Genomic DNA, 120,835 nt, shown 5'->3' with positions numbered 1-120,835 from the left:
CTCGATGTTCCTCGATCTTGTCTTTTTCTGATTATAAATCTCTTGAAGTATTTTACACACCTTCCTGTCTTTGTGCTCCAAATCACCACTGGTAATAGGCGGCAGTCTGTTGATGCTTATCATCCACTTGACTTTTCCCCTGTGGATAGTTAAGCTAAACTTGGGAGATGGAATTCCAAGAAACTTACTTTGGCTGGAATTTATACTGAGCGATAACTGCTAAATGCTTATTGATTGATGAATTGACTGAAGGAGAATAATGTCAAATGTCTGGAAAAGTAGGCTGGAACCAAGCTGAGTTAAGGCAAGCAACAAAAAGTCATCCACAGTGGGACAAAAATATGGAGTAAAGTGGAAAAGCACTGATTTCTTTAATCAAAGGATCCAGATTCAAGCCCCAACTCTGTCGCATATGTATTACTTGTGAGAATTTGGGGCAAATCATATAACCATTAAAAAAAAAGATATTTTATTTTCCTAATTACTTATAATAACAATTTTCAACATATATTTCCAGAAATTATAAGATCTAAATTGCCTCTCTCTCCCTTCCCTCCCCCCTCTTGGAAATGATAAGCAATTTTATCTGGGTTATATGTGTATTATCATGCAAAACATACTTCCATAATGGTCAGTGTTGTAGGAGAATACTCATATAAAACCAAAACCCCCAAATAAAAACATAAATAATATGAAGAGAAAAATAGTATGTTTTGATTTACATTCTAACTCCAATAATTCTTTCTCTGGAGATGGACAGCATTCTTTGTCACAAGTCCTTCAGAATTGTCCTGGATTGCTGAGAGTAGCCAAGTCTTTCATAGCTGATCATCATACAATAGTGTTGTTATTGTGTACAATGTTCTCTCCTTCTGCTTATTTTGCTTTACATTAGTTCATATAGTCATTTCCAGCTTTTTCTGAAACCATCCTGCTCATCAATTCTTACAGCACAATAGTATTCTTTCACCATCATATAACATCCAGAGGCCTTTTTCAGCAGGTGTTTTGAATCCAAGTACCGCAGGATCTTTATCTCTTCTTATTTTCTTTGAAGTAATAAGAGACACCAAAACTCCAGGCTGCATAATTTAGAGGTAATTTGTATCAGGATAGAAGTAAAAAACTTTAGGTTCTATTTTTGAATTTCATTCAGATCAAAGGATCATAGGACTTCCTCATGTATCATACTATATCAGGAAATCTTTCAAAAGTCAAAATATTATTCATTCCAATTCTTGGAAAATCAGCCTTTTTATGTTTTCCTATTCAGCTCAGATGATGAGTAGGGATGGAAACTCTAAGAATGAATAGCACTCACACTGGAATAAACTATATATATTTTAACATATATATAATATTTACATATATAGTTTTTGAGAAGTCATTAAAATACAAAAGCAACTATGGGTATAGAATATTATAAAATATAGTTGATGTATTGATTTTGCTGAACAGCTTCCTTTCTCTTAAAATCATTTTTTTTAAACAAGGTATATATTTCTGGGGAGAAGGAACATGTTTAGAAATGAATTAATGTAAAAACAAAATGTATCAATAAAAACTATGAAAAAAGAAATAAAAGGACAAAAGCAAAAATATTTCCTTTTTTTTTGAAGTTTTTTTTAATGCTTTTCCCATTCATTATATTACTTAGAGTTTCAAGACTTTTAATGGTAACACCAGATTGAATCTTTTTTTTTTTAACCCTTACCTTCTGTCTTGAAATCAATACTGGATACTGGTTCTAAGGCAGAAGAGTGATAAGGGCTAGGCAATGGGGGTTAAGTGACTTGCCCAGGGTCACACAGCTTGAAAGTGTTTAAGGCCAAAACCTAGGACCTCCTGTTTCTAGGCCTGGCTCTCAATCCACTGCGCTACCCAGCTGCCCCCAGATGAAATCTTGAAGGCCTATTTTTAAAAAATGTGACTAATTGTAAGCATAAGGAGAATTGGTCTTATTATTATAGAAAATTCAATTCACATGAAAATACTGTAATGCTCAAATAGATATTTGATCTTGAGATAGATCCTCCTATTGATGAATATTGTGACTCACTGAAAAAGTAGCACAATACAATGGAAATGGAATGACCCATGTTCTGACCCATGTTCAAATGACCCCTTTCTTTCTTACTACTGTACTGATTTTAGACAAATTATCACCTGACTTTCAGTCACCCTCTTTATCTATAAAATGAGTGAGTTTAACTTAATGGCTTATAAAATCCTTCCCAGCTCATCCTCTCCTGCATTTGCACAAGAAGAGTCCATCCAAAGGGCTGTTGGCTTTTCTTTCATTCTCTTCAGTGGAGCACATAGGAAGTTCATTAGTTGACTATCCCTTGCTCTCACTATGTGACTGACCTGCCTTTTTTTCCCAGTCATCCATTTCTCCCATGATATATTTTATCCCATTTCTCCCACATCATGCCTTATTTCTAATGTGTTAGACCAGTCCTCACTCACCACAAGACTCTCTTTTGCCTTCAGGGCAATGCTCAACTTCCATTCTTTGGAGATACTAGTATCCCACAGCTAGGCACCATACAGTACAACTAAAACAAATTTGGTATGAAAAAGATTGGCTTTTGTTTCAGGGTTATCAAACAATTAACCAAACAAGCATTTATCAAGTGCCTACTATATTCCATTCACCATCTAAGGTCTGGGGTTACAGAAACAAAAATTGAACAGTGCCTGATCCCTAGGAGTTTATGTGTTGTTAAAAGAGATGACATATCAATAAACACTTACAGAATACATACAAATAAAGTTAAACTATTTTAATGAGGATTCAGTGAGATGACGGATGTAAATCCCTTTGAAATTGCAAAACAATATATAAACACCAGCTATGACTCTTATTTCCTCTTGAAGATAGCCACTTTTGAGTCCCCTAGCATTACAGCTTGGTTTACAAATTAAAAACATGTGAACAATCAGATTTAACCAGGAAGCCAAGGTCAGAAAATTCCTTCCTTCCCTCCTGTGCTTCAGTCTCAGAAGAGAACTTCCCAGGATGAAAGAAAGAGTCAATGATAAACTATGGTGTGATGGTTGATACAACGAGCAAAAGATGAAATGATTGAGGAAAGAAACATTTGATCTTCTAAGCACAAAGATTTATTAAGCAATGCACATGAATTGTTCAACAAACCAGGACCAGTCTCCTTCCTCAGCTTAGGGCTTGGAGCCTGAATACAAAGGGAAATAAACTTTTATACATTAAAAATAATTACTTTTTAAAGGACCAGTTAATTAAAAAGGAACAATACAGAATTAGGTAATCTGATTTCTAATTGGATGAAAGATTAGGGACTTTCCAAATTGGGAGGTGGAAAGCAAACAGGAGCAGTTCCCTGAATTCAGGAAAAAACTGGGTCCCATTCTTCCCCAGGTATCTGGAAGCAATCAAAGGAACAATAACTCATTAATTAGTATGGGACCAATTTTCCAATAAGAAGTGTAGGTTGCTCAAGATATGTAATTGTGAGAAAACTCCTTACATCATCTTTGGATCTGAGTTTCTGGTCAACATAACCTCGGTCCTTGGTAAATATTAAGTACCTAAATATTAGGTACAGGTGGTTCAGTTTCCCAGTCATGCAGGAATAGGTTCAAACAATGCAATAAGGTTTTTCCCCCCCCCCCAAACTCTCATATTGAATATGTTTTTCTCACGAGACAGAATTTAGATTAGGCCCATCATCAAATAAAAAGAGAACTGAGCTAGCTCCAGAATTGTCACAAATGGAGTCAGCGTGGTTCATTCATTTCCATAATTAACCATTTGCTGTCCAAGTCACCTCAGTTCCTTCAGTTTTCTTACATTTGGATGGAAGGGCTTGGGAGTCAAAGCTAAGTCCTATCATGGATTCTGCCTCTAATCTACTATGAGACCTTAGGTAAATCACTGTATGTTTCTCAACAACAAATGGATCTCATTACAAGGGAAAGAGTTTTGTTCTCATGTGAGCTCTTGCAAAATATCAGCCTATATTTTTCCCATTATTTATTCCACTCCATGTAATAGGATAAATGTTACTCTTATAGCCAGAATAAGGATAAATTAGTACAGCTGCAGCAGCACTTAAATTACTGTTTGTTATAAAGGAACTTACAGTTTATGTACATGGTATGATTTACCTTGCAATAAATATTAAAATCTTACAAAATGACTTGAAAATTTCAGTAAGAAAAATGCTAACAGTTTGTACATTAAAAAGGCATTGCTATAAATTAAAACATATTAAACTTACTCATATCTAGATATCAGTGTAAGTTCTACAAAGAAATTTCCCCCCAATAGCCTCATGGTAGATAGGTGGTACCATTACCACCCTCATTTTAAACATGAGGAGGCTGAGGTTTAGAGATGTGATAGCTAGTTAACATGCTTTAGGACTGAAATTCAAAGCTAAGTTTCATGCCATGTTCTTTCCATGAAACCTTGTTGTCTCTTTCTCTAGATTGTTCCCATTTAATCAGCCAGCTCCCCCTTTTAACCTGCTTCCTAGAATGGTGACATAGCTCTTGCTTAACTAATGTCTTTTGAACTGAGTGCTGAACATTCTTGGTGATGATGATAAATTGTTTAGTTGACTATGAATAAGAAGCTTATAATCGTTCATGAATAAATCACTCAGATAATTGTTAGGGACACATCTATTTAGGAGGCTTTTCATTTATGCAGAAGCCTAAAAGGAGTTCACTCATTTGTAATCTTGGATAATGGACTGGGCAGGTTGAAACAGTACACACTTGTTGGTCCAGAGAGGGAGTTGCTTGTGGAAGGTCAAATCCCATTTAAATGTCAGTAGAATCAGAGAGATGCAAATCAAAACAACTCTGAGGTATCACCTCACACCTAGCAGATTGGCCAACATGACAGCTATGGAAAGTAATGAATGCTGGAAGGGATGTGGCAAAGTAAGGACACTAATTCATTGCTGGTGGAGTTATGAATTAATCCAACCATTCTGGAGGGCAATTTGGAACTATGCCCAAAGGGCAATAAAAGACTGCCTGCCCTTTGACCAAGCCATAGCACTACTGGGCTTGTACCCCAAAGAGATAATAAGGAAAAAGACCTGTACAAGAATATTCATAGCTGTGCTCTTTGTGGTGGCCAAAAATTGGAAAATGAGGGGATACCCTTCAATTGGGGAATGGCTGAACAAATTGTGGTATATGTTGGTGATGGAATACTATTGGGCTCAAAGTAATAGTAAAGTGGAGGAATTCCATGGGAACTGGAACAACCTCCAGGAAGTGATGCAGAATGAGAGGAGCAGAACCAAGAAAACACTGTACACTGTAAGATTTAAAATAGTTGTTTGGCTTAAACTGTAATAATTAAAATGGCTGATGTTGTAAACTGTAGTGAGTTAAAATGGTGGAAGATATAAACTGTGATAGATATAAGAGAGGGTGAATAAATTGTGACTGCAGAAAATATGTTTCACTACAGTGTCTTGGTTTTTAAATCAAATATAAGGTGGTCACCAGGGAAATATTCCCAATTATTCAATATGCCCAAGTCAACTGGGTTTTATAGAGAATTTAATTAATAATACAATGAGTAATCAAAGAAAGAGAGAGAAAAAAAGGAAATAAGTATGAAGGGCCTTAAGCCAACATGGCCTAGACCTGAGTCTTAAGAGAGAGAGAGAGATCAGTCAGTCAGTCTTTTATCACTCACCACAAGGTCTGTCTAAGCAAGGATTCTAGGGACACCAGGCCAACTCCATCTCAGCTGATTTCACCAGAGAGAGTTCCAGCCAGAGTCCTCCTCAAAGAGAGATCCAGCCAGAGACTGTTTCAAAGGGCCTCTCTCCAGAGCCTCCAGAGGGACAGAGTCCCCTCAGAGGAGCTCCAGCGAGACCTCCTTAGAGATTGTCCTCCAAGAGCTTCCCTTCTCCAGAGCCTCTCTCAAGAGATTCTTCCCAAGCGATCCTCATAAGAGCTTTCTCCAAAAGGATTTCTCCTCAAGAGATTCTGCTTTTTCTTATATAGGGGTTTTAATCCTATGTCACCTCCCCTAAGTCCTTACATCTACCAATCACTGTAGATGTTTTCCAAAGGACTGCCCATCTGAATTCCTGCTAAGTCAACTAATCTCCTCAGTAAGTCTGAACCAGAGAAAACACAGCTGAGTCGACTAATCTCATTAAGAGAAAACCTGTCCAACCTTTATAGGTACCTAGCATCCCATTTATCAATTCTAAAAACAGGCATGGCTCAAAGAACTCCTTGCCTCATCATAAGCATGGGTCCAAGTACTTTCATTGTTTAGCAAGGAGTTTTCTCCCCTAAAGCAGTTTTAAGAATGGGTGGAGTAGAGGTCCTTCCATTTCTGATCCTGGCGAGTTCTCACATCAAAATGGGGAATGTTTCCAGTAGGGAATTTGTTCCAATGGAGGATTCCTCAATGTGGAAATTTTTAACATTCACAAGTCTGAGAAATTTCAAGATTTACAACACAGAGACTGATACACTGTGGTACAATCGAATGTAATGGACTTCTCCATTAGTGGCAATGCAATGATCCTGAACAACTTGGAGGGATCTACGAGAAAGAAATCTATCCACATTCATAGGAAAAACTGTGGGAGTAAAACCACAGAAGAAAAACAACTGCTTGATGACATGGGTCGAGGGGACATGGCTGGGGATGTAGACTCTAAATGAACATCCTAATGCAAACATCAACAACATGGAAATAGGTTCTGATCAAGGACACATGTAATACCCAGTGAAATTGCACGTTGGCTACAGGAAGGGTGGGGTGAGGGGAGGGAGGAATAGAATATGATTCTTAAAACCCAGGGAAAATGTTCTTAAATTGATGAAATAAAATTAAAATTAAAAAAAATGTCTGTAGAAAAGAACTGCAAAGTTACAAAGGAACACCAGTCAAAAGTCAGCTACCTGTGTAAAGATTAAAATTTAGGGGGGAAACTGATAGAGGTAGAAATTAGTTTCTCTCTGCAAGGAGTATTTTATTTTTAGAGGTTTATTGAAGATTAAAATATAAAGAAAATACAAGTAAGAGGCCCAAAGAGCCTATTCACGACCACTCACATCTTGCCTGCTAGGTGGAGAGCCGCATCTGCTACCAAGCTGAAGTAGGAAAAAGGGGGGCACAGAGCCTTTTTACAACCAGGTTAAATACCTCATCTTGCTCTCAGCCCAGGTGAGGTTACAAGGCATTCTGGGGAAGTGGAGCAAGGACTTCTGGGGATTGAAATCCTGGAATCAAGTTTCCATTTTTACACCTGGTAATGTATGTGATATGCTCACATCTCTCATACTGGAAACTATGCTTCTAGAAAGATAGCCACAGAGCTGGCTGGCTTTAGGATTGAGATACCATCCTTGCCTGTGTGTCTGCTTGTATGCCATGTCATCTCTTCCTGTACACTTTCCAGCAGACTGACTTGGTAGTTAGAGACATGGAAGTAGGAAGGTCTTGGTTCAAATCTTAACTCTGCAACTTTCTAGCTGGGCATGAGTCACTTAACCCCGCTGAACCTCAGCTTCCTCAGTTATACAATGTTGACAAAATTACCTGAAAGTAGCTAGGCGGCACAGTGGATTGAGTGCTGGATCTGGAGTCAGGAAGACCTGAATTCAAATACAGCTTTACAGACACACTAGTTCTGTGAACCTAGATAAGTCACTTAACCCTATTTGCCTCAGTTTCCTCAATATGTAAAATGAATTGGAAAAGGAAATGGCAAACCACTTCAGTATTTTTTGCCAGGAAAATCCCAAATGAGGTCACAAAGAGTTGGACACAACTGAAACGACTGAACAATGACCATCTTCTTTGCATTCATTTACCTTCCACTCCAGCCTAGCCATTCTCCTCATTACTTGTTAGATATGCCTATGCAATTTGGAGATAGAAACGAAATCAGACTTGGACTCTGGAGAACTGATATATTCTCTCCAAACCTATAATACACATAATCAAGTATGATTAGAGTGATCTCTATCAGGCTATTGGGTAATTGACACAAACAAGGCACCAAATTTCAGACCAGAGATAAAAGATATATGAAGTGGAGTGTACTCTGTCAATAATGAGGGGGTAAGCAAACACTTTCTTTAATAATAGTTGATTTATAAGGGTATAAGCATGTTTAACAGCATCAATCCATTTTGTTTTTGACACAACAGATCCTTTAGGATAAGTGCCTTATAACAGGTCCCTACTCCCTTTCAAATCCATAAAGTACATTCTCCCCCCAAACAGAGAGAAGTGATAGTTCCTTCCACTTTGACCAATGGATCTCTGTAGTTGACCAAGGTTTTGTTGCTTTGTTGTCTTTATCTAGATTTTAGTCATTGTATGTATTGTTCTTTTGAATGTTTTCTTGATAGTGTGTCATTCATACAAGTCTTTGTGTATTTCTCTTTTCATATTGATAATTCTCTCTGGCGCAGTAATGTTCCATTACTAGAGTTATAATGAGGAATTTTGGTACCCAAGGCAATCAGCACAAAATGTGCCTGGGGTAAGCAGCACAAGTACTTCTTTGCATTACATGATGTGAAATTAATTTAAGAATTAATTAAGACAAATTCAGTTGAGAGGGAGAATTAGTTACTTACACTGTCCTATGGCTTCTATGCTGCTGAAATATTTCAAATGTATTAAATACTATGCTCCTTAAAATATGGTACTCTGGGGTAAAGCTCCTGTTACTCTGCCCCAGTTATTGTTCTGTCAATTACATTCATATTTCATAATTTGGTCACATATCCCTCAGTCATCGAATATATTTTGTTTCTAGCTTTTTGTGAATACAATAATGCATTATTACTAGACAATTTAGACAATAAATACAATATCTGTGTCTTTCTTTTCAGTTAGTAACTTGTTGAGGTATAATCCTAGTGGTGAATTAAATGTGAGCAGGTTTAGTTCTATAGGAAACCAACCCAACTTAAGATTCAGAATATTAAATCTGGGCTCAAGATGAACCATTTAGAATTAAACTTAGAAGAATTTCAAAGTTGGAAAGAATCCTGGAAATGATCTAGTCTGCCTCCTTTATTGCCCAAATAAGGAAGCTAAGGTCATTTGAGGTTAAATGATGCTCACAGCAACACAATTAATGATAACAGAACTTCTCAAGTAGATCTGTGATCTCATCATTTTGAGGAGTCCCTCCAACAATGAAGATTTCAGCTCATCCATGACTGCCCATTCAATCTGACTCTTTCCTCTCTTTTCCCAAAAATTCATTCTGTGAGTCCACAGTAGGTGGATTTGCTCATCTTCTTCCACATTTCTAGCATATGAATACTCTGACTGCTTACCTGTTAACCCCATCTTGCCACATGACTAGTTCTTCTTTTATTATCATGCAAATGATACTAGAGAAGATGTTTGTATATCAATCAAATTTCCTTTTTATAATCCAGCCATCTGGACAACTGAACCTTGCCATTTTTCCTGGGGCTATGTTTTATCCTTTGATTTGTCATTGTACCCCAAGGACCAGTGAATTTGACCATCTCACTAGTTAAGTGCTTGATTAAATGGAAACATTTTATTTTCAGCTTTTTGTGATCACAAATAATGCTGCCACAAACATTTTTATGCATATGGGTCTTTCTTTTTAGCAAAAAACCAAACCAAACCAAACCCCCAAAAAACCTTGTTGGGTATAGTCCTAGTGGTAGAAAAAGGATTTTTAAATCCATTTATTCCTTTTTCTTGAGTAGTTTTCTAACTAACTAACTAACGAACGAACTAACTAACTAACTATATATATATATCTGTATATAGATGTATATAAAATATATATATCTTGCAAAGGAAGTCATAACACAAAGTATTGAAATAATTCCACTTACTAAGTGACAGAGTCCAAAACTCATCGTCATAAACCTCAGAGACTTGGTTTGGGTTCCATAAGAATAAGAAGTCATATACAATCATCATAATCATCATATGAGTCATATGTTATTGACTAAGTAACTATACTAGTTAACAGTCTTTTCTGAATGAGATTCTTAAGTATAGGGTCAATTAAAGAAGATCTCCTATAACCCCTTTTAGGTTCTCTGAAAGCAAATAGGTTAAAAAAAAAGAAAGTATATAAGATAGGAGCAGTGGGTAGAATGCCAGACCTGGAGTTGGGAGGACCTGGGTTCAAATCTTGCCTTAGATACTTCCTAGCTATATGATCCTGGGCAGGTCACAACCTCATTTGCCTAGCTCTTATTGCTCTTCTGTCTTTGAGTCAATATTGATTCTAAGACAGAAGGTGAAGAATAGATAGGAGTTAATCTTGAGTGGTATTAATATAGGAGAAACACATCCAAGTTTGGAGTAGGGTCTTGCTCTAAGAATGGGAGACTCAAACTCCATTCAGTCCAGAAGTAAAAAAAAAATAATTTTATTTGAAGTAGAGTTGTTTTATGGTGGTATAATATCTGGTGGAATGGTCTGGGGGCTAATCAGGTAGCCTCAGGGCTGATGGACAAGCCCAGGGGCTAGTAGAGAAGCCTTTTTAGAGCTGATAGCAGCTCCTCTGGAGAGTGGCAGCTTCCCCACCTATGAATCAGGGTAGGCATATTTATTGGGATCTGGTAACTTAGTGTCTCCCTTTCCAAACTTAGGTGGAGGTATGTTTTGGAGTTTGTTGCCATAGGGAATAAGGAGCATGTGCAAGATTGGGAGATTCTTCTGGAATACCAGAGTCCTCAGTGCACAGGTTCCAAGTTCCTTGTCATCATTCATCAACTTGGGAGAGGTCTTGTTGCCCTTCTAGAGTGGGAACATGGGGGGTGGGGGTGGGCAGGATGCGGTACATTGGAGAATCACTATAGGTAATTAATTATTTCTAAGAACACAAAGCTGATTCCTAGTATAGAATGTCACAGATCTAGTACACAGAGTGGATAACTGAACAATCTACAATTCATGCTTGACTAATGCTGAAATGACAGGCTTTGTAGTTGATATTTAGCCAGTGCTACCTTTGAGAAATGCAAGATTTCAGAATATGAGGATCCCGTTCCTATTACTATCCCTTACTGCCCACGGTCAGCTCACATCATTGTGGGGATATGGATATTAAAAACAATAACAATCACCATCACAACATCTGGGCAACACACAGGGCTTAGGTCAAAACATTAATTCCTCTCAGTATCTGGCCACAAAGCTACTAGTAAATGAATCCTGCTATCTATCTCTTTTGAGTGCATGTCCAAATGAGAATTATTTCCTCTCTATAGAGCCTGATATGTGTCCTTGATATTCTATAGCATAGGTTGGTTCTCTACCAAGCCCTGCTCTGCTGATCTTAGCTCTCCTGAGTTATTATCCCAACATTGATGACTCCCAGATTGATATATCTCTCCAGTCTTGATATTTCTCCTTTCTATTCTTGGTATTCCTATTTATACCCTTTGTGAACATGGCCAAATTACTGTAACTGTCTGAGTATAGGTTTCCTTAAATGTCAAATGAGTCCATTGGATTAGATGGCCTTTTGCCAACCTGTTATCTAGGTCCTTCCAGATGTAAATTTGATAATCCACTATCTAGAGTTATGTGGCAGTATCTTGAATGCCAGGCTAAGGAATTCCAGTTTTAATTACTACAATAAATGACATAATTAGACCTACAGTTTTTTTTAACCAACCTTAGGATTTCATTAGTATAGGAAATTCCGCAGTGAGGAAACTCCCCCTCCCAATGAAGGTTGGCACATTCTTTGCAACATAGTCTTAGGGAGTTATTTTGGGCATTGAGAGGTTAAAGGATTTGTCCAGGGTCCTAGGGCCAGACTTGACCTTGTCTTCCCGATTCCAAGGTCAGCTCTTTATCTACTAAATTGTGCTGCCTCTCAGATCTGTACTTAAGAAAGGAAATTCAGAAACCTTGTGAAGAATGGACTGGGCAGGGGAGAAAGTAGACACTAGAGCAACTGTTAGTATACAATTATTACAATAATTCAATGGTAATGAGGGACTTGCACTAGGCTAGTGGCATTTAGAGGGGCAGATTTGAAGATTTTTGGCAGAAACAAAAATTGCTTGAATATGCAGACTAAAGGAGTGATTTCTTCAAAAGTCAATTTCAACAAATATTAATTAAATGCTAGCATGTGCCAGACACTGGGGAGACAGAAGAAAGTGGCCCTTAGTGTAACAGAATTTATAATCTGCTAAGAAGAAACATGTATACAAATAATTAAATATAGAATATATACAAAGTAATTTCAAATTAGGGGACTAAGCAAATAGTATATTAGAACAAATAATAAGGATAAGATGAGATAATATATTAAAGCACTTTGAAAATCTTAAAGTGATTTATAAATACATACTATCATTAATGAAGACGACCATATCTTGAGGATAGCCTTCTGAAGGATTAGTATATATATATTAATAGAGATTATATTTACTTTAAGAGGCAGCTGGTAGACATTGTTTCAAGAGGCAGAGCCAACATGGTAGAGTAGAGGCAGGGAAGCCCTAACCCCCTCAGAAAATGCTCCCCAAATAATGTTAAAATAACACTTCAAAACATATACTGGAGAGATAAAAGCAATAGAGGGATGGAGTGAGTCAGTCTATGACCTCAGACAACTTGGAAGGTCAGTAGGAAAAACCCGTTTCATTGGGGTAAGAAGGAAGCATGGCAGGCAACAAGGCTGTAGCAAAGAGTCTCCTCCCCAAACTGCATGCCCCAGGACCCTGCGTAAACCAACAGCAAGGCACCCTTATGCCCACTCCTCAAGGTTCCAACCCTCATTCCAAGCCCTCAGTGAGGATCTGAGCCCCAGTACAAGGCAATCTGAAGTGTGCTTGGCTGTTACAAAGCAATAGCAAGCCTTGGGAGAGACTGAATTAGTGCTGAGCGGAAGCTTCCAGAGCTCTCAGCCCACAGGTGGTAAGGTGGTCTATATACTGGTCAGGAGATTACAGGTGATTCTTTGCTGACATTGGATGTAGAACTCTGTGGCATTGCCCATATCAAACTCTGGATCATAGTCCTGAAAAAAGGGGTAGGAGCTGTAGAGACAGAGACCTGGATCATTGTTCCAGGGTAGAAGAGAGTACTTGTGGTAAATCACAGCCTGGAGCATAAGCCAGGAGAGAACTGGCCATTACTCTCCTGAACAGACCACCTAGGAAGAACTAAAACTTGCATTTTCGAGGGTAGCAGCATGAAAAATCAGAAGTATTGGAGTTTCCCTGCCATCCTAGGTACAGTGCCCAACTTTAATAGAAAAATAAAAGTCTAGAAAAAGGCTGGGGAAATGAGCAAACATAAAAAAAGCCCCTCCTCATTGTAGAAAATTATTATGTGTCAAAGAAGAGCATGGCACAAACTTAGAAGAAGATGATGGATCAAAGCAGCTACAGACAAAATGTCAAAGAAAAAAAGTGATTTGATCTTAACCCTGGAAGATCTCAAAAAGAATTTAACAAATCAAATGAGAAAGGCAGAGGAAAAAATGAGGAAAATAAATGAAAGTGATGCAAGAAAGTGTCAAGAGCCTGGTAAATGAGGTGTTAAAAAAGTACTAAAGAAAATAACATCTTAAAAATAGAATAGGCCAAATGGTAAAAGAGGTACAAAAATCCTCGAAAGAGAATACTTTTTTAAAAAGCAGATTGTTCAAATGGAAAAGGAAGTACAAAACTCATTGAAGAAAATAATTTCTTAAAAATTAGAATTGGGCAAGTAGAAGCTAATGACTCCAGGAGACATCAAGAAACAATGAAATATAATCAAAGAATATAAAAAAATGGAAGAAAATATGAAATATTTCCGTGGAAAAACAACTGATCTGGAAAATAGATTCAGGAGAGCTAATGTGAGAAATATTGGACTACCTGAAAGCCACAATCAAAAGAGGAGCCAAGACATTATATTATAAGAAATTTACCAAGGAAAACTGCCCTGAATATTCTTGAACAAAGGGGTAAAATTGAAATTGATAGAATCTATTGACCACTCCCTGAAAGAGAAAACAAAATGAAAACATCCAGGAATATTATAGTCAAATTCTAGAGTTCCCTGGCCAAGGAGAAAACACTGCAGGCAGTTAGAAAGAAAAAAATTAAATATCATGGAGCCACAGTCAAGATTAAATAGAACATAGAGCTTATACAATAAAGGATCAGAAGGCTTGAAATATAATATTCTGGAAAGCAAAGGAACTAGAATTTTAATCAAGAATAACCTACTCAATGAAACAGTATAATCCTTTGGTGGGGGAGGGAGCAGAGAAGAAGGAATGATCTTTTAAAGAAAAGAGAACTTTTGGGGGCAGCTGGGTAGCTCAGTGGATTGAGAGTCAGGCCTAGAGATGGGAGGTCCTAGGTTCAAATGTGGCCTCAGACACTTCCCAGCTATGTGATCCTGGGCAAATCACTTGACCCCCATTGCCTAGCCCTTACCACTCTTCTGCCTTGGAGCCAATACACAGTCAGTATTGACTCCAAGACAGAAGGTAAGGGTTTAAAAAAAAGAAAGAAAAAAGAACTTTCAAGCATTCCTGATAAAAAGTCCAGAACTGAACAGAAAATATGATGTTTAAGTACAAGAGAAGCATAAAAAAGTAAACAAGAAGGAGAAAACTTAAGGGATTCAATAATGCTAAATATTCCTACATGGAAAAATGATACTTGTAACTCAAAATATTTTTATGATTATTAGGGCAATTAGAAGGAAGCTATGGGAATAAGTTGACTATGATGGCATGATACCTCCCCCGCCCCCCAATAAGGGATGAGAAAGAGGGAAGGGAGAGAGAACAGGATAAATTATCTCACATGAAAACCTGATGGGAGTGGGATGATGGGCAATGCTTGAACCTAACTCTCAAAGTGGAATTGGTTCAAAGGTATAATATCCCTGCTCAATTGGGTAAAGAAATCTTTCTTATCCCACAAGAAAGTAAGAGAGGAATAAGAAAAGGGAGGGGGGCTAATAGAAGGAAGGGAGAATTGGGGGCATGCACACTCTGTGACCATTGTGAAGGTTGTGGGACTTCTAGCATTTGGAAAACTCTTGTCTCTTGCCCCTCATGACTCTCTGGTGACTGGAAGACTTACTTCTTACCCAGACTGATGTCAGTCCTCTAATAAGAGGGGCTTTGGAAAGGGATGCAGAAATTGGAACACCAGAAGGAAGTAGGGTTTTTTTTCCCTGGGAATCCAGAGTGACTAGGTATGCATTTTACCTACCTCTCAAAGGAAGCTTGCTAAGGCTAACAGTCAACAAACTCATGACTGGAGGCCTTTTCTGTCTCTGGCCTGCTTTTTATTATTTAATTAATAATTATAAATTGAGATATAGTGTTCAGAGATTCTTAATTTTTAACAATAGTCAATTATACTTACAGTTTACCTAATGTTGAACCAGTCATGCATTCCTGGCATCAATCCAACCTGGTCATTGTGTATAATCTTTGTGATTATCTTTTGGGATATTTTTTCTTTAATAAATTTTTCACTGTTGTTTCTATACTTCAGGTCATTTACCATCATAATGATAAATTATGTAAGAAAAAGAAGTGCCATGATTTGTATTTTGTATTTTTATTATTTTTATTTTTTGGAGTCTAATTTATTTTAGACCCCAAATAATCAAAGTGAATGTTAAAAAAAATTGGTTAGGCATATTTATTCATTTATTTTCTGTTGCTTCTATATTAACATAATTTCCCGAGGGGGGTTTTTTAGTTTTGACTCTGGCTTTGGTGTATTCATATAGAAAATGTGGTTCAAATTCCAGATTTAGACCTATGGCCATAGCTGATGGTGTGTCATTGTGCAGATAAGTTGGATTGGGACAGGGGTTGTGCAGGGGAATGTGGAAAGTTATTGGAACTCGGAGCAAATAAATTCATTTAGTATAAGCCCAACACAAGACTGTGGTTTCTGGGTTGAATTCCCAAACTTGCTCTTTGGCTTTCCTTTACCTTTGTTTCTTATTGTACTCCTGGCCCTTAGCTCCTACATACTTGGGGGATAGAAATTACTTTAAATTGGACCTATACAAGGACCTATTTTGAATTTTTTCTTATGTTTTTTATTATTTTTCTATTCTTTTGATAATTGACTCATACACCCCCATAACTGAACATTGCATTCTGAGCTAAACTTGATGTTTTTTAATACTTACTTTAGGGGGGATTGTATTTTAATTTAAAATCTAAGAATTTTTGAATTTTTGTTTGAGATTGTATTTTTATAAAAATCCAAGAATTTTGATTTTTTGTTTAAGATTGTACTTTTATAAAAATTCAAGATTTGATTTTGTTCGAGAAAAGATCTTCAAGAAAGAAGCTTAAAACTTTTATATCCAGAGAATGAACTGTTGCAGAAAGATGCCGAAAACCTACACTTCATCAAGAAGATCAAGAATGAACTTTGTATATGATTGATTGAACTGAACTTTGATTGAACATTTATTGTAAATGTACATATTTATGCCAAAAGGGACTGCCCCTAATTTGGCTTTCTGTCAATGTGCCTAGCAAAACATTGGTTTTGCTTTCTTTTCTTTTCTATTTCCTCTCTCACTATTCTAATTTCTCTTAGAAAATTGAACATCGTGTATATCTATAGTTAGAAGTACATTTAGGATTACAAATTGATTATGTTAAATGATCAATGGGGAGACTAGTCTCCCAATGATCATCAGGGGGGATTGTAAACCTTAAACTTCCCTTAACTGGAAGTCTTTGGTCAGAGACTTAATGGCTCCTTATCTACTATGTTGATAAGGGGAATATTTTCAAGCACTCTGAATATCAATGAATTTGAGCTTTCTATGCACCCCTAGATTGATGAGATAGAATATCAGATAACTCTAGTCTCAGAGGTGCAGCCTAGACCATCTCAGAAAGTTTTTTTTTTATCACCATATACTCATATGTCCTGGAAAAGTGACCCTTTAACCCCAGGAAGGTTTTAGGTGTAGTCCCATTGTTCTTTAAAGGAAGGTAAAACAAGCCACAATACACAACTCTCCCAAGTGCCTACTTCAGGAGAGACACACTGATGTCAGGAGGGTCACTAAGTGTTCTAAACAAGGTAGTCCTGAGCCCAATAGAGAATTGAGAGGCCCATACACATGCTTACCTGGATCCCAATCTTCCCACAAATAACTTCATTGGCCTAAGAGCTTCACAGTTGCAACTAGTCTAATTACTACCAGTAGTAAACAATTTTCTTGTGTTCCTTAAATTTCTGTCTATTGACACCCAGAGCAGAAGCAAAATGCAGCCACATGGCCAGCTCTGTCATTGGACAGAATATAGTGTTGACTTAGTCAATTGCTACAAATTCTATCATGCCTCTCTCCTTGGTGCTGACTAATGTTTTTTGGGTAAGAATATCAATTTATTGGTTAGGCTAATATATAATGAATAGATTGATAGGTCAATGGCACTCTGCACAACCAAAGGTTTTGATGACTCTCTAGGTAGATCTATAAATAGAGTTTTAGTAACTCTCTTCATCCTAAGATGTCTCTAATTGGTAAATAGCTAGTTAGGAACTAGTCTATCAAACTCTCATTCCCTCCCCACCCCAGAGATGATGGGGATCCCAGTAGGTCGTAAGCAAATCATTGTCTCCTTTACTTGCTAACTAGGTTTTCTTAAAAGGAAAACATTTCTTGGGAATTCTCGAGAATAAAGAAAATGTAAAAATCAGTAGACTGGATGGAGCCCCTCTAATCTAGAAGCCTGATGTAGAAGTTAATAAAGTATATAAAAAACAAAATCTCACATATTCACACTGTTCTTCTTGCTAAATTGAAAACAGAACAAAACAATACTTCATTGTGACTATTCTAGAAAGTTCAGGATTTCATTACTTGGGTCTTCCATCTGTCAATAAAGATCAGAATCACAAGTGTCCTAAAAGGGAGTTTTCATGAGTTTCTATACCCCCAAATTCACCACTATTTGGTCAACCTGATGATGAGTCTTTCCAAATTCAGTTGGGTTGGTTGTTGGACAACAGACATGTAGTACATGTATACTTTCAGGAATGTCTCCCTATTACACAGATAATGTATATGTAGCAGTCCACCCCTAGCTATGGGCAAGGGAAACAGTATGTACAGATTGTCTTAGAAGAGAGCGTGTTCAGTCTTGAGCATGCTCAGTCTTGTACATGGCTGGGAAAGGCTCTGACCCTTGACCCCAGCTTCCCCCAGGTTAGGCGGGAAAACAGGTTTCTTTGTGTTCACCTGGCTAAGAGAAACCACACCTATACCTTGTCGTTAACCAATGATAATCATCCCTATGTATTGTGTATATTTGCATATCAAAGAGATTAAATACAGGACCACAGCAAGCTCCGCCCTCTCTCTCACTTGGATCTCAGCTCTCTCTGATGCCTGTCCTTGCCTTTAATTCCTTTCCTTCTCTACCTCTCCCACCTGGGACCTGGCCTTTGGTCAGGCACTTTCTTTTCTCTATCATATCTTCGACCTGTGTGGTATTAAATTTGGATCTTTGGACGGTATAAGCCTACTGAGTAGTCCACTGATTGGAGTTTTTGCTGTGGCTCCTTGATAATTAATAAGGCCTGGATTTCTGACTCATTCCTGCCACCTCATATCTCTAACTTGGCTCTGCCATCCCCCTCACGGCATCCAGAACTTCTATCCTTCCTCTATCTTCCTACCTTGAGGTTTCTCGGGGGTTTGAGGAAGCTTCAGTATACTAAAAGTTAAAGAATCATGGAATACATGTATGAAGGGTACTAGATCAGATAAGAGAAATCGCTTTTCATTCATTTATCAAGCATGAGTAAGTACCTACCAAATGCTAAGAACTTTGCTAGGTATTGTAGACACAAAGGAAAAACCCAAACTGTCCCTGTACTCCAAAGTCTAAATTCTTTTTTGAGAGGGAAAACAACTTGTACACAGATAAGTATAAAATATGCACAAAATAAATGGAAACTGTTTTGGAGAGGGAGCGCAAGTTTTGGCAGGGGCTGGGGGATGTAGCAAGGAGCACTTGAACTCTCCCTTGAATGAAGCCATGGAATCTAAGAAGCAGGGGTGAGAAAAGAGTGTATTTTAAGCATAGGGGTGTTGGCCTGTGCAAATGGAGTCAGACATTGGAAGGTAGGCAATTTGGGGAATAAAGTGTAACAATTCTGGATAGAGTCAGTTTGTGAGGGGTTTCAAATGTCACATAGAAGAGATTGTATTTATGCTAGAGACAATGGAGAGCCATGGAACATATTAGAGGAGTGGCATGATGAAATCTATATTTTAGGAGTATCAGTTTGGCAGCTGCATGTAGGATAAACTGGAAATAGGAGAGATAAGGTAGAGACCAATTAGATGGCTATTGCAATGGTGATGAAGTAATGAGGTCCTGCACTAGGACAGTGGCCATATGTATAGAGAGAAGGAAATAGCTGCGTTAGAATCCATAAAACTTGGCAACCTAATAGGGTATGGGTGATGAGGGAGGTGAAAATTGAGGGTGACTCAGCTTGTAAACTGAAATGACTGGAGGGATGGTAATGCCATTAACTTGTAGGAGGAGAATTGAGAGAGAGAAATTATTTCAGGTGACAGATGAGAACCCATGGAACTTGAGAAAGGGAAATTCCCTTTTTCGATAAGAGATCTTTAGTTACAGCCAAGTCTTCTTACATGAGCTGGTACAGCAGAAAGGTTGATGAATTTGGAATTAGAGATCTTGGCTCAAATTCCTATCCTGATACTTTTGTGCCCTCTGGATTTTAGTTTCCTCCCCTATTGTTGATGATATTACATATCCTATGAAAAGGTTCTTTTGGGAAAAAAAAAAGCTTCACAGTCTCTTTTGTGGACTTTTAATTCATCATCCCCACTAAGAAATGTGCCTATTTCTCTTTTATACACAGACTCTCTTTTTATTATCTCATTTGCTCTCAATGGTTTAATTATCAGTATAGGATCATAGATTTAGATCTGGCAGTGACCTCCAAGATGATCTAGTCCAAACCCCCCATTTGCAAATAAAGACATTCAAGTCCAGAGAAGTTAGATAATTTGCCTAAGGTCACAAAACTTATAAGATATTGAGCTAGGCTTCAAATGAGGATCCTCTAATTCTAAAGTGAAAACACTTCCACTGGCCTATGCTATTTCTCAGAGATAACTTGTCCAATCCATACCTGAACAAGAATTCCCTCCCTATATAGATGACTTTCAAATCCAGAGATACAACTATAATCTTAGCAGAACTACTGTTCTGCATCACCAGTGACCCACTGGAGGTCCCATTGGCATCTCAAATTCAATATATTCAAAATCATACTCATTCTTGCCTAAACTTATTCCTCCTTATTTCCTTATTTCTGTTGGGAGAATGAACATTCTTCCAATCACCTGAAATTTTAGACTCAGAGTAATGTATACTCTGCCCTCAGTATCACATCCCATATAATAAGGTAAGTCCTATCTATTTTTGTTTCTCAACATCTCTTTCATTCCTCCCTGTCTCCCTTTCCCTTCCCCACACTTAGAGCCACTGCCTTGGTTCAGGCACTTTTTTGGACTATTATATATCTTCTTAATGAATTGCTCTGTTTTCAGCCTTTTCTCTGTATTGCTGCCATCATGATTAAGCAACTGCTCAAAAAACTGTTAATCTCTATCATCCCTGGGATAAAATGTAGGTTTAGCATGGTATTTAAGGCTTTCCATTATCTGACTCCAACTTTCTTTTCCAGTCTTTTCTCAAATAACTACCCTCACTCTACTTCCCAATCAAAGTAGACCTCTTGTTCCCTGAACTCTAGAGTCAAACTCCTCTCCCTAGGCTGCTCCTCATGCTTGGAAGGCACTCTTCCCTTTTATCTCCACCTCTCTGATCTAAATCTATGATCCATTATTTCCTCCCATACCAATAATACCATAGTGAATCATAGAATTACTACTGGGATCCAGGTTTTGGGGTCCAGAGGCAGTTATATAGTTTATCAGGGACTTTCCTAATACCACCACAGAGTCCCTGAGTACTCAAGTTTTTCCAAGTTTAAGGAACAGGAAAGTACAAGATCATTTAAGAGTTCCCTTTGGTTTTAGGGTATCTGACAAATTCTGACTTGCTCGGCTTTGTTTATCTGGGCTATTTGTTGGCCTAATTTGTGATCTACTTGGTGAATAACTTGGTCATCAGGCTATTTTACAGACTGTTTAAGAGCCAGTATAGCATAGTGAAAGAGTCCTGGATTTGGGGATCTTGGATCTGGATTCAGATCTTGAATATACCACTTCTTATCTTTGCTTATGTGACTTTGGGTAAGTCACTTAACTTCCATTGGCATCAGTTTCTTATTCAGCAATAGGAAGATTATAATTTCCAAGAGTAAAATGATAGTCTCACTATATTCAGATTCCATCTGTAGTATTATGTTCGGTTCTGGGCACCATGGTTTAAGAAGGACCTTGATAGGCTGAAATATGTCTAGAAGACAGCTAACAGGATAGTGAATGGCCTCAAGTTCATGTCTGTCTATGTCTTATAAAGTTTGGTTGAATGAACTGGGTATGTTTAACCTGAAGACAAGAAGATCGAGGGGAGCATTGTAGCTCTTTTCAAGTATTTGAGGGGCTTTCACATGGATGTGGGATTACACAGTGAAATTGGAAGAAATTGCAAAAAAGCTAATTGACTTGATGCTAGGAAAATTAAAGCTGTCCATAAATGGGTTGTCTCAAGAAGTAGTGGGGTCTGCCTACTTGGAAGTCTTCAGGCTAGATGGACCACTTACCTTGTATATAATGGTAGGAATTTCTTTGTGTATGAGTGGGATTGGATGATCATCTATGTCCCTTCTATCTTTAAAATTCTGTGATTCTTTAAGGGAGTTGGACTACATATATAATACTTAAAGTCCTTTCTATCTTCACATCTATGAAGAAAGGGCTTAGAACGGAAAAATACTTTAGCAAACATTTAGCCCAGTTCACTTATTTTATGGGGGTGGGGTGGGGTGGGGAACTGAGGCCCAGATATTTGCCCAAAGTCAAACAGGTAGTAAATTGTAGATCAAGGGTCAGGACCTTTGGTGTCACATCTCTCCCTCCCCCTTAAAACCTTTAGGTTCTATTTTAGAATCAGTACGGTGTATTTGTCCCAAGGCAGAAGAGTGGTAAGGGTTAGGCATTGGGGGGGTAAGTGACTAGCCCAGGGTCACACAGCAAGGAAATATCTGAGGCAAGATTTGAACCCAGAGTTTCCCATCTCTAGGTTTGGCTCTCAATCTATTGAACCACCTAGCTGTCCCAGGTGTCAAATCTCTTCTACCACACTCCAGATCATCTCTATTTTGTGATTTTTGTATATGAGAGAATTGATACTCAAAGAATGACTTGGCCAAGGTCACACAGAAGTTTCAGACTTGTCACTTGAACCTCAAATCAGCCAGTTGCCTCTCAAAGTGAGTCCATCACCTAATCAGCCTTTGGGAGTAAAATTTCAAGGTTTTGAAAAGAAAGAATTGAAGCATTAGCTTTTCTGCTCTTTATATCTTCTTTTCCAGCATTTGACAGCTCTTCCCACTCTTATACCAAATATAATTTGAGGTCAATTATAAAATAACTATCTTCTCTAGAGTGGATTTGTCAGCAATATGGGCCAAGTTTTTTAGAAAAGCATATCTAACAATTAAAGCATCCTAGTGGAAGGGACTTCTGAAGCCAGCGAATCCAACCCATACCTGAACAAGGATCTTTACGTTATAACTGACATGTGAAGTTCATTATTGGGATAACCTCATCATCTTGTAAGACCTTATGATCCTCTACCTCATCACTACCCTCTGCCTCTCCAATTGGAGAATGTGGCCATGAACTCCAAACCTCCATTTAAGGTGAGAATTCAGCCATTCTTTATGCCATAGACATTCCTCTTGTTATAGAAAGACTGCTAGACAAAACCAACTTTCACCATGTCTGACAATATATGCAGAATTCTGTACTTGCATTTCCCTACTCCTCTATTAAAAGAGGAAAGAACATTTCATCATTTGTTTTGTAGTGTCAAGACTTGTCATAGTAATCACTTGGAAAATGGCTTTTAGAATTCTTTTCATTTCCACTGTTTTCATTGCCCGTGTTCTCCTAGTTTTGCTCACTTTTTTCTGCATTGGTTCATTTAAGTCTTCTCATGTTTTTCTCATCTTTTTATATTCATCCTGTAAAAGTTAAAATTAAATCTCAATAATAATATTATATTTTAAGAGATTTATTGATGATTATTAGAAATCAAGGAATAAAGAAGATACAAAATAAAGACCATGTGCCCATGGCTAGTTAGCCATTTTTAGTCATCCCCACTCACCACCATCACTGCTGATTCTACATCAGAGAGGAAGGGCCTCCAAAGCCCACACCCTTTATCCTCTGTCTACAGGAAGTACATAATGACAGGAAGTCAGTGGGCTTTTGGGATATGCAGTTCTTTTTTAGGGTAAGAGATTTTCAATCATACAATCCTATTTAACAGTTCAATGATATTTCAATAAGTCAAACTACTACAGTTCTGTCATTCCCCTAATCAATTGTACTCTTGTTGTTTCAACTTTTCTGTTAACTAAATTATAATTCTGCTATGAATCTCTTGGAGTATATTCTCTTGAGGGAAAATGGGAAGGATGGAACTATCCTTTCTCCCTGGGAAATAGTATATTTTAAAATCAAATTTAGTTTTTCATACATCTTATTCTGCCTTCCTGTTTGCTTCACCAGCTATTAATTTAAAGCCAGTCTCTTCTCCTCTTTGTCCCTATTGTTTTTTTTTAACCTTGACCTCTGTCCTCTCAAGCCCAGGATCTTCAACTTGTTCAGTTCCAGAGTTCCAATATGCAGAATTGCCAGAAATCTTTGTTTACTCCTCTAATGATGTCAAAGCATTTTGCCATTTGTAGCTCCCCATGGGGATAGCTCAAACATTTCCTTAGCTGATATCCGTGATTACCAGGTAGTTAAAAATTGCCACAGGAAACTTGGGGGGCTGATAGTATTTCCAAGGGAGGAAGCACATGATGGGAAGCTATCCTTTAGCCCTTTCATGTTTGAATCTTCAGAATTTTATGTTGGGGAGAGATTAGTAGGCAATTTAGATGAGTTCGCTGCTTTGTCTAGTCATCTTCCTCCTCAAAGGAGGTAGATCTGAATTTGGACAGAGGTCTCTTTCAAGTCATTCATAGATCTTGTTCAATTTCTGCCTCTCTTGTTGTTTTTATTTATTTACAAAAGAACATTTCTCAGTACTGCTCTTTTTATTTTGGGCTTAATATTTAATCCGTCTCCTAGATTCTCTTAATTTGTGGATTCTTTGGGAGAAGAGTGAGGACTGTCTTGTTTTTCTTTGTATTCCTAGTATTTAGCATGATGCTTGGCACTGTAGGCACTTAATAAGTGTTTATTGCCTGCCTGCCTGCTTGACCTCAGAAACTTGAAGAAAGCCCACAAAATGTGAGAACTTATTTATTCTATTTGATAGCTTAAGTTTCCTTTGCTAGAGGCTGCTTATATATTCTAAGTTTAGATTTTACTGACATCTTTTGGCTTTGTACCTAGTCATTCCCCTCCCCCCATTCAATCTTCCCTTATAACAAAGAAAAACAGTTGAGTAAGACCAACTTGCATAGAGATTCTTTGACAATATATGCAATATTTCACGCCCATTATTACCCATCTCTCTGCCAAGAGGAGGGAAGCATTTTTATTATGTGTAACTGAGATTGATTATGATGATTAATCAGAATTTGGCAGCCTGTTTGTTTTTACATTATTCTTTGCATTATGTATACTTTTCAGTTTGTTTCCCTCTGTATCAATTCATATAAGCCTTCCCCTGTTTTTCCCTTGAATTATGAATTCTAAGTTATATTAGATATATACATTGTGGGGGTAAAAGGAGGTATTCCTAGGTCAGAGAAATTGTTTAGCCCAGAGCCTTGAATGAATGCTTTTTTTCCTTCCAATTTCATCATCTTTATTTTTAAAAAATATAAGTTAATCTTTCCCCCACTTACAGGTAATAATTTTTAACATACATTTTGGGACAACTAAATAGTACAGAGGACAAAATACTACTAGGCTTGGAGTCAGGAGGACTTTGGTTCAAATGTGGCCTCAGGTACTTCCTAGCTGTATGACCCTAGGCATAACTAACATAACTCCAATTGCCTAACTTTTACCACTCTTCTCCCTTGGAAGTGTTACATAGTATCAACAGAAGGAAAGGTTTTTTTTAAAAAAAGATTCATTTTCAAAAATTTTGAGTTCCAGATTCTCTCTCTCTCTCTCTCTCTCTCTCTCTCTCTCTCTCTCTCTCTCTCTCTCTCTCTCTCTCTCTCTCTCTCTCTCTCTCTCCCTTCCTCCCCTCACTCCTCCATGAGCCAGCAAATAACTTGATCTAGGTTATGCATGTGTGATCATACAAGACATGTCTCTATATTGGCCATGCAGTGAAGAAGATACACAAAATAAACAACAAAAACATTAAAAAAGAAAAATAATATGATCTGATCTGTATTTAGACTCCATCAATTCTTTCTCTGGAAGAGGAGAGATTTTTTCAGCACGAGTCCTTTGGAATTGTCTTGAATTTTTGCATTGTTGATAATACTTTAAGTTTTTCACAGTTGATCTTGGATAATATTGCTCTTACTGTGTTCAATGTTCTCCTGGTTCTGCTCACTTTGCTTTGCATCAGTTCATGTAGGTCTTCTCAGGTTTTTCTGAAATCATCCTGTTCATCATTACTTATAGTACAATGATATTTCATTACAACCTTGAATGATTTTTTCCTTCTTTTCTCTAGGTGAAGCATGTAGTCTTGAATGAATTCTTAAACCATCTCTGTGATTTTAGATGCTCTAATTGTAGAATAGTTCCTAAGAAGAACGAATGGAGGGACTGGAGATACTTATCTGGAGAAGAGAAGCTTGGGGGTAGAGGTAGTGGTGGTGTTGTTAGTCAGTGAGGGGGTAGAGATGTAGAAAGAGGCAATTTGAGGGACAGAATATATATATGTAAAAATAAAAATAACTAAGAACAATACCCCCAATATGGAAAAAATATTTATTTTTTAAGAAGAAAGTATAAAAGTATTAAAAAGAAAAATATTTGAAGGGCTGTCATACAGAAAATGTACAAGACTTACTCTTGTCATTGGAGTCCAAAGGCAGGAGCAAAGAGTGGCAGCTGAATAGAGAAATTTCACAGTTGCATAAACACTAACACAATGATAGAGCCAGATAGACCATATCTGATTCAATGTCCTTATTTTAGAGATGAGGAAACTAAAGCACAGAGAGGAGAAGGAAATCTTATACTTGAATTTAAGGCTTTTTACTCTGTCTGGTGTTTTGTTCACTATATTATGTTATATTAGACTTTCTTTCTCTTTGTTTCTTTGTTTCTCCTCCCCCTCCTCCTCTTCCTTTTCCTCCTCCTTTCTCTCCTCCTCCCCCTCCTCCTTCTTCCCATTTCTTCCTCCTTCTCCTCTTCCTTTTCCTTCTCTTCTTTGTCCTTCTCCTTTCCCTCCTCCCCCTCCTCCTTCTTCCCACTTCTTCCTCTTCCTTCTTTTCTTTGCCCTTCTTCTCTCCCTCCTCCCCTCCTCCTCCTCCCCACTTCTTTCTCCTTATCCTCTTCCTCTTCCTTCTCTTCTTTGTCCTTCTCCTCCTCCTTCTCCCCCCCCTCGCCCCTTACCTTCCTTCTTAGAATCAATACTGTATAGAAAATACTGTAATACTGTGTAGAAAAAGTTTCAAAGGAGAGGACTCCACTACATTGCAAAAGGAAAAAGAGAATCCAGTTTCTCCTACCCAGATAAGAAAAATTATAAATATCTTTTGTTTTTAGCATATCTTTTCCAAATATATCCTTCTCCCTCTCCCATCAGAGAATCATTCTTTATAAAAAAAAAGGAAAAAAAGGTTAAAAAATGGTTCAGCAAAACAAACCGACACACTAGATACACATACTCAAACCCACACATATATGTATACATATATACACACATATGTTTATATATTTTCTACAAAGAAGAAAGTGCATTCTCATATCTTTTTCTTCAAGGTCTAGCTTGGCCATTCATAATTAATTAATTATGAATAATAAGTTAATTATTAATTAGTTAATATTTAAGACAGATCTGTTCTCTTAAAACACACAGCTTGAAAAGTAAAATGCTAGTGATAGCTTCTAATTTTGCATTATCTAAATTTTTTGCTTTTTCTCTCTTCCACTAACTTTTCCAGAGAGCCATCCTATACAACCAAGAATTTTATTTTATCTTTTTAGAAAATTTTTTTACTATTAAGTACCATTAGCAGTTATTAATTGATAAGAAAATGTTATGGTTCAAAAAATTTTGAGGGTGTCTTTTGATTCAGTTTTAGTCATTATTATTATTAATTTTATTATCATTTATCATCATTTACACATATTTATTATCCTAAATATAATATATTTATTATTATTTAATAATAATTATTATTGTTTTAGTCATTATTAGTTTGGCATAATGGACAAAGTGTCAGCCTTCAAGGCAGGAAGACCTTTAAAGATTCAAGTTCTACTTCTACTAACTTTGTAACCTTGGACAAGCCAGTGCTCTCGGCAACCCCTAAAGACTACGAGTGACAGAAAAAGTCCCTACCTGTATTTGTATAGAGAGTCTCCTCAACTGGAAGTTCTCTGTTCCAATGAAATAATAGATCCAGTCCTTTCCCTAGTCATTGTATGTGTGTGTATATATATTCTGACTACTTCACTTTGCAACACTTTATATTTTTCTATATCTTATGAGTATGTATATTTCCATCTTGTTTCTCAGTTGAATTTATTTCATCTTCTTCGGGATGGGGTAGGAACAAGACTTGCATTTTCACACGTGTGGGGAACTTCCAGATGAGGGGAATAACTCCCTTTACCAAACAGATTGTTCCCTTTTCAGCATCTTCTTGTCTTAGAACAAAGGTTGGTAAACAGTGGCCCAAGGGCCAAATCTGGCCCTCAACCTACTTTTTGTACAGCATTGAGAAATAAGAATGGCTTTTATGTTTTCAGGCAAGTTTGGTCTGATGACTAAGCCCATTTTAGAGTGTTGCCAAGAGCCCTGGGGGTTTATATACTTGCCCAGGGTCCTTAAAGCCTGTCTTTGTCAAAGGTAGGACACAAACATAAATCTTCCTGGAATCTATAATATTGCTTCTTTATCTTCTTATTCTTAGTGAAATTCAAGAAGACAATTTACACAGAAATGCCACTGTTTTCCCAGAATTCCTTCAAGGGAAACACTGAAGAAATATAGGGTACATTTCCGAAATAGTAATTCATAGCAAATCAATAAACTTTCATCAGGCATTTTTTCTGTTCAGTGACATGATTACAACAATGGAAAACCATATATGCCTGCCTTTTAAGTAGCTTATGAATCTACTGGCTATATAGCACATGTACAGAGATAAGTATAATTGAAGGTATAGTGTGAGTAGGACAAAAGAGACAGGCAAAATGCTTTAGGAAAATTTGAGGAGGGAGAGATCACTTTGACCTGCAGGGTGGGCTAGGGAATCAGGGAAGGCTTCATAAAGTGTCACCTCTTTTATGAAGCCTTACCTGAAGGCAGAGAAAGACTGAAATGGGAAGAGATATGGAGATAATACATTCCAGGCATGAAGGAGGACTTTGTGCAAAGGCATAGGGACAAGAGATGTCAGGAGAAGATTTTTTTTCCCATTCTAGTGTAGCTGGAATGAAGGACATGAAGATTTCACATGTCTAAATTTCAGAGAATTGGCAGGGGGAGCTACATGGGTCGTCCCCTTTACTAGCAGGATTGTTGCTCAATTTGGAATATTCTCCATCTGTGTGACCCTGGGCAAGTCACTTAACCCCCATTGTTTAGCCCTTATCATTCTTTTGCCTTGGAACCAATACACAGTATTGATTCAAAGATAGAAGATAAGAGTTAAAAAAAATTGGAATATTCTTTATGTTCTCTTACATCTCCACCTTTAACTGGTTCTGACCCAGGTAAATCATTATTAGTTATAGGTGACCCCTGTGTTTCTTTTTTACCTAAATGGGTAGAAAAATTCATTAACAATCCATTTTTTTCTTTTGTTCTGCTCCTTTAAAACAGCAGCCATAGATTAAAAAAATTAAATGCTATTGATACCTTCTGTTTTAACATCACCTAAATTTCCTCCTCTCTTTTCCTCTCTCTTCCCAGAAAGTCATCCCATATAACATAGTCTTTTAAGAAAAAAATATTCACTATTAAATACCATATCCTTAAAAGGCTCGGTAGTTTTATCCATCTGGGCCCTCTTTGCACCAATACAGATGGTAACCCCTCCATGCTTTATGAGGTTGGATTCAAGAGTTGCTATGATCAAAAAACTCCACACTCACAGCTAACCTTGGAATGAACTGTTCTGAATGTGGCGGAGCAGGTTGTCAGGGAACAGATATGTAATCTGTTTCCAGGCTCATTTTCAAAGCCTTTCCAGCTTGATAGGACTTGCCAGCACTTTCAGTCCTCTGGCATGTTTTTTTGAGATGCTGGGGATTACCCCACAGGACAATAAGTCAGAAGAGGACTTCAGCAGACTTTAGCATTGGAGAGGGAACCCAGGTTTCATGTTTAGACCATTTGCATGAATCTTTTTATTACTGGAGAGAATGCTACCTTTCTACCGATGAGCAACATTTTGTGAACATACTACTGGCTTGAAACTTGAGTAAAGTAGAGAAATGTTAGGAAGGAGCCAAATAACAAAATCAAAGAAGATTCCTAAGTTTCCAGCCTGAGTGATTATGTGAATGTTAAAAACTGTAAATGCCAAACTCAGCAAAGGTTTTGGCCAAACTGTAAGGATAATTTTTAGTGTTTTGACTTAAAATCTAAATAAGTGGTCACCATGGGAAATTCCCAAATATGAAAAATACCCAAGTCAGCTGGGGATTTATGGAGATTTTTATTAATAAAAATGAAGGAATTAAGGGAGAGAGAGAGAGAGAGAGAGAGAGAGAGAGACAGAGACAGAGAGACAGAGAGACAGAGAGACAGAGAGACAGAGAGAATAGCCAAGCAGTAGAAAAGGGCTTAAGGGAGAGTGAGTCAGTCTTTATCACTCACCACAGCAAGGAGTTACTTTTTCAGGTGAAGAAACTTTGATCTTGCAAACCTGTAGTTAGGTGTATGTATGAGACAACGAATCGAATCGACATTGTGTCTACTTATCTCCTGCCTCTATTACAGAAAGTTGTCATAAAAGGAAAAAGAGGGGCATAGCTATAGTAAGGTCTTAATCTGATGTCAACTCCATATGAGAGTCATAGGGATAGTCGAATAGGTTAAAAAAAATTCCATAGCCAGACTGAGAGTTAGGTGAGAATATTTACCATTCAAGAGAAAATATCATAGGAGGGAAACCAAGTTGGGGGAGACCCATTTTTGCCCTTCCAAAGAGTTGTTCTCTTACCTTCTTCCACTAAAGTTCACAAACATCATCCCCATAAGGCTGCCAGCCCTAGGATATTGACTTAATAGCATTCCTATTGATTATACTTGGAATAAGACTCGGAATCACATCAATTATAGTCTCATAAGATTAACTATAAATGGCAAATTCCTGTAAAAACTTTTTGGATGGATTCTGTTATTAGAGCTCACAAGTATGGTAAAATGACCCCTTAATTTAGTCCCTACAACGAAGGTCCATTAAGACTTGGTTATCAAGTATAATTCCATCATTCATAAAGTAACCTCACAAAAGAATAACCAAAGTAGATTATGCTCTTAAATAATCCCCAAACATTTAATAATGCAACCATTACAGTTGTGCAATGTAAAGAAATAAATTGATTACTTATAAGTTGTCGATTAAGACCTTTAATATTATCATTATCCTCAGTATGCAGTGCCATAAATTTCTCCTTTAGCAAAAGCTTGGAACAGGCTTAGCATAACAACTAAGACAAAGACTGAAAAGGATAATAAGCCCCCAGATGAAAAGGGCTCAGAGCTGCTAACAGACCAGGTCCCTGTCACCATGTGAACCAGAGAGTTTTTACCATGAGCTATTAGATGTTATGAGGGTCTTCCTTACAATCCGCCGAGAGTCATTTATAATTTGCTGGTGCTCATGGACATTTGTAACAATTTCTTCTGATTTATTTATCTAAGAATAACAAGATTGATTAAAAGGGCCCAGGCTCCTCCTGAAGCAGCAGTGAGCTTGTCCCAAACCAAATGGTTCTGTAGGACTGTCTTTGTTAAGGAATCAATCTCTTCCTGGAGGAAGGAGAGAGCCTAGACATTTGAGAAATGGCTTGGGTTGTGTCCTGACCCAATTTCTCAAACTCATCAGAAATGTTCTTCTTCTTTTCCTTTTTAAACTCTTACCTTTGTCTTACAACCACTACTGTGCGTATTGGTTCCAGGACAGAAGAGCAGTAAGGGTTAGCAATGGCAGCTAAGTGACTTGCTTAGAGTCACATAGACAGGAAGTATCTAAGGCCAGAATTGAACCCAGGACCTCCCTTCTCTCAGCCTGGCTCTCAATTCGCTTAGCCATCTAGCTGCACCCCCACAGAAATGTTCTTAATTGAGTCTCTGCCTTATCCCCAAAGTGGATGCAGTAGCCCAAAAGAATCTATGTACTGCAGTGCAAGTGGCTACCAAATTGGGTCTAGATCTCCTGTTTTGTGCATGCCACAAAGTGCCCAAATCCCAAACATGGCTTTTCCAAATCGGCCTATAAAATGGTCATACACTAATACTTGTGGAGTCACATAGGCTAATAGCATTAAACCAGGTCTAGTCATCAGAAGAGGGTGGAAAAGAGAAATATTATAGGCAATAATGCTAAGTAAAAGGATACCAAATGAAGGTAACATATTCTCAAATGGCAAAGCAAATTTAGGTTAATTTTGAGTCTCTATTTATAGGTAAAATTGAATACAGAGTTACAAGACAAGGATACTACACATCAATAAATGGTACTGGTTTTACATGGGAGCAACGAATTGAAGAGTCCTTTTTTCCCAATTAATGGTAGTCAGTAGTCAACAACACTGTAATGGGTCTTCCCAAGCATGCCGAATCCTATTATCCTACTAGTTCATTAAAAAAATGTTCATGTATAGATCATGGAGTGAAAAGTTCAACTGTCCAGCCTATTCTGCTGCTCCTGAATCATAGGAGTCATGAAGCCTGCCTTGTGATTCCTGTGTATAGGAAGCAACAGAGGTATCCTCTCCTAGTATTGATGTATATCTATATCTATATCTATATCTTTCCCCATATATATGGGGAAAGGTTTGGCATGGATAGGGAGGGGTGTTCAAAAATAATTTTATTTTATTATTATTATTATTATTTTGTTTTCTTCCCTCTCTTTTAAAAATTAAGTTAACCAATTGTTTATCAGTTTTGTTGATTTTTTTTTTACTTTTAAACATTATTTTATTTGGTCATTTTCAAACATTATTCATTGGAAACAAAGATCATTTTCTCCCCCCACCCCCCACCCCTCCCATAGCCGACGCGTGATTCCACTGGGTATCACATGTGTCCTTGGTCCGAACCCATTTCCATGTTGTGGGTATTTGCATTAGAGTGTTCATTTAGAGTCTATCCTCAGTCATATCCCCTCCACCCCTGTAGTCAAGCAGTTGCCTTTTCTTGTTGTTTTACTCCCACAGTTTGTCCTCTGCTTGTGGATTGTGCTTTTTCTCCTAGATCCCTGCAGATTGTTCAGGGACATTGCATTGACACTAATGGAGAATTCCATTATGTTCGATTGTACCACACTGTATCAGTCTCTGTGTACAATGTTCTCCTGGTTCTGCTCCTTTCGCTCTGCATCACTTCCTGGAGGTTGTTCCAGTCTCCATGGAATTCCTCCAGTTCATTATTCCTTTTAGCACAATAGTATTCCATCACACACATATACCACAATTTGTTCAGCCATTCCCCAATTGAAGGGCATCCTCTCATTTTCCAATTTTTGGCTACCACAAAGAGCACAGCTATGAATATTCTTGTACATGTCTTTTTCCTTATTATCTCTTGGGGGTACAAACCCAGCAGTGCTATGGCTGGATCAAAGGGCAGACAGTCCTTTGGGGCCCTTTGGCCATAGTCCCAAATTGCCCTCCAGAATGGTTGGATCAATTCACAACCAAAAATCATTTTAAAAGGTGAAACACTTCAAGCCTGCTTTGGTCTGCTGTGCAGGTAGAACAGTGATAGGGGAAGAACATAATGCCATTTTAGATGAGTCTCAATGCACAATTTGCCATTCGTGGTTTTAAGTTCATTATTCATATGTTCCAACTTGGCCTGAGCTCTGGGAGGTGGGGGTAGGGGTGTAAGGCATATGGAAATGGAAGTCACCCCCAAGAAGAACAACCTTGAGATAAGAAAGAATCCGTGAAATGAATGCTCTTGTCAGAGTCAATGTGTGCCAATCCACCAAATCAGGGGACAATCTTCCTCAGGAGGATCTTTGCCACAAATGCTACAGTGGCATCATAGCCAGGGAAAGCCTTTAACCCACCAAATCAGTTGATCAACAGTAGCAAGGCAAGTCTTATAATATCCAGCTTTAGGCATATAGCTGTAAATGTTCAAAAGATGTGTAAACCAGAGGGCACTCACCATAAGCCTTGATGTAGATAGCACACTGATTATGTGCCTGGCAGCTTTGTTGGTAACACCTAGGAGCTACTCACATTCTTTTAATTGAATCTGGAGTGCTAATATGGCCACTCTTGGGAACAGATAGTCATAGCTAGTGGTAGAAGCTAGTGGCAGAAGGAGAAAAGATTTACCTTTTGAAGACACTCAGATCCCATTAACCTATTTTGCTTTAAACTTTTGTTTCCAATTATCCACATCAGAGTCATTATAAGAAAGAGAGATGCCAATTATCACCAGAAAGGGAGAGATTAAAGATGTAAGCAGGGCCTCCCAGGGCAACAAATAAGCTTAGCATCAGCATCAGTTAGTTCCCTCTAGAGACAGGGTCAGTTCCATCTGAATCGAAGAACAGTGACCATGGCCAAGGTTGCAGGAAGTTTTAGGGAAGATAAAAGCTCTTTAATAAACTCTGCATTCTCAACAATTTTCCTGGCAGAAATAAAAAAATCCCTCCATAACCTGAGCATTCCTACAGCATGACAGACACTAAACCTTGAATCCATATAAATTGTGGGACTTTTGCTTTTGGTAGGGTGATATGCTTGAATGAAGGCAAGGGGTTCTGTAGCCTGGGCACTAAGATTGGAGGGTAAGGAAGCTACCTAGATGGTCTTATGGTTCGAGGCTACAGCAATGCCAGTGTGTCAGGTGTCTTCTCTCATAAAAGAGGACCTGTTAGGATAGAACATCAAGTCAGAGTTTTCTAAAAGAGTATCAGAGAGATCATCATGGAACTTTTTAGTCATCTCTACTACAGAGACACAGTCATGAAGTGGCTTCCTTGAGAATGACAAATCGGGGACCAATATTGTGGAGTTAAGAGCTATCCAAGGTTTAAGGGTCATATTATCATTTCCCACCAAAGTCACCTTATATTTAGCTAGCATTTAATCTAAAAAGACCTGTGTCTGATGATGGAGCAAGAGTACCTTGACCTCATTAGGGTATTGCACTATTACTCTTCTTTACTAGGAGGGTAGTGGCAGCCACAGCCTGGAGGCAGGATGGTGCTCCAGTAGACCTGGCATCAAGCTGATCAGAAGAGTAAGTTACCAAGTATAGAGTGGGTCCTAATGCTTGAGTTAGGACCCCCAAAACTACCCCTTATTTTCATGTCCAAAAAGAGTAAATGGCTTCTTATAGCCTGGAATTCTTATTGCAGGTACAGGACTATTTCACCCTTACTACAATGGATTGCTATTGGGAATCTAACTGCACAGTTCAGGAACAGATTTTTTATTTTTTTTTTAAATATTTATTTAATTAACTAATTCAGAATATTTTCCCATGGTTACATGATTCATGCTCTTTCTCTCACCTCCTCCCTCCCCCTCCCATAACTAATGAGCAATTCCACTGGGTTTTACATGTATCATTGCTCAAAACCTATTCTCATATTATTAATATTTGCAATAGAATGATCAGAGTCTACATCACCAATCATATCCCCATTGAACCATGTGATCAAGCAAATGTTTAGGAATAGATTTTTAGACATAAGAGGTTAATAATCTTCCCAAAGAAGGAAGCCACTGCCTATAGTGCCCCAGCCACCTCTAGCATGACCCTTCCTTGGCTGCTATTTGGAGGAGGGAGTAGATTGCTGTTGGAGAGCTTGAATGTTCTTGGGGGAAAAAGAGCAAGTCCCAGCAATTAGAATAAATTCATCTGTGGGAGGCACCATTGTACCTTTGACTTAGATGTCTGGAATTTGTATGGTTAGGAATTGAAAAGAAAATGCCAAACAGCAGTTTACCACTGTGAAACAAATGGCTTCACAAGTGATTGAGAAGATGATAATGGCAGGGTTAGGCACTCCTATATACTTAGGTATGACATAAACTAATGACACTCAAATCCTGAACAAAACAATAACCAGCTTTTCCATCTGACCCTGCCCTAGGTTTTTTTTTTCTTAAATAGGGAGAATTGGTGTATTTAATGGAAACTGGCAAGGAATATTTATATCTTGGTCTATTAATGTGTCAGTTATAGGTGAAATTCCTTTAGTAGCTTTCTTGGGCTGGGAATACTGAGGAATAGATGATGATGGGGTCATCTTTAGTCTTGATAGTAACAGGAATAGCAGATTTAAGGAGGACCACAATAGAAGATGAGGAGTCCCAGAAGGAATTTCAGACTTATGTATTACTACTTCTTGAGTGCTGGGAATGAGGACTGGGAATAAAGAGAGGGAATCTTTAGGCAATTATAGGGATATAGTACCATCAGGAGAATGAGAAATGGTAGCCCTAAGTTTACATAAGAGATTATGTCCTAATACATTTGCAGGGGATTCAGGCATTAGGAGAAATTAGTGTTCTACTGTAAGAGGATTCATTGAAATCATATAGGAAGGATCATTTAGGAACATGCTGAGGTTTCCCTGAAATCCCAACCACACTTAATGATCCAATGGAAATACATTCAGAATTAGGCTTTCTCACCAACACTGATTAGAAGTCCTAGTGTTCAAAAAGGCAGTTGTAGTAAATGTCCCTAACCTTAAGGGTGATATGGAACTCATTACTTAAGGAAAGGGAATGGATTGGGATAATTGAGGCTAGGACATCAGGTGCCAGGGAAGTAAAATCATTGTCTTCAGGCTCTAGAGCCCCTCTGCCTCTCCCATACCTTCAAGCATCAGTATTTCTATGGAAGTCTCTAAAGTTATTACAGTTTCTTTGGGAGGCATTGCAGTCACATTTATTCCTACAGGGACCTTTAAAGTCACCCCATCCTTTATTTTTGAAATCCTACTTTTTCTTCCTATGGTTTGCCTTTTCCCCCACAATAGAAGCATTCTTGCAATTCCTGAGATTTAGGGATACTTTCAGCTACCTGGGTCAGAATCTTAGATACCTACAGCAAGGGACCTAAAAGATTTTGGGCTAAGTTTGTCACTACAGGAGCTATAGTAGGTATGCCCTGTTCTTTTTGTTTGTTTTTCTTTCTACTGTTTTATTTTCTATGCACTATCCCTCCCCACCCAGCCCTTTTCTCAATTATTTCCTTCATAAACATATAAAGCTATACCTCCAGTCATGGTAGACCAACCATGGTGATGCTTGTAAAAATACTCCTTTATTTTTGGCAATGATTGAGTCACAAAATGGATGCAAAAATATAAGCATCTGTTAGGTTAATTGAATCTTATCCAGCACATGCTTTAGCACCTACACACAAAGGACCAAAAAAAAAAATCTTCCCTGATTTGGGCATTCCTTCTCCTGTAAAATATTCTGAAATCTGTCCCAATTATCAGGTCTAATGGAACATGTTTCTTTTACTTTAACAAATGTTTCTCTAACTTTTGGTAATTTGGTAAGGTACTCCTTAGGATTATTTGGATCCCAAAGAGGTTCCTCCAGAGACCAGTTTGCTTGATTTATCTTGCAGAACTAATCTGTTTGCTGCATCTATGATGGCTTGCCTTTCTCCATGAGAGAGTAAAGCAGGCAGCAGATCCATTACATCATCCAAAGATGGATGAAAACTTCTAAAAATTGTCTAAAATTGAATGCCTACAGCTGCAGGATCCTTATCAAATTTAGGGATATCTCTAATGAATAGAGATAAGTAGAATTAAAAAGAAATATGCGGTGTGAGTAAAACTCCATTTCCTCAGCCATCATGGATGGCAACTTTCTGCAGAGGAAAAATGCTTTGGGGTGCTTCTTTTGCCTCTAGAGAATTCAGACTCATAGCTGAGTCAGAGGAGTGGTGAGGAGGCAAGGAGACTGGCGAAGGAGGAGAAGGAGGAGCTGAAGCAGTCACACGTGGTTCTGGAATTTCAGAGCTTTCAGGTGGGAATTCTTTGGGTTTTGACTTAGGATCAGAAGAGGGGGTATCAGGAAGGGATTTCACAGAGGAAACTGGCAAGATGGGGTAATTAGGTAAGGGAGGAGGAGCTGCCAAGGGAAACAAGGGAAGGAGAGAAAGGAGTTAATTCAAGCTGGAGGTGAGATCGAGGAAGTTACCTGGGGATGAGGCCAGACTATGGAAAACTAGTACCATTTATTGATATGTAGTAACTCTGGTTCTGCACCATGACCTATAAAAGGGCTCAAAAGTAATCTAAATTTGCTTTGTATTTGAGAATGTGTTATCTTGATTTATTGTCATTATACTCTTAGCATCAGTGCCTAAAATATTCTCCTCTTCTGTGCCCTCTTCTGATGATGTGACTTGGGATAATGCTATCATTAGAGTCCATGGTTATCGAAGTAAAGGAGGAAGTGAGAGGAGGAATTTGGGGAGAGTGTGATTGAACTCTCTGACTAAATCTTAGTCTACCCCAAATATACCAGTATCCTAATTGCTTGGGGTTCTTGTCTCCTATATCTAGCTTCGGATCTTTCAATTTTTGGTCATTGAAAGAGCTATATTAGGGTCATGGCAATTCCCCAGCTGAATGGGTTTTTGTCTTGATCCAAATGTCACAGATCTTAATTGCTTGCTTTTTAAAAAAATCAATCTTTGTTCAATGGGAAATTCTTCCTTCTCTGCAGGGAGGAGTTTTTCCAAGGGTATCCTTGCTGGTACATGATTTTTGGCTTCCATTATTGAAATCATTTGCTCTAATTTCCCATCTCAGCAATTTGAGATAAGGGTTCCCAAAATGCTGTTGCTGGAGGTTTAACTGTTTTCCAAAAATCCCTTCCTGACTGTTGCTCAGGAAGATCATAAACAAAGTGCCTCTCTCTAAGAAGACACAAAATTTCTCTTATCAATACTTGCTTCTAAAGTTGGGATTATAGTTCAGCTGGCAATTCTCCAATATTGGCTCAATTAGCTCCCATATGGAAGAGATTTCTTGCTTCTTTTTACCTTAGGCATCTTCAACTACATGTATGACCATCAAACCCTCAGGTTGTTTGAATAATAATTGCTTTAAATACACTGTGATATCTGGTACTTGTAGGTCACCTTTTATATTTTTTCCAATTTTATTCCTTTGATATTCTTTACCTTTTATTCTTTCTAGATCAATTTTATTATTATTTTTTCTGGCTTCATAAAATAATTTTTTCATAGTTTGGTATGGCACTGAATAAAAAAATTAATTTAGATGGAATTGCCATTTTTTATTATATTGGCTTGGCCTACCCATGAGCAAATATTATTTTTTCAATTGTTTCAATTTGACTTTATTTGTATGAAAACTGTTTTGTAATTGTGTTCATATAGTTTTGAAGTTTGTCTTAGCAGGTAAACCTCTAAGAATTTTATATTGTCTACAGTTATTTTAAATGCAATTTTTCTTTCTATCTCTCTGCTGGACTTTGTTGGTACTGTATAGAAATGTTAATGATTTGTGTGTGTTTATTTTATATGTTGAAACTTTGCCGAAGTTGTGAATTATTTCAGCTAGTTTTTTTTGTTGATTCTCTAAGTGAACTATCATCTCACCTGCAAAGAGCAATATTTTTGTTTCCTCATTATTTATTCTAATACTTTCAATTTCTTTTGATTCTCTTATTGTTATTTCTTTCTTCTTTTTTTTAGAACTCTTACCTTTTGTCTTAGAATTGATACTAAGTGTTAGTTCCAAGGAAGAAGAGTGATAAGGGCTAGGCAATTGAGATTAAGTGACTTGCCCAGGGAAGGAAGTATCTGAGATCCACTGAGTAGTTTCTCTCCCTCCCTCCCTCCCTCCTTCCCTCCCTCCCTCCCTGCCTCCCTCTCTCTCTCTCTCTCTCTCTCTCTCTCTCTCTCTCTCTCTCTCTCTCTCTCTCTCTCTCCTTCCTTCCTTCCTTCCTTCCTTCCTTCCTTCCTTCCTTCCTTCCTTCCTTCCTTCCTTCCTTCCTTCCTTCCTTCCTTCCTTCCTTCCTTCCTTCCTTCCTTCCTCCCTCCCTTCCTTCCTCCCTTCCTCCCTTCCTTCCTTCCTCCCTCCCTTCCTCCCTTCCCTCCCTCCCTCCCTCCCTCCCTCCTTCCTTCCTTCCTTCCTTCCTTCCTTCCTTCCTTCCTTCCTTCCTTCCTTCCTTCCTTCCTTCCTTCCTTCCTTCCTTCCTTCCTTCCTTCCTTCCTTCCTTCCTTCCTTCCCTCCTTCCCTCCCTCCTTCCTTCCCTCCTTCCTTCCTTCCCTCCTTCCTTCCTGCCTTCCTTCCTTCCTTCCTTCCTTCCTTCCTTCCTTTCTTCCTTCCTTCCTTCCTTCCTTCCTTCCTTCCTTCCTTCCTTCCTTCCTTCCTTCCTTCCTTCCTTCCTTCCATCCTTCTTCCTTCCTTCCTTCCTTCCTTCCTTCCTTCCTCCCTTCCATAAAGAAGTAGAACTAGATGATTTTTTGGGTAGAAATGTGGCCCTTTCCCTTTCCCACATTGCCAACTCTAGACCATGATTGCTGCAGGTGATGTTGCTGCTTCTGCTGCAACTATTATTATTAAGGAAGGGAAGTATTGAGGTTGACAATCTGGGCAGTCTTTTTCTTTTAACTATTCTCATCACTTGGCTAGGAATGCTTACTGTAATGAAAATTGGGAATTGGAGGCCTTAAATGGGGGCTATCAGATATGGAATAAAAACAGTATTTTATATCCTGTGCATTAAATCATTTACCCATTCCATATGCCCCAGCACTTAACCAGAGAAAGAGGAATTTGCCCAGTGAAAATTGAGAGCAAATTATCTGAAAAACTGAGCTCCATAAATCTTGCAAATTATCCTATGCAGGTGATTCTAGGATAGAGTCAGGCCCATCTCCTGGGAGCTTTTATCAAGGAAATAATCATGAACAGTCATAGTAAGGCCTAGCAGAGATCTGACTTCCCATACTTGAATGTGACCTTTATGGGCAGGAAGCATTAATATGGTTTCTCCACCCATTGGTAGGCCCCTGGTAATTAATGGAGCCCCAGAGAGCAATTTTCTCACTCCGTGCCCGGGACAAGGATTCCTGGAGGAGACACACATCCCTGCCTGAAGCCAGCTTTGTCATCCACCTTCCTGATGACTGCCAGGCTGACTTGGCCCAATCTGGTGGAAGCAACTCTTTTTTTGAAATCCCTGCCCTAGGATGTTGTTGTCTGCCCTTTTCTGATTTCTCCCTAAGAAGAAGGATTTAAGAGAAAGAAGGCTTATTGCATAATGTCTTGAGCCTGCACCACCCAAATGAATTCATTATTTGTAGATTTTGAACCTGAATGGGACCTTAGAGATAAATCATTAAGTCCGACCCTTCTCCCTTCCCCTCCTCATTTTATAGAGGAAGAAATTGAGGACTAGGTCACAATTTTTAAACTAGAATTTTGAAACCAGGGTGAGGTGCCACAGAAAGAGTGCTGGGTTTGGAGATAGGACCTGGATTCAAACCTCAACTCTTATTTACTACGTGGGTCATCTTAGGCAAGTCACAACTTCTCTGGGTCTTAAGTTTCTTCATTTGTAAAAGAAGGGACTTGGACTACATAGCTTCTAAATTCTCTTCTACTTCCAACTCATTTCTTCTTCTATTTTTTTTGTACAGAGAAAAAAATGATGAATTTGGGCATTGAGGAGTTCTATGGATAGGCAGATATCCCAATGGGGTGATTTAAAAAAAAAAGAAGCACCAAGGTGCCTCCCACCCTAAAATATCTTTCTTACTGCCTGCAGTCCCATCATTGGAGGTCTATTCCTTTTAATCATAGGATTTAAAATGGAAAGGGGCAATAACAAGCACTTCAATCAATCAATCTACATTTATTAAAATATTTCGTACATGTCAGACATTGGGATAAGCCCTGGAAATACAAAGTAGTCTAATTTCATTCTACAAATGAGGAAATCATTGTCACCTACCAAAGTCACCTATGTGGTCAATGCTTCCCTCTTCCTCACATGTTCATGGTCTCCCAGCAAATTAATGGCAGACTATGATTCACACTGGGTTATTCTACCACTATATCATATTACATCTGTATTAAAGTTTAAAGTCCACAATCAAAATGTAAAAACAATTATGAGATATGATGCCTTAAGGTTTTTTTAAGCTAATGAATTGCCTAGGCTTAAGTTGGTCCTAGACTATCCTCCTTAATAGTAATAGCTAACATTGATATAGCACTTACTAGTTGCCAAGCACTGTACACTTGTTAGCTCATTTGGTCCTTACAACAATTCTGAGAAGTAGGTTTTATTACTATCCCCATTTTATAGATGAAGTAATTGAAGCAAATTTAAATAAAATTATTTTCCTAGGGTCATTAAGGGCCAACTAGTAGGTGTCTGAGTCCAGCTTTGAACTTGGGTCTTCTTGACTTCAGGCCCAGTGATCTATCCAATGTACCTTCCAGTTGCCTTTTTGTTTTTGCCAATTGAAATGCTTTTTTCCTTTTCTTCTTTCTTTCTTTTCTTCCTTTCTCCCTTCCTCCCTTTATCTCTTTCTGTCTTCCTCCTTTTCTCTCTTTCTTCCTTTCTCCCTTCCTCCCTTTATCTCTTTCTACCTACCTCTCTTTATCCCTTTCTCTCTTTCTCCCTTCCTCCACTTATTTCTTTCTCCCTTTATCTCTTTCTCTCTTCCTCCCTTTCTCTCTTCCTTTCTCCCTTTCTCCATTTATCTTTTTCTCTGTTTGTGGGAAGAGAAGATATACATATCAACCTTTACTTTTATTTTTGTTGGTACTACTGAGGGAGTACATAGGTCAAAGAAAGCTTTTCTTTCTTGTAGAAAAGCAAAAAAGTCACAAATACTTGATCCCACTTGTTTATCTGTGCACCCTCCAGTTTAAAATCTTGAGGTTCAACCAGAAGTGTAGGACTCTCTTGGGAATTCTGTAGACTGTAGGACTATTCAGTCTTACAAACTTTAGGCAAGGTTCTAGATAATTAACTAAATGGACTTTTGGATTATAAATATATTTTTTCAAACTTCGCCTGCTTCCCTTACTTCCTCTAGTCACATTCTCTAAATGTCAACATGATTTGGGGTTTGTTTTCTCTATGGGTACTTCATGCATCACTATGTCAAGAAATAGATCAAAATGGAACAGAAATAAGAGCACTGGGTTTGGGTTCAAGTCTCTGCCACTTATTACCCTTGTGACCTTGGCAAGTCTTTTCACTTTTTTGGGAGCCTCAGTTTCTTTACCTCTAAAAGGAAAGTATTGAACTAGAGGGCCTCTGAGGTCCCTTCTAATTTACCATCTGTGTTGGGCTCAGCACATGAAAAATTTCAGAAGAGAAGCATGTTATCATACAATATACAATAAAATGTGATATGTAGTAAGATTAACAAAACAAAATACTCTCACATTCCTCCACTAAAGATTCCTCTGATGCCATATTATGGTATGGCAAAGATCTTCCATTTTTGAGTGTTGGCAAGATGTCAGGGCGGGTCCTATCCAACTGGAAAGCTTTGAGTATTGGCCCAGATGTGGACTGTATTTGGGTTTTTCAAAGTCCATCTTGGCTGAGTGCAGAATGGCTCATCACCAGGTTGGCTACAAGGTGATAGGTTTGGGAGCTATAGGCAGTTAGGAAGATTGTCTGTTAAGGTATATAGGGTTTGGGAGGTATATTAGTTGGGAGAAGACCAAGACTGACAAAATCATAGATCAGTAGGGTCATAAATTACTGAACAAATAAACGAGTATTTATTAAGTGTCTACTTTGTGTCCCATGTTGTACAATATGGGGGATTTCAATGAATAAAATGAAATGGGCCCTGCTCTCAAGGGGCTTTCATTGGGCAGGTAGGTGGTGCAGTAGACAGAGTGCCAGGGCTTAAGTCAAGAAGATTCATCTTCTTGAATTCAAATCTGGTCTCAGACAGCTGTGTGACCCTGAGCAAGTCACTTAACCCTGTTTATCTCAGTTTTCTCATCTGTAAAATGAACTGGAGAAGGAAAGGCAAACCACTCTAGTATTTTTGCTAAGAAAACACCAAATGGGGTCACAAAGAGTTGAACATGACTAAAATGACCAAACATTAACAATAATTTATAAGTGGAAACAAAGTAATGGTCAGGGAGGTTATCTAATTTACAGAATGCTATTCTGGTATGAAGAGGCGGGATTCAACCTGGATCCTCTAGCTCCCCAATCAACCTTTTTTTCACCTGTATGGTGTTGTCTTGTAGTAAATAATTAATCTTTCTAAAATAGACCTTGGGTCATGGCATTCCATGGTTTAGAAACTTTTAATGGCTCTCCATTATCTAAAAGTACTGAGACTATTTTATCCAAATCAAACCGAGACCAAACATACTCCTTTTGCAAAGTCTCAATAAAAAACTGGGGTGGTCCTGATGTCATGGCAGTACTTGGAAGATAAAGTCTAAGCTCCTGGGTTTGGGATTCATTCCAACTTCTATTTGCCACCTTCTCTCCAACTTTTCCTCTGCCCAAACCTTCTCTGCTTCAGTCAAGTTGGTCAGCCCATTGCCAATGATGTTTTGTTCTGTCTCAACAAATTCCAGTGTTTTAAACTTATTTGGTCTTAGAACACTCTGAGGTTTGAAGAATATGATAGAACCCATAAATGGTAGTCCAGAGTCACTGTGCTAATGGATTAGGGATGGAGGAGGACGGGCATGAAGTTGAGAAAATTTTGTAGCAAAGTAGAGGAAATGAAGCCCATTTCACTTAAAAAAACTGTATCAGTATCAAGGCTTTGGAGATACATATATAATACTAAATAAAAAATTTAGAAGGATGGATACTTGTAGCACTGAAATTTTCTCATGCTTTTCATTTTATAGAACCTCAGGGTTTCAAGGAACACAGTGTGGGTAATGCTTGCTCATATCCTTTCCCCAAACCTGCCTGGAAAGTTCTCTTCCTCCTTTGTTCCTATCCAATCTTACTCACCCTTCAAGAGCCACCCCCAAATCTCTCTCATTTCATGGAGCCTTCATAGTTTGTTCTCTTCCTTCTCAGAAACTTCCCCTGTATTTGTATTTTCAATGCATTTAGCTGCTGATCTTGTCATGTTTCTTCAATTATATTGTCTTTTACTTTTACTGATATCCTCCAGAGAGCAGTTGAAAGGTAGGCAATGAAGATTGGGTTCTAGACTGGAGTGAGGTAGACTTAGGTTCAAATCCTGTCTTTAACTCTTGCTAAATTTGTGACTTTGGACAAGTCACTTAAGATGCTTCACTCTCAACTTCTTTCAATTAAAGTGAGGAAGTTGGACTCAATTCCTTTCTAGTTTTAAATTTGTAGGGCAGCTGGGTGGTGTAGTAGATAGAGTGTCAGACTTGGAGTCTGGAAGACCTGAGTTCAAATGGAACCTCAGATACTTAATAACTTATTTAACCACTGTTTACCTCAGTTTCTTTAACTGCAAAATAAGAATAATAATAGCATTTACTTTCCAGGGTGGTTTTGAGGATCAAATGAGATAATATTTGGAAAGTGCTTAGCATGGCATGAGATAGTTACTACATAGAGGCTAGTTATTATTATTATTACTATCGTTATTGTCATTACTATCAATGTACAGATCACAATTCCTTCACACCCTCTCAGCAAAACCAGTAGAGTTACTGAGCCTGGCAGCATATGCGATATTGTGCACCCATAGTCCCTCACCCTTCTCTAAGGAAAGGAGGGAAGTTCATTTCCTCATCTCTTCTCTAGAGCTAAGATTGCTTTCCTGGGTAATTTTGGAAGAAAGAAAAAATTGTTATTTAAGATTTGGTTTCACTTTTCCCCTAAATTCTCAATGAGGGTATAAATTCCTTGAGGACAGACATTGATAGAGCCTTTTACAAAGTAGGAACTCAAGAAATATTTTAAAAATTAAAAACAAACAACAACTCACCTTTTGTCTTAAGGTATTGATACTAAACATTGGTTCCAAGGCAGAAGAGTGGTGAGGGCTGGGCAATGGGGGTTAAACAGCTTGCCCAGTGTCCCATTGCTAAGAAGGGTCTGAATCCAGCTTTGAGCCCAGAACCCCCTGTCTCTAGACTTGGCTCTCTAAACACTAATTGGCTGTTAAGAGCAGAGGAACAAATAATTCTGTTGTAGTGAGGGAACTAGAAAATTTGTTGGATTTTGGACAGAGTACATAAATAGATTTTTCTTATTTCTTGTGGGTGACTGGATGCTGTGAATATCTATCTCAGTAACTGACCAGACTCTGGTTATCAGAAATACTTAATGCTTCCAAGAAGTTTCTAATTTATAATCAGGAGATAGCATATGACTGTAAGAGAAGCTGCCCATTAGGATTATCTCTTTTAATTCCTCTTAATCCTTTAATAAATGGAAAATTACCTGAGAAAAGAAAGTTGGAATTAAAACAATAATGAATGAGCAAAGGGTAAGGCAAATTCTGGTTTTCTTCTCTTGTCTGTCCATTAGGGAGGTACCATGGCCTATTGTAAAGAACATTGATTTTAGGAACAAAGGAAATAAATTTGCTTCCTAGCTTGACACAAGTTGTATGACCCAGGACAAATCATTTACCCCCTTTGAACCTTAATGTTCTTATAAGTAAAGTAGGAATAATAATATTTGTATTATTTTACTTTGCTGTGAGGAAAGCAAGTTGTTAGCAAGTTGTTAGGTGATAAATAAATGGGTTTCTAATCCTTGATGTATCTCTAATATCATTGATATGATACTGCCTTTAAGGGAATTGAAACCCACCTATACTTTTTTGGTCCCATGTTAGTTCTTTCCATGTCTTTTGATAACAATTTCCACCATATTGGGAGACTTTACTCTAGATCTCTTGACATTGTGTGGATACCAGGGGAGTTTTGGGGCCATTTTTTACCTAGGAAAAAAAGAGGCAACAATTTAGTATTCTTTCTTAGATATACATTTCATAAGGTTCACAAATAGGTACCTGGTAAATATATGGCAGTAGCAGGACATGGGAGCGGAATTACAAATTCATTTTGAAACATACAAAAAAATCTCAAAATAAAGATGTTATCCTTTACCTCTCACCATGTCCCATTCACCATCTTTTCTGGTCAAATTTTTCTCCAAGGACATTTTTTTTTCAAATTTAATTTTATTTATTTATTTAATTTAGAATATTTTTCCATGGTTACATGAATACATGAATTCTTTCCCTCCCTCCCCTCTTCCCATCTCTTTGAGTCTACATCCCTAATCAGAAGAGTCTATATCCCTAATCAGATCCCCATTGAACCATGTGATCAAGCAGTTGTTTTTCTTCTGTGTTTCTACTCCCACAGTTCTTTCTCTTGATGTAGCTAGTGCTCTTTCTCGTAAATCCCTCAGAATTATCTTGGATCATTGCATTCTGCTAGTAGAAAAGTCCATTACATTTGATTGTACCACAGTGTATGTCTCTGTGTACAATGTTCTCCTGGTTCTGCTCCTTTCACTTTGCATCAATTCCTGGAGGTCATTCTAGTTCACATGGAATTCTTCCAGTTCATTATTCCTTTTAAGCACAATAGTATTCCATCACCAACAGACACCACAATTTGTTCAGCCATTCCTCAATTGAAGGGCATCCCTTCCTTTTCCAATTTTTTGCCACCACAAGGAGTGCAGCTATGAATATTTTTGTACATGCCTTGTTCCTTATTATCTCTTTGGGGTACAAACCCAGCAGTGGTAAGGCTGGATCAAAGGGCAGACAGTCTTTTAATGCCCTTTGTGTATAGTTCCAAATTGCCACCCAGAATGGTTGGATCAATTCACAACTCTACCAGCAATGCATTCATGTCCCAATTTTGCCACATCACCTCCAACATTTATTACTTTCTTTCGCTGTCATATTAGCCAATCTTCTAGGTGTGAGGTGGTATCTCAGAGTTGTTTTGATTTGCATTTCTCTGATTATAAGAGATTTAGAACACTTTTTCATGTGCTTATTGATAATTTTGATTTCTTTATCTGAAAATTGCCTATTCATGTCCCTTGCCCATCTATCAATTGGGGAATGGCTTGATTTTTTGTACAATTGATTTAGCTCTTAATACATTTGAGTAATTAGACCTTTGTTAGAGGTTTTTGTTATAAAGATTTTTCCCCCAATTTGTGGCTTCCCTTCTAATTTTGGTTGTATTGGTTTTGTTTGCACAAAACCTTTTTAATTTAATGTAATCAGAATTATTCATTTTACATTTTGTAATATTCTCTATCTCTCACTTGGTCTTAAAATCTTTACTTTCCCAAAGATCTGACAGGTAAACTATTCTATGTTCACCTAATTTACTTATAGTTTCCTCCTTTCTATTTAAGTCATTCACCCATAATAAATTTATCTTGGTGTAGGGTGTGAGATGTTGATCTAAACCTAATCTCTACCATACTTTTTTCCAGTTTTCCTAGAAATTCTTGTCAAATAGTAGATTTTTGTCCCCAAAGCTGGGATCTTTGGGTTTATCATACACTATCTTGCTGAAGTAATTTATCCCAAATCTATTCTACTGATTCTCCTTTCTGTCTCTTAGCCGGGACCATATTGTTTTGATGACCGCTGCTTTATTGAGGACATTCTTTATACAAAACTATGCAATTCTTTCTTGGTAACCTTCATTGACAGCCTAGTCACATTTCAACTATACACCTTTCCTATGCTCTTTTGGATGAACCAGAACTAATTCTTTTTTGATGGGGGTAGTCTATAACTCACAATCAGATAGCATCACCAGAAGGTTATTGATGTTAAAAATATACCTTATTTTCAGGAAAATGTTTGGGGTCAATAGAAGCAGTAAAGCATTTCCTAGAAGTCAAATTTAGCTTGTTCCCCATCTCCTCTTCAGATTCTTCTGTAGGATGTGTCTAAGATGAAGGACCACATGCACACACTGATAGACCAACCCAATGGGATCTAAATGCATGTCACAATCTAGAAAAGAGGCATTCTTCATCCACTTGGTTTTTACTAGTGTGGATAGTTAAGATGAGCTCTTGTGAGTGATTGTAGCTTTCATTTAGAAGTCTCTGCAGTGTTCCAGTGACTGATATAATTAGCACCATGTTATCCATAAGCAGAACCATTTGGACTTCTTTGCCATCTATAGGGAGCCCTTCTGAAGTTTAGACTCTTTTGGACATTCTCCATGACAGTGACAGATACTTTTGGTGTGTATCCATCTCACTACTTTATATCTCACTTGATATTCATTATCAGATCATTGAAGAAAATTGTATGTCTTATTATATCTTTTAAGGACTCTTGTAGGATTAAAAAAACACAACCTTTCCTTCTATCTTTGAATCAATACTAAGTATGGGTACCAAGGCAGCAGAGTGGTAAGGGCTAGCCAATGAGGGTTAAGGGACTTGCCCAGGATCACACAGTTTGGAAGCATCAGAGGCCAGATTTGAACCCCGGGATCTCCTTTCCCTAGGTCTAGCTCCCTATCTACAGAGCCACTTCTTGTAGAGTTTTTACATATATATGGGAGATGTTTACCTGGAGGTGAGATTTTGCTTCTTTGAATTAAAAACTTAAAAAAATTTAACAATCAACAAGATCAGTATTAATGTTCACGCCTTGAAATATTCAGGCAGCCATGCAACATGCATTTATTGAACCCTGTTATGTGCCAGGCATTGTGCTAAGAGCCAGCATTACAAAGAAAGACAAAAGATAATCCCTGTTTTTCAGGAATTTATGGTTTAATGGAGAGACAATATGCAAACAACTCAGTACCACAATATAAATAGAGGATAAATTGGAGATTATCAATGGAGGGAAAGCACTAGCATTAAGGAGGTTTGGGAAAAGCTTCTTGAATAAGGTGAATTTTGGTTGGAACTTGAAGGAGATTGACTTTCTACTCAATTATGTATAATGATGTGCTCTGCTGGGGGACGTAACTTAAGAAAGCCTGACTCTTTCCTCCAATGAGGATGCCCTCTATGCTCATTTTGATATTATTTTGAAAAGGTCTTACCAAACTGGGAACGGCTATTGATCAGCAGTTTTTGATGTTTTTTTGCTTGGCTTTTATTTTTTGTAATAATAGGGTCCCTGATTTCCCCCTAACCATTTGATGTCCTTTTCTTTTTTCAGAACTCTTCAGAACTGACACTTCACACTGGCAGTGAAGGATGCTTCCCAGTTGTTTGCAGAGAGGTGGTGGGCCATTGCTGTGGAGAAAGGTATAGGAGTGAGGTCATATTTGGCCAAAGGGTTGGTTTTCATTTGCTTTATTAGACTTTTTTTTTGTCTTATAAGGAAGGGATCTGTGCTGGGTGGGTGAGGGTAATTGGGAAGTGACAGAGAGGAATATTTATTTGGAAAAAGAAAGTCTTGGATCCCCTAACTCTTGTAAAGTTGTTCTACCTCTAGCAGGGACCCTCTCTGTATATTCTTAGTCTTGCTTAGATGTTCCTCATGTTTTTGTTTTCTTAAATGCCATTTCTACTTCTTCAAGCACCATACAGAGGACTATTTGTCTGCTCTATTATAATAATTATACATGGGGGCAGCTAGGTGGCTCAGTGAGTTGGGAGCTAGGTCTGAAGAAGGCAAGTCTGAGTTCAAAATTGACCTCTGACACTTCCTAGGTGTGTGACCTTGGGCAAGTCATTTAATCACACTGCCTAACTCTTACCACTCTTCTTCTGCCTTGGAACTAATACTTAGCATTGATTCCAAGATAGAAGGTAAGGGTTAAAAAAACAACAACAACCAATTATACACTTTGTGGTGATTTAGTAACATCTCTCATAGAGAACTGTACTAGTTTGCTCATCCTTCCTGGGGAAGGAAGTCACACACACACACACACACACACACACACACACACACACACACACACACGAGTCTGATAAACAAAATCACGTTATTGTTTCTGCTAGGGATAAAATTGGAACATTTGTGTACCTTTTGGCTTGGCACCCTGAGCCCTGAGATCTGGTTTTATAGAGATCTGCAGCAGATGCTGCTCCAAATCTTGGGGTCATTTTGTCCTCACCCAAGCCTCCCCTGCTTATCTCACAGTGTACACACTTTATTTCTAGATCTCTGCAGAAAAGGGTTAAAGAGTTCTCAACTCCTGTGCAGGCACTCAGATGAAAAGATGTTTAGGACACAGGACAGCCTTCATTTTATTCCTACAGAAAGTACAAAACATGAAGGACTCCCAGTAGCCAATGAACAATAAAAACAATTCTTTCTTTCTGTTGGTAATTCCCATCTTCCCACAGGGAAGCTCTCCAACCTTATTGCACCATCGTAAGGGTTTTGAGTTTGCCAAGAAAGGAAATGCTAAGAAAGGTCCCTGGAAACACAACCCCCTTCCTGGTAGACCTGTCTAGTTATTTACTCCCCCTTTTTATGGGTCAACTCTTTACTGCTCCTCCAGCTTCAGGACCACATGCTTGCTCCCTTCTCTAGCTGGCTGGGTCCCGTGTCTCCCCTGATCCACTGCTGTCTCTAACTGCTCTCAGTTCTTGGATGACAAGTCATACCATATTGCTTTTCCACAAATGGGTTTTAGGATCAAAACTTAGATCTTGAGGGGACTTTAGTGGCCATCTAGCTCAATCCTTTCATTTTACAGATATAAAAAACAAAAAACAAAAAACTGAGGGCAAGAGAAGGGAATCAATCTGCTCAACACTTTCCAAGCAGTAGGTAGAAAAGCTAGAATTGTAATCTAGACCTAGACTCCAGCCTTGGCCTAAATTCTAGGTTCTTCCTTTCTCTGTTTTGCAGACTGAGTCCTCAAATGCTCAACTTTCTCCTAGAGAATTGGATTTGGGCTGTTCTATCACTGCCTCTGGCTAACACTGCCACCTCTTGTGCACACTTGGCTGTGAGGCTTCCACATTGCCTCTCTGGGGCAGATATTAGCCACCAGCAAATCCTCCTCCTTCACCTTCCTTTACTTTATATCTTAATAACAACTCTAAGATATCAGGGCAAAGGCTAGGTAAAGCAGGACTAAGTGACTTGCCCAGGGTCACAGGACTAGAAAGTGTCTGAAGCCAGATTTGAACTCCAAGACTGGCCCTTTATCCTCTGAGTTACCTAGCTGCCCCCTAGCTTTCTTCTGACTAACCCTGGCAGATTTGTCTGTCTCTTTCCATAGGTCCAGCACAAGATAATTCCAATCCCTGATAATCTGATCCAATCAAGTCATCAGTGCTGAAACTCAGTCCATATCATTAGATATAACTAGGAATTTTAAGAATGAGGGCAGGCAGTTGGGTTCAGTGGATTGAGAGTCATGTCTAGAGATGAGACATCCTGGGTTCAAATCTGGCCTCAGACACTTCCCAGCTGTGTGACCCTGGGCAAGTCACATAACCCCCATTGCCTAGCCCTTACCACCTTTCTGCCTTGGAACCAATACACAGTATTGATTCCAAGATGGAAGGGAAGGATTAAAAAAAAAAGAATGAGGGCAAAAGGGAGGAGGCAGGTGCTAGGATAGAGAGGGAGGTCATCTGTAGCAAGCATTTTGGGTAGAAGGCTAGACAGCATTACCAAAGGATGGAATGTAAAGTTTCTATGGAGCTGAGAGATTAATTATTTCTGAATAGGTAGGAAGAAGGCAAGGGTTAGCAGGGCCAGATGTTGGGAGTGCCCATATTGGGGAGTAAGGTGGCATGGAGAGGAAAAACATACCAGGATGGGGCTGTTGGAGATCTCTAAATTTCCAAGTCTTGGGGCAAAGTCATGATTGCCGCACTCTTGTTACGGCTTTGGACCATGAGGATATTTCTATCTTCCTCTTCACATAATCAAAGCCCTCAAGCCTTTGTTCTTTTAAGCTCATCAAGTTGACCAGGCTATCTGATTAATCCTCTATATTTGCTTTACTTTGGCTTTGGGAATACTTGGCCCATAGACCTTATTTTCCAAAGATAACCTGACTTTTCACTCCAAGTGGATATGTGGCTTATTTTTCAGTATCAAAGAAATCTTCTATGTCAAAAACAAAAAGTTCTGGTAAATTTGTATTCAGTAAAAATTCCAAAGTGAATGTAATTTCTCAAGGAAATAATTCCTTCCTTATGTAAGGAATCCTTGATGACTTCTTTCCAATTTGACTTCAAATGGGTACCAAACTCCCTGGAAATCTCTGTTTTCTCAGAGGAACTTGTCTGAAGTTATGCATTGCTCAGTCACATGTTACAACTTTGATGCCTACGTTTTTAAAAGTTAAAAACTCAGTATTTAAAATTTCTAAAAGATGTAGATTTCCTCTTTTCCTCCTTCCTCACAACTCCTCTTATTTTTTTCTTTTAAGCTTTTACAAAGGGATATTTACTCAGAAGATATGGCAAAAACAGAAGTGCAAACATCCCCCTTCTCCCCTATTGCTTGGGGGAACTCTTCTGTACCATCTTGGACCTTGGGAAGAAGAAGCTTAAATTTTATACAGTCTCTATCTCACATTAACACCCCCCCCCCCAGGTCAAGAAAATTGGGGATTTTTCTCTTGATTATCTGGTTTCTGGCAAATTCTGGAACAAATTCTATTCCAGGAACTCTGATAGCTCACTCTCCTAACTTGTTGATGCTCACAACATTTTGTCTAAAAGCAGAACCCCCCCCCCCCAGGCAGAGAAGCAACAAGAGAGCCATGCACTAATTGGGGGGGGGTTGTCCTGAGGCTTCTCTTCCCACCAAGTGCCTTCTCCTCTGGGTATTTTATCCACCTGTTCCTCACACTTGGAATTACCTCCTAAAACTCTGTCTACTGATTTAAAAAAAAAACCTCTTACTTTCTATTTTGATAACAACTCTGACAGAAGGGCAAAGTCTAGGCAAACAAGGTTAAGTGACTTGCCCAGGGTCATACAACTAGAAAGTGTATGAAGTTGTATTTGAACCCAGGACCTCATCACTCCAGGACTGGCACTCTATCCATTGTGCTGCCTAACTGTCCCAATGACTTCCTTTAAGTTCCAACTAAAACCCCACCTCCTACAGAAAGTCTTTCACAATCTCCTTTCATTCCAGTGCCTTCCCTTTGCCAATCATTTCCCATTTACCTGTAGTTAGTTTGTTTGGTATATATTTGTCTGCATGTTGGTTCCCTCTTAGATTGCAAGCTCCTTGAGGACAGGGACTGTGTTTTGTCTTTTTTTTTTTTGCATCTCTAGTGATTAATACGATGCCTGATATGCAGTAGGTATTTAATCAATGTTTACTGATGGATTGTTTGAGAGTCTTTGTCACCTCACTCAAACTCAGCCAGACAGTAATCTTTTTTGCTATTCTAATAGAAACACCTAAAGAAGTAAAAAAAAAAAATCCCAAACAAGACAATTACACAGCTGGAGAAATACCGTGTAGGAGAACCATTTTATTTTGCATGATTTACTTTATGCCCTCTTTTTTAACAGGCACACTGACTTGTAGGCTGTTCCCTGAATTTGGCACATTCCATGCATTTGTCCAGGCTGTATTTGGTTCTCTGGAGTCCTCTCCCTCCTCTCTTCTGCCTTATAGAATCTTCTGTTTCCCTTGGGACTCAGCTCGGTGCTTCTCTATTCTGGGAAGTTTTCCTTGATGTTCCGGCCTCCTTCTACTAATAGGGAGTAAGTGTTCTATCCACCGGTAGAATATCAAGTCTCTACCGACAAGAGATGCTTTGACTCTCCGCTGCCTCTGTAGCACAAGTTTATTCAATACTTATTGGACCAACTTTGGAAATAATGTTTCTACATTAAGATTTCTATGCTACATTTTTTTAAACTCTTGCCTGCTGTCTTCGAGTTATCACTAAGTATTGGTTCCAAGGCAGAATGGCAGTAAGGATTAGGCAATGGGGGTTAAGTGACTTGCCTAAGACCACACCACCAGAAAGTGTTTGGGGCCAGATTTGGACCCAGGACCTCCCATCTCTATGCCTGGCATTCTATTCAGTGGGCTACCCATCTGTCCCTATCTGCCTTAATTTCCATTAAGCCTATGAAGAAAACCTGAGATAGCAACACCATTTATCTCTCTCTTCTGATTTATAGGCTTATAAAGCTGGTCCAATCTCTTCATTTTACAAATGAGGAAACTGAGGGGTTCAGAAAGGTTAATTGATTTATCCAAGGACATGGAGGATTTGAAAACAAGTCTTTCACTAGAGGGTTTTCCTCCGAGTTGCTGACCATACATTTAATGATAATTTGCATTTCTATAGTGCTCTATAATTTTCTACACAGTTTATCTGCATTATCTAATGATTTCTATTCAGTGATTTAAGGAAGCATTTCAATCATTTGTATGGATGCTTTTTATTTCTAGCTCCATTATTAACTCTTGAACTCTCTCCCATACTTCCCTTGGCTTTAAGCAAAATGAATTAATTCACTGGCTGTAGCTGACAAAGCAAGCTTGGGCAAAGTTTTAATTAAATCATGAAAACATTAAACTAATAAAACATTAATATATAGGCCAGAAAATACAAAATCTTCTTATGTAGTCAACAAGGTAATAAGTATTTATTTATTTTTAGAATATTTTTCCATGGTTACATGATTCATTTTCTCTCCCTCCCCTCTTTCCTCTCCCCTCCTTGAGCTGACAAGCAATTCCACTGGGTTATCTGTATCTTAGATAATATGTATTTATTAAGTGCCAACTGTATGCAAGACACTGGGCTAATCCTCTCCCTTGAAGCCTACATGGACAAGAGGGTCTTCTTCCTCTTCTAGCCTTGTTCATCTCTACCTTTCACTGCTTCCATCTTGGGCTTCATTCTGCAATCTTAGAATGATCATATATTTATTTAAAGCTAGAAGGGTCCTTGCAGGTCATCTAGTCCAGTCTCTCCATTTTAAAATTGGGTAAACTGAGGTCCAGGGAAGTGAATTATCTTGTCCAAAGTCAGATAGATGTAGCAAGTGTCAGGGTTGGGAATTGAACCCAAGTCCTATGACTCTATACTCTGTGTTTTTCTGCTGTGCTCCCCCATTGACATATGATGCTGATGAGTTTTGAAAAAAAAAGGAATGGAAGGGAGGGACAGATCATACAAAAACTGGTCATTAGTCCCACTCTCATTTCTTTCAGGACCCAGGGCATGGGGATCTAAGTGAAAGCTTAGGACTGTCTTCTTTTATTTTCAATCCAAATGCTTTAGTAAGGATACTTTTTTGATGTGGATCATAGGAAGCATTAGTTACTGAGAAGCAGAAAAATATCCATGTAGGCTAGTTTTGACTGAACTTCCAAAAAATCCACGAACCGTTTTAATGAACATAAACAAGGACTTTGTGCAAACTAGGAGGACATTAATACAAATTTCTTAGGTTGTTTTATTGTGGTTTAGTTGCTTCAATTGTGTCTGACTCTTCAAGGCCTCTTTTGGGGTTTTCTTTGCAAAGATATTGTAATAGTTTGCCATTTCCTTTTCTAGCTCGTTTTACAGATAAGAAAACTAAAGCGAACTGGGTTAAGTGACTTTCTCAGGGTCACACAGAAATTAAGTTTCTGAAGCTGGATTTGAACTCAGGTCTTTCAGACATTAGGCTCTGTACTCTATCTACTGTGTCACCTTATTGCCCTTAATGAATTTTTTAAAATACAATTTTAATTTTATTTAAAAAATACTTTTCCATGGTTACATGACTCATGTTCTTTCCCTCCCCTCTTCCCTCCCAGGACTGATAAGCAATCCCACTGGGTTATACATGTTTCATTGTTCAGAACCTATTTCCATATTATTCATTTTTTTGTAATAGAGTGATCTTCCTTAATGGATTTTTTTTAACATTATCCAAACCATTACTGGGAAACACAGGGACTGTTAAAAAAACAAACAACTAGACTTTATGCCCTTAAAGGATAACGTAACCTCTCATTAGTATTCTCTGTGACTGCCAGTTTTCTTTCTCTGTCAGCAACTCCGTCATCATCCTCATTCTCATGAAACCTATTTATTAGCACCTAATTGTTTATAAAAGCTCTGCAAGACTGGACAGATGGAATACCATAAGCCCCATGAAAATCGTAGTTATGCTGTTACCATCGCTCTTAAAAGGTTTACAGTATGCGTTCAGTGAATTAAGTATTGTAAAAATGTATTCTCACTGAGATCATTGATGAAGAGGATAAAAAGATAGACCAGTATACTTTAGGAGAGGCAAGTGGTGACACCAAACTTTCTGTTAGGTGGTGAAAAGTATGTTTTAAAAAGGAGTTGTGGTTGTTCAGTCATTTTTCAATTGTGTCCAATTCTTTGTGACCCCTTTTGGCAAAGACACTGGAGTGGTTGGCCATTTTGTTCTCTGGTTCATTTTACAGATGAAATTGAGATAAACAGAGTTAAGTGACTTGCCCAGGGTCACACAGTAAGTGTCTGAGGCTGGGTTTGAACTCATGAAGATGTCTTTCTGATTCCAAGCCCAGTGCCACCTAGTTGCATTTCAATGATACAAAGCAACTTTGTAGAGTGGAGCTTCAGGTGACTTTTGTTCGCCTCCCACCTCTGAAACACAGTTGGATGGCTTGGCCAAGTGGGTTTCAGTTTGCTCATCTATGATACAAGGGGTCGAACTTGATGGTCTCTGTGGTCAATCCACCTTCCTCAGAAAGGTTTTCTAGGTCTCCCTGCCTTCCCTCTGACACTACCTGCCTTTTGTGCTGCATATATCTCAATCTATGGTCCTGGCCATTATCATGGAAGCTTTTTGATGGCAAAGGACCATGTTTTTGCTTTTCTTTGACTCTTTAGAATTTAGCATGGGTCTGGCACATAATGAATGCTTGTTGACTGACTTATTGGCTCCTTCTGGCTCAAAGGCATCCCTGGGGAGGAATTTCCCTCTACTTAGGCTAATCTGCCACAATTTCCCAGTTTATAGCCTTAGAGAGTTGACTGAGTTTCTGAGAGAGTGAAGTATCTTGCTTAGGGTCACATAGCTAGAAAGTATCTAAGGCTGAATTTGAACTCAGACCTTCCTGACTCCATGTTCTGATGCTCTATTCACTGTGCAACCCAGCTCCTAGATTATGGTTTTAACCACACACTCACTTTCTCATAATCCATTTGTTCGCTTCCTTGTAACAGAAAATTTCCCCCCAAAGCTAAGAAAAACTTATGGAGACAGTGACCTCTATTGACATTTGTAAATAACATCTTGTACCATTTATATAATATTTAGTCTACCACTCTTCTATAAGGAAGAGACTTATCTGGAACCGATGTTGGTCAATCAGTTGACAAATATTTTTTAAGCACTTACTATGTTCTAGGTGCTGGGCTAAGCTCCAGAGATATAAAAGACAGCTCCTATTGTCAAGAAGCTCACAATCTCATTGCTTTAGTTTTTATCATAAACTTCCCTTCTCTTAGAATTGACACTAAATATTGGTTCCAAAGCAGAAGGGCAATAAAAGTTAGGCATTGGGGTAAGTGACTTGCCCAGGGTCACATAGTTAGAAAGTGGCTGAGGTCAGAATTGAACTGGGGACCCCCTAGGTCTAAACCGGGTTCTCTGTCCACTGAGCACCCCCTTTACCCCTTATTACTTTTGATAAAAGCTTGGATTCTTGCTAGTTTTGTCTTTATTTGCATGACTGTTGCATTGATCAAGCTTCATTCTTGGTACTCTTTACTTCCTTCTGCTTAAATGCACACAAGGCTTTCCAAATCTCTTTGAATTCTTCAAGGACTTTAATATCCTGTAACACTCCTTTCTATCCATTCAGCATAGTTCATTGGGCTCTTCCTGAATCCACCTAAACTCACTTTGTTTTTGGTTCTTCTTGTGTTTCTTTCTTTTCCTGAACCATAAGAAGCCTGGCGTTGCAGGGAGAGAGGGCATAGCAGGTTTGGGATTAGAAAGTTACTTCACCTTGGTTTAGCTATTCTAGAGAATAAGGACTAATGCTGCATGGACTTCAATTCAATCCAGTTTATTTTCTTATTATTTTATTTATTTATTTATTAAGTGCCTCCTATGTACCAGGCACTGTGTTAAGCCCTGGGGATACAAATAAGAAAAAAAGACAATTCCTGCTCTCAAGGAATCTATGGGAGCAGACAACAATCAAAGAGAAACTGGAAATGGGAGGGGGACAAAACAGGGGCTATCTTATTGAAGGGAGTTGAAACTAAGCAGAGCTATGGGTAGAGAGGGGAGAATAATAATAATAATAATAACTTACATATATATATAGTATTTTATGTATAGGGTGTCCCAAAAATCAGAGTACATTTTATTATTATTTTTACATATTATCTTAAACAACTTAGTACCACAACCTCTGCATATGAATAATTCTTCTATCTACTATGATACTGAAACAATTTTTAAGAGTTTCAGACATCATTTTCCCACATAGGAATATAATGAATTTAACCTACTGAAGCCCTTAAAATTTTTCCCTCTTTCTTGTTTACCTTTTTGTGGTTCTCTTGAATTTTGTATTTGGACATCAAAATTTCCATTTAATTTTGGCCTTTTCTTTAGGTATGTTTGGAAATATCCTGTTTTGTTAAATGTCCATATTTTTTTCCTGAAAGTATATAGTCACTTTGGATGTATAGGTGATTCTTGGTTGTAGACCAAATTCTCTTGCCTTCCTGAATATCACATTCCAAGTCTTGTGGTCCTTTAGTATGGAGGCTGCCAGATGCTGTGTAATCCTGACTGTGTCTCCTTGATATCTGAATTGTCTCTTTCTGGCTGTTTGAAATATTTTCTCCTTGGCCTGGAAGCTCTTGAATTTGGTTATTATATTCCTGAGGGTTGTCTTTTGAGGATTTAATGTAGGAGATGATTTATGGATTCTTTCAATGTCTATTTTGCCCTCCTGTTCAAGAATATCAGGGAAGTTTTATTGGATCATTTCTTGTATTATGGTGTTAAGGATTTTATTTTTTTCTAGGCTTTCAGGTAGACCAATGATTCTCAAATTGTTTCTCCTGTTTTCCAGGTCAGTTGTCTTTTCAATGAGATATTTCATGTTTCCTTTTATTTTTTCATTATTTTTGATTTTGCTTTAATCCTTGCAGTCTCTTGAGATCATTAGCTTCTACTTGTCAAATTCTAATCCTTAAAGACTGATTTTCAGCTATGATCTTTTGCTTTTCCTTTTTTGGTTTGGTATATACTGTTTTTCATGGCTTTCAGTAGGTCAATTCTGGTCTCCAATTTGCTTATTACTTCATTTGATTTCTGTGCCTCTTTTTCCATGCAGGCGAGTTTGTCTTTTAAGCTGTTATTTTCTTTTTGTATTATTTTCATTTCTTTTCCCCATGTTTCTTCCCATTTTCTTCTATCTTTCTTACTTGGTTCTTGAACTCCCTTTTGAGTTCCTTGATAGCTTGTGACCAATTTCCATTTTTTGGGGGGGAAGTTTGGATGTGTTTGCTTGTTTGCCACTCTCTGCTGTTGCTTCTGTATTTTGCTCTTTTTCTCCATAGACATTTTCCAGAGTCAAAGCTTTTTTTGAGAGTTATATCTTTTGCTACTTGTGGATTGCAGTTCCTGCATGTTGGTGGACATTGATTTCTTAGCTTCTGTCTCACAGGGCTTTGCTTTGGTATTATCTTCACTTCCCAGGCAGAAGCCTGAGTGAGAAGGGAAGGCAGTTATTTGTATAGTGAGCTTTAAAGCATTTTTCCATGTGGTTATTTTTCCAGTCCCTGCTGCCTCTGCTGTGGCCAGCCTAGTTTCTGCCCAAGCTCCATACTCTGCTGCCCAGGCTCCATGCTCTTCAGCCTTGGGCCCCAAGACTTGCTGCCAAGGCCTTGCACTGCCCTTGGTGATAAGTTTGTGGTGCCCTCAGTCAGCCTCCAAGAATTTAGTGATTTCCCCAGCCCTTGCTCTGACTCTGGTGTGGTAGGTGGTGTGGGGGAGGGATGATCAAGTTGCATTTTGGTAAGTGTAGTTTTATCCCCTTATGGCATGGAAACCCCCAAATACTGCCTACCTTTAAGGCTGTATCCAGTGAGAGAGCCCCTTTACTCATCTGATTTTGATTTCTGCCCTTTTGAGATGCTTTGTAATGATCAGTTGGAAGGAGATTCAGAAAGCTCCTGCTACTATGTCGCCATCTTGACTCCTCCCTCTATGTTATTTTTTAAAACCCCTACTTTTCTTCTTGGAATCAATTCTGGTCATATAGGTAGAAAGTGTCAGAGATGGGATTCACATTTCTACTCCTCATCCACTTCCTAACATCAAGACCAGCACTCTATTAAAAGCATGTAGAGTTTTTCTACATAGAGATTATATAGTTCTTTTGAGTGCTTGAAAGTCTTTTGTTCATCCCATAAATTCTACAATAATGGGTTGTTCCCAAAAGTTATGGGGAATTCAGTGCCATAAATAATACTGAGGGTGGTGAGATGGAGAGGGAATCCAGTGGGTGTGTGGTTGTGCCTCAGTGGTGTTTTGCCCCCAAATATAGCAGGGTTATAGTCCTAGACAGTGAGATTATTTTCTCTGGGCAGCGGAGCATGGACAAATCCCTTGATTTCATGGAGTTCCAACTCCCTGAATTGTCTGATATTTTGGAAAAAATTTGCTATCCCTTTTCATTATAGAACCATCTCACTGTAACCTGTACTTTGGGCAGCTAGGGATGAATCAATGTATGCATGAATGAAAAAGCATTTATTAAAGACTTCATGTTCTAACATTCTTTTTTAAGCAACAAATAATTTTTTTCTTTTTATTTATTGTTACATTTGTTATAGGAAAAGTTAAGTTAGGTGTGTGAGTTTGCAGATGGGTAGCAGAGTGCAGAGTTCTAGAATTCAGCAGCTGCTGTTGGAGAGAGACAGTTGAACCTGGGGGCTGTGGCTTATCTCTCTCTGGGTGGACCTGAGGAGATTAGCTTTTTCCCTGTAGCATTTGACTGCCTGATCTTCACATCCTACCTTCTCTGTGGATTATCCTGTTACCCTGTTGGTTATTTGACATCTGCTGAGTTCCTGTGCTGCTCATGTGACAACTGACAGCTGATCATGAGACCTGGACTAGATTCTTGGATCTTGGTTCATCGTTGGGCCCTGTCAGACTTACACACAGACCCTTTCCTTAGATCATCAAAAAGGGGGGGGGGGTTATTAGTGTTAGATTATCTGAGTACAGTAATTTGGGATTATATAGAGTAAAGGAGTAGAGTAGGGAAAACACTCAGAAGCAATCTCCATGAAGAGATTTGTAGATCTGGGGAAGTTTAGGTAGTTATTATTAGAGTAAGTTATATCCAAATCTCTTCTAACCTGTCCCTATTTTATTAAACAACTGTTATTTTATAACATAGGGTTCTGTGTGTGTCTTATCTCAGGGTCTGGCTCTGCTTGGATGGCCTTCCCAAAACCAGGTTACTCTTCTGATACTGACCTAAATAACATCCAATCCCATCCCCAAATCCCTACCATTTATTTCATATTAAAGTTCCCAGGTATCACTCTGCCTCTCTCCCTTCTTCACACTAAAGAAAGTATCACTTGACAGAAATTTCCTATTTATATATGTATCTCCCTCTCTAACTCAGTATTTTGCTTGTTTCTATTTAGCAGTTCTTTTTCTGGAAGTGGGCACTCACAATTATTCTTCAAACAAGATTTCTGTTGCTGTATACAATGTTCTCTTAGTTTTACTTGTTTCACTCTTTGTAATTTCATGTAGATCTTCCAATGTTTCTAAAAAATTAACCTGATTGGCCTTTTTTTTTTACTGAGCAAGGGAGCTTATTTTTTAATGGTGGAGACAAAATTTATAAGAGCAAAGTGGCCATAGAAGTGCATTTTGGGTTGGAAAATTACAGGGATGGTGAGTGGAACATTGGTGAGTAGATTGTCAAACCCTTTATAATAGCCAATGGCAGTATTGATTTGTGGATGGTTCCAAAACTAGAAAAGGGTGAATTGAAGGGATATACTTATGCGCCCAAGTGGCTAGTGAGGGGAATACAATAAATCATGGCAGGGCCATTCTGATATAGTGGACTCCTTGAGGTATTCAGATGTTCAGAGGTAAAAAGAGCCACATCAGAATGGATATACCTTTAGAAGTAGGTCTGTAAGTGCTTGATAGTAAAGCTAGCAAGCTATGCTTTCTATCCACTGTACTATACTGTACAGTGGATAGAAAGAACTGGAACTAGAGTTAAGAAGATCTAAGTTCAAATCCTGCCTTATGCGCTTACTAGATGTGTGACCTGTAAAAGAGGAGGAAAATGGAGGGACACTTTCCTCTCTTACTAATGGAGAGGGGTGAAAGGTTTTAGCCTCTATCTGCCTCAGTTTCCTCATCTATAAAATGGAGATAATAATAACAACTATTGTGGAGGTTATAATGAGGATCAAATGAGAAAATACCTACAAAGTGCTTAGCACAGTGTCCAGCACATGCTCAGTCATGACTGACTCCATTTGAGGTTTTCTTGGCAGAGATACTAGAGTGGTTTGCATTCCCTTTTCCAGCTCATTTTACAGATGAGGAAACTAAGGCTAATAGGGTGAAGTGACTTTCCCAGAGTCCACCAGCTAGTAAGTGTTGGGGGCCAGATTTGAACTCTTGAAGGTAAGTCTTTCTGACTCCAAGTCCAGGACTCTATCCACTGTGCTACCTAGCTGCCCAGGAAATAGTAGGCACTTAATAAATGCTCATTCCCTTCCCCTTCTCCTAAAATGAGCTTCAGGCTTCTGAACTTTTCTAAGTCCATTGGATGCTAGCTTCAAACGAATCTCAGACTTAGATGGAGGAGGTAAGAGCTGTCACCTGAAGTGTGAAGCTTTGCAGAAACCAAGGAGAGATTTCTAGCAATCAAATGTAAATGAGGACATGGCAGATTGGAGAGTTACATGCCAGCCCTGCCAGAGGTCAGTCTCACCAATCTTCAGCATGCCTCTACTTCTACAACATTCAGAGAAATAGAAAATGCTACTAAAGGGGGAAATTCTAAACCCTGCCACCCTGAGTCTTCCAGCCGTGACTAGTTTCCACAAGACCCTACTGAAAAAGAGCCTCTGGAGGATTCTGTGATTGCTATTGCTTGTTCAGATGTATGAAGAAGATTGCAGAATGAATGAATGAAAAAAAGAAATATTAATTAATTAATTTTATTATTAATTAATTATTAATTGATTTGATGCCAGGCACCTTGCCTAGGGATACAAATACATGCAATCAAGGTAAGTCAGTTGTCTCAGAGATTTTACACTCTAAGGGGAGAAGGAGAGCTAGAAAGGAGGAGATGTATGCCCTGGACTCAAGGGTGTGATGGAGCCAAGTCATGCTGATTCCTGATGCTAATTGTTAGATCTTAGCGTGAGCATTTATGCCTTGGAAAGCAGCATCCACTCCAAATTGATCCATTCTGTTGATTGACTAGCCTTCTGAAAGCAATGGAGAAATGGTAATAATGTAGATTATTCACTTAAAAATGTGTCCTACAGGCATTTTCTTTTCCTAGTGAGCCAGTTGTCAGATATTTACCCCAAATGATATGCTTTGGAAATGTCAAGAAAGTAAATGTAGAGGGCTGCTGTTGGACAAGAGATGGAAGTTTACATATCAGAGGTCAGGATCCGAGGGATAGGATCTGGGTTCAGGTGGGAGAAGGACAAAGAGGATGGCCAGAAGGATGGAACTGGAGAATGAATGTCTCAGCACTTCCCTTTGAAAAGAATACAGAGAGAGAAAGCCAAGCCTAGAGATAAGAAGCCCTAGGTCCCAATCTGACCTCAGATATTCTCAACAGTGTCATCCTGGGTAAATCACTTAACCTCAATTGCCAAACTCTTAGGACTCTTCTGACTTGGAACAGATATATAGTATTGATTCTGAGTTAGGAGGTAAGGGTTTAAAAAAACCCCACATCTGTAGAAAGATAACATGAAAATTCAAAGCTAATTTCTTTAGAAAGATGGTCCCTCTGCTTTTTAACTGAATCCTTTGTTATAGCTGTGATTTTCTGTAGGCAGCGGGTTCCCAGAAATAGTGAACTGACCATTGTCTCTCTTTGGCTGCTTTCCTCTTTTATACCATGCCATCCCTAACTCCAGGGATTTCCCCTAACTCCAGGTTTGTCACAACTTTCTCTATAAGTCTGTTCCTCTGTCACTTGGAATCCTATACAAACAGGTTTCCTGGAACGAGATTATTGCTCTCAGTCCAGCCTATTTATAATCTTACAGAGCTGCCAGCTAGTTTGAAATACAGGTACAGAGATGTCAGGAATAGATTTTGCTCCCTCTTTTGTCAGATATGTAGGCTAATTGGGCCATTTAATGTTACTTAACTACTTATGGATGGTTTTTTGTATTGATTTTATGTTGCTTTTTGGTCTTTGCCAACCCAACATCTACTCAAGAATATGATGGGTATAGGCTGGATCCATGACCCTGTCTCCTTGGGGATCTTAGAGAAGAAAGATGAAGTGGTCTACTTGGGTCACAGGTTTTTCTTGGTGTTAATATACTTTCTGGATCTCATAAGGCTTACTCTTTTAAATAAATTGTGCTTGTTCTTTACTACTAAGATTGTTTACTAAGTTTTTAAAATCCAAGAGATTTTTTAGTCATGGCAGATATCAAAAAAGAAAAGAAATTGCCAATGGGTCTGAACACAAAGGAGCCAAAGGAATTTTCTATAGCCTGAGAATTGCAGGAATTAGTTTTCTGCTATCCCATGTCTCTCCACTGTGACAGAGGCTGGCACTAGAGAAAAAGTGCCAGACTGAAGAGTATGTGAAATTGATCACCTCAATGGGGGAGGGGCCCCAGGAGTGGAATCCAGAAGAGGAGGAGACTCAGGCTTGGAGAACAGTGAGGGTCTCTTGGTCTTGAGATGCCGAAGAGAGAAGTTGGGAAAAAGACTTTCTCCTGAGGGTTATCTACTTTTCCTGCTGGTGACTGGAAATCTTTCCCCCCAACACTTCCCAATTGAAGGGACTTCTGAAGAGAAACCTGAGCAGAATTTACCTCAGCTCCTGTTGCCCAGGGGTGAGTCAACCTGATTTTCTCTCAGGGGGCTCAGGCTGCCAAGGCCTGAGTTCCCTCCAAACTCAAGGAGGGAGGGGAAAGGGTTTAGATAGAGACAGGGATCCCTTCTCCTCACTTTCCTTTTCCTGTTCTTCCCTGCCCATTATTCCTTTTTGTATTACCTGATGAGTTAACATTAACAGTTATGATGTTCCCCAAGCTGAGTGTTAGTTAACGGATCAAGGGGAGACCTTTTGGTCTCTAGTAGTGGAGGGGGGACAAGAGGGACAAGAGCGAATCTGTGAGAGCAGCTTTAGCTAAGGAGGGAAGACAGAAGGGGGAAAATCTTCAAACCCCCTCTCTTCTCTCTGAGCCAACTCATTATCTCTGCTGTCTCCCCTGAACCTTGCTTTGAGAAGGGGGTTTCCCTCTCTTTCCCCCTCTCCATACCAAAAGTCCAAGCTTCCCTCAGGATTCAAACTTCCCTCTTTTATCTTTTTTTTTTAAAAACACCACCACTGTATTCATGGAAGGTCACAGGAGTATCAGTCTCTTTATCTGGCAACCAAATTCCCAAAATTAAAAAAAAAATCAAATTAAATCAACCCTGGACATGAGGAATCCACTTGGCTGTGGCATCCATGAGCATGCCAGTGGTATGGTTCTATCCTTACAACTGTAAAAAATTTAGATGCTTTGAGTTAGCTAGATAGTTCAGTGGATAGAGAGCCAGGATAGGAATTGGAAGGACCTGGATTCAAATCTTACATTAGACACTTCCTAGCTGTGTGACCCTGAGCACAAACCCCAATTACCTAGCCCTTGATGCATTTTGTCTTAGAATTGATATTAAGACAGAAGATATGTTTTTTTTAATATAGATACTTCAACTAAATAAGAAAATGCACAGAGTGATGAATGGCATGAGATAGTCTGTTGTCTCTATCATCCTAGTGAGGAAACTTTTTCTCCCTTGCCCTAAAGTGGTCTAGAAGTCAGTACTGTAATGTATGAGACTCATCTATATTTCTACTGGATTAGGTGGTAAGTTTTTTGAGGGCAGAGATTGTCTTTCTTTGTCTCTCAGTTTAATTTAACAAACATTAATTGTCCACTATGTATGAGCATTGCATTAAGTGCTAGGGATAAAAAAAAGTAGGATGATACATTTATTGTCCTCAGGGATCTTAGAATCTAATAGGGTTATTGGAATATATGGAAGTAACCATAATTTTAATTTAATTTATAGGGAAGTTAATTGGAGTGACTTGAAGGATTCCAGGAAATAGAGGTCTCCATTAGCCAGGCAAATGACAGGGAGGGATCAGAGAAGACATCTTAGAAGAGAAGGAAACTAAACTGGGGTTTGAAGGAGAAATATTTCCATAGGCTGGGTTTTTAAAAATGGGGGTAGGGAGGGTCAGGGTCCTCTGTTCTAGGCAGGGGTGTATGTTTTCTGCAAAGGGAAAGGAAAGGGCAAGATGAGATCAAGGAACAGTATAGTTTAGTTGGAACAAAGTACAGATATCCCTTAGGTTAGGGGTGCAGTGCCCCAGGGATCTGGGAAATCTGTGCAAAAAGTTTGGCTTTCCATTCATACTAGAGAAGAAGTGTGAATTTTTCTTTTTCTTTTATGGGGTGTTAAAAGAGAAAATATGTTGATAGTATATAATTCCATACATATATTTTATGTATTACTGAATTTCTAAACTTTTCCTGTCATCTTCTGGACTTCACATGCCATCTATGGCTTCTGCATCCCTCCCCCCAATTTTGATTTAATTTCTTATGCTGACCCCAGATATATCAAAAAGGTGATGGAGAAAGTTGCAATATGGAAGAGATACCTGTGTATGAAAAGGAGTCTCGTAACTAAAGCTTAAGAGGAAAGGGTGAATTCATATTGGAGAGGACTTTGGGATACAAAGTAAGGAGTTTTATGGGGAATCACTGACTTTTTTTTTTAGCAGAGGAGAAGTAATGATCATATCCATGCTTTAGGAAAGTTATTCTGATAGCTTTTAGAAGAATAAATTAGACAAAGGACTGATGAAGCTGAGGAACTGATTAAGAAACTTTTATGATAACCTCAGCAAGATATGGGAACATAAACTGGAGTAGCAGCAGGGAGAAGGGAAAGAAGACATATTTGAAAGCTCTTATGGAGAAGGACATAAAAGAATTTAGCAACTAGTTAAATATGAAGAATGAGAGAGTAGGAAGAGTGAGTTAAAGATGACTCTAGGGTTTCCAGCTTTGGTGCCTGGATGGTGATGGTGCCACCCATAGAGTAAATGAGAAGGAAGGAAAGGTTTTTAAGAGCTGATGAGTTCATTTTTGAATATGTGCACTTGGAAATATCCAGTGGTCAATATATCTAGATGTTGATATTCATCTGGCTTTTGAAAATGTAAGATTTCAGATATGTGAGTTAGAGATATAGACAGGAATCATTTGCATCAGGGTAATAATGATCCTTGCGCATGGATGAAATTATCCAGAGACTGAGAAAAACAAAGAGGGGAAAAGATGACCAAGTACAGAACCTCTGGGAATAATCCTAATTGGGTGCTGAAAAGAGAAAGGAACAAAGGCAGAAAACTGAGCTGTAGTAGTCAGGGAGGTAAAAAAAAGCATGTGGTAGTAGTATAACAGAAGCCAAGAGAGGGAAAATTACCTAGAAGTCATTAATGTCAAATGTTGTCAAGGAGGATGAGGATCAAGAAAAGACACTGAAGGAACTTGAGACTTCTGGGTCAAGATGGCTCCAGAATAAAAGCAGGGCTCTACCTCTCCTCTCTACCAGTCAAGACAGAGTGCCTCAAAACAATAAAACCAAAATCAAATGAGCGAAGAAATTCCATGTAGGACACAGTAGTGAAGGTAGGCAAATTTAGGGCATTTCCATGCTAAAAGGGGGTGAAATTTCCCCCACTAAGGGATGAGCTCATCACCCCTCCCCCACTTCACCTACTGTGAGCATGGGACAAACTTCTAAGTTCTAGGAGGGAGGCTGGCTGAGATCAACACAGACTTTCCTCTAAGAGAAACTATACTCAGAATACTGGGAGTCTGAGGAAACGTGGAGATAGGGTACAGAGCTTGGGGAGAGGGGGCAGCTCACAGCAAAATGCCACAGAGAACCATAAAAAGCCCTCGGGCTAAAACCTCTGAAGTGATTCCACACCCAGACCTCTGCAAGGCTGTCTTTAAGTTTTTAGGGGCTGGATCTGCCACTAAGAGCAGCTGGACACTGCTGAGGATTGGAAAAATATCCTCATGGCAAAAACATCTTCAGAGCCCAATACAAAAATCACCCACATTCCTCACTTGGATATCTGACCAGGAAGGAACAAGGCAATGGTCACCAACTTCCAGGAACTAAAATCCACAAACACCAAAGAAACCAAGAAGAAAACTTTGACCCTCAATAATTTTTATGCAGAAAAATCCAGACTAAAGAAGAGACAGCAGAAGATGACCAACAATTAAACACACCCAAACCTTAAAAAAAAGTGGAAATTGGTCACAAGTTCTTGAAGACTTTACATCTGAGATTGTCAGAAAAATGGAAGAGATATGGCAAGAAAAGTGGGAAATAGTCAAAAAATAAAATAGTTTAAAAGATAGGATCTCCCACTTGGAAACTGAAGCCCAGAAATAAAATGAAATAATAAGCAAATTGAAGACCAGAAATGACCTGCTGGAAGCCATGAAAAGCAGGACAGATCAAACCAAAAAGGAAAATCAAAAGATCTTAGCTGAAAACCAGTCATTAAAAACTAGAATTGGGCAAGTAGAAGCCAATGATCTCACAAGACAGCAGGAATTAATAAAGCAAAGCCAAAAGAATGACAGATTAGAAGGCAACACAAAATATCTCATTGAGAGGGTGGTTGACCTTGAAATAGATCTCAGAGAGACAATTTGAGAATCATAGACCTACCTGAAAACCTGGAAACAAACAGAAATCTTGACACCATACTACAAGAAAATATCCAAGAAAACTGCCCTGAGGTTCTGCAACAAGAGGGTAAAATAGACATTGAAAGAGTCCAAAGATCACCTTCTACACTAAATCCTCAAAATTCAACTCCCAGGAATGTAATTACCAAATTCAAGAGCTTCCAAACTAAGGAGAAAATATACAAAAAGCCAGAAAGAAACAATTTAAATATTAAGGAGCACCAATCAGGATTACACAGGATCTGGCAGCCTCCACTCTAAAAGACAGCAAAGCTTGGAATATGATATTCAGAAAGGCAAGAGAATTGGATCTACAACCAAAGATCACGTACCCATTAAAATTGACTACATACTTCCAGGAGAAAGTATGAGCATTTAACAAAATAAAAGACTTCCAAATATTTGTAAAGAAAAGACTAGAACTAAACAGTAAATTTGACATCAAAATACAGGAACCAAGAGAAACATGACAAGGTAAATAAGAAAGGGAAGGGTCTTTTTTTTTTGTTCTCTAAGGGCCTCAAATAAGGCCAAATTGTTTATATTCCTATGTGGAAAAATTTTATTTGTAACTGCCAAAAATTGTATTTACTATTATAGTAGTTAGAAGAATTATCTAAAGGTAGAGATTGGGGTACTAAGTGGTTTAAAAATCATATATAAAAAAAGAAAGGGGGGGATGGCACTAAGAAAAACTTGAAGGAATAAGAAAATTAGGATAGTCTATACTACACAAAAAGGCACATGGGAGTCAGAGGGGAAGAATACAACTATAAGAATGAGAGGAAGAGAGTGCTAAAAGGTAATACTCAGACCTAATTCTCAGTCAAATCAATTCCGAGTGGAAAGAGCATCTAGTCCATTGGGGTATTGAACTCTATCTTACCCTATAGAGAAGCTGAGAGGGGAAAACTAAAGGGGGGAAGTGGGGAGGGGAGTTAAAAAAGGGAGGGGGAAGGTAGTTTAAAAAGGGGAGTGGAGGGAAAGAGAGGGGAAGGGAATATAAAGACTAACAAAAAACAAAAGGGGAATAAAAAAAGGGGATGGAAAGAAAGGGTGAGGAGGGAAGCAATACAAGGGGGGAGAGTGTTGTGTAGTTTAAAAAGACCCCAAAAGAAAATTAAGAAAGGAATAAGAAGGGAGGGGGGAGAAAGGAAAGTAAAATAAGGGTGGGGATTAGGGAGACTGATTAAAAACAGAAAACTTGTGGAGAAGGAAATAATGAAAGAGGAAAGAGCAGGACAAGGATAGAAAATCAAAATGATGGGAAATACACAGGTAGTAATCATAACTTTAAATGTGAATGGGATGAATTCACCCATAAACTGGAAGCAAATAATGAAGTGGATTAGAAACCAAAATCCTACCATATGTTGTCTACAAGAAACACACATGAGGAAGGTAGATACACATAGGGTAAAAGTAAGTGGATGGTGCAAAATCTACTGGATATCCATTGAGAAAAAGAAGACAGGAGTCACAATCATGATATCTGACAAAGCCAAAGTAAAAATAGATCTAGTTAAAAGAGATAGGGAAGGTAATTATATCCTGATAAAAGGCAGTATGGACAATGAGGAAATATCATTACTCAACATGTATGTACCAAATGGCATAGCATCCAAACTTTTAAAGGAGAAATTAGGGGAGCTCAAGGATGAAATAGATAGAAAAACTATACTAGTGGGAGATCTGAACCTTCCTCTATCAGAACTAGATAAATCGAACAAAAAATAAATAAGAAAGAGGTAAGAGAAGTGAATGAAATCTTAGAAAAATTAGAGTTAGTAGATATGTGGAGAAAAATAGACAGGGACAAAAAAGGAATACATTCCAAAAAAATTGGTATATTCACAAAGATTGACCATGTACTAGTGCAAAAGAGCAGAAATAATAAATGCAACTTGTCAGATCACAATGCAATAAAAATAATTAGTAAGGGTATAGGGAGAGGTGAATGGAAAATTAATTGGAAATCAAATAATGATTCTCCAAAATTGGTTAAAGAACAAATTATAGAAACAATTAATAATTTCACTGAAGAAAATGACAAGGAAGAGACATCCTTTCAAAATCTATGGGATACAACTAAAGTGGTATCATTTAGTTCATATATGAATAAATCACAGAGGGCAGAGGTCAATGAATTGGGCATGCAAATGAAAAAAACTAGAAAGTGAACAAATAAAAAATCCCCAGATGAAATCTAAATTAGAGATCCTAAAAATTAAAGAAGGAATTAATAAAATTGAAAGTAAAAGAACTATTGAATTAATAAACAAGGCTGGAAGCTGGTACTTTGAAAAAACAAATAAAATAGACAAAGTACTGGCCAATCTAATAAAAGGAAAGAAGAAAACCAAATTGACAGTATCCAAGATGAAAAGGGAGACCTCATCTCAAATGAAGAGAAAATTAAGTCAATCATTAAAATCTATTTTGCCCAATTATATGGCAATAAATATGGCAATCTAGGTGATATGGATGAATGTTAACAAAAATATAAATTGCCTAGATTAGCAGAAGAAGAAATAGAATACTTAACACCATATCAGAAAAAGAAATTAAAGAAGCCATCAAAACTCCCTAAGAAAAAATCCCCAGGGCCTGATGGATTCACAAGTGAATTCTAGCAAACATTCAAAGAACAACTAATCCCAATACAATACAAACTATTTGACATAATAAACAAAGAAGGAGTTCTACCAAATTCCTTTTATGACACAAATATGGCACTGATTCCAAAGCCAGGTAGATAAAAAACAGAAAACAACAGATAAAAAAACAAAAAAACAGAAAGAAAACTATAGACCAATCTCCTTAATGAACACAGATGCAAAAATCTTAAATAGAATACTAGCCAAAAGACTCCAGCAAGTGATCATGAGGGTTATTCATTATGACCAGGTAGGATTTATACCAGGAATGCAAGTATGGTTCAATATTAGGAAAACCATCCACATAATTGACCATATCAACAAGCAAACCAACAAAAATCACATGATTATCTCAATAGATGCAGAAAAAGCCTTTGACAAAATACAACACTCATTCCTATTGAAAACACTAGAAAGAATAGGAATACATGGGGCTTTTCTAAAAATAATAAACAATATATATTTAAAACCATCAGCAAGCATCATCTGCAATGGGGATAAATTAGAAGCATTCTCAATAAGATCAGGAGTGAAACAAGGATGTCCATTATCACCTCTATTATTTAACATTGTACTAGAAATACTAGCAGTAGCAATTAGAGAAAAAGAAGAAATTGAAGGTATTAAAATAGGCAATGAGGAGACCAAGCTATCACTCTTTGCAGATGATATGATGGTCTACTTAAAGAATCCTAGAGAATCAACTAAAAACCTTGTGGAAATAATCAACAACTTTAGCAAAGTTGCAGGATACAAAATAAATGCACATCAGCATCTCTATATACTTCCAACTCATCCCAGCAGCAAGAGTTAGAAAGAGAAATTCCCTTTAAAATCACCATATACAGTATAAAATACTTAGGAATCCATTTGCCAAGACAAATGCAGGAAATATATTAACACAACTACAAAACACTCTCCACACAATTAAAACTAGATCTAAATAATTGGAATTATTTAAAACATTAATTGCTCATGGGTAGGATGAGCTAACATAATAAAAATGACAATCCTACCCAAACTAATTTACTTATTTGGTGCCATACCCATCCAACTACCAAAAAACCTTTTTACAGAATTAGAAAAAACAATAACATAGTTTATTTGGAAGAACAAAAGATCAAGAATATCAAGGGGAATAATGAAAAAAATGCAAAGGAAGGTGGCCTAGCAGTACCAGATCTTAAAGTGTGCTATAAAGCAGTGGATCAGCACCATATGGTACTGGCTAAGAGACAGAAGGGAGGATCAGTGGAATGGACTTGAGGTAGGTGACCTCAGAAAGACAGTCTATGATAAACCTAAAGATCCTAGCTTTTGTGACAAAAATCTACTATTTGACAAAAACTTCTGGGAAAATTGGAAAACAGTATGGGAGAGATTAGGTTTAGATCAACATCTCACGCCCTATACCAAGATAAACTCAGTATGGGTGAATGGCTTGAACATAAAGAAGGAAACAATAAGTAAATTAGGTGAACACAGAATAGTATACTTGTCAGATCTTTGGGAAAGGAAAGATTTTAAGACCAAGCAAGAGTTAGAAAAAATTACAAAATGCAAAATAAACAATTTTCATTTCATTAAATTAAAAAGGTTTTGTACAAACAAAACCAATGCAATCAAAATTAGAAGGAAAGCAACAAATTGGGAAACAATCTTTATAACAAAAACCTCTGACAAAGGTCTAATCACTCAAATTTATAAGGAACCAAATCAATTATACAAAAAATCAAGCCATTCCCCATTTGATAAATGGGCAAGGGAAATGAATAGGCAATTTTCAGTTAAGGAAATCAAAACTATTAATTAGCACATGAAAAATGTTTTAAATCTCTTATAATCAGAGAAATGCAAATCAAAACAACTTTGAGGTATCACCTCACACCTAGCAGATTGGCTACCACGACAGCAAAGGAAAGTAATAAATGTTGGAGGGGAAGTGGCAAAGTCAGGATATTAATTAATTGCTGGGGGAGTTGTGAATTTATCCAACCATCCTGGAGGGCAGTTTGGAACTATGCCCAAAGGGCACTAAAAGACTGCCTGCCCTTTGATCCAGCGAACCACTGCTGGGTTTGTATCCCAAAGAGATAATAAGGAAAAAAAAAAACTTATACAAGAATATTCATAGCTGTGCAGTTTGTGGTGGCAAAAAATTGGGAAATGAGGGGATGCCCTTCAATTGGGGAACAGCTGAACAACTTGTGTTATATGGTGGTGATAGAACACTATTGTGCTCAAAGGAATAATAAACTGGAGGAATTCCATGCGAATTAGAATGACCTCCAGGAATTGATGCAGAGTGAAAGGAGCAGAACCAAGAGAACATTGCACACAGAGACATACACTATGGTACAATCAAATGTAATGGACTTTTCTACCAGCAGAATGCAATGATCCAAGATAATTCTGAGGGACTTACGAGAAAGAACACTAGCCACATCAAGAGAAAGAACTGTGGGAGTAGAAACACAGAAGAAAAACAACTGCTTGATCACACGGGTTGGTGGGGTTATGACTGGGAAAGTAGATTCTAAAAGAGCACCTAGTTCAAATATTAATAATAAGGAAATGGATCTTGATCGATGGCACATGTTAAACCCAGTGGAATTGTGCATCAGATGCAGGAGGGGGGTGGGAGGAGGGCAGGGAAGGACCATGAATTTTGTAACTGTGGAAAATTATTCTAAATCATCTAATTAAATGAAATTTAAGAGAAAGAAAAGACACTGAATTAGTTAAAGATAAATTAATTTAGAAAGAAAAGATCTTATGAAGTGGTAGATTCATCTATAAAATGGACTGGAGGAGGAAATGGCAAACCACTCTAATACCCTTGCCAAGAAAACCCCAAATGAAGTCATAAAGAGTCATACACAACTCAACAACAACAATAGCAGGCTCATGGGAAATATTCCTTCCTTCCTTCTTCCCTGCCTCCCTCCCTCCCTCCCTCCCTCTAATCACTCAAATTTATAAGGAACCAAATCAATTATACAAAAAATCAAGCCATTCCCCATTTGATAAATGGGCAAGATAACAAAAACATTTAGGTAATGAATAGGCTTTACCATAACTTAAAGAAAATATAGAAGGCAGACAAAATCAGGGTGGGGGGGGGGACCAAACCAGAAAACACATAAAGCACTCAAATGGCAGATCAGCTCCACTTTAGAGGGGACCTGAACTGGGTGGGGGTGGGGTGGTAATCCTTTGACCTTGTGCTAAGTCTTACCTTTCCACAGGGAAAATGGGCAAAGAGGAGGTGAGGAAAATATTTAGGCATCTTATATCAAATTTCTCTCTGTCATTTTACCTTATTCTTCATTTCTCTCTTTTTGCAATTATCTGTTTGATACTGATTTGATTGTGGGGAGAAATAGCAGCTGGTTGAATTTTATTGCTATCCTTCATGGTGGTCTCCCTTTTCTTGGATGGAAGACTATTGGGTTTGTAACCATGCTCTGGCCTTTTTTCCATGTAATGGAGGTTCTCGAGATCCCAGATGTTTTCTCCCCAAACCTGAAACTTGATAGCCAAGGAGATTCTAACTGAAAATGTGACCTTTCAAGTACTTGCCAACTCCCCTCCCTCTTCTGTGTAAACTATGGCTGGGTCAAAACCACTGCTGAACAGTTTCTGGTCCTGTGTACTGAATTGCTGAAGGAAAGGAGAAAGGTTAGGAAACTTGGATTCCAAACTTAGGCACCGCCTGTTGTGCAATCATGAATGAGTCAGTGCTCTTTAGTAAGAGTGGGTGAGAGTATCAACGAAGTGAGAAGGGTTGGCCGGGGCACAGGACTCATTTTCACATGGCTCTGCCCTATTCGCATGTTACAGTAAAACCAGCAGGAGAAAAGGAGAAGGCTGCCTCACCAAATAGGGCTCGTTTGGTCAGTTAATGCCTTGATTTTCTTCACGAGATATCTGAAACCTGGAACTATGATACTTACTAGCCCCCATAGTATGTTGTTCCAGTTCTAAAAAGTGACTCTATTTGAGGTGTTTTTTTTGGGGGGGGGTGAGGGGGGCAAAGATCCTGGAGTGGTTTCCAACTCATTTTACAGATGAGGAAACTGAGGCAAGTAGGGTTAAGTGACTTGCCCATACTTATAGAGTTAGTAAGTATCTGAGGTTAGATTTGAACTCAGGTCTATCCTGATGCCAGACCTAACACCCTAAGCACTGTACCACTGCCTCTTCAGCTGTGAAGGCTATGAGTAGTAGGTATTCTAAAGTATGCACTGAGCTGATTTGAACTAGGAATATAAAAGGGAGAAGAAAAAAAGAGGGAACGAAGAAAAAATAAAGAGGAAGATTGGGATAGGGGGAAAGGTAGAGTGAATGATAAGACATTAGTATTGTAGGGTCACACATTAGAAGGGGCATTAGAAGTGAAGAGAGGCAGTAAAAAAAATGGTCACCAGGTACATGGTCAGAGGACCTGGGTTCAAATCCAGCTCTTGTTTTTTATTATCTATGGGGCCTTCAGCAGGTCTTTTAATCTCCCAGACCCTAGTATCCTAATCAGTGAAATGAAGGGTTTGGAGTACATGATCTTAAGGTTCCTTCCATTTCTAAATCTATGATTTGGTCCAGTTGTCACATTTTGCAGATGAAGGAACTGAGTTCAGAGAGAAAGGGAGACTTATCTATGCAAACTCTTAAGTAACAGAGCCCAGATTCAAACTGAGGCTTGCTATTGAGCTTTTTCCATTATACCCAAAATAGGTACATTTTAGCCTAGGTAACCCAACTCCTTTCTCATCTGGGTAGAGTACTTTGACACTAGACCCAAGACTCAATTTCTGGGCCTCTGAGATCATTGGTTTCTACTCCTGTCTATAGAGTTCATTAGAATTTTTGAGACAAGCCATACTTCTGCTCAGTGGTCTCAAAGGAATGGAACTCAAGCCCCCAAACCTGAAAAAGTTTTAGAAAGATATTTATGAGGTCATTTAGGGGAGAAAGACAGAGACAGAGAGAGAAAGAGACCAATGGAGGGAGGGTCAGAGGAAAGAGAGAGAGAGAGAAAGAGAGAGAGAGAGACAGACAGACAGAGACAGACAGACAGAGAGACAGAGAGAGAGACAGAGAGGGAGAGAGGGGGAGGGAGAGACAGACAGACAAATAGATAAAAACAGAGACAGATGGAGAGAGAGACAGAAACAGAGAGACAGAGAGGGAGAGAGACAGATAGACAGACAGGGAGAGAGGGGTTGGGAGAGACAAATAGAGACAGATGGAGAGACAGACAGAGACAGAGAGGGGGAGGGAGAGACAGACAGACAGACAGAGAGGGAGAGAGGGAGAGAGAGACACACAGAGAGACACAGAGAGAGACAGAGAGGGAGAGAAGGAGGGAGAGAAGGAGAGGGAGAGGGAGAGACAGACAGACAGACAGAAAATAGATAAAGACAGCGACAGACAGATGAAGGGAGCGACAGAGAGGGAAAGAGGGGAGAGATAGATAGATAGATAGATAGATAGATAGATAGAGAGAGAGAGAGAGAGAGAGAGAGAGAAAGGAGAGGGAGGGAGAACTGGAAAGAAGGGGTGACTCTCTCTCCCTAGTATTGGAAGGTTTACATTACACTGAATTTTGACAAAGGTATAACACATGAGTCACACATGAATCACATGAAGGAAAACCAAAACACAAATGTGGGTGAACCCAAAACAAGGACACTTTGGGTAGGTCCAGACCCTGGGGGAACACAAAATACTTTGTAGTCATCTCCAACATTATTCCTAGGCAATTCCTGGGGTCAGGATGACATTCTGGGGGGCAAATAGTTTCTAAGCACATAAAATTAAGTTCAAACAACAATAAACTTATTAATAATAAATGAAAATTTATAAAAAATTAATAACAAGCCACACATCATTCCAAGGGAGTCTGGGTCTAATCCTAAGGGATTTGAGGGTTTAAGACCAATCAATTTGAGAACAGGAAGACAGATCAAGTACAACAGTCACTATGAGAATTAATCTATAGCCAGTTGTAAGGGCTTATCTCTAATACAACCACAACTGCCATATTCTATCATGGTGCCCCCTCTATCAGCTAGGCCAGTTTCTAACTTACCTTTTTCCAAATCTGGCATTGGTCTCTCAGAGTCATAGCAAAATTTAATTTCTACTGACAGTACATTGTAGGTCCTATTGAGAAAATTGTGCCCCCATCTCCTACCCCCATGCCTAGCCCAATACCTTGTTGCTCTAAAAGGCACCTCTGGAGTTTGTGCTCTGGAGCAATGGCTGATGAGTAAGAAGAACATGGATCTTGCTCCCCTAATTCCTGAAACTATGAGAAGAGATAGTGAAGTTATTCAGGGATTGTTTTACTGAGTTTCACAAATAAAAATCAGTATTGTAGTGGAAAGGATAATGAAGGTAAAGTCAAAAGAACTGGGTTTGAATCTCTGTCTTACCACTTCATAAACCTGCATGACCTTAGGCAAGATACTAAACTTCTCCAAGCCTCAGTTTCCTTATCTGTAAAATGGGGAGGAGATGGTCTATATGACTGCTAAGAACCTTTACAACTCCAAACTTTTTTTTTCCCTTTCTCCCTTCCTTTTCATTTTGGGTGAGGAATAGAATGAATCCAACAGTACGAGTAGTCATGAATGGATTTTGTCTAGGATCCCAAATATTTATGTCACCTTTCCTTTGCTCCCAATCCACTTATCTTTCAGGCTTCCTTATTACTGTTACAGGCACTGACTGAGGTTCTCATAGCCATGGTGCCATCTTCCTCCCCTCCCTTTCCTCATTCCCACATCTTTAATGAGGTGCTAAATCTTAGTTTTCTATCATATTTTTCACACCTGACCCCTCTCTCTTCCCCACACAACTGCCTCACTAGTTCAGGCTCCCATTATCTCTTACCCAGACCAATGGACTAGCCTTTCATTGGTTTCCCTGTTCAGCCTCTCCTCATTCTGAGCCATCTTCCTTACAGTTGCCAAAGTGATTTCCCCAAAGTTCAGTTCTGACCAAGACTCTCTGCTACTCTATTCTAGCAGCTCCTTATTGACTTTAGAGTCAAATATGATTTCATCTTTAGCTCATCCTTGTTAATTTTAATTTTAAAGTACATTTTACTCTGCATATAATTATTTCTTCATGCATTTGATTATATAAGAACCAGTATTTGCATAGCATTTTAAGGTTTACACAGGGACTTCCAAATATTATCTCATTTTATTCCTATAACAACTCTGGGAGGTAGGTATTATTATTAATCTTTTTTTAAAGATGAGGGAACTTTCTAGCTGTGTGACCCTGGGCAATTCACTTAACTCCAATTGCCTAGCCCTTACCATTCTTCTACCTTTGAACTGATACTTAGTATTAATTCTAAGACAGAAGGTAAGGTTTAAAAAAAAGATGAGAAACTGAGGCAGGGGTTAAATGATTTGCCCAGGGTCACATAGCTAGTAAGTGTTGGAGGCAGGAGTTGAATTCAACTTTTCTTTTCTCCATACCCAGTGCTCTATCTATTCTGCCATCTAGTTGCTTCTAGTGTTACATCTTTACAATTTATAAACATACACATACTGTGAGTAAATTCACAACTTTTCAAAATAATAGTGGTGTATGATCAAAAAAAGTTTAGAGATCTCTGATCTACACTATCCCAAAGCATTTTAAATTTATTTTAAAAATTTCTACTCCCCCCATTACATGTTAATACAATTTTTAAATAATTGTTTTCTGACATTTTGCAATCCATGTCCTCTCTTCTTCCTCTCCCCCCCTCCTCAAGATGGCAGGAAATAGGATATGGGTTGTCCATGAGTTATCACATAATGTATATTTCCATGTTCATCATGTTGTGCAAGAAGACACACATGGCTTACACTAGAGAGATAAAGTGAAGAAGGGAAGGCTGATATCTGCTTTCAGACTCCATCAGTTCCTTTTATGGCAGTGGAGAGTCTTTTTCGTCATGATCAAAGCATTTATTTGTGATCCACATGACTACTGTGTTCAGTGATGTATATAGAGTTACATAGACACAAACCTGACATGGGGTTTGCACGTAGGCTCTGTGTATTATCTGTCCCCCTTTCTGGCTCTTTGGGCTACTTTATGGTATGATTTTCCATGGACCGTTTGGTCCATGGGATACCTTACCTGACCTTTGGGGAAATTGCTTTCAGTGCTCCCTGTAGGATATCTAGGCTGATTCAGCACTGATTCAATGCTGGCTTTCAAATACCCTCTGTGCCTTGCCACGAGGAAGAAAGGGCTTCCTTTAGAACTGAAAAACATAATCTACATGGATTTGACAAGGCATGTAACTCGACTCATATAACAAACTCATCTTTGCCAGTTGCTCAATTGCCTTTGGCATTCTGGCAGCATAGGCTGATGGCTCAGGGAGGGTACAGAACTATTTTTAATGATGTGACCTTGACCTAAGCAAAGCATGTATGGCCTGAGCCCTGATATTGATCTTTAAGCTCCAGTCATAAGTGAAGGTCAGGCCACCAGCTGATGGACCTTGCCTGTTTGTGTAGATCTCTCAGACTGTCTTTAGAGGACAGGTAGTCCAAATTCCTTATTTTACAGAGGAAAAAAACAGACCCAGAGAAACTTGCTGTAGGTAATCCGATCATGAGATTTAGAGCTGGAAGGGAACTTAGAGATCATTTAGTATGATCTTTCTTTCTTTCTTTCTTTCTTTCTTTCTTTCTTTCTTTCTTTCTTTCTTTCTTTCTTTCTTTCTTTCTTTCTTTCTTTCTTTCTTTCTTTCTTTCTTTCTTTCTTTCTTTCTTTCTTTCTTTCTTTCTTTCTTCCTTCCTTCCTTCCTTCCTTCCTTCCTTCCTTCCTTCCTTCCTTCCTTCCTTCCTTCCTTCCTTCCTTCCTTCCTTCCTTCCTTCCTTCCTTCCCTTCCTTCCTTCCTTCCTTCCTTCCTTCCTTCCTTCCTTCCTTTCTTCCTTCCTTTCTTTCTTTCTTTCTTTTCTTTTCTTTCTTTCTTTCTTTCTTTCTTTCTTTCTTTCTTTCTTTCTTTCTTTCTTTCTTTCTTTCTTTCTTTCTTTCTCTTCTTTCTTTCTTTCTTTCTTTCTTTCTTTCTCTCTCTCTCTCTCTCTCTCTCTCTCTCTCTCTCTCTCTCTCTCTCTCTCTCTCTCTCTCTCTCATCTCTCTCTCTCTCTCTCTCTCTCTCTCTCTCTCTCTCTCTCTCTCCAAATTTGCAATGGCATTAGTAGTTTCCTCACAAGGAACTCTTTTTGTGAATCGACTCACAGGTCCTGACTCAAACCTGCAATCTCTTTCCTTCTCCCACCCCATGGTAGAAATACAAAATCCATCTGCTTTTAAGGACCTGCCCTTTTTGTGAAGTCTTGTCCTTGCTCTGGAGATGTTTCTATCCTGGCGACCCTTTATGGCTTCCCAGATAATTGGCATCCACACCTTTTTTTGGGACATCAGGTGGGAAACCAATTGAAGGCATGAGTAACTCCTAGTCCTACTATCCCTATACCTGTCTTCTTCAGCCTCCTTTGGTAGACTGGAATTCAGATGTTCCTTCACTGGGTGTGAGAGTCTAGTATAAACAGATGCAAGCCGGGTTAGGATGGAGTCATTCAACTTCCACCACTTTATGGAGAGCATGATCATCTCATTAGTGGCTCCATAGACTTCTGAGTAAAGAGGGAATATGTGCTTTCTTGTCTTCTCCTAGCCTGTCTGGCTTAAACCTGTAAGAGAGACAAGTACTCAGGTGGCAGCTAGAGACATACACGAAGAGATCTGGCTTGCAAGGATAGCATATAAAGGGTTTGGTGTCAGAAGATCTGGGTTAGAAACCTAACTTTGAAATTTGCTGTATTATAGGTAAGGGGGCAGAACTAGGGATAACCACTACATGCTTGGGTCCTGAGCAGGTAGGTAGTGCTTGTACACTCCCATAATGCCACCTAGTGGTCACACTTAATCCAGTGAAAAAGGTAATACAAGTATTATCCCCAGTTTACAGATGAGGAAACTGAGGCTCAGAAGAGTTAAATAACTTGCCTAGGATCACATACCAAGTAAGTCTCAGGAATCAAAGCTAAATATTAAGTAGGCTTTGCTAGTGTACAAAGGTGGGAAAATGAGAAATCTTAATTTAATTATAACATGTGATTTATAATGAATAATTTAACATATAGAATTTTAAATTTGTAGTTCTTTCCCCAGCAGTGACCTCTAGTAAAGAAACTGTCTCTGTTTCACATGTGTAGCCATGCCACACACTCTAAATTGCAAGAACTTCTGTTGTATCTTAAGTTATTTCTCCTTCATTAGACTAGAGTTGAGTTTGAGTTTTTCTTCTTCCCTTTTCAGCTATTTCTTTCCCCAGCCCTAGGTGAAAAGCCACTGTTTTTGGCTTGTGAAATAATAATAGTTAACATTAATAGAGTACCTGAAGGTTTTGAGAGTACTCGCTATAAAATTATCTCAAAAATGGTAAGGTGGGTGCTCTTCTTATCCTCTTTTATAGACAAGGAAACTGAGGCTGAGAAAGATTAAATGATATACTCTGGGGAAATATAGCTGGGTGGTATCTGAGGCAGGATTTGAAGTCAGTACACCCAAGGCTAATTTTCTAGATTGTGCCACGTAATTGCTAGAAATTAATATGGAAACCCCTGTTAGACCATGCACATTAAAGATCTCTATGTAGAAAATAACTAAAGACCCTGAGGTCCATTGGTATTAATAGTCATGAAGGTGTTTTAGGCATTTATTAAACAAAAACCTTTTATTTGTAGTAGGGGTGACATTAATTATAGTTAAGAAACTAGCCCTCAAGGAGCTCCTAGTAAAGCAGGTAACAGCAGTTTGGTTTCTAACAGAGCCATCAAGTTCATGTTGCTGTGCCCCTTGGACATTTCTGGAGTAAAAGAAAAAGAAACGAAAAGGAAAATGGAGTTTTAAAAACATTTTAACCGAGTCCAATTTTCTTGGTTCTATGATCTCCAGGTTTAACTCTTCTTCTGGAGTTCAAAGTCATCCCCCCTTTGGTTGCCCTATTCCTTCTCAAGTGAGGAAAAAGTGGGCAGAAATTTAGCTGCCACACCTCCAGGCTTCAGTTGTAATCAATCAACTTCTCCCTTTCATAAAACCCACCCGTTGGGATGTGGTGCACAGTAAACAATGTATTAGGGGACTAGATGTACTGTTAGGTTCTTTCCAATTCTGAATTTATAACCAGTATTTTTTTTTATACCTCCATGCTGATTTTGCAAGTATAATTTTAAAAAATTAAAACCTTTATTTTTTCTTTTTAAACTTTTACCTTAGGATCTTAGGATTAATAGTAAGTATTTGTTACAAGGCAGGAGAGCTGAAAGAATTTGGCATTGGTGTGGAAAGGAAAACTGAGCCTGCTGCTCCCCCTCCCATCACATTCTAAATGATGGCTTCTCAGTCTCAGTTTTCCTTTCTACATTGGGCTTAAGTGACATGCCCAGGGTCACACAGCTAGGAAGATTCTGTGGTCACTTTTGACCCCAAGACCTCTGTCTCCAGGGCTAGATCTCTACTGAGAGACCAGCTGAGAGAGATCTACTGAGCCACCTAGCTGCCCCATAATCATTAGTTTGTGTCCTAGTAACAAATCTAAGCCAGAAGGGCAAAGGCTAATGGTTTAAGTGACTTTCCTAGGGTCATACAGCTAATTGAACCCAGGTCCTCCTGATTCCAGGCTCTATCACTGACCCTCTGGCTACACCTCTCTCCTAGCTTTTCTTTAAAAGTTCAGGGAGCCCAACAGGTGACTAAGCACAGGTCCAGTTGTATCTTTGGGCTAATCTGTCTTTCTTTTGCTTCTCTTTTGAGCCTTAATAAATGATGATAACTTGAGAAGTAGTTTAGGGATATCCACATGGCTGATAGCCAGAAAAGAACTTAAAACTCTTAGGAATGTAAATATTTTCCAAAAGCCATGCATATAATTTCTTTTATGGGTTGCCAAGAAACAAATTTTGTATATGAAAAAAGAAGACATTGTTATGGGCACGTCTGGCCAGAAAAGGGATGTGAGCAGCTCACAAAGGGGGAATGAGAGCAACAGATGGACACTCTGAGGGTTACATTGGTACCCCCTGAGATACATTATTTTTAATTGAAGGAAGATCTTCTATGGAGGATTTATGGGAAGATATGGGCAAAGTTCTAACAGGATGAGAAGGTTGTGATCTCTTTGCCTTAGATTCCGTTGTCTCCTTTGCATAGACTTCCCTCCTCATTTCTGCCTCTTAGAATATCTAGACTTTTTCAAAACAGCTCAGGGGTCACCTCCTTACCTGCCTTTCCTGCTCCTCCCACTTATCAAGATCTTCCATTTAGAGCAGTTTATAACCCCGAAACCCACGATTTTTAGGTAATCACCAAACACCTTTTAACTAAGTTTGTCGTTGTTGCTGTTGAGTCATTTCAGTCAGGTCTGAGTCTATGTGATGGCATTTGGGGTTTCCTAGGCAACAATATGGGAGTGGTTTGCCATTTCCTCCTCCAGTTCATTTTACAGAATGGGGAAATGGAGGCAAACAGGGTTAAGGGACTTGCTCACTTTGTCACATAGCTAGGAAGTGTCTGAAGTCAGATTTGAACTCAGGAAGATGAGTCTTCCTGATTCTGAGTCCAGGGTTCTGTCCAATTTGTGGTGGGTTTTAGCCTAGTAGGGATATTCATTTGGTATATTTAGATGTCAGGAGAACTTGAGAGAGACCCTCCTGGATCCTCTGAGGTGAATTTATGGGAGATTAGGGGCAAGAATGACAAAATATGGGCAGGGATCATTGCATCTCTGGAGGACCATCTTTTTGAACCTGTGTTCAAATCTTAGTTCTAACCATGTATGGCCAATGCCATTTCTGGATCCAGTGTAATAGGGTGCTCCATAAAAGCTCATTCCCCTTCCCTTTCTGCTGTGACACTGGGCAAGAAAGTCATTGCAGCTGTCTAGGTCTCGCTTTTCTGCCTTTGTAACATGAAGGCGTAAGACTAGATATCGTCTGAGAGTCCTAAATGCACGACTCAGTGATCTGTCCTCCATCGTTTCATTAGGCTTAGTGGCCTTATGTCGTTGTCTTACTTGTTGGATAACATCAGCAACCACTGGCTTTTTGGAATGCTGAATCTGGGGGCAAGGACAGTTTAGGATTCGAAAGCCTCCCCTTTCCTCTTGTTGAAGCTGGCCAGTGGAGTTTCGATGAATTTTTTGGAACGAGGCATTCCTGGTTTGGTCACTAGATGTCACTCTCTCTCCAGTGAATTTTCACAGCTGGTGGATGCTCTGAGTTAATTAGAAAAGAAAGCTATTTGGAAAGGGTTTGTAAGTGGCTGCAAAACATATTTTCAATTATTTTCAAATAGGAACATTTTTACCCTCACCGTTTGCAAGAGACCTTCATTACTTCTTGGGGAAAATGAAGCCCTTCAAAGCCCATTAAAGAAAGGAGTAAAGCCTCTGGCAATCTTTCCAGGGTCCAAGCCCACGGCCATGGGGAATTTAGACAGGTGTGCAGTTGGATTGATCTCTCTCTCTCTCTCTCTCTCTCTCTCTCTCTCTCTCTCTCTCTCTCCTCTCTCTCTCTCTCTCTCTCTCTCTCTCTCTCTCTTTCTCTCTCTCTTTCTCTTTCCTTTCCTTTCTCTCTCCCTCCTTCTCTCCCTCCCTCCCCTTCTCTTTCTGTCTCCCTCTGTCTTTCTCTCCCTCCCCCTCTGTTTTTTCTGTCTCCCTCTGTTTCTCTCTCCCTCCTTCCCAGCCTCCTTCTCTTTCTCTCTCCCTCTCCCTCTCCCTGTTTTCCTCTCCTTCCTTCCTTTCCTCCTTCCTCTTCCTTTTCTCCCTCTCTCCTTCCCTTCCTTCATCCTCTCCTCCCTCCCCTCTATTTCTCTATCCCTCCTTCCCCCTCTTTCTCTTTCTCTCTCTCCCTCTTTCCCTCCCTCCTTTCCTCCTCTCTCTCCCTCCCTTCCTTCTCTCCTTCTCTCCCTCATTCTCTCTGCCTCCCTCCTTCTCTGTCTCTTTGTCTCTCTGTCTCTCTCTCCCTACCTTCTCTCTCTCTCTCTCTCTCTCTCTCTCTCTCTCTCTCTCTCTCTCTCTCTCTCTCTCTCTCTCTCTCTCTCTCTCTCCCCCTCCTCTATTTGTCTCTCTGTATCTCTGCCTGCCTGTCTCTTAGTCTGTCTCTTTCTCTCTGTCTGTTTTTGTCTCTCTCCCTCTTGTCATTTTTATCTTTTTTGTGTAGAATATATATATTGGGGGGGAGGGTGAGGGGGTTACAATAAGTGAACTTTATTTCTCAGAGGGCTCAGGAGTAGAAAGAAGAGCCTGTCCTTGGACTATGCATGTAGAAGCCTTGGCATAATTTAAATAGTCTTTCTTGACTGTCATCTTTTTAAATAATGAAGAATCTCTTTGAACTATCCTTAGGTTGCTAGGGTGAAGAAAGCCCTGAGAAGCCACACTGTCCAAGGCCAGGCCTTTGTTTTGAGGTAGCTGGAACTGAAGGGAGTCTGATAAATACCTTATGGCTTATTTCTGTTTTCTCTGCTGCTTTGGCAAGGCCAGACATTTAGCAATGGCAGAAATAAATAGCGTTTTAGTCAGAATTGATTTCCAGGCAGATTTGTCTTTTTATTACTTTATGTTCCTCTATGGTCTTTATCATCATGGATATACCCTAAATTTTAGGATTTCTTTCCTTCGTTCCTTCGTTCCTATGTTCCTTCGTTCCTTCGTTCCTTCGTTCCTTCGTTCCTTCGTTCCTTCCTTCCCTCCTTCCCTCCTTCGTTCCTTCGTTCGTTTGTTCGTTCGTTCGTTCGTTCGTTCGTTTGTTTGTTCCTTCCTTCCTTCCTTCCTTCCTCCCTTCCTTCTTCCCTATCATGTGGAGTAGTGAACGATGTGGGCTTGTACTGGAGATATGGCTTTCTCCAGTGAGGTAGCCTGAGGATGGAGAGGGGAAGGCTGTGTGTGGGGAGAGAATCTTGCTCTTAGAACCTGGGCTCTATACTCTACCATTTACTCTTTAGTTTATTTAGGTGAAGAAACATACACGAGATCTTGAATTGGAATGCTCCACTACTCCTTTTGGGCAGGCCACGACAGGGCAGTGGTTTGTGATGCCAGCTTGCAGACAAAGGTACCAGATTACATCATTCCAAAGAGAAACACCAGAGGGCATTAGAAGAAGGTTTCTTGGCAGATGAGAAAAGTAAGCCTGAAGCAAGAAGAGTGCACTGCTTTGCCCAACTGCATTGAATGTGTTTATTATAACAAGAGCAATTTAGTTTTAATTACTGGTGATAATACCTCATCGTACACCAATAAATAGTGTGTAGTATATTTTGAAAAGGCAATGAACTCCTAATCAGAGGAGAATTCACTGTAGTTCTCTGTCACTAAATCTCAGGTGAGTTGAAGGATAAACTTGCCCATTCTTCTGGGTTAAGAATTATTGTATTGGAGGAGATGAGAAATGAGACTTGTTAGGAAGCTGAAATAATTACTGGCACCTGGACAAAATAGGGGAAATAAACATGCCTCATTAATAGGAGATTAACAGATATTGGATTATTTAGTCCTGGACAATACATTTTGCACTGTTACAGTTCCTCATTAAAAGAGTGTAAGGGCAATTAAGGAAAAGTGTAAAGGTTCAGAGCAAGATAATAGTAAGATGAAGTTCTACTTGAGTCAAAGATAAGCATGATATTCAGAAAGGCAGCTGGATTAGCTTTTGTTTCATACTTTTTTGGGCCAGTCTATCACTTGACACAGAGAAGGAATTTTGCAGAAGAGTTTATTTATGCTAAGACAGAGTGAATAAAAGGTTTCTCTTGGCTTTAGACATTTAGACATGAGCCTTTTCCTGAATTCAGCCATGGGAATACCTTATTTGTCCTGATGTTCTTAGGTCATTCAAGAGCTCAGCCAATGGGCGATCTCATTGGTGCAAGACCCAGTAGCTGAACTGGTTTCCCCAACAAAGCACTTAATTTTATATGAAGAGTATTTCTGTGGTCTACCTTGGTGAAGCCTCTATCCAGATCAAACCCATCCATGATGCTGGGAGCACACAGAGATATTATCAGGGCCTTCTCTAAGGTTAGAACTATAGTCTTCCTCTCATTTATCTTTTCTATCACTTTAAAGGAATTAGTTTTGTAAAAATACTATGTTGCAACTCTACTACCATGGCATTCTCCATAATCCTAGTTTTACAATGCTATACCCTTGGCACAATCCCTCCTAGTAAATCATTTGAAATGGTGGAAAATCTTTTCAAATTGGAAAGATTTATATGTTCAGAAAGATCTAGAATCTCCTTCATCTGCCTGTTCCCAACCAGTAATTTAGCTTTCTGGCATTCTTGTCTATAACGTCCCCTAAATTTGCCTCATGGTGCCATCTAATGTGTCTTTGCAAGGATACCAGTGGTATTCAGACTGTATGGATGACCAGTGATCCATATTACCATCCTTCCATCTCATCCATCTTTTTATTTTTAAAAATCCATATTTCCTTGCTAACGTCCTTTACTTCAGTTTTTCTTTGAAGTTTTTAATTTGTTCTATGTTGTAACTTGTTTTTACTTGCCAGCTAGCAACCTGCCATGTTTCACTGCCCTCTGGGTGATTCTATGACACAGACACACCATAACAATTTGAAAACACAAGCCAAAATGAATTCTTAGTGTCATATTTATGATTCTTGATTTGATAGGAATTGAACAATTTTTGAATATTTTCCTTATATAGGAGAAGGATCCCAGATTTGGAAAAGATGACTGCTAAGATCTCTTTCAACTCTTGAATTTTGTGATTTTGTAGATTAGTCTTATGGGTAGTTATGTAGTGTTGGCCACAGAGTCAGGAGGACCTGAGTTCAAATCCAGTCCCAGATACTTATTAGCTTAATCCTGTTTGTTTCAGTTTCCTCATCTGAAAAATGATCTGGAGAAGGACTCCACTAAAAAGTTAACACTCCAGTAGCTCTGCTAAGAAAACCCAAATGGGGTCACAAAGAGTTGGATAAGACTAAACAACCACCACAACGTGAGTTTTAGGAAGTCCAGAGAGGTTACCTAACTTGTTTAGGTACAGGTAATTAGCAATTTAAGGTCAGAAGTGGGATTCACTGGGGCATTTCTGCAGGACTTATGATAGGGAATGCTATCCACCTCCAGAGAAAGCACTGTTGGAGTTGGATGGATGCAGATCAAAGCAGATCAAAATCAGTGAATTTATGGGGTTTTGGTTTTGTATGAGTAAAATCTGACATCAAGGACCAACATAGAAGTGTGTTTTGCAGGATAATACATGTATAGCCCAGATCAAATTGCTCAGCATCTCCAAGTTGGTGGGAGGGAGGGAAGGAGGGAGACAGTTTGGGTTTTATAAGTTTGGAAAATGTATGTTGAAAATTATTATTGCATGTTACTGGAAAAATAAAATATCTTTGAATTAAAAAAAATATAGGATTCAAACTGAAGTCTTCCTGAATCCAAATCTAGTGCCCTATTCACTAAATTCCACTACTTTGCATCTTTTCCTATCCATATTTACTGAGCTGAAAAATCAGGAAGGCATTCTTTTCAATTCATTCTATATATCACTTAATTTTCTTACTCTTCTTTTGCCTAACTGTCCATATTAATTTCCTAATTGAAAGCAAACTATGAGGCCAGGCACCTGCTTCAAAAACTCTCAGAGGGGGAGAGTGGCCTTGATTCTTCTTGCCTCTAAGCATTTGCTATTCATAAGTCAAGTATGTTTTTAAGAAGCAGCTCCAATCTGCATTCTTTATTCCTTAAAAATCAGATTTTATTCTGTATTGGGATGAAGTGCCTCACTGTGATTTATGAAGGGGCTAGTAGTACCTCCTCAAGCAAAATTTAAAGTGGCTGGAGAGAAGAGTAAATTCAGAATATGGAGGGAGTGTTTCATGACATCTGGCCCGGGGGGAGGATGTGTGGAGACTGGAACTAGATAGCGGTGAAAGCCAGTGAGACATGGGTTGTAGAGTGATGGGGAAAAATTCATCAATAAGTCATTAATTTAACTTTTGAAAAAAGTCCCCCAAAGATATAATACAGAAAGATCTCACATATTCACTTTTTGTATAAGTAAAACTGGAAACAAAGTGGATGCCCATTGATTAAGGCATGGTTGTTCAAATCTTGGCAAATGAATAAGATGGAATTTTGTTGCACTATAAGAAATAGTTGATATGAAGAATACAAAGAGGTTTAGAAGACATAGTAAATGATATCAAGAGACAAAACAGAACCAAATAATCAATGTTCATAATTTCTAGAATTATTATTTATAGAAAAATAAATTTTAAATTAGCAAACAAAAATAATACTAAAAGAGAACCAAATTTGGATTAAATACAATGATTAGCTGATCTTGAATCTGGAGGACAGATGATGAGATAGATTTCCTTCATCTCAATGGAGAAATGGGGGACTTTGAGAGAGAGAAGATGTACAAATCATCTGCTGTTGGACTTCAGAGGATAGCGTTCAGAGTTCATTTCAATGGAATGGCCAGTCTTACCTCCAGAGAAATGGTGACAAAACAGATCTCTCTTCTCTTATGGAAAAGGTGGTGGACTAAGGGTGTGAAATGAGGCATACGTAGGCTTTTAGACTGGTAATAGATTGGCTTGTTTAACTATGTTATTACAAGAATTTTTTTGTTGAATGTTGGTATTGGAAAATAATGTTACTATAAAAATATCAATAAAAAGTTAACATCAATGCAACTAAATTCAATACACAATAAAAAAGAATTGGAGTTTTAATTTTTTTTATTTTTGGCTTATGGGCACACAAAATAATTTTCTTTTCTCAGTAGATACTAACTTTCTGGCAGACAGCTACTGCTTTTGTTCACTCCCAGAAATGGCCGTGTTCCAGTGGCTAGTGAACGCATGTACTTTCTCTATAGTTTTTTAAAAAGGCTTTAGGACATTTCTGGAATAAAAAAGACTTTAAGTGTGGGGTATTATTATTACCTGCTGACTCATGTCTTATATTTTGTTACAAAGCACTCCCCGACATGATATGGAGCGGAGCATAGGCTTTATTAGAAGCAAAGGTCTCCCATGACTCATTCTATTCCCATCACAAGTCTGGAGAGGACTCTGGTCTCACTGATTCAACAGTGGGCTGAAAGCATCCACAGAAGTTCTGGGAAGCATGCACCCGGGCACTGGGGATTTGGGGATTATTTTGCCCCTACCAGCAAGTGAAGAATCAAATTCCTTCATCCATTAGAACTCTCTGACAGAAACCACAAATCTTATTTGTTTTGCTCAGCATATTGGTTCAGGCGACAAGTTCATATTTTACTCTGTCTAGAGCCTTGCAGAGTCACCAAGCCTCAGCAAGTCCATAGAACTATTGAGGCGAATAGCCCTGGAATGTGGATGTTTGTTTACTTATGTATTTACCTTGTTATACACTATTCTACAGCCAAGGCCTTTCCAGAAGAGCTTCATAAAAAGTAACAGCCACTGACATTCATCACATGCTCGGCCTCTCTTTCCATTTCCTCTTTGTTTAATAGATCCCCAAAGAGGGCAGGAGAGAGAGCTCCAGCTACTGCCAGCTGATTCAATGGCTTCCCACTTTCCAAGCTCACCAAAAAAAATCCTTTTTATTTTATCCAGGAGAGAGAAGCATTTTATTGAAAAGATGACCCAGCCATCATTTGTGGGAGTCTTTGCCAGAATTTAGCCTCCATCCTAGCATCTTTCTAATCCCTTCCCAATGTTCATGATTCTGAGAGTGCCTTGTGGACCAGGGGAATGAGGAGTGGGAGTACACCACCACCTCCTTCCACTTAACATCTCTGGTCTGAAAATCTCAAAGCACTTACCAGTGTCAGCCCCCTCTATTTCATGGATAAAAATAATGAAAAGTGCTCTGATGTGATGTTGATAGGCACTCTGTAAATGCTGATTAGTTTAGACAGGTAGACAGAGTTACTGGGGAGAAGAAATCTTTCCATGTAAAGTACATTTTCCATCTTTCCTTAATAGTGGAACTTTTTTAGATCCTAAGACATTTTTCTCCTTTGAAGAAAAAAAAAAAGCTATCCAGACTCTCCATGGTGACTGGAATACTGGAGTAGGATGGCTCAATTTTTCTAGAAGCTAGCCCCTGCCACCATGATACCCATCTCTCTTGAGGGAAACTTGGATCTGGTCTAGAACTCTTCTAGTTCTTTTGCATTCTCAGCTGTACCTTGCAGGTCAGTGAATTCTAGTAGAATGTAAGTTCCTCGAGGGTAGAGTACATTGACATTTCATTTTTATTTGCTCTCTACCTAGCTCAGTGTCTAGTGCTGAGTAGGTGGTTCATGAATGTTCTTTTAATTGAATTTTGCTTTTAGTGATGTTTCAGGAAACACATTTAGTTATGTGGTTAACCAGGGAATGGGCAAATCCCAATGAGGCCAGATTAGATTCCTCAAACTTTTGGAGGATGGGTAACATTGTGTTAGACATCTCTAGAAGGCAACGTTAAAGCAAGGGCAGAGGAGGAAGGTACTCAAGTTAAATGTCTTTTGCTCTACCTAAATACCCCAGGAAAATTCTGACTATTTCCCAGGTTATTGTAGAAACACCCAGATGGGCTTGTGAGTTAGAACAACTGTTCTGCTTTTTCTTTTTTAATTATGTAACCAACTCTGGTACTTAGATGTGCTCTCCTGGGGTGGAGGATGATGGGGACATTCTTTTCATGCCCTTGTAGTTGTCTCTGGGATCACAAGATCACTGATTTAGAGTTGGTAGATGCCTTAGAGGTCATCTAGTCCACCACTCTCATTTTGTGGAAGGGGAAACCGAGGTCAAAGTAGGTATGGTGTTGCACCCTAGTTCCTACAAACAGTAATGGCAGAAGCTGGTCCTTTGACTTCATGTTCTGTGCTCTCTCCTCTGTACCTATTTTGTTCTCAATGTATTGGCAACTATGATCTCCTACAGGTGTCTTTTTCTTGAAACCTTTTATCTCTTACTTCTACTCATGCATTTGACACTCCTCTATAGATTTCCACTGATCCCCATGGTAAATGTCTCTCTTATGAGAAGGGATTAGATTTGCTTTCTCTTGGTCCCAGAGGGCAGAATTAGGGAAACAAGGGATTGAAGGGGCAGAGGCAAATTTCAGCTTGAAAAAACTTTCTGATAGTGCTATCCAGAAGTAGAGTAGATTGGTTCTGGAAGTAGTGAGCTGCTCATCACAGCAAGCCTTTAGGTAGAGGCTGGATTACCACTTATGACCACAGTTATAGAGGCAATTCTGCCCCAAATCTGCCAAGGTTTGAGCTAGATTAAGTGACATTCCCTTTTACCTCTGAGCTTCCATGATTTTAAAAAGCAGGTTATCCTCTGCATCCAGATAGATTTATATGTTCTCTTCAAATCTGAATCACTTCTTCAGATTCATAAACTTATCTTTCTGGGGAAGACACAGCTTCTTTTTGTACCTTTTCACATTATATTGCCTGAAAGGTCCAGAGATAGTTTTATTCTCATGATTATGTGAGTGAGTTCTTAGAGTTGCTCATCCTGAATCATTCAGGTGACATTTCTTTCCTTGCCCATTCTGGTATGGAAGGACATGCTCTAGTACAAATGTCTGTTTCCTGATATATGGCATGGAGATTAATAAAAATCATTAACGACCACCTCCTCCCCTTTTCATTTAACTCTATGTGGCTATCCTGAACCACACTAGACTGACAGAACATTACACAAATAACTCTCTGTCCCTTTTGGCAAAATGTTTAGAGGAGTTTAAATAAGGATGAGGAAGCAGCAGGTATGTTTTTTTTTCCCATTTAGAGTCTATTGCTGGAGAATTGATAAAGTCATCACAGCACAATGGGCCTCTGACCCTGATCTGACAAAAGAGATTGAAAGTGCCTTGTAGCGAGACAAGGACAATGTGCAGGATTCATCAGGCCATCAAAGGTGGAGTGGAAGAGATATATTTCTGTATGTGAATTTAACTGTCCTCTCTCTCTCTCTCTCTCTCTCTCTCTCTCTCTCTCTCTCTCTCTCTCTCTCTCAGCTTAGGGCTGCCAATCAGACATTCAGGCATAGTGTGTTTAATAACTAAATAAATGATGAAAGGGTGGTCAATAAACAGTTTTGTGGCTTAATAAATTATTCACTTGAACAACACTCCCTGTGTTTGCCCAGAGATGGGAAGATGCCTGTATGTCAATTTCCAAAGATACCCATCAGTGAATGCTGAGCATTCCTGGACTTCAGAGGGAGCCATTCACCTCTTTTCCAACAGAGGGTGCTTATGTTACACCTAAAAAAAGATAATGCTTGCTTTCTTACTTGGAGCCACTTGCTTGATTAAAAAAAATATCTCTCCCACTTCATGAGCATCTATTTTCTCTCCCCCATCTCTTACTCTAGCTCTAGAAAAATCCCAAACTAAACCAAGGGTAGTGAAAGAATTCTAATTCCAATATTGGCCATGTCTGAAAATGTATCTCATTTTGCATATTTAGACCATCATCTTTCTTTCAGGAGGGGGTAGCGTTCTTTATCACTTTATTAGGACAGGGGTTCCACTGTCTTCATCACCTCAGTAAGAGAGACAAGGGCTCCCTCCAGATGGGGTGGGGAGACACATACACACAGAGTGGGAGAGACAGAAAAAGAGACAGACATACAGAGAGACAGAGTGGCAGATGCAGAAATGGAAAGAAAGAAAGAAGTGTTCACATGGAAGTAAATTTTAACCCAATGCTGAGACAAAGCCCCAAGAAACAAGTAGAAAAAAGGAGCACCTCATTCTTTTTATATCAATTACTTATAAAATAATTTGCTTACTTGAATGGTGTAGCATGACAGATTGGGGGCACTCTGGGCATGGGCACTGAGAAAAATTAAACTGCTCTCTGACCACCTTGGAAACAAAACGCTGGGTGTGAGGAGGCACCCTCAGCCTGCAAATGGCCCTCTTGGGCTTCCCTGTTAGTTCTCCATCAAGATGCAAGCACAGCTGCTGCTTGCTGTCTCCTGAGTCATCCAGAATAAAGATGGACCAAATATGAAAGCATGCCCTTCATGGAAATGACTCCCAAATATCAGACAAGCTCTCTGAAGATCTTTCCTTCTCCTGGCACTGCTCGATTGCCTTTTCTCACCGCCGAGATTGTGTGACAGGAGGCAATGCTCCTTTTGTAGGTTGAGAAGGGCTGTTGTTCTCTGTGGGATGTTGACTGTGGACCTGAGGCACTGAGGCATAATCTATTCTCTGCAGTAATGCAGGCTCGAAAATGAATGGGTATTTATTTATAATAATACACCAGGCAGCCCATGGGGAGGTGTCATCTTGTTGGTAATCAATCCCAGTGTGAGGCTGGTGTTGCCACAGAATCAGGCTTTGCATTAAGTGACAAATTGGTTTAGTCTGCTGATTCTGTCATCTTTCTTCGGTGAAGATGCATCATCTCTGTTACAAGACCTCAGAGCTCAGTACCACACACATGTACCGGCAGACCCCTGCCTGGCCCCCCCCCCCCAGCCCTGCGTGTTCCTTTATGAAAACAGTTAACACTAGCTACAAAGAGCCCCCCAAGATATCCATGCAGCCATCAGAGAGACATAACACATTGCAAGAATGGGCCAAAGTCGGAGTAAGTTTTGCTCATAGTGAAGTAAACATTGATTTATCTCCCTGAAGTGGGTCATTATTGACCCAACATTGTATTTCTAGATTGATTTCAACTCGGAAGTTGATGACAGAGGGGATATTTTCCTGCTAAATAAATGAACCCACTCCCAGACTAAACTAGTTAGCTATATTTTAAAGAAAGATTCTTTGGGGGATGGTTGCAATTCTCTCCCCTGGTAGCTCACCTCCTGTTTTTCCTACCCTTTATCTTCTGCTTTCTGGCCAATAACAGAATTGTTCCTAATGTCGCTGGACTTGCTTCTTGAGTCAAAAGGACGGGTTGTTGAGAGGCAGTGCTGTATAATGGGTAGAGTGCTGGGTCTGGGAGCAGGAAGACTTGGTTTCCAATCCTACCGCCAATGTTTACAAGCTATGTGGTCAGAGGTGTCAATGCTCTACCACTGTAAATCACACATAAACTATTAAAAAACAAACAAACCTTTACTTTCTGTCTTAGAGTCACTACTAGATGTAGATTTTAAGACAGAAGAGCAGTAAGGGCTAGGTAATTGGAGTTAAGTGATTTAGGCAGGCTCATATAGGTTGGAAGTTATGAAGCAAGATTTGAATCCAGCTCCTCCTGACTTCAGGCCCAGGGCTCTATCCATTGTGCTAACTGGCTGTACCACAAATAATAAAAAAAAATATATATATATTTTAAGTCCATACCTTCTATCTTAGAATCAACACTGTGTATTAGTTCTGAGGCAGGAGAGTGGTAAGGGCTAGGCAAGGGGGGTTAAGTGATTTGCACTGAAGTTTCAAAGCTAAGAGGTGTCTGAGGTCAAATTTGAACCTAGGACCTCTCATCTCTAGACTTGATTCTCAATGCATTGAGCCACCCAGCTGCCCCCTCTTTGTAAGCCTTTAGCTGGAGACTGGATATGTCCTTTTATTATAGAGGAGATTCCTTTGACTGGTCTAGATGGTTAATGGTTAAAGTCCTTTTCAACGCTAAAATGCTGTGGGTTTCTTTGGATAGTGTGTTAAGGTTTTCAAAATGTTTTAATTCCTTATCTTATTAGGAATCCTAGAAGATAGCTACCTCAGGTGTTATTATCCCCATTTTACAGATGTAGAAATAGCAATTCAGAAATTTTAAGCGACTTGTTACTGATGCCCAAGATAAGATTTGAACTTGTCTTCAAAGGACTGGCTCCATGGATGCCAACAAGCTGCCTCTAACAACTGAGTGAATAATCATAGAACATGAGAAATGAAGAGATCTTAGGGTCTGTTAATTGGATTCTACCATTTTGTGGATAAGGAAAATTAGGCTCAGACCCATAACATGACTTGGACAAAGTCACAGAGCAAGTCAATGGCATAACCAGTCTCTCTGATGCTCCATTGGTTTTGTTTTTTCCTTTTTCTGTTTGTAACTTGAGGAGAACAAGGGAGCTGATAGCGCTTAACTCAGTCAGAAGCAGGGCTTTGGAAAATGGTGGACTTGGGGCTGTTGGGCTGTGGTATATGGCTGTACAGACACTCTCTGGGGATACAACTTGTAAATATAAGTTGGGAGAGTAGCCCCGGAGCAGTGCTCTACTGTGCCCCAAAGCTCACTGAAGACAGATATAACTTGCTTTTATCTTTGTATCCCCAGCTCCTAGCAATACCTTTCACATAGGAGAAACTTAATAAATGCTTATTGAATTGAATGTTTGAGAGCTCAAGACAAAACACTGTATCAGAGCCGCTTATGAAAGAAGGCAAGTTTTTCATCTTGTTTCTCCTGCATTTCTTATATGAATTTTCTTTGTCTAGGGTCCCTAGACTGTAAGCTCTCTGACAACAAGGACTTTAGATTTCTTTTGTGTCTTCACAAAGTGTGTGCATATAATGAAAGCTCTATAACTAAGGGATAATCAGGGAGTGCTGCTGCACCGAAATTCAGTTCCATAAATAGTACCAGTTTGTCTATCAAATATCTACTCGCCATTCCTGTCATTGTCTTTTGTAATGTTAAAATGAATCCAGTGGTAGCAAGTACCTCTATGAATCATCTCCCAAAACACACACACACACACACACACACACACACACACACACCAACTTTCTTTATTGTCTTTGCCAAATCTTGTCAAGTCCAAAATTTAAAATAATGTTCTTATTGTTTCTATCATGAATACCACTTACATAGTCATTTTCTCAAATGGCTGAGAATGTATGTCCATGTATTTATACAAAAGCAGCATGGCATAATGGATACAGTACTGAACCTGAACCTAATAAGACCTGAGTTCAAATCCTGAAGGTGACCCCCAATTAGTTGTATGACTCCAGGCAAGTCACCTAATCCCTGAGACCTTCAGTTACTTCATCCGTAAAATGGAGAGAACATTCCAATTGTCCATTATTGTTACAAGGTGTGAATGAGATAAGGTATATGACGCTCTAAGAGCTAAGTAAATATCTGCTATTATTATCTAGAAAATCACTGTTTTAATTGTTTATGTGTATGTTCTCTAAGTGCAATTCCATAATGCAAATATGACTGACTTCCTCTATGAAGTACCCATTCATTATATTTGTGTTAAGCTTCCATATATATTCTTATTTTACCTGTCAGCTAGATGAATATATGTAGTCAACCTCCTTTTTCCAGAAAGGAAAACAGATGCAGGGAAGTTCTTATATTGTTTACTAGAAGTTCCATGGCAAATTGGAAGAGTTGGGACTTGACCCTGACTCTCTGCACTCCGGGTCCACTGTCCTCCTTTGCTACTCTATAGCTGTTTCAAAGTTCTTATTCTCAGTGATATGAGCAGCTATGAGGCTCCAGCACCATTTGCGACTGAGATTCTTAAGGTATGGTTATCACTCTTTCCTCCTCTGGGAACTCTTATGTGTTTTGTCCATTGGGAAGCCTTCCTAGATATCCCTTGTGTGGTTAGTGCTCTCTTTCTTCTCAGATTCTCTTTCTCTTATCTCTCTCTCATCTATCTGTCTGTCTGTCTATCTATGTTTGTCTATCTATCTATCTATCTATCTATCTATCTATCTATCTATCCATCCACCTGTCTGTCTGTCTGTCTATCTATCCATCTGTCTGTCTATGTCTATCTATCTATATCTATTTATCCATCTATCTATCCATCTGTCTATGTCTGTCTATCTGTTTGTCTATCTACCTATCTATCCATCCATCCATCTGTCTGTCTATCTATCTATCTATCTATCTATCTATCTATCTATCTATCTATCCATCCATCTATCTATCCATCCATCCATCTATCCATCCATCCATCCACCCATCCATCCATCCATCCATCTATCTATCTATCTATCTATCTATCTATCTATCTATCTATCTATCTATCTGTCTGTCTGTCTGTCTGTCTGTCTATCTATCTATCTATCTATCTATCTATCTATCTATCTATCTATCTATCTATCTATCTATCTATGTATTATATCCTGGGAGTAGACTATAAGCTCCCTCAAGAGTAGCAACTATTTTTGTTTCTGTTTTTGTATCCCCAGTGTCTGCTTAGTCCTTGTATGTTGCAGAACCTTAGTCAAAGCTTGTTGGATTGAGTTGGAAGGGATCTGGTTTTAACACCTAATAGACTTCTGTGAGAGGCAATATAGCATAATGGATAGAGATCCAGATCAGAGCCAAGAAGACCCAAGTGTATGTTTTACTTCTCAATATAGAATAACAATGAAAAGTATAGAATGCTTTTTATGTGCAAGCACTATTAAAGTGCTTAATAATTATTGTTTCATTTCATCCTTCCTACAACTCTAAGAGATACATGCTATTATTATCCTTCTTTTACAGATGAAGAAACTGAAGTTGAGTGACTTACCCAGAGTCACACAACTAGGAAGAGCCTGAGGCTGGATTTGAACTCAGGTTTTCCTAACTCCAGACCCAGCACTCTATCCATTGTGCCACCTTGATACTTATATATCAGCTGTGTCAGTTACCCTCTAGATCAGAGATAGCAAATAGAAATAGATCCTTCCTGTCTGCAGAATGTCTTAGAAAACCACAAATTTACATTGTCTGTGTAGTATTCTATTTTAATTAATATTGTTAAACATCTCCCAAATACATTTTAATCTGGTTCTGATCACTCTGGGAAGAGTTTCAGGCACTTGCTACCACAGATCTGAGTTTGATACCTCTGCTTTTTAGCAGCCCTCCAGGATGGCAAGTTGCTGAGAAGCTGCTACTTGCATTGATAGAAATTCTTTGCCAGGAACTCCCCACATCAATAAAATCATGGTCCACACATGGTATCTCTTATCTTATTAAACTCAACCTATGTTGTTTTGTAAAAATAATAAACTTATGAAATGTTTGCTTTGCAACAACATTGTAAATTGTGGACTTGAATATTTCAAGGATCAATTTTTCTGATCAAAGGATCATTGATTTAGAGCTGATAAGACTTCAGAAGTGTTCTAGACCACAGGATGTAGTTCTAGGATCCCTTTGGCAGTCTGGTGAGGCATATGGACCCCTTTTCAGAATAATACTTTTTTTGGGTAGCTAGGTAGCTCAATGAAAACTAGAGGTTCTGGGTTCAGATGTGACCTTAGACATTTCCTAGCTGTGTGGCCCTGGGCAAATCACTTAATATTGATTGCCTTGCTCTTATTGGCTCCAAGGCAGAAGAGTGATAAGGGCTAAGCAATGGGGGTTAAGTGACTTGTGCAGGGTCACACAGCTGGGAAGTATCTGAGGCGAGATTTGAACCTAGGACCTCCCATCTCTAGGTCTGGCTCTCAATCCACTGAGCCACCCAGCTGCCCCCTCTTCCTACTTTTCTGCCTTGGAACCAACATTTAGTATTGATTCTAAAACAGAAGGTAAGGGTTAAAAAAGAGTAATGTCTTTATATACATGAAATAAAATACACATAGGATTACAGAGAAACCCAATGATATTAAAACACAGTTATTAAAATATTAAAAAAAAAACTCTGAAAGTTCACTGATCTGATAGTAAGAACTCCTGATCTAGACCTGTTAAGTTTTTAGATAAGAAGACTGAGGTCCATAGAAGTTAAGTGACTTGACCAAGGTAATACAGCTGGTCCATGATAGAGATGGACATGGGGTACTTCCTCCACTGGCATACATAAAATCCTTTCTGTAACTCGATAGAAATTCTTCAAGAGCTGATATGTTTTATCATTCTGTAACTAACCTAGTGATGAGCCTTTCTGAGTAGGTTAAATTCAACCTCAGAATTTATCCTCAGACACAACCATCATCTTTTGCTAGCATATGAAGTAGGTGGCATAAGTTATTATTATTCCCAGTTTATAGATGAAGGACCCCAAACTTGGAGAACTAAGAGGCTTGCTAGTTAGCAAGTGCCAGCAGCAGGATTTGTACCCACATATCCTGATTCCCAGTCCTCCTCTCTTTGGACATTCTAAATCAAGCTCTTTCTTTGTGCTGATTTTGTATGTTTATACTATTGGATGTCAATACTGTGTTTATTTCATCTTTGGAAAATACTTGGGAAAGGTCATGATCACTTTTCATTTCTTGATATTGGTATAGATAAGCACAGGGAGCTATGCCCATTTCCACTTTAATGAATCATTTTCCCCAAACTTTTTTGCTAAAACCAATCAGGCAATAGCACTTTAGAAATATGTAGGGGTACCAGTAGTTTGCCCATGGAGAAGCTTAAGGGTATCAGTCCTTACAGATATTGCCCTTTTCCTCATTGACCTTTACTGCTTCTCTTGTATTTAATTTAAGCCTATTGTCTAGGTTCAGTTGCAGCCCTCCCTCTGTCTGTTTTTTCCTACCACCTAGAGCTGGAGCGAGGGTTATAAAAGGTCAGCATCTTTCCAGGAAGCAACATAGGGGATACTGTGAGGAGCACTTTTAAATATTATTTCTTGTAAACATACAGGATGCCTGTAAATCCCACTATTTATGACCTGTAGATATTTGTTTTTGTGATGTTTCATATTTTACACTAAAATTTAATTTTTTCAATAACCAAAGGGTAACTTTTTCAACACAGGAAAGGCTGATTTTCAAGTCTGCCTCAGATCCATAAATGCTATGCTCTGTCTCTGCTTCCACTCCAACTCCCTTTTTAATTTCTTTTCTTTTTTTAAAACCCTGACTTTCATCTTAGAATCAATACTATGTATTGGTTCCAAGACAGAAGAGTAGTGAGGGTTGGGCAATGGGGTCTAAGTGACTTGCCCAGGATCACACAGCTAGGAAGTATTTGAGTCTAGACTTGAACTCAGGACCTCCCCTCTCTAGGCCTGGCTCTCAGTCTACTGAGCCACCTATCTGTCCCTTCTTTTTTAATTTCTATGAGAAATCTGAGACTTTTTCTTGGTTCACTTGAAATATCAGCTGTAGATAAGCATATCATTCATCAATCAAAGATCCAAATATATTGTACATGTAATCAGCCAGGAAAGAATGTTTGCTGATCCAGTTCCATTTTTGGTCAGATACAGATACAACAAGACATGCTGTTGCCATTTGTCTCATAGGAAAAGAAGAAGTGCACTAGAATTGCCATAATGCTTCTTACATGCAGAGCAAATTGGAATAAAGTGAAATATTTTCATTTTACTCTGTGTATCAGAAGCATCGTGGTATAGTGGCAAAAGTTCTGGCTTTGGGATCAGGAAGTTCTGAGTACATAGCTTTTCTTTCCTACTAACTAGCTATGTGATCTTTGACAAATAACTAACATTTCTGAGCCTCATCTTCCTTATCTGTAAAATGAATAACACTAATCTCACATTTGCTAAAAAGTTTTATCCAGGCAAATGATCCATTTAGCACTGCGTGTGGTTGCAAAACAACTGGGGCCAAGGCTCTCTGTAGCCAAGGACCCCAAAGCTTGGTTTCTGCCCAGTTAATATACAATTTGGAGGGAGTGAAAAATAGAAAAGACAGGCTTATAGGGATTGAGATATTTAGTTTCTTATGGGTGGAAGGTAATGGAAGACACTGAGGTGAGAGGGAGATGGGCTAGTTTAGTGACATTCCTTAAGTTGGGTGGCCTTTGGGAGGGGTAGTAAAATTGTGACCGCTCCAGTATGAGGTGACTTATAAGCAGATGAAACTTAGCTTTACTAAACATTAAATAAATGTAAAATGGAGTCACTAATGCTATTTTAAAAAAATAGAACAGGGTGAAAGGATAAAATGAGATATCTGTAACTACAAAGCTCTACATAATTGTTGCTATTATAAGTGATCAAATGTCAAGGTGATAGGCATAATCATAGCTATTATTTCTTTAGCATTTTTATGTTAACAAAGCCCTTTCCTAGACAAATTTGTGAGGTATTATGTGCAACAGTTATTCCCATTTTACAGATAAGGAATCTGAAGCTCAGAGAGGCTAGTGACTTTCCTTGGTTGTGTAGCAAGAAAACATTGAAGTTGGGATTTGAATCTGGGTCTTGTAATTTGACATCTAATGGTATCCTCTCTACCCCACACAGGCATGAATAATAACCCCAAGAAGTTGCTATCTCCCCAAGGGAGTAGCAAGTGGGAAAGTTTAGTCTTTAAGCCAAGAGGAGAATGGACATCAAAGCGAATGAAACCATTCCATTCTGGCTATGTGACAGCTCTAAAGATTGGTGTACGGTGTTTTTTTGCTAATCAACCAAGTAGTAAATAGAAAAGTTCAAAGACTTCAACAAAGAAATCAGAGATCTGAAGAACATCACCATCATCCACTCTCATCCAGAGGAGACCAGACTCCAGCAGCTAGGAGGGAGAGGAATAAGGCCATCAGTGCCCAAGATGGTAGTACTATTGTGCTGGGAATCAGTGCCCCTCTGAGGAACATTTAGAGATGGCCTTGCAGAGGTTTATAGGGTTAGCAAAGGTAGGAATGTTTTTGAAAAATTAGAATAAGTTCATAAGGATGCTTCTTTCCCGGAGAGCCATAACAACGAGGGATTCTGGTTTGAGGGGAATTTGATTGGAGGTAGGGTAGAGGGACACAACAAATTGTTCCTGTTGGGTAAAGATGTACTGGGCAACCCGGGGAGGGGGCGTAGGGGACCAAGGGCTCAGAAGGACACTGAGGGGCACCTTCAGAGGTGCAAGACCTTTGTGAAACCGTGCCACACGGAGCCAACAGAAGGTCTTCAGTCCTGGAGGTGTCGGGGAAGGAAACTCAAGCCCCCAGCTCCTCTAGCCTGTCTCCTCCATGCACACTTTGCTAGCACAGAGATTCTTTGGGGTCCAGGAACGGTTAGGCTCTTTGAATTCAGCAGCCCATTCTGATTCCACTCCGGGCTTCTCAGAAGTTGCTGAGAAAGGAAAAAAGTAGACAGAGGGCTCCGGCTTCCCATAGCCCTGCCTGAGCTTTGAAGAAACCACTTATTTCAAAGCTTTACTTGAAAAGCCTCGGCTTCCTGTACCTCCGCAGCCGTCTCGGAGAGGTCGAAGCCTTCTCTGAGATCCGGGGCTGAGTACCTTTGGTTGTTCAAGTCAATTCCTATAATGTTTATCTGGTCCTCTCAGTGTACACTGCAGGCCAGAACAAAAGAGCTCTGCTAAACAGCGCTGCTATGGAAACGGCAAACACCAGGCAGTCCTGGACCCTGCACTTGGCAGCCAGACAGGGAGAGAGATAATGGCTTTTGTTGTTATCTATTGGACAGCGATGCTCAGTCGGTTATACCCTCAGGACTTGGCGAGGGACAGGCTGACGAGGGGCTCCAAAAGGAAGCTTCCTCAGCCTCACGGAGGGTGGCCCGCGCTAGCCAGGACAGCCAGGTCACTGGCTAATTATCTTGTTGAATGCAGAGGCTCTTCGTTTGCAGGCGGATTTCTGGTGACAGTCTCAGGTGATTCAACCCGAACAAGTCCACACTAGATGGACTTGTAGATCAACTCCTCTTCCTTTTCCGAGAGATGCTCATTAATTCTCACGGGAACCCTTGGGATTCACATGCATTGTATTGTGGAGGGAGCCGAATGGAACCTACACCTAACTAGTGAATTCCTTAGTACAACGAAAGCTTCTCGCACCCTGGAAATGCTCTCTGGCCAGAGGGAATAGCAGCTTCTGCCCAGAGCAGATTGCTTGACATTTTCCATTCTGGGATGAATGCAGGCTCTACTGCTCTCCAAAAAATACTTCATCTGTATCTCCGAGGGTTATTAAAACCATGTGATTGGCTGGAAAATGTAATAGGAGGGCACATTTGCTATATTCAACATTAAAAATAATAACATGAAGATTGGAAGGCTCTGAGATTGAGTAATTGGATACAAGAGCCTTTCACCTCAAGACTGCCAGTTCAAATCAAACTGTTTGGCAGGGAGTAGGTATGGACAAACACAGCTGTGTTTAGAATCTGCTGAATGTCTCAGATAAATTTTTTTTCTTCCAAATATTTGGGGTATGAAAAGTGCCTTCTGCCTGAAATACACTCTTGGGTTTTGAACTTGCATGTGATATAGAAAAGTTATTCCATTTATGTCTTTGATGTCCCAGGAATTGGTTTATTCTGGTCAGAAAGTTTCTTTTCTAGCAACCCAGTCTGTTTTCTCCTGTTTCAAAGCTCCATTTTCCAGGAGTAATTGTGGAAAAGGCTTTTTGTTTCTGATTTATTTGTCCTCAGGTTTGGGAAGAAATAGGTGCTCTCTCTCAGAAAGGCAGTGTGGTATAGTAGGAAGAGGGTCAGGCTTGGAGCCTGGAGGAACCAAGTTCAAGTCCTACCTCTACCAATTAGCTCTGTGCCAAGTTACACAAGATCTCAAAACCTGTTTCTTTTTCTCTAAAATGGGGATGCAACACCTCTAGTCCCTGCCTCACTCTGCTATAGTAAGGCTTTGATGTAAGAAGCTTTGCTAGCTTTTAAACTCTATAGGAATATCTGCTATCATCTTTCTTAGCCCATGGTGGATAGTTCTTGGGAAATTGGATGGAGTTGGGATTTGTTTTCTGTTTGTGCTTATTTGCTTTATGGGAATTATGGCAATGAACTGAAGTAGTCTGGTGGCCCCCAGATAACCAGACAACATTCCTTTGTGGAAAGATACCTTATCCTTTGTGTAGATTTGGAAAGGTAACTGGATTGAGCTGAGGCATGTAGCCCTGAATTAGTATTGGACTAGAGTCCAGACTCTTACCCCAGTGAGGAGCAGAATAGATGGAACCTCTAGGCTAGGAGATCTTCATGTGTATGAGTGTTATGCTTGGAATTCAATACAATTGGCTTCCTCTGTAATTCTATGCATTTTATTTTATGCATTTAAGAACATTATTCTCTTCCTAGCCAAGTGCTCCTGGGCATGTCATTTAACCTGGATTGCCTCCCTACTACTTGCAGATCTTCTGATACTAAGAGAGAAGATAAGGTTTAACAACAGTCATTATTCTGAAAGGGGGTCCACAGGCTTCACCAGACTGCCATAGGGTCCCATGACACACAAAAATGTTAAACCTACTCAGCACTGGAGGAGAAGCAGCCCTGGAGATGGAGTTGTAAAGAAGAAACCATATGTTGCTTTGTACTGGTAATAGAGAGGCACTGTTCCCAAGCTATTTCAATGGACGATGGGTTTGTTGCTCTATCAATAAAATCAATAAAACAGATCTGTTTTTTTTTTTTTTACCATTCTCCTCTGTGTCTAGGCAGTGAACTGTACATGGAAGAGAATACACCTGATTTAGCATTTCCTTTTTAGAGTTGTGAAGTTTTCAAAACCACTGGCCAGGCAAGAAAGGGACTCGGCTTTCTCCTCCTATTATACGGTGACAGTAAAATTTTGGACTCAGAAGACTTTCTTCAGCAGGATAAGCACACTTGTGAGAGAATTCTTCATGGTGGAACTGTAAATGGGTAATATTTGCAGCTTTGGCTATTGTAAATTTTTTTGCTGCAAAACATTTTCTTCTCTTTTTGTTTAAGAACTTGCTCTAATACATTGTGGAAATACGCTTGGAATTGGGGGTGCTAGCTTCTGGATACCTAGTACAAATATTTTTTCCAGATTTGTGGATGTAGGCTTAAAACATAAGGATGACACTGCTGATTTGCTCTGGGAAATATCAGAATTTGGTTTATCTAGAATTCTAGACAAAAGATAAAAAAACTCATGTAAGTGCTCAGGGCAAGTCGACATAATACATACATATAGTTTCTTTGTTTCACTTAACAAAAATATAGAAACAAAAAGGACTTGAAACTGAGTCCATAAATAGTAAAGACACACCTTTTCCCCCCCTCTCTGACCAGCTCTGCTCTTATGGTTGATGCTTTTGCAAAAGGTAAACACATTTGGGGTTCTTAGACCATTCCCCTTACCTCTCCCTGAAACCTTCATACTTAATATAATTCCTATTTGTCAGGGTGCTGGAGACAGCTCCTACAAGTTCATAAGACCTGATAGTTAAATTTTCTGGTGTGAGCATTTACAGCTCAGAAATAAACAAATGCTACAAATCAATTTGATTTATTTTGTTGATTATCTAGACAAGCAAATGATGAGAAAACTCTCATAAGGCAGATTAAAAGCATGCCTCATGTATTTCTATATAACTATAGAAATCTTTCTACCCATTCACACACACACACACACATAAATATATGCATTCTTTTCTGGTGAGCTCATTGTTAAACATTTATCTCCATATCCTTGCCTCCTTCCTCATCCAGATTTGTGTCTTTATGTCATGAAGTCCTTTGCTATTCCTTCATCTTTGGGGCCATCTGGCTTATTCTATTCTCTCAGGGAGACTTGATTTAGGAAATTCTTTAGGAGCGTTCTCCCATGCTTTAGGTGGCAAGGCCCAGGAACTTAGCTTTGGTCCTGGCATTATCCAGGAATTGTACTTTGCATTGCTCATAACTCTCTTTTCAGCAAGCTTGATACAGGAACTTCACCATTGGGTGATTGTTCCAGGAACTCCTAAGCCACTCTGAGGGTTTCGCCCTCTGGGATCCAGTTCAGTCCTTGTTTTTCACTCTAGCTCCCAGATTGATCTGTTTACTCCATATTAAGAGCCAAGTCCAAGGGTACGACTCTGATCTACACTAGGCACGACTCCATCAATCATCCCCAATGAAGTACCAATTATCTAACAAGTAGTAGGGCAAAGGTACTTGTTGACATCTGATCAAGGAGATGTCATCAATCATCTGAAAAGTGGTGTCACTGGGTATGTCCATACCTTTCATAGGGAGAAGTCTTTAAAGCCCAGAGAAAAGCTTTTCATTCTTAGACCTTGTTAAAGCCACTCCTTGTCATACTCTCTGTCCATGTTTGTATGGGGAGTAAGATGTATGCGGCATGTTTTAGGATAAGAGATGCTTTCACTAATAGGAGGGATGGGTGGCAGAGGGAGGTCTGGGAGAAGGCAATGTGCTTCCTTCATGGTTCCCTTTTCTTTTCCTCCTCCCCTTGGGAATGCATATTCCAACAGAGTTAATGAATTAAAAAAAGTTGAAAAGCATTGATCTAGAGCAGGAGTTCTCAAAACATTTTGGTTTCAGGACTGCTTTATACCTTTAAAATTTGTTGAGGTTCCCCCCCCCCAGTTTTGTTTAAGTGAATCAGGTCTATTGATATTTACTATATTAGAAAATAAAACTGATAAATTTAAAAATATTTATTCATTGACTTAAAATAACAGTAAAAAGTTTATTACAAGTAAAAAAACATTTTAAAAATGAAAAATAATTATATTTTCCAAAAGAAAAAATGCGTGAGAAAAGTAGCATTATTATACATATTTTTGCAAATCTCTTCAGTGTGTCTGACATAACAGAAAATACTGGATGCATCTGCGTATAGTCTGTTGTGATATATCATTTTGGTTGAAGTATATGAAGGAAATCTGGTCTCACATGGACACATAGTTGAAAAAGGGAGTATTTTAATAGGTGAATAATATTTTATGTGGTAGTGAGGTAGCACAGTGGATAGAGTGCCAGACCTGGAGTCAGAAAGACTCACCTTCTTGAGTTCAAATCTTGTCTCAGACACTTGGAAAAATCACTTAATTCTATTTGCCTCATTTTTCTCATCTGTAAAATGATCTGGAGAAGGAATGGCAAACCACTCTAATACCTTTGCCAAGAAAACCCCAAATGGGGTCACAAAGAGTCAAACATGACTGAGAAACTACTGACCGACAAAAATGTATTTCTGAAGTTTTTTAATCTTGTGACTCCCTTCAAAGCATCTCAGTGACCCTCAGAGGTTCTGGACTACATTTTGAGAACCACTAGTCTAGAGCACAACTGGCGTTAATACCAGGTAGGTGGTATAGTGGGTAATGTTGGACCTAGAGCCAGGAGGACTTGAGTTCAAATCCTGCCACAGTCACCAACTAACTGTCTGATCCTGGGCAAGTCATTTATCCTCAATCTGCCTCAGTTTCCTTATTATAAAAATAGGTTTAAAACAATAACCTATATATTTGGATTGTTGTTAGGACAAAATGAGATAAGACTTGTAAATCACTTTATAAAAATTAAAATACTTTACAAATGCTACCTATTATTATGCCATATATTAAATTTAGACTATAGGATTATTTTATAGAACTAGAGTTAAAGAAAAGTGTATCCAGACAACCTTTCCTCCCCTTCCCTGTTTTATAGATTATCAACTGAAGCCAAAGGGGGTAAAGTGACTTATTTGATGTCATACAGGGTGTAATTATTAGAGGTAGAATTTGAAATCCAGCTTCTCTGACTCCAGTATTGATGCTCTCTCTACCATATGACATATTCTTCTTGACATTTTCATTAAGTGCAATAAGCAATGTGGAAAAACAGTATTGGTGGAACTGTGGATTGACCCAATGATTTTGGAGAACAATCTGGAATTATACTTAAAGAATTATAAAACTGTGTATACTTTTTGACCCAGAAACACCACTATTAGGTTTATTTCCTAAGGAAGTCAAGGAAAAAGGAAATGAAATTATATGTTCTACAATGTTTGTAGCTATTCTTTTTGTGGTGGTAAAGAACTGGAAATGCAAAGGATGTCCATCAGTTGGGGAATGGATGAACAAGTTGTGATATATTATTGTAATGGAATACTATTGTGCCATAAGAAATGACAAATGACATGATCACAGAAAAACCTGGAAAAAGACATATGTACTGACCCAAAGTGAAGTGAGCAGGACTAGGAGAATGTTGTACACAGTAACAAAAATGCATGATGATCAACTGTGAATGACTTAACTATTATCAACAAGGCAAGAATCCAAGGGACTTAGGATGAAAAAGTATGGGGTGCTCAGGGAGGGGTAGTATCTCTGGTATGGAGGGCTTGTCGTGCCCTCCTAGGGCAGCTCTCCAGCCTCTGACCCCCACCTGACACCCAGCTCTCACTTGTGGCTCCCAGTAGCTGCTAGCATGTGGCAGAGGCCACACCCCGGGCAACGGCTTCGACAGGCCAGCTAAACCCTGTGAGGGTAGCCATCGGGTCTCCGACCCCTGGTGAACCAGGGCTTTGCTCACCCAGCATGTGAAGACTGCTTTGGCTGAACAGGAGGAAGAAACCAATAAGAAGGTTCAACAGCTGAGAGGGCGACGCAGCAAAGCACTGTGGAGTGCTCAGGGCGTGTTGGAGCACAAAAGACAACATGGCCATTCAATGCAGCTGAGGAAGTCTCCAGGTGTAACGACTTTTCATGCCACTGGACCCAGGCTTCCAACGCCGAGAGAGTGGGACTGTCTCTGTGCATCGACTTTTCCACTTAAATCTCTTTCACTCACAAGTGTCTTTGTGCACACTCATCTATACACCATAGATGAAAACGCACAAAGACAATCGTCATCCTCGGTTACCAAGAGACTACTACTACTACTACTACTACTACTACTACTACTACTACTACTACTACTACTACTACTACTACTACTGCCATAGAAGCAACAGATGGAAATTGAATGAAGATTGAATTGCACCATTCTTCGCTTTTATTTCCTTCATGAATTTTTCTCCAATGTAAGCTATCTGCCTCTAGTTTCACAACATATGAATAGGGAAATATGTATTATATAGTAATAAATGAACCTATATCATATTTTCTGCCTTCTTGGGGAGAAGTTGGAGGAGGGAAAAAAGAATGAGGCATAGATTATTGAAAATTTGTTTCTTGGAGCAGCTGGATAGCTCACTGGATTGAGAGCCAGGCCTAGAGATGGGAGGTCCTAGGTTCAAATCTGGCCTCAGACACTTCCTAGCTGTGTGACCCTGGGCAAGTCACTTGACCCCCATTGCCTAGCCCTTACTGTGCTTCTGCCTTGGAACCAATTCACAGTATTGATTTCAAGATGGAAGGTAAGAGTTTAAAGAAAAAAGAAAATTTGTTTCTCTTGGATAATCATATTTATTATAATTTATTATATACTTATATAAAAGCATATGTGTCATATTATTGTTATGTTATATAAAAATAATAAATATCTATGTGATTCCAATAAATATCTGAGTGATTCCATTTTATACAGGCTTGGAGGGGCCAGACCACTGGATAATATGGGCAAAATGCTCATGGAATAAAAGTTGGTTGTGTGTGGTAGATATGACTCTTCATAAAGAGGTGTCTCTAATGGGCAAAGAATAAGAGAAACTGTGTGACATCTTGAATTTTGCCCTGATTATTATTCTGCCCTTACTTCACAGAGTTGAGGTCTCATCAGAAGCTGCGTCTCCTATATTAGATATTTTGTGGTTCCTTTTGTTCTGTTCCAGGCAGGATTCTAGGGGCCACTTGTCATGGGTACTCCTGGTCAATCAATTCCATAATGAAAAGGATGAAAGAACTTGCTCATGAGACTTTCCCAATGTTCTGCCTGTCATCAGCACACCTGGAATATGTATAAAATAAAAGGGTATCTTTGCTAATTGACTTGGTGCATTATATTGTTTGAAGGGATGCTGGTTCTGAATAAGCCAAGAGGCTCATGCAAAATCATTTTGGCTATTTTCCCTCTGAGGACACATCTGCTTGGTCAGGGGCCTGTCTGTCCAATTTCAGGGAAACACTGCACGTGGACAAGGGTTCTAGTGATGTGGCATGCTGGGATTAAATATAACAGGACCTGATGCTAACCAGTAGAGCTTTGACTCTAGCTGACTTTGTTAATGACCCTACAAAGGGGGCTGCTGGCCACTGTCCAAGTTTGTTTGCTTTTTCTTGGTTTTAGGTCTTGTGCCATTTCCCTGACTGACTTTTGTCTTGAACTCCAAAGCTACTAAATCCCAGCTTGATCACTTACTACTGGTGTGGCACTGACTAAGTTACTTATTTAACATTTTAAGGCCTCAGTTTGTTCCTTTGTAAAATCAAGGGTGGCCTCTAAGGTCTCTTCCAGCACCAACTCCATGATCTATGATTCTTAGTTCAGAAACTAAATAGCTAGAAAAACAACTCCACAATTCATCCAGGGGATGCTGTTTGAACAGTGCCTTACACAGGGCAAAGACTAGACAAATATTTGTTGTAAATATTTGTTGAATGAATGAGTGGCTGAACGAACTAGGATTTTAGTATGAAGTCCAGGGAAAGTGTCAAGATTTTATATCCATCCCTTGGAAAATATTGAAATGAATTCTTTTTAGAATTAAAAAAATTTTTAAATGAGAGGCTCCAGCAGTTCCATTAGGCAAGTCAGACCTACATTCCTTGAAATATACTCTTATCTAGCTTCTGGGGGAAGTGAAGAGAGGACATATATGCTCCAATGCTTTGAAGTCAGGGAATATCCATGACAGTTAAAGCGGAATCAATACCCATTTCTTCTGGGGACCCAAGTGCATAGTTTAATTTCAAGGCACGGGGAGAGCCCAGGCACTCAAATTAACAACTCATTTTCTCATACAGAATGTAATGAAATGATAGCTGCATACTAAAAACCAAAGAGAAAAGAGAAAAAAAGGAGAAAGGAAAAATAAGGGAAGAGGGGGGAGAGAGAGAGAGAGGGAGAGAGAGAGAGAGAGAGAGAGAGAGAGAGAGAGAGAGAGAGAGAGAGAGAGAGAGAGAGAGAGAGAGAGAAAGAAACTAGAATGGTAAGAACCCTGTTGCTCTTGGGAAGGTTAGTTGCTTTTTCTAAAGATGAGGTAGACAATTTATCTTAAAGTTATGAGGGTCAAATAAGTCTGTTGGTTCATTGTTCATTGTGACTGGCAATCAGTGATGGGGAGTCAGAGAGTAGAGGGAGAAGGTCAGTAGGAAAATGTCCCTTCTCCCAAAGGGAAATGAATTTGATCTTATTTGAAAAATATTATCCAGCATATGCTTTGTGACTACTGAAGGGACAAACTTCATTGACAACTATGAGGTGACAGCTCTCCCAGGATGGTTGGGTGGGGAGCTTCTGAACAATACTATATTGTCGGGGTACAACCTCCAATTCAGAAAGGCTTTCTCATCAGGGGCTCTGCCTAATACTTGAAGAGTGACCCTAGTAGAATCACATAGAATCCCAAAGTTGGAAGGGACCTCAGAGGCCACCTAATGCAATTAGTATCTGACCAAGAATTTCCTCAATTATATACACAAAACTGGTCATCCTCCCTTTCTTTGTAGGTCTCAATTCTTGGTGGAAGATGCTGCTCCCCTGGAAACCTAGTGCACTTTTGGATAACTCTAATGAATAGAAAGTCCCCCCCCCCCCACCCCAGCCTATTAATTCAGCCTATTGGGCTTGTCCCAGGCATAATCATAACATACACAGTGTCCAGGTTGGGAAAACCAATAATCCATGATTCATGGACTCTCTTCTTGGGGTTGGCATCTGAGGGGAAATGCATTGTTACATGCCTTTGGGAAAGTCTCTTAATGGGACCACATTCCTTCCCAAACCCTAGAGGCACACTATCTGAGCTGTCTGAAAGGTGATCAACAAGGAAACAAGACTTCACAGTGGCTAGCTTCAATCCAGTGAAGAGGAAATGCTGCTGTTATTGCCACTGCTGTTTCTCCTCTTCCTATTCCCTAAATCTTCCTCTGTGTCGCTAACATACACCCATAATGGTGGTGGAAAAGTGGCTCAGCTTTGGGCAATTCCCAGCTGTTCTGTATAAAGGCTGACAGACTTACAATCTCCCTGATGTCTCTGTCTCAAGTACTAACGATCACAAATGCGAAGCTATGTCACATCCTTACAGCATATCCCAGGGCAAGTCAGAGCCCTTTGAGGGGAACCCAAGTGTTAGACACATTTCTTTCTGATAGCTTATAAAGGCAACCCATTATTATACTAAGACAAACAACCCACTTCTCCTTTAAACCTTGACACTCCTAGAGAAAAAGGGAGCAGCTTTACAAAATATAATTAAGCCCTTTAAAAACAGAATGGGGGAACCTGTGGATTTCTATATGGTTGTTGGCTGACCTGACTCCTTGACACACAGTCCTGCATGGATGAGCTCTATATAACCTCCCAACCTTCTAGCTTTCCCCCCAGAAGGCAGCTTTTAGATGGAATACTGCTTAATTTCTCTCTCTGGGACAGAGTTGTCTCTTCCTAACAGCTTGGTTCTTACCATCATGATTTCTGCTGTTTTTAATCAACCCCTACCCTTTTGTTTTGTTACCTGTGTGGTATGTTAGTGTTATTAACTTTGCAGGTTTTTTCTATTTGTAGCTGATTAACCTTGACAAACCAACTGTTTGGAGAGCCCCTCATATTTAGCCTAATCAACAGATGGTTTGAATAATTCTTAGATAAATCTGTCTGTAGAGGTGTTTCTCACCGCTACGTGATGGGAGCAACAGTTTCAGTCCCCTTTAGCCAAAAGGGCCACAAGACTTCTGTGTGGGGCAAAAGAAAGCCCGTGAGTATCAACAGCAGATCTCGATAATAGGCATAGGGGAAGAAAAAGAAAGGAGATGGAAGTGGGCAATGAGGAAGAAAGGGACTGAGAAATCAAAGAAGGAAGGAAGGAGAATAAAAGAAATAATGGAAATAATTAGAATGCTCTTTGTATTATGCTATCTCAATTGGTTTCTATAACAACCTTGTGAGCTAGATGATATCATTATCCCCTTTGTACAGTTAAGGAAACTGAGGTGCAGGGAAATTAAGTGACTTGGTCTGTGTCACACAGCAAGGTCAGTTTAGTTGCTTTTCCAACATGATTTCAAATTTTTTTTTTTTTTGAAACTCAGTTTTACCAGGGTTCATGTGCTTGTCTTCCCAAAGCCCTTTCCTTCCTTCCTTCCTTCCTTCCTTCCTTCCTTCCTTCCTTCCTTCCTTCCTTCCTTCCTTCCTTCCTTCCTTCCTTCCTTCCTTCCTTCCTTCCTTCCTTCCTTCCTTCCTTCCTTCCTTCCTTCCTTCCTTCCTTCCTTCCTTCCTTCCTTCCTTCCTTCCTTCCTTCCTTCCTTCCTTCCTTCCTTCCTTCCTTCCTTCCTTCCTTCCTTCCTTCTCTCTTTCTTTACTGTATATTGGTTCCAAGGGTGAGGCAATGAGGATTAAGTGACTTGCCCAGGATCACATAGGAAGTATATTAGGTCATATTTGAACTCAGGACCCCCCATCTTCCGACTTGGCTCTCAATCTATTGAGCCACTTAGCTGCCCCCTTCCCAAAGTTTTTCAATACCTTAAAATAATCTTTTTCAAGTTGATGAATGTGAAGTAAAACCTCAGAATTATTTTAATTTGTATTTCTCTTATTTGTGACTTGGATCATTATTTTGATATGGTTGTTGATCATTTATTTGGACACTTCATGTCATTTGACTCCTTATCTGTTAGAGAATTGGTTTTGGTCATATATATTTGTGTCAATTCCTTCTAACTTAAATAATAGAATTTTATCAGAAATATTTGATGCAATGATATATTTATAACCCAGTGGAATTATTTGTCAGCTCTGGGGGTGGGGGGAGAACATGAATCATGTAACCATGGAAAATTATTCTAAGTAAATTTAAAAAATAGTTCCTTCCCCAGCAAAAAAAGAAAGAAATATCTGATGTGGAAATTTTCTCCCATTTCACTGTGTTCTTTCTTAGTGCATCTGCATTGATTTTATTGGTGAAAAATTTTAAATTTTATGAAATCAAAATTGTGAGTGTTTATGTTCATATCTCTCTCCCTTGTAATGTTAAGTTCCATATAACTATAGATATGAAAGGTATTTTCTTCCATTCTCCTTTAGTTTTAAAAAAATGAGATTTTTTTCCTGTAGCTATTATTCAAAAAACTCTATTTTTATCTTCAATTCCCCAAAGTTTTTAGCTAGAGCTACACAGACCAACTAAAGTATTTGAATAGTTTCAGGGGTTTGTATGTTGCTACTCTGTGACCTGGTGATTATGACGGAAAGGTGATTCTAGAGGCAATATCTTAATGTTTCTCTGGGGCCAAAATCTCATTCCTGTTTCATATTTTTGTTAGGTTTTCCAGTATCCCTTGGAACACATCTCCTTTTGAAACAGAAACCCAGAAGAAGGCTCAGACATGATTCATGTAAGTTGTACAAGGGAAAATCTATTATTATAGTTTTGGTCATTGATTGTTCCGTACGTGTAATATGTCATATGGGGGATATTAGAAGCAATCAATCAATGAATCAGTCACTAAGTCAATTGCTAGAGAATTAAAAAAAAAACCTTTGCCTTCAGTTTTAGAATCAATATTAGGTATCAGTTCCAAGGCAAAAGAATGGTAAGGGCTAGGCAATGGGGCTTAAGTGACTTACTCAGGGTCACACAGCTAGGAAGTATCTGAGAGATCAGATTTGAACTCAGGACCTTCTGTCTATAGACTGTCTCTTATTCCTTTGAGCCACCTTGCCACTCTTATAGTAGTTTTTTAAAATAGTTTGAGTCTCTCTCCTTTTTACCTCATCTTCCATATACTTGCCAAAGTGATTTTTCTAAAGCATAGACTAAAGCATTGGCATTTAAAGTCCTTCACAGTCTGACCCCACCAAACCATTGTAGCCTTATCAGTCAGCAAGCCAGTGGTTCCCCTCCATACATACTACAAAACTTCGTACTGTTTTTCATCCAGGATGATCCATCTCTTGCTTCTTTACTTCATTTCCTTTCCAGCATTCCTAGAATGCACTCCTTTTCAAAGAGCTAGTAAAAGTCTGTGAGATTAAAATTAATATCCAATAACTCTAAGTATTATATTTTATAAGACTTATTAATAATCACTTGAAGTAGAAAAAATGAAATGACAAAGTAAAAGCCTCAGACATGATCAGGGAAAAAGAGCACAAGGGTGGAGCTACACAAAACTTATATCCTCCCTATGTTAGCATGTAACATGAGAAGGAACATGGAATGCTGAGAGAGTCCTGGGGTGCAAATCCTAATTACACATGTCTGAGGCTAGATTTGAACTCAACTCCAAGACTGGTACTCTCTACTGCATCCACCTAGTTGCCCATAGTTTACATAATACTTTTAAGATTTTACAAAACACTTTATGTATGTTACCTTATTTGATCCTTGATCAAATTTGATCTAAGGAGGAATAAGCATTTTTAAGTGTGGTTAATAAACTATTATTGATTGATGTACTTGATCTTGTTAGATCAAATTTGGTCAGTGATTAAATAAGGTAAAATGTAAAATACTTATCAAAACTTTACGGTATAATTGATAGCTATTTATTAATGAGAGCAGCTAGGTGGTACAGTGGATAGACTACTACTGGTCCTGGAGTCAGGAAGACCTGAGTTCAAATGTGGCCTCAGATACTTACTAGCTGTATGGCCCTGGGCAAGTCACTTACCCTTGGTTTACCTTAGTTTCCTTTTCTGTAAAATGATCTGGAGAAGGAAATGACAAACCACTCTAATATCTCTGCCAAGAAAACCCCAAATGGGACATTAAGAAGCCAGAAATGACTGAAATGACTGAATGATGAAAGAACAATTTATTAATATACTTAGCAAAATGCTTATTGATTGATCTAGCTTACCTGGTATTGACAGTGGTCTAGATATTCTTGAATTCATGAAACAATTGGGTTGCTTAAGTCTCTTTCACTGAGCTCTAGACCTCATTGCCCCTTAACATCATTTAATAATAATAGTTTTTAAACCAGTAACATCTACAATCTACTTTTCCCACCCCTGTCAGTGGTGAAATCTATACCTGTCACACCTTCTTTATTGATCCTTCTGCTCATTAGAAGAAGCGTGGTGAGAAATAGAAGAAAATCTCTTGAAAGGTTGGATGGAAAGTTCAGCTGTCTGGCAGCTTGAGAAGGAACATGTGTCCTAGTCTTGAAATGTCTATGAATGAGTTCTGAAGAGAAATGAGGACCTTTAAATAGTGCTTCCCATAGATTATCCTGTTTGAACTTTAAAACATATGTAGCGTAAGTGTGATAGGTATTATTGTCTACATTTTATGGATGAGGAAACTGAGGTAGGAAGGTTAAGTGAGTTGCCCGGATCATATAGTTCTAATCCAAGTTTTCCTACCTTTAGGTCTAGCACTCTACAATGGCGCAGGCATCCTGAACAAGAAGATTCCATCTAAAATCCACACATTCAGACATGCATGCACAATTATAGCTTTTATTAAAAAAATACTCTGCTTTTTTATATTGCTTTCTCTTCCCAGTCACCTCTTTCCTCCCTTTCCTGTAATTTTTTTTGAACCCCTTACCTTCTGTCTCAGAATCCGTTATAAGTATCAGTTCTGAGATAGAAGAGAGATAAGGGATAGGCAATGAAGATTAAGTGACTCGTTCAGGGTCACACAGCCAGGCAGTATCTGAGTCAAAATCTGAACCCAGTATATCCCATCTCCAGACCTGGGTCTCTATCCATTGAGTTTGCCTAGTTGCCCCTACAATTTTCTTTTTAAACTAAAGAGTTAAGCAAAACAAACTTTAAACCAGATACAACTCCAACAGAAAGCACACACAACAATGGACCCAGAGGAAGGAAGTGGGTTTTATTGTTGGTTCTCTGAACTGACCAGAGCCACAACAATAATAATAATGAGAGATAGTTCTTTAAAGTTTATAAAACACTTTACATTCACTATTTCATTTGAACAAGATTATACATAATTTAAATTCTGGTGGGTTTCCCCCAACCCCTTTCTTTTAGTGGTATTGAGGTCATTTGTGTGTGCTGTGCTCCCAGAATGCAAATCCTTTAGCCTAGGGCCAAGGGTAGAATTAAGGAAATAAGGGGATACCATAAAAAATCGATTCCACATTCCGATCTCAAATGTCAGCTTCCATTGTGCCTTGTGCTATTAAAGTCACTTCTGAATTGTTAGAAGGAACCTGTTTTGGAAGTGGAATGTAATTCATTCCATCATTTCCTCCACACATTAAGTTTTCACTGTAATGCCCTATTTTACCCAACCACCTCCGTTAGAGGCTATTAAACCTTCACTTCCCACTACAGTCTATTAGGCCCCATTACATACATCCCAGATATGAAAGATCTTGGTATTAAATGCAAAATTCCTGCTTCGAAAGCAGTTTCTTTCCACTTATTATGCTAAGGCTGCTTCCCTAAATCTCTTCTCCATGTCTTTAAAATAGAAAGTGGAAAGAGATCGGTTGATTGGAAACAGCTACTGGAATTCTTTTTAAAGAAAACAACATTTTATTGATTTTTTTCTTGCTGTTTTCATTTCCCAATATTCTCTTTACCCCCATTAAACCATTCTTTGTAATAAAGATAAACGATTAAGTCAAACCAATTGACTCATCAACTGTGTCTGAGGATGTACTTTGACATTCTGTCGCTATGGTCCTTCCTCCCGCTATGGAGAGGAAGGAAGGGTATTTTACTGTATGATTTCCTGGTCCAACATTGGTCATTATACTTAATGAGAGAATGGCTACTGTTCAGTGCTATTTTTGCTGCAAATATTGTAGTTGCTGTTTATTTTGTCCTTTCGGTTTTGCATTCTTAACTCTGCATTAGTTCATCGAAGTCTTCCCATGTTTTTCAGTTTTGTTGATTTGGCATTTTTTAAGTGGTAATATACTATTTTGTTAAACCATTGCTTAAGCTCTTTCTATTTACTTTGGTTACAGTTTTATTGCTCTGGCAAAAGGGCAGCTCTTATTTTATGGTGGCCTTTCTGTTTTTGACCCCCCTTAGCCAGATGTCTAGTGGTGAGATTGCTGGGTGAAAGTATATGAGCAGTTTTTTCATCCATGTGATTTTTTCAGTTCTGGGTGGGTGGGCATCTTTTCTATCTGGCAGTTCATTTCCATTTTATGACTAGCCACATTTGTCTGTACAGTACCAGAAACTTTTAACTTCTACCTTCTCAGCAAAGTAATTCTTAAAAAAAAAAGGTAAGTTTGCAGGTTGTTATATGAGTTGGCATCATAAAGATTCAAGGTTGCATTTTGGGATGGTTGCCTAGTAATTCATTATCACATTTCATCAGAGTGAAAAAAAGGAGAAAACTGTTTTTTTGCAACAAACCAGAGTCCATCTTGTTTCTCTGGCACACCAGTATTTGATGCTAACCTACTGTGTGTGTGTGTGTGTGTGTGTGTGTGTGTGTGTGTGTGTGCGCGTGCTGAGAATGTTACTGGCAGTTCTTTTGACTAAGCTCAGATTTGGAGCTGTGTACCTTTCACCATGGCATGGGGGCCAGGAAGGCACCTGGCTCTACTGTAAATGTAAATCGCTGGGCAATCAATCACATTGTTTCCCCTTTTCTTTTCACATTTGAGTCTTTTGCTATGAAGGGAGAACCTGAACGCCAAGGTGTAATATACTGTACCAGGCTTGCTCCAAAGCTGGCTGGAGTTTTTGGCTTTGTATCTTTCCACCTGTGTGGCAGCAGCCCTGCATCTAAAATGCATCTAGACAGCATGGCATGACGACTCACACTTATAGCCATCCATTTAGTCATGGAGTGCATAGAGACACATTGTACAGTTTGGCTGATTGCAGTAATAGGATCTTGCCCATGATTCTAGCCTGCAATCTCCATTAGTGTCTTTACAAATCAAGATAGTAACACATGGGTGGATTTACCTATATGAATTAAATATGCATCTTTTCC

The 120,835-nt window shown here is 38.9% G+C and overlaps 1 long non-coding RNA gene across 1 annotated transcript; it reads left to right on the top strand.

The window, feature by feature from the left end:
• Positions 1-7,663: 7,663 nt before the first annotated feature.
• LOC103100058 (uncharacterized) lies at positions 7,664-116,647 on the top strand. Its single transcript, XR_001622939.2, has 3 exons — positions 7,664-8,098; positions 49,692-49,780; positions 116,217-116,647. It is a non-coding gene; the product is annotated as an uncharacterized LOC103100058 (long non-coding RNA).
• Positions 116,648-120,835: the final 4,188 nt, after the last annotated feature.

Source organism: Monodelphis domestica, chromosome 6 (assembly GCF_027887165.1).
Source record: "Monodelphis domestica isolate mMonDom1 chromosome 6, mMonDom1.pri, whole genome shotgun sequence".
Lineage (NCBI taxonomy): Eukaryota > Metazoa > Chordata > Mammalia > Didelphimorphia > Didelphidae > Monodelphis > Monodelphis domestica.
This window is presented reverse-complemented; position numbering and strand designations above follow the sequence as displayed.